The sequence below is a fragment of the Rhipicephalus sanguineus genome, chromosome 5, assembly GCF_013339695.2.
Source record: "Rhipicephalus sanguineus isolate Rsan-2018 chromosome 5, BIME_Rsan_1.4, whole genome shotgun sequence".
Taxonomy (NCBI): Eukaryota; Metazoa; Arthropoda; class Arachnida; order Ixodida; family Ixodidae; genus Rhipicephalus; species Rhipicephalus sanguineus.
This window is the reverse complement of record NC_051180.1, coordinates 45,709,357-45,838,852: the sequence shown is the minus strand read 5'-3', so window position 1 is coordinate 45,838,852 and position 129,496 is coordinate 45,709,357. Positions and strand designations below refer to the sequence as shown.

At 46.2% G+C, this 129,496-nt stretch overlaps 4 protein-coding genes across 8 annotated transcripts; 2 read left to right on the top strand and 2 right to left on the bottom strand.

Moving 5' to 3' along the window:
• Window positions 1-8,979: 8,979 nt before the first annotated feature.
• Window positions 8,980-38,519, bottom strand: LOC119393570 (protein CDV3 homolog). Its single transcript, XM_037660675.2, has 5 exons — window positions 38,153-38,519; window positions 37,768-37,847; window positions 29,798-30,003; window positions 19,278-19,458; window positions 8,980-10,915 (listed from the first exon to the last, which is right to left on the bottom strand). Exons 1-5 carry the CDS (start codon window positions 38,351-38,353, stop codon window positions 10,783-10,785), a joined length of 801 nt encoding a protein of 266 aa, XP_037516603.1. The 5' UTR covers window positions 38,354-38,519; the 3' UTR covers window positions 8,980-10,782.
• A 182-nt stretch (window positions 38,520-38,701) lies between these two features.
• Window positions 38,702-68,736, top strand: LOC119393568 (acyl-CoA-binding domain-containing protein 5). 3 transcript variants are annotated; one of them, XM_037660671.2, is made up of 10 exons: window positions 38,702-38,930; window positions 39,919-40,048; window positions 42,965-43,037; window positions 43,354-43,392; window positions 49,164-49,320; window positions 52,744-52,821; window positions 53,519-53,598; window positions 57,543-57,816; window positions 60,148-60,365; window positions 64,938-68,736. In XM_037660671.2, the coding sequence occupies exons 1-10, from the start codon at window positions 38,870-38,872 to the stop codon at window positions 65,070-65,072; spliced, it is 1,245 nt and encodes a 414-aa protein (XP_037516599.1). In that variant the 5' UTR covers window positions 38,702-38,869; the 3' UTR covers window positions 65,073-68,736. The 3 variants fall into 3 exon arrangements, with proteins under 3 accessions (XP_037516599.1, XP_037516598.1, XP_037516601.1); XM_037660670.2 differs by having other exon boundaries at window positions 60,142-60,365; XM_037660673.2 differs by lacking the exon at window positions 43,354-43,392 and having other exon boundaries at window positions 60,142-60,365.
• A 426-nt stretch (window positions 68,737-69,162) lies between these two features.
• Window positions 69,163-126,548, bottom strand: LOC119393567 (pyruvate dehydrogenase (acetyl-transferring) kinase, mitochondrial). Its single transcript, XM_037660669.2, has 12 exons — window positions 126,283-126,548; window positions 91,787-91,925; window positions 88,169-88,240; window positions 81,292-81,476; window positions 80,185-80,271; window positions 79,617-79,694; window positions 79,403-79,479; window positions 78,769-78,876; window positions 74,585-74,695; window positions 73,952-74,065; window positions 72,224-72,441; window positions 69,163-70,915 (listed from the first exon to the last, which is right to left on the bottom strand). Exons 1-12 carry the CDS (start codon window positions 126,383-126,385, stop codon window positions 70,906-70,908), a joined length of 1,302 nt encoding a protein of 433 aa, XP_037516597.1. The 5' UTR covers window positions 126,386-126,548; the 3' UTR covers window positions 69,163-70,905.
• LOC119393569 (uncharacterized) lies at window positions 84,468-87,146 on the top strand. 3 transcript variants are annotated; one of them, XR_005183934.2, is made up of 5 exons: window positions 84,468-84,705; window positions 84,799-84,914; window positions 85,454-85,676; window positions 86,148-86,375; window positions 86,487-87,146. XR_005183934.2 is itself a non-coding variant. In XM_037660674.2 (4 exons), exons 1-4 carry the CDS (start codon window positions 84,504-84,506, stop codon window positions 86,321-86,323), a joined length of 717 nt encoding a protein of 238 aa, XP_037516602.1. In that variant the 5' UTR covers window positions 84,468-84,503; the 3' UTR covers window positions 86,324-87,146. The 3 variants fall into 3 exon arrangements, 1 of the variants encoding a protein (XP_037516602.1); XR_005183933.2 differs by having other exon boundaries at window positions 86,148-86,697; window positions 87,001-87,146; XM_037660674.2 differs by having other exon boundaries at window positions 86,148-87,146.
• Window positions 126,549-129,496: the final 2,948 nt, after the last annotated feature.

Genomic DNA, 129,496 nt, shown 5'->3' with positions numbered 1-129,496 from the left:
CTTGTTTTTAACCACCCTAATTCAACATAAACCAATTTTAAGCTGGGAAAAAATGCAGCATATGCCTCCTATTTTTAAACCAGAAAAGAATGCAGCACACAGAGTTTATGACGTGACATATCCTGATACGTAATATTTATTTTCACCATTCTCACACATGAACTGCATGCTTTTTAAATAAGTCTGCAGCTATCATGCCTCAACTTCACCAATTCAACCTTTGATTGCATGCAATATTCAGAATATGAAGGACACATTTCATGATCTGTTGTGGCAAAATTTTATACCTAAAGCTTTTTAAATGAGCTTCCTATTAAACCAGCACATTACTGTCGCCACTCTTTATACATTACATGGAACTGTTTGGTCACCAGCTTGTTGATTGCTTTACTGCTTTGTGAGCGCTACAAACACAGTTTTGGTCGAGTAGTGAATTGTAATGCGTGTGGAATTTTCAGACCTGTTTGCTTGAAGAAATGCTGCACGCTGTAGCTGAGTAACTATGCTACTCATGTTATTTACATTCTGCTTAAATATCAGTGCTTGAAATGTGATAAGCATGTTATATCTGTTAGGGCTCTAACCACTTTTTGCAGGTTGCACAGCCACCTCATAACTGTTCCGTTGGCAATAGATTTCAGTATTTGTGTCCTGTGTGAAAATTTTGTCTAAAATAAAATTCACTTTTGCTTTATTTCAGATTGTTCGAGTTCCACACGGAGAATCCTGAAGCTAATTCTTCCAAGGCAGAGCGGGGCATGCTGAAAGTTATCAGAAGGCCGAAAGAATAAATCGGTGGTTCATCTGCATGTACAACCATCGTTAAGTGTTATCATGTACTGTTTTTGCAGCTGCATAATATTAAACAGTCCGAGTCTGCCCCAGCAGCCCATATGGGTAACAGATGTTTGATTAACACTTCTTTTATGAGGTCTCTGAAAGTAAGGCAGTATGCATTCAATGAATTCGAATTATTTCATAAACATGGCTTCATGTGGTTGGATAAACCAGTTGCATAAATTGATGTGATATTTCCAGGAATGACAGGTTCCCTGTGAGATTCACACACTAGTTTTCTCACGCAATTGACTAGGTGGCAGTGTAAGGTGTCTAATAGAAATAGTGATAGGAACCACCACAGTTCTCGACGTGGCTGACACCAACAAACTTTCCATAAGTACCAGTGAAACATGGCTTATTATTTGATGGCAACACTGTTCCTCAGATGTGCACCGTAGAGTAGCTCTAGGTCCCTGTCTTTATATGTTTAATATGCTACACTGCCCAGGTGCAGCAATATATGACACCCAAAATATCACAACGACGGTAAATCGTGCTGTCTTTGTGTGTTCGTCCATCGTCTTTTCCGCTGTTATTTTATGATTACGACCCAAAATATAAAAAGCTGATATATGGGCATATAAAAATTTGCCAGATATGGCCATATATGACATTATATAGGGATCCCATATATGGGTATATTAAAAATTGGGCAGATATGGACTTATATGGCCATATAAGGCCATATATGAAAGCCCATATATGGGTATATTAAAAATTGGGCAGATATGGACTTATATGGCCATATAAGGCCATATATGGCCTTATATGGCCATATAAGTCCATATCTGCCCAATTTTTAATATACCCATATATGACTTTTTTTATATAAGTCCATATATGGGATTTTTGTAAGGGATAGTCTAGTTAACCTCCCTGCCTTTCCTACATTCCTTCTCTCTCTCTCTTTAGTAATCAATTTCGGTCTGCGGCTTCAAGGGAAAACTGCTTCAATGTTTTGTGTTCTGACTCGTTGGCTGGAATGTTCCAAAATTACTCAGACTCTGGCAAGAACTCTATCATACACAAACTATACTGTAGGCGTACTAAACTTGCAATTTATTCATTTATTTGCAACTTACCTGTGGCTTGAAGATCAAGCAAGACGGGGAAAATGTGCTCTTATTTCTGTATTTCTGCTGCTCCGAATGATATTACTTGTTCAATAATGAAAAGTGCATACATAATATCGTTCCTCTTCTATTTGGCTACAAACTTGGCAATAAAATTAAATGGCACCGCTTCTTCTAGCTATTTTTAGCCAGAATTCTGACTTCTTTTCAAATCTACCCAACGGCAAGGCAACTCTTGCACACAGTTAACACAGTGAAGGCAGCTGACAATTGAAACGGATGTCCAAGCGCTCTTATCAAAGGAGGCACTCAAACTTGACAACATCGGCGTAACGTGATCGAATTACTGCAGTTAATTTCACGATCATAGATTTCTCAATGGAAATGAAAGAGGAAATGAAGGTCAAAGTATCATTTTTAAATTTCACGTCAAACTCTCCGCACATGAGTGTCGGCGTAAAGTCGCGGATTTCTAGGTGGTTCTTCGTATTTTCCCGAAAGTTGTTACGTTAACTCTTTGCCCCCTTAGGGGACGATGTACTCGATCTTTACCGATGAAGACTATGCAAGTCCTAGTAGGCGGCATCGAAATCAACTTCAAGGTGGTGTAAATCTTGAGAAGTAAACAGTTCTCGGAATGCCACAACAGGGATTCTCAGTCGCCATTGTCGTCAAAAACCTGCATTACCATAACCATGCACTTAGAACAATGACGGGACAAGTCTGACTGAGTAAATACCTGCATTATCTTGCTATGCAAGATAGCGGTATATGTAAATAAATAAAATAAAGGTATGGGACAGGCATAGCACCCCCTTAGATGACAAGGAGGGGGGGGAACTCCCCTGCGCGCCTGCCTATGATATCAGGTGTAGATAAGCAGAAAATGTGGACTGCAGTACGTTTGGCAAAATACTCAGCAGATGCAAGGCAACCATTCGCTGTATTACACGGCTCGTACAAAGTTCTCAGCAAACCTCCATACCCATTTTCAGGCACCACAATTCCTCTTGGAGCACCGTCTCCTTTATACGCGTAGAAACAAGTACAATACGTAATGAATGCTTATTGTACGGCCTGATGGTTTTGGAACTGGTTAAACCGCGCCTTAAAACATGGGCGCCATCGACATAACACCACCTGCCCCCACACCCCTCCTCTGCGCTTTAGAAATATTTAGTTTGTCAGGGTGTCTACCAAGTTGACATCTCTAAATTCCCTGAGTTTTCCAGGTTTTCCCTGAGTGTTTCCGCTAAAATTCCCTGAGTGAAACAGAACTTTGTTTTATGTTATGATGGGTAGAGACCATATCGCTCAGTGATGTCACTCTCTAATACGCATGTTAGAAAATGAAAACGACTTAATCCCATTTGAATAGTACATATAGAACAGATAAACCTCAACAAAGCGAAGTTGGTAAAAGCGGCAACTCACTTCGTTATATCGAAACTTCGTTAAACTGAAATTCGACCTTTCATGCAAGGCATAGTTACTGAAGGATTAATCTTAAACTGAAAATGCCACAAGAATGCTCGACTAATATGGCAACATGAAAAAACATTTTTTTTTTTTGCGTGAAAAAAAAAATCAATTTTGTTGAGCCTGAGATGCAGCAATCACAGTTAGATGCCTTGCCAGAGTGTCACATGTGAAGACGAAACAAATGCGGGTTTAATGCACTGAGGAATTGCGCTTGTTCTGCTGCTGCAGGTTGTTGTCAAATCCTTGCGCGTTGCCCAGAGCAATGCAACGCTTTTGCTATCATGTTGCCCAACCGAACCATTTGCTCTCCACGAATGCACAACATCGCAAACCATCCCATGTTAAAAAAAAGTCACAGTTTCACCGCGAGAGCAAAATAGTAAATCCGATAGCAAAAAGCAAAAAAGAGGAATTTTATATGAATATAGGCTAGCAGCTCGCTCCTTCAGGAAACGCAGCCGCTGCACTAAGAGAAGTGCCCTATCTATGGCCCAGGGGCGGATTCAGGTACATAATGGGGGGGGGGGGGTACAACGGCTGAAGCCAACGCTCAGCAGTGCACTTTGGCGGGTCACGCATATTTACAACAGCCCAGAGGGGATTATGGCGGTACCTAAGAAGCCTTCATTGGAAATGTGCATAGGGAATCAGGAAAGGGTAGAGCAATGAGAGGTAGAGCGCAGGGACAAGATTCTCTTTACCCCTTTTGGATAGTGGCAGGCAAAGCAACCTGACAAAGGGGGCAAACTCGACAAGCAGCCTGACAAAGGAGGTGGAAGACAGGCACTGAAGGGAGGGGGCGGGGGCTGGCTTAGAGGGGGGGCGATCGCCGCTACCGCCCCCCCCCCCCCTGCGATCTGCCACTGCTATGGCTTCAACGGTAGTTATGGTTTCAACGGCGAAGGCAAGAAATTCGCGTCGGAGTGTCTATGTAATTGCTATCGCAAAAAAAAAAAAGAAAAGCAATATAGCTGCGGGCTAAGATAGCATGAAAGCACGGCAACAGCCTGAATTACGGCACATCCGATTATGGTGGAAACGTTACTGTTTTCCGACATCGCGCGCCGTATCAAGCATGGGACCCGTGCCGGTGTCGCAAATTTCGGTCGCCGCTATGCCATGGCTCTGAAAAGTTTTGTAATTCGGCTTTGTAGCAAAAATCCACGTGTTGTGTCTGGTAATTGCGAGCTGCAGCCCCAAAAAATTTCAGTCGACTGCCTAAAACTTGTTTCAGCAGTGCCCTCATCGGGAAAAAAAGACAGAAAAAAGCTTTCACTAGCTGTGAATGGGCCCGTTAGTTACGCTAGCTCTCGCCTGGAAATTTATTATATTCTTCACGGAGTCCTAAATAGCATCTTTGAAGCTCGGGATCAGAACGAGTGAGCTCTCCGATAACAGCCAACAAGCGTCTTTTTTTCTCGCCGATCGGGATGGCCTGCCAGATACGAGCCTTGTCGAAGACATCCGATTCCTGCACGATCGCGATCGCTTGCAAGATAACTCAAGCTTGTTACATTTACTGCTACCGCTTCTACAGCTAATCATGCTTGTTACGTGACACGCGGCGATAACAAAAACACCATATCGGGTACTAACGCACAGCACGCGCGAGAAAGATTACAGAACTACACCGCGTACTCACAGAACACCCTTACAACATTTGCGCGATACGATGTGTCGTGATTCGCGGTTCCCGCATGCCACGCATTAGCCGGATTCTCTCCCACTTCACCGCTCCGAAGGCGATGACAGCATCGAGGTGCGCCGCTTCCCCACAGCCGTGGCCGTTTGATTTGAAAAATGCATTCACAAAATATCGAGCAAGCGCTACCGCGACTTTCGTCGCCTTTCAATAAAGTCACTTTGTATTTTCCCTGATGGGAGCACAATTTCCCTGAGTTTTCCCTGAGAATTTCCAGACTACTCAAAATCCCTGAGAATTCCCGGTTTTCCCGATCGGTAGACACCCTGTGTGTATGCTTACGCAAGCACAAATATGCATAGAGGTCACGGGATCACGCATTTAACCCTTCCATTACCGTTAACAACAGACTTAAGACTACAAGGCTCTCTACTCTGCTCTGAATGAAAATGCGGCCATGGCGAGCCGCTCATAGCGGCCTGCCTTTGGTCCCAGGCTTTCCAAGGGTGAAGGTGGGAAGTAAAGTCTTTGGAATGCAGCATCAATGGATTATCGTCAGAAACTTGCAAGAAACAATGACTGTGTCAAACCGTTTTAAGGTGTGGGGCGCACTTGGTGCCTCCCCCCTTAGCAGATTAGGGTGGGTGGGCACACCCCCTAACCTTGGTCGATTGTATTTATTCCCCCTCCAAAAGCTTTCTGCACTCCATGTGGTTTTGCAGTGTCTCCAGGATCTGAGCCATTGCAAGCTTTTTTGCACCTCACGTGGTTTTGCAGTGCCTCCGGGATGGGCGCACCTTTGACCAAGCGACTATATCATGCGGTTACGTCATCACGTGACCGCACAAATTTTGCCGATCTGTGAAGTCGTGACGAAATCATCAATGTTTTTTTCATCACTCTTCTGACGCCGACGGTCACTTTTCGCGTGTGATCAGGCATCAAAGGCTTTCACCTTAGCAGTGATGCTACCGAGGACTTCTGATTTGGAGCAATTTTTGGGGCAGCAAAATTTCCGTTTTGGAGCACTTTGGAGCAGCAAAATTTTCAACTTGGAGCACTTTGGAGCAGATAATTTTGCATCTGGGAGCACTTTGGAGCAGCGACTTTTACATCCTGGAGTGCAATACAGAAGCATATTGCATTAACATTCAAGCACCTGAGTACTATTATGGGGCTCCTATGAAGGCTAGAAATATTTCGATTCACTGCAAATCTCATGGAAAAAATCATTTCAGGAACATAGGCGTGCGCACAGGGGGGGGGGGGCAGGGGGGGCGCCCCCCCCTAATCACCTAAGAGGGGGGGGGGTGCAAAATCTGCCCTGTACATTGACCCTTGCGATAGCAATTATATGGACACTCTCGGCGGATTTTTGCCGTCGCCGTTGTCGTAATTTTCCGTATAAAGTCCAAATTAATAACATCACCACGCGCAGTCTAGCCGCGGGTAAAAGCTCGCGAGCGCTGGCGACGAACGCGGCTGAAGCGGAGATTAAACTAGCCGGCCGTCTGTCCGTCGCACGGACAGCGCATGAGATAACAGCTTCCCGCGTGCGGGCGTGCCGTCGATTGCTCATCAAACAGAGAGGAAACGCCCCGCCCGTCTTTCGTAAGGAGCATGAAGGGATGCCAGGGGAGCGGAAGAGGGGGGGGGGACTGCATCGTTCGAAGGGCGCAGTCGCTTGCGCGCGCGCTATCTCGAGGCATCAGGAGACGGCTCGTAAACTTGCTGTGCTAGCTCTCAACGCTTACTTCGTGTTTAGAGAACTCAGAGCAAGAAAACGATTCGGTTCCTGGAGGGGCCCTATTCCCTTACACCAGCGTTATGTTGAGTTACGCGAGATCGGATCCAAAAGAGTTAGCTGCTAGTCTTACTTCGTTTCACAATACAATTTTTTGGTATCGCATTCATTGCTTCGCTCTTAAGCGAAACTGGCTTTTTTTAACCGTTAGCTACACTCCAAGACAAAATCGAGTATTTCTGCCACACAACAATAATCGTCATCTGGCTTGCTCGCGTTACCTTTCTTGAAAACTCAGCTCTCCTCACTTTCCTGTCAAGAATGCTATGTCACGCCGATAACGCGCGCGCCGTTCGTAACCGAGAAGTGCCGCGACCGCGGTGATAACGCGAGGAAAGCACGCGAGGTGGATGACGATTGTTGTTGTGTGGCAGAAACACTCCCAAAATACTCGATTTTGTCTTAGAGTGTATTGACCTCCGAAAGCGAGGGGCGCACGTGTAACATGGCGTAGCCGCTTCAATGTGGGCCGTCAGCGACGGAGCGACGGGCCCGCTACTGACAGCTGCGCATTTGCAGCTGCTCCGACCAGGAGATATGATTTTACTAATGAGATGACATTTTTAAAAAAAGCAAGCAAAAAAATGCCCCCACCTCCCCGAAGGGAATCGTGAGGAAATGCGAATGCATTTCTTGCGCCGAGAGTACACGGCGCAGTAATTTTAATGGCGTAAATTAATGACGAGACGAGGATTTGTACCGTAACCATTTATTTACACATTCATCAGCACCTGTTTGTGTTGTCATTGTACCTGACGGCCATAATCTCAGCCTTGTGGTCGCCGTTGGCGTTTCACAGCGGCGTCTCGAGCACACATTTCGAGAGGCGCCCAGCCAGCGGACGGGAGAGTGGGGCGCAGGGAGGAGAGAGAGCGAACGGCGAGAGAAGGAGCGGCGAAGCACTGCACCCAATGCCACCTAGAAGAGCGGTGCGGAGCCGGCGCGCGCCCGCGCAAACCGCGGTGAGGAGGCGGAGCGCGCGCAGTCACGTGGGATGTGACGTCGCTGCGCCGTTGCTACAGACGCTCCTCTCCTTTCCTCGCGCCGTTGCTATGGGACGGCGGATTCAGGGTCGCTTATAAAGTGCATTCGCACTTAAAATTCGAATTGGAACCCTAGCACGTGAGCTCGAAAGGGCAGGGCCTTTTAGGGGATATTTACCGCAGAGTGATTACAAACTCAGACGTGCTGGCGGAAGGAATTGCGAAAAAGCTGTTCTGGATGAAGATCCATGGATAAAGTATATCTGAGGAAAAGTGTCAACGCGTTTCCACCGTTCGCGTGCTCTTCCATAAACGCGAAGCAAGGAAAATTCGATATTGTCCCATATATCTACTGCGAGCGATCCCAGATTTCAATCCGCGATGTCCGGAAACAGAAGTGACAGACATTTTAGCGGCACTCATGTAGTTATTACTGAACATTGCTTTCCTTACGTGCCGTGCGACGCTTGAAACGAGCTATCAGCAGCGTTTCTGGAACAGACGACGTCCGCCGATGAATCGCCGTCGCACTTTCTCGCTACCGATAGGCCTAGACGTCACGAGCCTCTGCGGAAGCGCGTTTTGCTGTCGAGCCGACTTGCAGAACAGAAGCTGCGTCGGCACCGTGCATGGCATCGTGGCTTACTCGGAACGCACGCGCGAGCGCTATTTATTCAGCGGAATAATTCTTGGTCCATAATTGCGACTTTATTGGCAATCCCAAGATCGAGCTGCACATGTTCTGGCGCGCCGGCGGTGCGATTGCCGGTGATAGACGCCCCCAAACCAGAGACTTTGGCGCAGTTTGGCGCAAATTTCGTCGATATTATCAGGATGGCGCAGTAAATACAATTTGGCGCACTTTGGCGCAGTTGGCGCAGGAGTGGAATCACTGCCTTAGTAAGGCACTTCAGCAGTCTATTGGTTACTTTTTGTCATAAGCTGGATTAGATCAGAGAAAGTCGGGATCATTCAATGTTTCAATTCCACAACAGGTAAGTAACTGCACATCACTTTTTCGTTTCCCTTTTAGCTGTCTTGGCTTATTAAAAGTACTTTAAACTTGTTATGTTCACTTCTTCCCGCCATTATTAGTGCACATATAAAGCAGCAAGAAATGACAAAATGAAATAGAGGAAAGAATATAACATCATACTCGGGTGGATTGTAATTCTTTACTTTCATTACTTTCATAACACCTACATTATGAAGGAAACATTGCATAAAATAGTGTTTTAAAGTACAGAGCTTCCAATACAAAACCAGCCAGCTGTACCTGGTAATCTTTTTCCGTAGTGGCAATTTCATATTAGCAACACATCAGCTTCAAAATATTGTCAGACGGTATACAATAATCCAAACCTTCCCATTAATTCTAAGACCTGTGTTGGTATAGTAGATTCTGCTGCTCAGAGCTTTGCACTGTCGAGACCCGTGCTCCGAAATCAATGCCTCCTATGAGCTATCAACATCGGAAAATGTCTGCAAGTACCACTCGCAACAACATAAACCACCCGTTCAACAATACCACGCCTCAAGACAAAACCTTCTAGCTTCCTTGCCTCGCAGTGCTGGCGAATTCAAGCACTGACTAAACCAAACTGCTACACTGTAATGAAAAGGTGTTCACAAAACTTCCAACCTAAATGTCAATGAATGGCATTCAAATTTAGAGGCTCATCTTTCGGTACAGCTTAGTCTTGCAAGATAGGTTTGATAACCTTTATATTGACAGTTTACCAGGAGACCGCTGCAAGACACCTGGCACAAGCTCCCAGTCACAACAGCTTCAACAGGTCCGCAGCGTGAAACCAAGGGCACTTGGAGGTTGCACAGGTAGATAGCTGAGGCGACGAAAATAAAAATGTTTGTTTCTCTCCTCGCTCTCCCAGTAACACCGCAGCTACTTAAACTGGTGTCCTTCAAACCTCAACTATTTTAGTCTACGTATCACAATGCTGTCACGCTCTGCAGTTTTTACAGACGGTATTTCCTTTTTTTTTTTCCAGGCAGCGTATCCTTTGGGACAGAAGTCTTGGTCCACTCGTGTTCAGCCCAACACTTTTCATCACTCAGTTGTGGCAGCATCCAAAATGACTGAACATGGCTAAAACCAGACCACATCAAAAATTAAAAAAAAAGAAAAAGAGGACAGGAGGGTCGCTTGTGCACTGTCATATACGTACCACCTCGCCGCAAAACCTTACTCGAAACACAGAACATTTCATTTCACGGTGGCACATAAAAACATGCACACATAGAAGACTGCGGTACGTCGCACAGTGCAACAACTCTCGGAGGGAACCGCACTCCGGCCGAGCAAGGGCAACGGCTATTCTTTCCCCATTGTAAGCGTACCACTCCTTCCTGCCGGCATGGCACAGACTCCCGCCTAAAGCTTTTAAGCACACTACCAGGTTTCACAAAAAAACTTTGACACTTGAAAAATAGAGCGCAGCTCAAAAGTTGTGCGCAAGACTGCACCTCTGCTTCCAGCAAAAGGCATCCCTCAGGTTACTGCCGCTCCACAAGTGCAGAGATTATTCATCTGCATGGTCCAGGGCTACACAAGCAAGAAAAACAAGAAAAAAAAAAGAGGTAGAGGACAAATGGGGTGGAGGAGAGGTTAGCAGACAAAGGGTGGGGAGCTAAAAACCGAGAGCGCTAGTTCCGGACATCACTTAGGGGGCAACTGCAGGTTACAAAGGCCGTTAAAAGATACAAACATAAGAAAAATAAAAGGAGGTGTGAAATCAAGCAGCAGGGGGTCGCAGCAGCAGAATGTCTTCACATCTCCTTGCCACCTTCTTCCCTCAAGCAATAAACTGGTAATGTCAAGGGGGGAGGGGGCTCTTTTTCTGTGGTGTAGTAGTCCTCACTTCTGACGATGGCAGGCAGGAGACAGGACTGCAATGACAGTCTCCTCCTTTGCAACAAAAAAGTCTGCAGCACAGTAGCCTAGTTGCCATCAGTTTGATGTAGGGCGGAATACTTGTTCTCCAAGTCGAGCTGCAGGTGATGCTGCGTGGGGTCTTCCCGGTTTCGGAGACCATGCTTGACAGATGTGAAGCTGTGGTCGGCATATTCCCGCCTGCGGCAACAAATCGTAAGTTTAAATGAAATGCATGAATAGAATGCGGCAGCATTTTTATTCATACAGCTGCCAAGTATTTGTACTTGCTTACAACACCATGTGTCCATCTACACAATATATAGTATTGCTCATTATTTGCACAATAGCACTACGATCATTAATAACCTTAAAGGAGTACTGACAGAAAATTCTGAAGGTGAGATAACTTGTGGGATAGATTTGTGTGAACACACACGCATCATCCACGAAATATCAACTAATAATATAGCCTAGAACATCTTTGAAATAAATTTTAAAGTGGGTGTCGCACCACTGCACGCGAAACGCACCTTTGGTTTTTGTGTAAACAACCAACCGCCACCTGCGTCACGAGTTTGTGTTGGCTGCCACGATCCTTGGGGGCGCTCTCTCCTAGCAGACCTTTTCAACAGAAAGAGGGGGCAGACTTGCATGGGAGTACAAAGGCTGAGGTCTTTGCTTCAGCAGTGCATTTTTGGAGGGTCACGCATATTTACAATGTCTCAGACGGGACTTGGTGTTGGACTATAACAGCACCCATGAAGCCTTCGTTGAAAAGTGTTGTTAAACGCGGTGCTCGCAGTTTTGTGTGCTCACGTAGCCAGCTACACTAAAGTGCTTATTTGGGCCGGTTGGTACATGTTCAACGATACGAGAAACAGCGCGAAACACGGGACAGTGAACGAGACAGACCAAGCGCTGACTTACAACCAAGGTTTTTTATTCCGGAATAAAAAACGTAATGCGTAGTTGCGAATACAAGGAGTCATCCTGCGATTATGTTCGTCACGACGTACGAAGTGTTGATAAGCAGAACCTCCAACCACTGATCCGACCAGTCAACGCTAAAGGGTCGGACCCAGACTAATCAGATGGGGCTTCCGCTTGCAGCTCCAAACTAAAACGTAGTTATATTCTACATGATCATCGAGCCTTGGACACAGAACGAGTGTGGACGCGTCACAAAGACCACGACTTTTGACAGCCGTGACCTCACGAAGCGCAAGCAGCAGCCGATGATCTCCCGAAGCGAGTATCGGACCAATGGCGAGGCATGCTGGGGCAACATGGCGAACACGGCCAATTAGAGGCCTCGAAATGACCTTCGGACATTTGCTTTTTGTGCGCTTGTTTTCGAAGGGAGGAGCCAGCTGAGGTGGGGAATTTGAAGACGGAGAAATGCTCTTTCCGACGAGACCAAAATATCGGCGAACGGTGGCACCGTTGCTGAGCTATGATTTTTTGAAAATCAGTGTTTTTTTGCGATTTCCGCAATAATTTTCGCCACCGTGGCAGGCTTAACACATTTTTTAAAGCACTTCTATGTGGTTTTCGGTGAAGATATTTTGGAATATGATAGAAAAAGATCTACAAAAACTCAAAATGTGATTTTCAAAAAACAGATTTTTTTTGCCATATTTCGCTATATGAAAGCCGCGTCCCTCTCGTCCTGATACGAAAGCCCTAAACCACACAGAGGTCGAAATTTAGTTGTGGCATTGCAGTTGTGCACGAGTCTACAACGAACGCTGGCGAAGTTGCACGCGTTTTCTTGTTTTGCTCTTTCCTTCGCTATAGCTGTGTTCGTCGGCTCGTCTATTCACCTCTCCAAGTGCCTTTCCCTCAGCGTCCGAGATGGAAACGCAAGAAGTGCATGCACCTGCCAGCGGAAAACAGACTTATTCGCCCACTGACTCTTGCTAGCGACGTCACCTAATCATACAGGTGACGTCATGACGGCTGTTGTCGACAGAGAAAAGACTCTGAGAGGAGCAGGCGAGCGTCAGTTGGTGGTTTAGGGGCCCTTTAAGTCTATGAACACAACCAACAAGCAGCCATCTTACTTGTTGATTGCTCATGTGAAATGGCATGGCCCCATCACCATCAGTTTATACTGAGGGTATACCCACGGCATATTTAGCATGGATGAAGAGCAGAAGGAAATACCTGAGTAGTACAGCTCAGACCACTTGTAACCGTTTAGAGTGCAGGGCCGGATATAAAGCAGTCTTCTCTGACTCTCGTTTACCCTCCTGTAAAACTCCATGTATATGCATACTGCTTATTGTGTAAGCCACTGAGATGAAAGACCAGTTACAATGCCGCTGCTGGCATATCCTGCTGACAAGCGTAGGTGACCAGCTGAGGAGAGTGATGACGGCGATACAGAGGAGGAGAAGACATAGAAAAAAAGAACGTGGGGAGGGAGAAAAGAAATAAGAAAAAAAAATCACGCCATATCCACGAAGTGAATGATGATTGAGGAGCTGGCTCGGAGAAGATCGGGAAAGCCTGCGAATGTTCCGTACAGGTCCTCTACCATCCTATGAAGACGTGATACACGTTGTTATATATACATATATACACAATGTTTTATTAATTTACAATTTTGATGAACTATATACACAATTTACAATTATATACACATTGATGACGTATCTATACAAGAAATATCTAAGAGCGCCTGATTCTCCATTGTCAACACTTGCAGACGCAACACTCCTAACATTCTTTCAATTTGAAAACTGCCCTTGAGAAGCGCACTACAAAGTGACCCTAAAAAATAGCTGTCCAACGCTCGCCTGGCTGTCGACCGCGTTCCCCGCTCGCCCTGTGAGAATTAGCGGCCAGGCTAGAGGGAAGGTACGACGTGCGTGCGTTCCTCTTTGCGTTCCACGCTTTGAACGCATGGATGCAGGCTACGGCACGGGACCTCACCCCAGCTTAAGAACCTGGCGAGCCAGCTCCTAAAATGTGGGCAGCTTACACTAATGGAGCAAGGCAGCAGTCAATAGCGGAGCTTGTGATCACCTCACTTCCCATCTTAGTTTCGCTTCGCGTTGGCTTGGTCCGGCTGACAATTGCTCCCACATCGTGATCGATGTCATGTGTGAGGAACCGACCATAATACAGGAAAAGCTCGTTAATTTGACACCCGTTAATTCGGAAATTCAGATAATTCGGACGGCTCTAGTGGTCCCGGCCAAAGTGCATGTTAATCTATGGGACCAAACCTTCGTAAATTCGTCAGAATTCGGCTCCGCACCGCCTAACTCGGACAATTGCTGACAGCTGCCGCTACACAAAAGTGTGGTAAAGCAGCGGGGCACCACTGGAGTGAAACCGAAACCTGAGTGGCATCGCATCGTGATCAACTAATGGGGGTGATCGCAGCGTCACCGAACGTCGGTGTCTTCTTTCTTCGCTTCACTGCGCCTCCGGTGCCATTTTCCTTTGTGTTGTGTCGGCACCGTCTCTTCTTGCGGAGTTCTTTTTTTACCGTTGTGACCGTGTTTGCATGTGAGGCCCGAGCATTATGCCGTAGCTGATGATGGCATCGACGAGGTGTCATCCGAGTCCACCGACGATGACTGCCCGACCTTCGATGCTGCCCTTCCCACTGATATGACCCTTCAGGACTACATGCGATTGATTGTGTCGCCATGACTGGTCTCCTGACCAACCAAAAAATTATTAATGATGTCGCAACCTCATCGCACCTCACGGGAAGGCTCGGAGGCGCTTTTGATATAAGAGGACGTTTGCCTGAGCACTTCCGACAGATTGCGTGCTGTTGGCCATTTGGAAGAGTTAAGAAAAATTGTAATGTCCACTGGAATATGCGCGAAAACGCAGACGGCCATTACAAAATACTTCAGCAAATAAAGGTATGCTTCTCCAACTTCATTTTCAAGTTGTTTTTCCTGGTCATTCGTTAGTTTGGCATTCGGTTAATTCGGACATTCTTTCCGGTCCCATGAAATCCGAATTAATGAGCTTTTACTGTAGAAAATTGACTCGGCAAAGCCTAACGTAACCTCTGCGTCGTCTTTTCTCAGCTTCAGTTTGGTGCCTTTGGGTTCTTTCTTATTAGAAGTGTACAGAAAAACCTGATTAATATGTATCTGTTTTAAGCGGAATAATGGTTAAAAAATAGTTGAGACGAATCCCCGACTGAGTCTCGTAGAGCCTAACGCATTCACTGACCGCTTAAACCATACTGGTTCGTTGCAAGCCTACCAGCTTGTGTGTACAGCGATAACTTTGTGCCATAAAAGCTTACTGTGCCGCTAAACTTGAAGACGCCACAATATACTGCACAAGGTCTTCCGTCTTTGCGAGAAGTGCGGAGAACAGCTGAACATGCATCATGGAAAGCCGATACTCTCAGATCTGTCGCTATGCCAGTCGCTGCGTATCCCAGATCCTGGCATAGTTGCGAAATGCCCCTTGGCTTCGCCACCACACGCTATTGGATAAAGTCCCTGCTGTGGGACGGTCATGCTAGAGCACCAGAATCTCTTTTGCACTTTGGCGAAAAGAAAAAGAAGGCTTTGTGGTGGCGAAGCCAAGGGGCAATGCATTGTTTAGGTGGCTCTGAAAAGAGCCGTTTATTAAAAAAAATACGACGTGGCCGGCACTACCTCATAGGTCAGCACTTGGGCGCAAAGAAGTCGCTTATTTTTTTTTGCACGGTCCGCTTGCCCGCGATTATGTCTGCCTAAATTTCAGTCAACGTCATGTTGCCGCTGTACACCAATGACAGTGTCATCAGTGCTCGCGTCAACTCCGAGCTCGTTGGCTGTGTAGGAGCTGGCTCTTCGTTCTCGGTGTCGGAGTCATCGGAATCCTCCGTAACTTGATGAATGATTTCGTCATCAGTCAACTCCGCACATAGCTCGAGGTCTTTGTCAGCGTCGGCGAAGCCCTCAAGGGTTATCTCGGCTGGAATCAACACGCCGCCAGCGCGCAGATCGTCGAAGGCAACGTCCACGGATGGCAGTTCGTCATCGTGAGCCTACGAGGTGGCTTTGTGCGCTTCGAAAGCGCGGACGAAGACGAAGGAGCAGTCGGTGCCATTGCTGTAAACGGCGAATCCGCTCGACGAAAAGCGCAGCACGAAACAGCTAGGAACTCGGTGGATGTTGAAGGTCGGGAAACATGATCACTGAAGGTAGCGCGCAGCAGGGTGTCGCTGAGTACAGCGACACCCGAAGCGGCAGGTTGGCTGCCGGCCGGTCAACAGCTATGAGCATGCGCTCCACAACGCGGCGCCTATAATAAGCCTTAAATGTGCGGATTATGCCCAAGTCAAGCGGTTGCACCTTCGACGTTGTGTTGGGTGGAAGGAAAAGCAGGGTCACTGCCATGAGAGAGGCTTGTACGTGGTGCGCGGAGCAATTGTCGACCACAAGCAGCACACGCCTGCCTTGCTTGTGCATGTCGCGGTCTAACTCGCTCAGCCACTCTGCGAATAAATCGCGCGTCATCCACGCTTTAGCACTATGCCTGTAACGCAAAGGCACATAGCCCCGAAAGCAACGCAGTAGGGGTGTGCGAATATTCGAAATTTCGAATATTTTTCGAATAGTGTTTGCTATTCGATTCGATTCGCACTGAAATTTTACTATTCGAACTTCCTAAAGACAAATGCAGTCAACGTCCGGTTGAAAGTGACCCCTTCAGATTTTCAATATGCTTCACCTCATTACACTCTCGTATTGCGGCAAAGCTACCTTTCAAGCTCCGTTACGGTCGAACTTAGCCAAGAGACAAAGTCCGGTTGGAAGTGGTCCCTAGATTTTCAATATGCTCCACCTCATCACACCCCCGTATTGCGGGAAAACTGCCTTTCAAGCTCCTTTACGGTCGAACTTAGGCAAGAGGCAGTCAACGTCTGATTGGAAGTGGTCCCTAGATTTTTAATATGCTTCACCTCCTCACACGCCCGTATTGCGGCAAAGCTGCCTTTCAAGGTCCGTTACGGTCGAACTTGGCCAAGAGACATTCAACGTCCGTTTGGAAGTGGTCCCTAGATTTTCAATATGTTTCACCTCATCACACCCCCGTATAGCGGCAAAGCTGCCTTTCAAACTCCGCTACGGTCGAACTTGGCCAAGAGACATTCAACGTCCGTTTGGAAGTGGTCCCTAGATTTTCAATATGTTTCACCTCATCACACCCCCGTATTGCGGCAAAGCTGCCTTTCAAACTCCGCTACGGTCGCAAATGTGTTAACTCAAGAAAACGCTGGTTCCAATATGGAGATGAAAGATTTGGCAGAGTTGGGGGCTCAATTAATGCTGTTTTGGACCTGAAATTTGGCCAGGAAGTCCGAAAAATCGGACGCCAAAGCTTTTTAGCATCCAAAATTTCAGATGTTCTTATATATTGACGTCTACGAGGCAGATTTGGAACTCCGGACTTGAAGGGAGCACACCCTTGTCTGCCACACCAGTTGGCCTTCCACAGAAGTTGAGAGAGGAGGAGAGGCTGAGGAAATGGCATTTTTGCCCATCACGTGTAAAGTGTTGTCGGCAACACTTTGGTTGCACCAAATCATCTACATAAATAGAATTCGGCCTCTAAATTGCCTCATTCTTGATAAGAAAGACAACTATGAAATATGACCCCACCAGCGCTTCATCAACCTAGCGAAAAGAAACACTTTCATGTTGCTATCTCACAAGAACATACTTAGGGATTCTCTTCAACTTTTCCTGTTTTTCACTTCGAATTATTCGAAAAATGTTTGAGAAATATTCGAAAATTATTCGAAATTATTCGATTCGATTCGCACTCAATCTTTATTATTCGAATTCGCTTCGCACCCAAAATTTTGCTATTCGCACAGCTCTACAACGCAGCTTCTTTGACTTGCCGATTACAAAGGGCACGCGCCGGTCGCTGCCATCCATGTTAGTGCACAAAAGTGCTGTGATGCGCACTTTACTGTGCTTGCCGCCAGCACGTGTCGCCTTTCATGGCGTGCGTTTTTCCTGGCAGCATCTGGTAGAATAACGCAGTTTCGTCTGCGTTATAGACGTCTCGCTCCGCATAGCTTAAAATAGTGTCTCTATTTGCTTCAAGCCACGAGGCAACGTCTTGGTCGCTGGCCGAGGCCGCCTCACCGACAATCGATTTAAAAACAATGCCATGACGCACCTTGAACCGATGAAGCCAGCCATTTCCTGGGCAGAAGTCGGGAAAATCCAACAGAAATGCGAAGTCTTTCGCTTTGGTCAGCATCATAGGACCATTTATCGGAATGTTCCGAGCCCGCGCGTCGATGAACCATTTCAGAAGCGCTTCCTCCACGTCCGCGTAGGTGGCCCTTTGCAGGCGCTTTCTGTCCGTCGAGTTGGCATTGGCACTGATTATCTTGTCCTTGTTCTTTAGAATCGTTGATATCGTTGACTTGGACACGCCGTACTTCTTAACCAGCTCGCAGTTTTTAGCGCCTTGAGCTAGCTCGTTTAGAATGGCTTGCTTGGTAGAAATGTCCAGCGCTTTTCGCTTAGTGCCATCTGTTTGCGCGGAGGGCTTCCCGTCTGCCATCCTGACACACACGCACAACAACAACGAGCAAGACGCGCTCGTGAGACACACAAGCAAGTAAGCGTAGAACGGCTCTGCGCCCTGTCCTGAGCTCGTTTCTACCCAGAAAAACTTCGGAATTCGAGCCAGCGTGGACAGGCGGAGGAGTTGCGATAAAGGGGGAAGAGAGGAGAACGCACTTGGGACAGAGTCACTGTACTTGGGAGAGTGGCCTACGCGCACAGCGGTCAGAGAATCTCATTGGGGCGCCGGTTCGCGGAAGGGTGAAAACGGCTGTCACACGGGACGGATCGTGAAAAGTTGAACTTGCGGGCCCCACCGACTTCGGTAATTCGCACTTCGTTCCGCGTAAGCCATTTTTACCCTTCCGCACGTGTGCAGGGCATGCTGAACGGAGTGCAAAATGAGCGAGAACACGGAACGAATCGCGAAATATCGAAGTCGGTGAGCACCCCACTGGCGATGCGGGGTGCTCGGAGCAGCAGGGGGACAAAGGACGGAGGGGTGCGTTTGGCTCGCCGATGGCTTATAGGTGGTCAAAAGGGGTGTCACCGCAGTCGCAGGCCGACTCGTTCGCTGTAGTTCGCTGTAACCAATCGGCAGGGTTCAAAGGCGTTCGTTGTAAGTGTGATTTTGTGCCATTGAAATAATGTATATTTCCACGGTCATGCGGGTACCGTTCGTTTTAAGACGAAGTTCGTTTTAAGTGGGGCCGTTATATGTGGGCTCGACTGTACAGTGCAGTAAGTAAACGCCTTATGGAGACTGGGCTGGGGTTCCGTTGCAACTACGCCTGAAGCATATTCTTTTTTTGTGGTCCTCTAAATGTATACCAAAGGGGTGACAGGTGTGGACTGCAGGGACAGAGAGTTACATTGAATCCTGGGTATTCATATAAGGCCTTTGGTATATGACACGATAAAGGGCTTTTCAGTTGTCATGCTCGAAATCGCCGACCAAAGAGCAGGAATGGCTTGACAACTATAAACAGCAGGACACTTGCCTAGGTGCCTTGGTGTCGGTGGCAGCACCTAGGGTGGGGAACTGCTCTTCGCTGGTGAAGTCGTAATTTTGGCGCACAGGTCGACGGGACCCCTGCGTGCCAGCGGTGCGCGCAGCAGCAGTGGCACCCGAGCGCAGGTGTGGTGGCCGGTACGTGCCGCGGGTCTCCTTGGGCTCAGGCTCTGCAGTGGAAGAAAGCATGAAGCGCCAAGATCCACACTCCATCACACTAGGCTAGACATATTTGAAGTTTGAATTTGGCACCTCGGTTATAAACTACAGTGAAACCTCGTTAATACGTACCTGCCGGGAACGCGGCATAACTACGCACTAAACGGTAGTACGCATTAACCACCAAGTACAAATTTGCCTCTCCTGGCGTACGCCATCGCCGCCAGCAGAGAAATAGAGTGCCACAGCAAATATTGTCTAAAGTACCCATCGCAAAGCCTTTTCTTTCTTTTTGCCAAAGTGGAGAAAATATCCTAGCACTCTCGCACGACCGCCCGATAGCGCGCGGTGGCCACGCCAAAGAGCATTTCGAAACTATTAGAGGGTCCGGGATACGCAGTGACCGACATAGCGACAAAACGGACAGTGTCTGCATTCCGCAATATATGTGTATGCGTCCGTACCGCGATCTGCTACAAAACAAAAACTGACACGCGATACGGCCGCGTGGAGCCGATCGTCTCCTGGGTAGTTGCGTGGAGCGCGTCGCCTGCTCGGCTCACGTACGCCGTCACTACCGGGCCGCTTGCTGTACCGCACGCGCGCATCAGTCGTGGGATTGTTCTTCGTGCCCACTTCGTTCCAGACCGTGCACAGATGCGGCGAGTAGCTTGTTCGGTTAACGCAGCGATGTCGAGCTTCCTCCGCGACGCTGTAGCGGTCCTGGCAGCGAACGGAGGCGCGTTGGGTGGTCGCCTAATAAAAGCATGCAATATGGTTACAACAGCGCTACGCTTGCTGTACCGTACGCGTGCGTTTAGCGTGATATCGTCAATGCAGCGAGGTTTCGCGGCGTCCGCGACCCGCAATGCTCAACTCCGCAACAGCGATCTGCTTTTGTTTCTACATAGCGGTGCGCGCTTGAACACAGCCCCGCACGAGGCGGCAGCGATCGGCGGCCCAGCGCGTTGAGGTTGTCGCCAAGTAAAAGCGTGCAGTAGGCTTAAAGTAGCGCTGTGCTGCACGCGTGTCCGGGCAGATAGCTGAAGATACTTATTGTGATAAGGTTGTCGGCGATAAGTGATGCTGACGCGTTCGTCGGTGGCCGCCGCCTAGCCTTCGTTCTTTCCCGATGCTTACGTGCAAAGGCGTCGCCGCAATCGCACGGAAGTCGGAATCGGTGATCGACCGATCTCCGCACTTCTAGAAAAGACGGAAAACCTTTGGCGGCACATTGTGGCGTCGAGATTTTCAGCGGTGACGTAAAATTTTATGGCACAAAAAGTTATCTCGGGCGCAGGGTACGCACTAACCGGTAGGCATAGGGCGAACCACTACGGCTTAAGCGGTCAGCGAATGCATTGGGCTCTATGGGGCTCGGTCGGGAATTCGTCGCAACTACGTTTTAACCGTTAGTACGTTTAAAGCGGGTACGTATTAACGAGATTTGACTGTAGTAAACTCAAGCCTCGCTATAAACGTAATGGGATATAATGCAATAATGGACATAACTAATAAATGAACTTCCCCTTGAGATCTCCAAAGAGATCCACGTGCAGTATCACCGGTTGTTGAGTTTCTCAGTGCTGCATATTCCTGGATTTTACGTAGTTTCGTGCCGGTCCCACATTAGCTCCTGTAGGATCCAATGTATTTGAAACACTGCTGTTATGTCGCAACTGTGGGACCAATCCCATATGATATGTCACGAAGTGCACTCCGTGTCGGCCGTGTGAACTTTTCAAACAGATTTGTCTGGCTTGACCGCGAGATTAGCCACGTGCTAGGTGCAAGCGACACCCATAACATACATCAGGCTCTTGCGAGCAAAAGCACAGCCTTCGATATTTGTATTTAAGATACAAAAATGGCGTCTATGACATCCAGTAAAACCTCGTTATTTTGAAGGCCTTGGAACCAAGAGAAATAGCCCAATAAAAAAATAGATTTTCAATTGTCCAAAATTACGCGAGAGCTAAGAAACCAGCCAGAATACGCGTTACACGGGTGGCATACCGTTGCTGTTGTATGTCCACCCACCTGTATAATAATAATTGTTGCGGTTTTACGTTCCAAAACCACTACATGATTATGATGGACGCCGTAGTGGAGGGCACCGAAAATTTCGACCACCTTGGGTTCTTTAACGAGCGCCGAAATCTAAGCACACAGGCCTTTAGCATTTCGCCTCGATCGAAATGCAGCCACCGCGGTCCGGATTCGATCCAGCGACCTTTCGGTCAGCAGTAAAGCACCATAGCCACTAGACCACCGTGGCGGGTCCTCCTGCAATTAAACTGCTTGCCTCTCATATTTAAAGATGTAATCTACCCTGAGCTGAAGTAACGTGGTGTACTGGGCGAGCTAGTATAGATTCACAGGGAGACGCAGCTTGAAGAAAACTGGACAGAGGGAAGAAGACACAGAGTGGGGGTGGGAAACTCGTCACAGGGGAGACTTGTCAGCACCAGTGATAATTTAGTAATGACTCGCATTGCTAGGCATAGCTTTTTAACCTGTGGAAGACACACAACAGCTCCCATCCTGTGTCTTCTTCCCCGTGTCCAGTTTTCTTTGTGCTACGTCTCACTATCAATATACCTTCGTTGGAGCATATGTAGTCGTGTACACAAAGCAGAGGAGGCTTGCAGTTTGTTTTCCATGCGCGTGTCAGCTTTTCAAAATTTTCTAAACGAACGCTGCTTCACAGCTTTCAAACACTGTGCGATTAAGAAAGAAGCAGAAGCTGAAGCATACTCGCAGGAAAGCCTAGCAGCAAGCACTTTGCCAGTAGCAGCAGTGCACAGTTTCTTCAGGCGCCTCTTTTGGCATGCTGGTGCACTAAGCTGACAGGAGGGCAGCATGCACCACAAGTTTCATCAGACTGACCGGGGACCTCTTAGGGCTAGTTTTTTTCGATGTGGCCATCGTAGGCGAGGAGGGCAGGAACGGCTGCATGGAATGCTGAACTTTCTAACAATTCTAGGATGGCAACGCTTGGTGGCGGGACGAAAGCAGATTCCATGAACTTTGGAATGTTTAGCGACCTTGAGTTCCCTTTCGACTGTCTAACAAAACTATTTCTTTTGGGTATTTATAGTGCCTTGTCAGTGAAATAGCTTTAATGTAGCATAGATTAGGCATTGCAAATGCTGGAACAAATGCTCCCCTGAAATCGATTTCTTTAGCGTTTTTCACAATCTGACCTCCCCGTTCCCCTCATAGGTGCGCATAGCATGAGGGGTGATACCACTGCGCAGTTTTATGTCATTTAGACGAGGCTTGTCTACGATATCGAAAGCACGAAAGTGCAAACGACTAGGTACTATGGATTGTTCATGCAGAAGTTGAACCTAACAATGTTTGTGTTCATCCTTTATGTACTTTCATGAGCAATATAAGCGGGAACACGCAAGTGTGTGGCAAACAGCCTCAATCCCGAATTCAGACGGTTCTCAAACGGCGGTCAAAAATAAAGAGGAAAGGGTGAAGATTTTCAGCGCACTGGTGTCACTTCCACTACACATCTGTTTTTGTGATAATCTGAATGTATGACACAAGTAACAGCTTGATATTCTAGTGCCTGTTGTAGCGTTCATGTCCAATGAAAAGCAACACTATATATTTTTTTTTTGGTTTGTTGTACCTTGATTGTGTGTGTCATACACGTGCACACAGGCGATTGTAAAAGCGGTAGTTTGCACATAGCTGTAGACAGTGCACTGTCGTGCTCTGTGTGACCTACCTGGCTTATCATCGAAAGTGGCAGTGACAATCACTCAGCTGCCATTTTGTATGAGCACTGGCGAGGCGCGAGCGCCAACAGTTTTAGCAAGACCGTGGTGCCCTTTCCTCTTTGCTCACGACAGCGACCGACGCGAATAGCCCCGCGTCGGGTTTGAGGCCCTGTGTTCATGAATTCCCGTTGATACTGCTCACAATAGCAAAAGTTGGCTTGTTTTGGATCGTATGAAATAGGGGCATCATGGATATTTTGTGTGTATTTTGTATCGTCACTCGGGGTCCACCGGCAACCGCTCGACCACGCCGCCTGTTTGGAGACCGCCAAGCTATTGCTAAACGGGAGTTCGACCACGTGCTGCAGCTCAGCATTACACGCCCGTCGTCAAGCGCTTGGGCTTCCCCGCTGCATTTGGTGCCAAAGCGTGATCCTGGTGACTGGCGTCCTTGTGGGGACTACCGAGCGTTGAGCGCCAAGACTGTCCACGACAGCTATCCCCTACCTCACATCCAGGATTTTACATTGCGCCTCGACGGCTGCACAATTTTCAGCAAAGTGGACCTTGTTAAGGCGTACCACCTGATTCCTGTCGAGGCCGCCGACATACCCAAGACTGCCATCATGACGCCCTTTGGGTTGTTTGAATATGTGTGGATGCCTTTTGGACTCCGCAATTCGGCTCAAACTTTCCAGCGGTTCATTTCTGAGGTCACACGGGGCCTCCCTGCTGTGTTTGCATACCTTGACGATGTCCTCATCGCCAGCCGCACGCCTGAAGATCATGAGCACCATATTCACGCTCTGTTCCAACGTCTACAGCAGCACGGCCTCGTTGTGGACGCCTCGAAGTATACTTTCGGCGCATCTGAGCTCGAGTTCTTGGGCCATCACATATCATCTAAAGGAATGTGCCCTCTCCGGTCCCACGTTAAAGCAATCCATGATTATCCTGAGCCTACAACACTGCGCCAATTGCGCCAATTCCTGGGGCTTGTGAATTTTTCCAGGCGCTCCATACCACACTGTGCCAAACTGCTACGACCGCTCACCGACCGCCTTCGGTCAACTGCCGGCCCGTCCTCCACCATTCCTTGGTCGTCAGAGGCCCAGGCCGCCTTTACTGCTGCCAAGCAAGCGGTCGCTAATGCCGTGCTTCTTATTCATCCGCGCACCAACGCCCCCATTCGGTTGATGGTGGATGCATCCAGCGTGGCCGTCAGAGCTGTCTTACAGCAGTGCATTAACTCGAGTGGAGACCCTTGTCGTTTTACTCTCGGAAGCTACTTTCTGCTGAGACCCGCTACAGCGTCTTCGGCCGAGAATTACTAGCCGTCTACGCTGCGATACAGCACTTTCGGCATTTTCTGAAAGGATGCTCGTTTTACGTGCTGACTGACCATAAGCCACTGGCGTATGTTTTCCGCACTAACTCATCCAAGTACGTGCCTTGTGAACTCCGCCATCTTGCTTATATATCGGAGTTCACGACTGATATCCGCCACGTGAAAGGAGCTGACAACACCGCCGCAGATGCCCTTTCTTGTATAGCCGCGGTTGACTCTCCATCTCCAACTATCGACTGGGCCTCATTCTCCTCCGCACAGCAGGATGATAGAGAGCTTGCCGCTTTTCGGGAGAACCCCCGTTCTCTCCGACTACGCCTGGTGCCTCATTCACTATCATCTGAGCCCTTGTGGTGCGATGTCTCAGCTGACCTTCCCGCTTCATTACGACGCACCGTTTTCCACTCCTTACACGATATCTGTCGCCCCGGCATTCGGGCTACTCAGCGTCTTCTCGCCCAGCGCTATGTCTGGGCCGGAATCAACGGTGATGTGCACGCTTGGACGCGCCTGTGCCTGCCCTGCCAGATGACAAAGGTCTCCCGTCATACTAAGATGCCTCCCCAACCTTTCCTTCCACCTGGCTGTCGTTTTGACCATGTTCATCTAGACATTGTGGGCCCTCTACCAGTGTCTCAGTGGTACCGTTATATACTGACCATGGTTGATCGTTTCGCACGCTGGCCAGAGGCTGTTCTAATTCAAGATATCACCGCCGAGACAGTTGCCCGCGCTTTCATTTGTACGTGGGTATCCCGTTTTGGCTGTCCTGGCATCGTGACAACAGACTGTGGACGTCAATTTGAGTCCTTGCTGTTTACTTGCCTTAATGGCATCCTCGGAGCCAGACATTGCCGTACCACGGATTATCATCCCTGCGCCAACGGCATGGTGGAACGCCTTCATCGACAACTGAAGACCGCCTTGACTACCCGCCTCAATAGAGCGACCTGGGTTGATGCCTTGCCACTGGTGCTCTTAGGTTTACGAGCTGTCATCCGGGCAGACCTGCAGTGCTCAACAGCAGAGCTGGTGTATGGCACTTCTCTACAGCTTCCCGGAGACTTCTTCACGCCAACGAAGCTACCAGACCAGCCACAACAATTCCTACAACGCCTCCTCGACTGCGTTCAACACCTCCAACCCACTCCACCCAGGCCTTCCGAACACAAGACCATATTCGTCCACCCTGATCTTGCCACTGCAACACGTTTTCGTGCGCCACGATGCGGTCAGACCACCTTTGACACCAGCCTATGACGGACCATTCTGCGTCCTTAACCGCACCCCATAAACTGCCACTCTTCTTCAGAACAGCCGTGAAGAGACAGTCAGCTTGGACCGACCTAAGCCGGCGTACCTGGAGACTGCCATAGAAAGGCTCTCATCTACGCCTGACCTTCCGTTGTCCTACCACAAGTGGCATGTTACATTTCGACTTCCAGTCTACACGGGGGGCCCTGCAGCGCCCTCGTTCAGGCGGCGCGCAAACAGGAGAGCACACGATGGCGAGAGAAGAAAATAAAGAAGGCGCTAGGCTGTGGCACGTGAAGCCACAGCTCACGTTCTTTGCTGGCATCGATTATGGTTCAGGCGTGTCTTTCCTTCGCTCCTGTGGCATAAGCCTACAAGATTATGGCTCCCACGCATAGGGCATTAGGAAACAATGATGCGGAACACAAAGATTGTGGCAAAAGAACGGACAACTCATCCGGCTTTCCTCAATGCGATTCGCAGCATATGCTGCCGCGTGAAGCCCATAGTTCCTAGTCGTGTGCAGCACATCGCCAACCGAGCTGGCGCCGTCACTTCAGGGGCACTTGCTGTACCGTACACACACGTTTGCTGCGGTAGAGTTTGCTCTGATAGGCTTAGTTATGACATGGCCACTCCATTCCTGATTGCACATGGGTGCCCCGCTCTTCCTCCGCGGGCGCTGGCGAGCTGCTTTCGTTTGTGAAGGCAACGTGTCTGTGCGGCACACTTAGCAGTCTCGCACAAAGAGGCAGCATGAACGGCTGCGCTAGGTCACATGCTCCACTGAGCATTTAGCTGAAGATGCTTATCAAAAGGGTTGGGTGTGTTTGCCCGCCTGCCACTATCACGCCTCCGTGCTTTTCCGGTGCTTATCCGTAAAGACATCGCCACACTTCGGCGTTACAGTGGCCCCTTCAGATTTTCGACATGCTTCACCCCATCACGCTCTGGCATTGCGGCAAAGCTGCCTTTCGGACTTTGCTACGGTTGCAAACCGATTTGACTAGGGAAAGTGCTGGTTTGAAACTACGAGATGATAGATGTAGCAGATGTGGTGGCTTTAATTAATGCCGTTTTGGACCTGAAATTTGGGCAGAAAGTCCTAAAAATCGGACACCCAAAGAGTTTCAGCGTCTAAAATCAGGGACAAATTAGGAACTCCGGAATTGAAGGGAGCGCGCCCATGTCCGCCACATCAGTTGGGCCTTCACGGAAGTTGAAGGACGAGGAGAGGTTGAGGAAATAGCATCTTTTCCTTTTGCATGTAAAGTGTTGTCGATACCACATTGGTTGCACCAAATCATGTAAGTAAACACAATTCGACCTCTCCGTTGCCTCATTCTCGATGACAACTATAGAACACCACCCCTACAGTGCTTCACCAACCTAGCCAAAAGAAACGCTTTCATGTTGCTATCTCACAGGAATATGCTTAGGGATCCCCTGCAACTTTTCTTCAGTAATTTCGCTTCGAAGTATTAAAAAGAAATTCGACAAATATTTGACAAATATTCAACAGCTATTCGAAAAATACTTGATTCGCACTCACATTTTATTATTCGAATTCGCTTCGATCTCATAATTTTGCAATTCGCACAGCTGTACAACATACGTCATTCGAGACTTCGAAGGCAAGCAGTGAAAACGAAGCTATTGCTTGTCACAGCTTTGGCTTGACCCCAGTCACTATCAACACGATCATAGGTAGCGCCTATGCAGTTCACGTCTGCCAAATAAAATCGTAAACAAAACAAATTTGCCGCAGCCGCTGAAGCCATGGTCGCCAACGACGTGATTTGTGGTAAGATAGCAGATGGGAACCATGCTGTAGTAAGAGACTGTAACCCACAACCGAAGGAGAAAACGGAACCAAAGAGGACGACGACGGTGTGCGCGAGAGAGACGCTCGCGAAGCTCGAGAGCTGGAGAACATCGCCGGGCTGGAAGAACGCGGCCAGGAACGAGCGTCCCGGGAACGAGCAATCGTTACGGGCCGGGCCTAGCAGCTGTTCCTGTGGTGAACGAGCGTGCGGACCAGGAGCCGAGATCGTGGCCTCGGTGCCACGTCCAAGCGGTTCCGGCGCAACCCGAGCCGACTCCGTTCTGGAGCCGAGATCGTGGCCGTGGTGCCAAGTCAGAGTTCGCCGTCGTCAGCGTGGGCCTGTGCGTACCGCGACGAGCAGGTCGTCGTCTGTTCGTGCACCTTCGCACGACTGCATCACTCACCTGTCCGCTTCGTGCTGGCATCGTCGCTACCTGACTGCGGTACTGTGAGTGACGCTCGACGGGCCTAGACGTCAGGACGCACCGATCGTCTCGCGTGTGGTTTAATAACCCTGAGATTTAGGACTTAAAGAATATTTGTATTGTTCAGTCAGACAAAGCGTGTGTAATTGTCTGCGTGTGTCAAGTCGATAAATGTGTTTCTTGTTCGTGCCTTGGTTTTCCTGCATCTGAGGGCCCAAGAACCACCACACATGCATCTGAAGGCCCGCAGCCATTTCGGTTGTTGGCGAATGCCATTTTCTCTCCTTTGGGTTGAACACTTGCGGTGCTTCTTGCTTAGCGCGCTCCTAGGATCGTCCGAATTAACCGGGTTGTGGCCAAATATGAACAAATTAACAAGAGTTTAATGCCATCAAACAATACACACACTTGCCAGGAGCAGAGTACACGTCCAAATTATTTGATTTCCCCAATGAACAGGAGTCGAATTACAGTAAAAGCTCGTTAATTCGGAAAATCGGTTAATTCGGACACGTCATCTGGTCCCTGTAAATATACGCATCACTCTATGAGACTGGGCGCTCGTTATTTCGGACAGATTTGACCGCAAATCGGATAATTCGGCGACTTTCGGGCAGCTGGCGAGGCTCGAAAACGAAAAAAGAACAATTCGGAACAAAAGTGAAGATCAAACGCAGCATCACCATGGACATCAATTATCGACTTGGCTTGGATTGAGACTGGTTGAACGGCTTTTTTTTCGCGTGCGGGTTTTGTTGCTTTGTTCCCGTTCATGGAGGAAGGAAGTAGCTGTTCCCGTTGGCGTACTGCGTCGTTGATCGCCGATTTATCGAGAAACGTTTCAGTACGGCTCCTTTAGCTTGATCGTTGCTGGTGCTTTCGTGCTGACTTCTCGTGTGACCGCACTCTCCGCCGATGGCAACGCCGGCGAAGCGGCCCAAGTACGAGGCCAAGGACTTCACCACCAAAGTAGAAATTTTGCGTGCTCTGAATGATGGGTTTCCCGACAAGAAGTGATGAAGAGTGATGAAAGGGGATCCCTGTATCGGCAGCAAAAGAAGCAAGGAACGAGTAACCGTACTTTTAGCCGCCAACGTGACAGGAACAGAGCGCTTGCTGCTTCTCGTTATCGGAAAGGTTCAACAATCTTCCTGTGGATTACCGTGCCAACCGAAAAGCATGGATGACGGGTGAAACTTTTGCGGACACTGCAGACAGCATGCGAGCTGCTGAGCACCTTGAAGGGCTCAGAAAAATTGTGTCCGCGTGAATACCTGCTCGAAAACAGACAAGCATCCGCGATTACTTTGTTAAGTAAAGGTATGTTGAAAAAACTTGTGCATTTATTGTGTTTATTTTGGCCATTCGATAATTTGGACATTCGGTTAATTTGGACATTTTTTCCGGTCCCTAGAAATCCGAATTAACGAGCTTTTACTGTACATTATTGTTGTGTGTGGTGGCACTCTGATGCAATAAACTGTGTCAGACAAAAAGCTTATCTACTCGCCTCTGTTGCCACTGGCCTTAAACCCGCTGCGATTGCAGCTCAATGCGAACCACGGGTTAGGAGCTCATCTCTGACTGATAGGGCTGCTGTGTAGTGCTAACGAATGATGGCCACTCCGCAAAGTGCGTAGTGCTACCCAAAGGCTGGACAGTTTCGCATGCACAGGTCTGAGTGTTATATAGTAGTACTAATAACCACTATAACCCCAAGGAATTGGTATGACTGAGAATCTACTGTACAGTTGGGCCAACCTGTCTTGGGTGGTGGTGCTTGCGGCTCAGGTTCAGGGGGTGGCGTAGACGGCTGCTCCGCTGCGGCAGCCTGCTGCTGTTGTTGCTGCTGTTGCTGCTGCTGCTGCACCTTCCAGGGTCCAGACTGCTGGTCACCAGACTGCTGGCAGTCCTCACCATCCTCGTCCAGCTGCTCCCTTGCTGCCTCTTCCTCCTTTTCTTTTTCCCTGCACATTAAGGAAGAGCTGTTAAACACATCACAGAAACTGGTGGCATTTAACGTTATACTAATTACAGAAAAATGGCTTCCTCCTTTTCCGCACTTAAAAGGACTGACAACCAATTTTTAAGGCACCTGTTTTCTTTAGAGCATTGGAAGGCTAACTGGTAAGTGTGTCTAGCCATGGAATTGTAACGTGGAAAACGCCATGAAACATTTGTAATCAGAATTTTTCTATCTGCGGCGAATATCAAGTCTTATACACAGTTGACAACACATGCTGCAAACAGTGAGCGCGAGAGCTGTTCGTGTTCGAGCGCGGTGGTTTACTGCGCATGCGGGCACTCCGCGCACATGCACCACGGCTCTACATGGGCCACTGGCAGCAGCGAAGGCAGCGCCGCTTCTCACCGTGCAACTCCTTTTACCTCGTAGGCAACACAGAACAGAGCAGGCATAGATAATAATATACGTACTCTAACTTTGGGGACCAATTATGGCACGCATGACAGCATCAGACTACGTACAGCAAAGTGATCGTCTTCATAATCCTGCTTCAAGGCTCTTCCGCTAGGCTGAGCGACATACCGTTTTTTGTTACTTTTAAGCACGAATTAAAAATATAAATCCTACTCACAACACCAAAGAGATGCTAGAATCTGTCACTATATTTCACGGTCCTTTCATTTCTACCAGGATCTAATCACACGTTCTGTCCAGTTGTCAGTCCCTCTAAACACTGGAACAGTCTACCGCATGCCACTAAATTATCTACTTTGTACTCATTTAAATACCAATTAAAGAATTACTTACTGTCTGATTAACCTTAATGTTCCTTTTATAACTTGCAGCTGCGTGATTTAGCCGTGATTATGCATTCAACTTATTCTTTTGCACTTTATGTGTGTCCTCACTCAGCATCCCGATTTTTTTGCTGATGTGACTTTATTTTCTGCTTTGTATTCCACTTTTTTTGTATAACAATAAAGGGTCCCGGTGCAGTTCCCGAATTTGAGACCCTTGTATGGATATAATTTATTATAATATACTGTTAGGAATGAAAAATAAACTGAAATAGCACAGCACCAGGAGATGCCATAGAAGACTCTGCAATTGTTATGATCAGGCAACAGGTTACAAAGCTAGGCCTAGCAATGCAAGCCATCACTGAATTATCACTGACGCTGTCAAGTTTCCCCTTTGCCAAAATCAAGTGCTGGTGGCAAGTCTAGGTCATGGAGCAAAACTGTCCCGCATTGTTCTATGCCCGATAACTGCCCTCAGTTATGAGACATCCCTGGCCGCTGCGATTAGGAAGGGCAGAACTCTGAGTATGAAACACTATGAGCAATAGACCTTTTTCAAGAGATCCCAGAACACCCCGCAGGCGCACGAAGCACTATAGGAAAAATGTGTATGGTGAGCCCGCCGGCTGTTCCGTTGCTCGCTGCTCGTTGGTGCCGTGGGAGCACCAAACGAAAATAATGCGTCGCCGCTGGTTGACTATTATTAAATCCTAAATACTACACGTCTGAACGCACCTGCATGTACCTCTACGCATGAAATGCGAAAGGAATGATGCAGTCAGTGTAGGTATTACTGAGCGGATGTATACCGGATGCAGCAGTCAAGCAGCATGCGAATTATCACGTGCCGATATATGCAGTCAAAATGTGCTATCGTGAGCAATGTGAGCTGGAACACCAAATTCGTATTTATGCCATGATTACTTGTTCACAAGCCGCTATGGCATTTAATGCCCTAGCGGCTCGTGATCGGGTTTGACCAAAGTGTAGAGAGGTTACAGTGTTCAGATATACAGATGATTATTTGATTTTAACTTACAAGTCAGGTGCTGTACAAAGAAGTGAGCACATTCTAAACGTGTTTAAAGAAAAAGGGATGGGACTAGAATTCACTTGTGAGATGACTTGCTCTGATAATTTGCAGTTTCTTGATACTTGTTTTTAAGTTTCACTGCGGGGCATGTTTGCGGGCAGTATAGCCCGCGTTCAGCGAAATTGGTGTTTAATTTCGCGTCGGCGCATTCGAATGTTGTTAAACAAGGAATTGTTATGTCATGATTACGCACGGCATTGGAAAAAAAAAACTTGCGCACATAAGATGAGCAGTAGTTTCCAGCTGCGAAGTGATCAAAGAGGCGGGATATCCTGCGTATTGCTGTATCGGTTTGCGAAAATCTGTTCGCATGGCAAAGAAAGATTAACACGGACGTCCTCCATCCGTAAATAATGAAGAAACTAGAAATACTGCAGTTAGTCCACATACGTATAAGAAGTCACATGGCTTGAAGAACGTAGGGAAACGATGTGGGGGTGAAGGTTGTGTTTGCCGCCCCAAATAAGCTTAGTTGTATTAAGGTCGCAGGGGTCTGCGGTGGGCAAAGAAGAATGCGGTCAGAGGCATGCCAATTATTTTTTAGATTGTGTAGGAGTTAACCACAAATTTCTCTTTCTTGTGTCCACATGTACATCGGCCAGACTGGTCAATGTATTAATATGTGCCTCAGCAAGCATCAAAATTCACTGAATGGAGCCGTCTCATCTCGCATCGCTATGTCAGTCATGAAAATGTAATCCCATCTTCGAAAGCACAGTAACTTTGTACTGTCAACCTAATCGGAAAACGAGAGAAATTTTGGAGGCATAGCATGCCACAAATAACGCCACACTTTGTGTCAGTCAACCTTACAGTCGTTACAAGACAAGAAATTCAGCTGTATTAATCGACTGTAAACATGCGCCTTTCTGACTTTTTGTGCCTCTTTATGACACGCGCGACGCACTGCCATTTTTGTATATATACTTTTTTTCTCACGTGTGCAATAAACTTTCAGTTGTGTGCGAGCGCTGGTTTGTGCATCTCCTTCCTTGTACTGCTTCTTTATTTTTTGGCTCTAAGTATTATTCCAACCTGTAGTTTTAGCACCAACGAAGGTTCCAACTTGCCCAGGCATCAATTCTTCTGCAACGAAGGTTAGTAGGCACTTATCGTTCGTTACATATAAGGTGCGAGCGACGCATTGTATGTATCTCATTTCCCCAAATGCCGACTACACTTTCTAGTGTACTCTTTATATATCAGAACTTCGCACTATACTCGTCGACAGTGTCGATGGACGTTAATTCCAAAATGCATCCGCGAATCATAGACCGCTTCTGCAGTTCATAGGCAACCAAGTTGTATTTTTTTTTTATTTTGCCGTAAGGCGCACTGGCGCCAAATAAATAAATAAATAAATAAATAAAAGGTGACACTTCTGAGCCGCTCAACTGGTCCAACAGTGGGACAGATGGAAATCGTTGAGAGGCCTTGGCAGCTAAACACTGAAGTTCTTGATTGAATTGCGCAGTAACATGTTGCACCTTGCCAAATTCACTGTGTCTAAGAAGTCCTGGCATGGTACAAGCGGAAAGCTACAGCGCGAGGCCCGCGCGCTCGTTGCGGTGGCTGCTGCGGCGTACACACATTTCCCATGAGCGCTTAAGCGCCCGTTGGTGGCGCTCGTGTGCTTGAAAAAGGTCTATTGTAAGGACTACAAGAAACACTTTCCGGTCAGCGTTATCCCACACTAAAAGAAGTGAGCTTCGTGACGGGAACGAGGTTGCTTCATATAGGAACAAGAGGCAATAAAGACCATTGACCACCAGAAGACAGTATCACCATACTGGAGGTCCTTCTACAAGCATGTGAAATTTTACAGGTCACTGTAGCATGCAGCATCCTTTTTAAAACCCTTGAGGTCTGTACACCTCAGGTGTACCAAACCTACCTCTCATCATCCATTGAAGAGTTTATTAATTGTCACTTTCTCCTGTGCAGAAGTTTACTTCAATAGCCACACATCCACATAAGTATTTTAATTTGGGAACCATACGTAACTTTGACATTTCTTGCAGCAGTTATCCTAAGTTCAGCCCAAAGCTTCTCTGCATTTCGTGCGTATCAGAACATGGCTGCCATGGCCAGGAATCAAGCCTCCAATCTTATGCCCAGCATAGTGACTCTGTCGCAAAACCAGAGAGGCAGTCAACATTTTTCACCTTATGCTTCAAGCTTACCTTTATTGCTTATAGGCGCACAAATACCATTTTCTACATGTGTTGCTCTAAGCTATCTCTGATTGAATAGCCCAATAAAACCAGAGGAGATCAGGGCTGGTATATTGTCGTGAAACATTATGCTCGATTCTATACAAATCTTACCATCCACCACTCACGGCTGGCTGGTACAGTCGACGACGTGGGCAGACCATCGCTCTGAGCACTGGCCGAGCACGAAAAGCCCAAGAAGTCATTAGCATTGGAAAAGGCATTGTTACAAAATGCCAGCCCAGACCAGCTGTCGGTGGGCACGTTTCATGCTAGCATTATTTTCATGTCAACCTAATTGTCAAAAGCAATCAGACACGAAACACTGCGATGCGACAGCTGGCAAAGAACAGGATACAACTGACACACAAGGACACAAAGTGCTGCCTTTGCAGCCATTCAGTGTATTCAGTCAGAAGTGGTGCACTTACTTGAAGCTTAGCAACTTACAATTTTTTGCTGCAAGTGTGAGTAAATTGGGAAGGAATGCACAGGTAGTTAAACAACATTGCTAACATCAGACAGATAATGGCATATCCAGGCTGTCTCAAACAGTGTCTTTAAACTTGTGGAAGGAAATTCCAAGTTTTTTTGTAAATACACAGATTTCAATAGTCATTCAATCGGTAATGAATCCTTCATGCTGCTATTTGAGCTATTACTGCCTACAACAGTAAGTAACCTATAGAAAATCACTCTACTGATCCGCCAAATATTAGCCGTTTGTCAAAACCCTCGCCAAGGGTGCAAACTTATTTGAATACCGTCACATTTCATAAGAAGCTGAACAAAGAATGGGAAGCATTAAATACCAGAAACACAAATGTAAATATCAGGCAACAAGTTCTTCAATCACATGTTTTGAAGTCCCTTGGATTTATAGCGGATACAACAGAGGCGGACAATTCGTTCCAGCCATTAAATGTTCGAGGAACAAAAGAATACATACTAAAACTACAAACAGACTCACGAAAAAATAAGAAAATAAATACGAATGACTGTTTTTACACAACTATGGTGAAATGCCACAGGTGTGTAAAAATCGTAGTGCACTGCCCCACGTGAGTGGCCCACGACTGAAGAGAGCTGCAGGGCACATGTCTGAAAGCTACAGCATTGTACAATGGTTTCAACAACTGTGTCCTGCTGCCACCAAAAGAAGCTCTGGAAGCTGTAGATGGAAGCAACATGCGTGCCTATACTGACGTTGGAATGCCTAAAAGAAGGTGTTTGCCAGCACTCTATTATGCTCACGGAATGAAACTTTGCGAGAAAGCTGAGTACAACACATACATATGTGCAATTCTTGGGAGGGTTCTGTTTGGTGTCGCAGAAATCCGTGGTGTGCCCGTGTCACTGGGGCGCACGTAACCCACGAGCTGCTTCACGCTATGGTGGCTAGAGGGGGAAGTGTGACGGGCGAGAGCGGAGGGCTGTACGAATTCCCGATGAAAGATGGCGGTCACACCAGGCGGCGCTACCAGCGCAGTAGGTGCTTGCGGCGGCATTTGCCTGCTTTGCGTATGGCCGCTAGACGTTAGTTTCACTTGTTTGTTATAATCGCTTATACGCCGCGCCCGTGTTGTTAAAGGCGCTACGTGTTTGTTTCGCTAAGAAGCATGTGTTGCAAGTTCTTAGCGGTGTTAAGCAAGAGGAAAAAAAAAGAAAACCAAGAATGCTTTCAAACCAGACGGAACTGGCGTGCGGGAAAATATCAGTTTGCTTCGACATGTTTAATCTGCTACAGTGTGCAAAAACTGGGCTAGTTGGTTGATTTTCATGGTAAAAGCAGTGCAAAAAGACGACCACACGAGAAGAACGACACAGGACAGGCGCTGAACTGTTCAGCGCTGGTTCTGTGTCATTCTTATTATCATATTCCTTTTGCGCTGCTTTTACCATATTTATAGTCTGCTTCAGTTGAACTAAACCACTTGCTCGGCTGCATAGCTCAGCTGACTTTAAAGTGTTCTTTCCTCTTGGTCAAGTGTAAACTGTTTACAATCTTTTATAGCGAGTATACTGGCTGCAGTGCAGCGCGTTTTTTTTTTTCTCTCTTAGTCCGCACCCACCTCCCCCCCCTCCGTTTCCTCTGTATTGTAGGGGGTTCTCTCGAGCGCGAAATGTTCAAAGCATTTACAATTTCCGGCTCCTTTTCCTTGAGAAAATTGAAGTGGAGATTGGAATGCTGCAGCTGGAGGCTCTTTGATACTGAGCATTTTATTTTATTATTTTAGCGATTGTTCTATCTATGCAAGGACCAATGATTTCTGTTAACTTACGGCTTTAGATGCATACTAAACACATGCAAGGACATGTTTATTTATCACACATTTGTCATCCCATAATTATGTCAGGCATTTACATACTCCCCTATCACGTTAAGAGGTCAAATTACTTGACCCTCCTCAACTTCAAGTTTTTGGCGCTCCTTTTGGACACTCCTGTCTGCTTTTCTTTTTTTGGTAAATTACTTCGCGGTGCGTTCGGAAACACCGTAGGCACAACGTCTTCTGACAAACGCGGGGTATCTCAACAACCTCACCGTTTATAATGTGTTGGTATGTCCTTCCGATGAAACTCACGTCGAAGTGCCGCTCGCAAACAACGCTGTCCCTCGTCAGCTCTTTGTCAGTCCGCTTAATATTTCGAGCTCATTGCTCTCGCCTCGAGAGACCATTCGGGGCTTTAAAGACCGAAAGCTTCACCGAGCACGATCTATACCCGCCTTTACAGCCAGGGACGAAGCATGTACTTGCGCGATTTGACGGCATGGTTCGCAGAACACGTGGGTACAGTGGCGGATAAACAAACGACGACAGCGAAGGCAGGGCATCCGAACAAGTTGACGGCACAGCACAGAGAGAACGAACGAGTCCACACGATCCAAAGCAAGCGCGGCGAGCGCGAGCACCTACTACTACACCAGCGCCCCTTGCGGCGGCCAGAACTTTCATTGCGTTCCGTGCATCGCTCTCCCACGGCGGGGATACAGCGCCCGTCACACTTCCCCCTCTAGCCACCATATTCACGCTCTCAGTCTGGCCACAGACTTCTGCGACACCAAACAGAACCCTGCCCAAATCTTATGGTGTATGCATGTCATGACGCTATGAATCTATTGACTAAAGGTGATCCAAACTCTGAGTGTACATCTGAGCATCTCACCTCCCCCAGCAAGTAGAGTGATTGTAAACAATCGGCACTAGAGCTTAAGCAAGAATGCGTGTGCCACCATGTCTACATAAAAAAAACCTGCTGCTCACAAGTTGGTTCTAACAAGAGCTGGTCGGTCTTGCTGGCTGTTTATTTGCTCACATTAAAGCTATTTGCCCTGGCAAGAAGGCACTCTGTTGGAAGGTAAATATGTTTCATGGAATCAACGTGGAGCGCATAGAAACTCTTGAATATAGCGGACTAAAAAGCATCATTCAGTACACTCATGTTCCAGAATTCGTGACTCGCACAAAGCGACACGCCAAGAATCGGGGGGCCTGACTGCGTCCTGTCGCTACCGGTTACCTCACATTATGTCATTTCAAATTGCCCCAAGCGGTACGTCAAACTATAAAACACGTACAGAGGTACACGACGTACTGTCAGCTAAGCCAATAAACGAAGACCGGCTAATTCTAAAGCTGGCCGGCCTGAGCACTTACGCAATTGTGAGTGCCTGAATTCGCAGACCGCTGTAATCCACTTCTTTCTCCTCCTCGAAGTCATTCCACTCGTCTTCGCCCTGAAACAGTGAAAACGGACAGAAAGGGCGCCAGGATTAGCGGCCACGGGGATTATTACCCAGCCATCAGTGCAATAAAGGGAAGTAAAGACACTCGAGGTTATCGCAATGGCGCACTTGCACTACTCGTGTAAAGACAACGGCTCGCTACTCAATACACGCCAGGAGGACGCGGAGGACACATCTTCGTGAGAAAGCATACTTGTCCCGTCACCTCAAGAGAAGGCCAGGAAGCCGGGAGTTGAAGCGAGGTCACGGCAAAACCGGCAGAGGCGCCGTATGGACATGCGCCGCAGGTGCCTTACCTGAGCAAGCGAAGGGATTGTGACGGACAGCTTTCCCGACGAGTTCTCCTGTTTGTCCTTGTCCTTCTTGAGGGTCTTCTCGGCGCTCTCGCCACTATCTGCCATCTTCTTGGCGATTTGTTCGGAAGTCACTTTCCCTTTGGTCTTTTTCTTGTTTTTGTCTTTCTTCGCGAAGAACTGGTCTAAACTTGAATCCGCCATCGTGGTGCCGTTGAGGTTAGATGAATAAGTGCGAGACGAAATGAGAGTGGTACTCAATTTTAGGGGAAATAAATAGCCGCAAGTCGGACAGAGGAGACCTCGCAACGTGTACCATGCATTCACAGGGCCACCATATTAGATCTTGTCCGGCGGCACGGGTGCGCAGAAAACCTGAACCGGCTCGATCCGGTTATGTTTCAACGCTCGAGGAAACGTTGCGTACAAACTACCACCTTTGTAAAGACAGGTCAAACCGTTTATTTTTTAACTCAAACAAAAATTATAATAGAAATGTTTTAAAGGTAAAAATGTCATAGATGTTTTTTGCCAGTATCACCAGTATCACACCCTACACCAGCTGGCGCGATGATCGGACAGCGGAGAGGAAATCTGCGAGAGCAGTCTGACGAGCGAGTTGTTAATGTGGTGAACGAGTTCAAGGCGACTAACGCCTAGCTGCATGTAAACATTTCCCATGCGTGACTGTTTCGCATCTTGTAGCTTCCGTTCAACACTATGACAACGGAAGAAAGGTTCAACGCGGCTGTCGAGGTGATCCGTGGTCTTCCCAAGAACGGTGGGTAAACACGCATCTCTCTCGCGAGTAACCCATTTAGAACCTGTCGTTGACGCATTGAGGAAAACTAAACCAATAGCACCACGAAAACCTGGTGAAAGAGTACGCTCGTGTATAATGAAAGGAGTTCGTTCGTGGAACGGAACATTATCTTGCATTCGCAGTGCAGACAGCGAGGTTGCAGTATGCTGCAGCCGAGTATTGCGAAGATGCAGTATTGGTTGAACGAGGAAAAACGATCAAACGTATCCGTGGCGTCACCAGCTTGAAGCCGGTTTCCTCGAAGAACTCTATCGCGCAGATCACTGTCCTTGCACCGTATCGGGCACCATCGTTTGCGTTGCTATCTTTATGCCCATTTCGCGTTCGCTCAGGTTTCGGAAGTGCAAAGTGAGGTAGTGTTCCGAACTGCGTTGTTGTAACATTCGCTCCAGGAACAAAAACGTGCACTGGCTTCGTTTTGCTTGACTGGCTTAGAAACGTCATGAATTGAAGCCCTTTTTTGTTTCAAAATAAATATAGCGTCATTTACTGGCTGTAGCTCTTTGATATCTTAGAACAAGTTCTCCTGCCAACTGGGGAAGGAAGGACGTCCTGCATGGTGAGGACAATCGCTGGGCCTTTATAATGACCCGCTTAAGTAAGACGCGTCATTGTTTTGATACAGGAAATGCCGTTAATTTGTCGCCCCGTGCAAAATTGGGATGCTTAGGAGACGGGATGAATACTGTGGTTTTGTACACTGCTACATTCCAGCAAGCACATTAAAGCTTTCCTGCCATACGTACCAGCCATGAAATGGCCCTGCTGTAATGATGCCTTGCGGCTTGCGAGGTTTGCTCGTTTGTGTGTGTTGTTATCTCGAGCGACTGCACACTGCTGCGGGAATTGAGGACCAGCTTATGCACCAAGTTGTGTGTCTTAATAGACGTACACTATACTGCCTGTAACACTTACTGGACAACATTTGCAATTCTGTTTCGTGCAGGATCATTTCAGCCTTCACACGAACTTCAGCTGAAGTTCTATGCCTACTACAAGCAGGCAACGCTCGGATCTGTAGCAGAATGCAAAGTGCCCAAGCCAAGGTTCTGGGACATTGTAGGCAATGCAAAATGGTACAGTGCTGCGTTTCCTTCAAATAATAATGAGCTGAATTTGTTTAAAAGGTTTATTTTCAGTTTTCCGTGTGTCTTATGAAGTTCTTTATTCATAGATATCCATCCTTGGACTCCGATATCTGAATGTATATGTAGATTTGTGCTAAACTGCTGAGCTAAAAAAAAAAAAAGAGGAGCAATATTACGCAGTTGCTTTGTTCACTTACGGCAGCCTTGCATCATAATGCTTCTACTTGCTCATGTCAACATTTTTAACCAAATGTAGTGCAACAGGTTAGGTGCGTGTTGAAGAACCCCAGGTGGTCAAAAATTTCCGGAGCCCTCCGCTACACCATCTCTCATAATCATATCGTGGTTTTGGGACGTTAAACCCCAACAATCATTATTATTATATTTTAGTGCGACACTTTGCAGTTCCAAAATTTGCAACTCTAAATTTGGAGATCCTGGGTTATCAGCTTGCATTTCAGTCAACTTGTTGACATTCTCATGCATTATCCACCCTCCATCTTATTTTTTTTTTGCATAACAAGTCTCAGTAAAATTCAAGTTGCACCTGAGTCTTACATCTTTTACTCTGTGTAAGAATATGATGCATCTCAATTAAAACAAAAGTGAGAAGCAAGGTGCATCGATTGTTCTCTCGCTTATTGTCTCTTTTATGTAACTGTTTTGCGACAGAGGTTCAGGCAAAGTGTCAACATGTTTAGTATTTAACTGCAAATAAGTTGCTGTGTTTGTACAAATTGAATCTTATTGTCTCTACTGCCTCTTTGGGATGTGATTGACGTGTGCACAAACCTGCACCTGTGTCTTATCTTCCTGTATATTAAATTTTTTGTGAGCCCCGCCACGGTGGTCTAGGGGTAATGGCGCTCGACTGCTGACCCGAAGGCCACGGGATCGAATCCCGGCCACGGCGGTTGCATTTTCGATGGAGGTGAAAATGTCCCGTGTGCTTGGAACAATGAATTGGTTTAGATTGATAAAGTGTGCTTGGAGAACTCTTGCGTAGTTTATTTCACCACCATAGGTTTATTATTAGAGGAGAAAACCAAGTTCAAAGTATCATTTTGAAATTTCGCGCCGAACTTTGTAATCCGTGACGTAAAAGAATTCAAAGAGCATTTAACATATTTTGGCGCCACTGGCTCGACGAAATTTCACAAACTCGTTATGTCAAGTCTCTGGCCCCCTCAGAGGACAATGTACTTCGATTTAACCGATTAGGAACTACGTAGGCCCAACCAGGTGCCGTCAAAAATATGTGACGTCACGGCAAATGGTGTGGGAATTCCAAGGTGGCGTCGCCACCTGTATTTTCTTTTTGCGCGTTTTCTCGCTTATTAAGCGTCTTCGCACAGAAAGCGTGGTGTTTTTGGTAACGTGGAAGACTACTTTACTAATGCGAGAAAAATCATTTTGCTCTTTAGTGTCCCTTTAAAGAACCCCAGGTGGTCAGAATTTCCGGAGCTCTCCACTGCAGCGTCCCTCATAATCATATCGTGGTTTTGGGCCATTAAACCCCAGATGTTATTATTATAATTATTATTATTAAATTTTTTGAGATGTCAGTTGTACAAGACTGTAAGCCTAACTTATACATGCATGAAAGATCCTTGCTTGTGCTTGCAAAATACTGGAGACTCCAAAACTGAGTATGTCTGTGCCTGCATACATGTTTATTTTTACATGTGAATTTACATTCTTCCATAGAAGATAACCAGGTGTATTGGTCTGCTGAATAGTTATGTAGCTGTTATATAGTAAGCATGGCTTACCCAGGAATGGTCCACCAAACTTGTCGAATACTTAATAAAAAAAAGATAGTAATCATTGTTATGACAGTCTTGTACTAAACAGTGATGGTAGCTTTCAACCTTGGTTAGTATTTCATTGGAGAAGACACTAGTGTACTGTGTGTTGGTTGGATATATGATGCTGAGGGGGTCAGAATTAATTCGTGGTCCCTCATTGTGACATGCCCCGTAAAACCCCAGAATTTGATTAACTTTATTTGAGTGATTACACTAGGCTTGGTCGTACTATTTCCGACTAGAGTTGCAGGTCTAAATAAACACTGCGATTCAGACAGCTGGAAAACTTGACTATGTAAAGGGCATAGAAATGGGATAATGTTGATTGCTTTGCCATTCTATTGCAGTAGTGATAATACGCACAAGGCAACTCTTTGCTGTTGTCGCTGCTTTTCTGTCATGGTATTCAAGCGCATTAATGTTGCGTGCTGTGTGTGTTGGAACGTTTCCAGGGACAGTGTCGCACAGTGAAATTGCCTACAAAACTTACCTAGCCAAGTGTCAAACTGCCACATTCTGCTCAAGTGTCTTAGCAGCATTCTGTCTTCAGCAGCCAGCACGTCCGTGGTGTCCATAAGGTGGCACCGTGGTGCATACACTGGTCCGAGCAGAATGCACTGCAACTGACTTATAAGTATTTGCTTTACAGCCCAACTCCGATTCATGTTTGAAACAGTGCTACTCTTTTTACATGAGAGGCACCTTGTTAATAATTTCATGGACTTTTTTTAAGCGCAGAAAAAACAAAACAGTGCTACTGGTGATGCATCATGAGCAATTGAAAATGGTGTTTTCCTATTTTCTCTTCAAATCTCGTATTATTATCATGGCTATTATGGTAATAATTAGTTTTTCACTTAATCAGTGCTCGCACCTTGAATGTTAAAGACGCAAGAAAATACTGGAGTCCTCTCCAGGAGGCTGATAACAAAATGCAGCTGGTTTTATCAGCACAAAGGATTTTCTCTTTCTTTTTTTTTTTTTGCACTTGCTCCATCTTAAATTAACTCTGACATCTGGCATAATGATCTGAGTGCCGATGTAAAGCATAGTTGTATCCTGAGATGCAAGCACATTTCCGTTTCTCCACTTGCAGGGATGCTTGGATGAAGCTTGGCGACATGTCGAAACAAGAGGCTATGGAGAAATACGTAGAGGAACTTGTCAAGGTATTGCTCGCCCGATAGAGTGATGTCGGGCCTGCCAGTATTTGGAGCAGCCATGTTTCTGTGTGCACTGTTCATTCATGCTTTGCTGCTTAGCCAATTCGTTTGAGCACGGCAGTTGTGTGCATTGCATCCCTGCACTCTCCTCAGTTCTTGCATGCCACCCTTTTGTTTTAGCTCCAAGATTTAGGTTTGTCATTTTTTCTCCTTTTAAAACATCCCTCCTTGAACGTTGCGTGCATCCTCCTTTTTCCTGCCTGCAATAATCATTTCTTTTGTGTTCTGTTATTTTGGTTTTGTTTGTTTTGTTTATTTTCAGGTTGTTAAAAAGTGTCAAGAAAATGCCACAGAAGAGCAGGTATGATTGTGCATTTAGGGAACGCTAAGTTTTAAAAGCGAGAACATTAAACATGCAAAGAACACAAGCAAGTACACTATAACCTCATTATAACAAAGTCACATATGATACGAAAATAACTTCATTATATTCGAAAATTCGTTATAAACGTGCAGTCATAATACTGTATCTATGACAGGACAATTTTTCATTTACTTCGTTATGACCGATAATTCGTTATATCTGTGTTCGTTATATCGAGGTTTCAGTGTATTGCAGTACAGTGAATTCAGAGACTGACGCGTTTCTTTTTTTTTTCATTCAAGAGCTTTTAGGCCAGAAATGAGTCATTTAAACCTTAAAACTTATACTGAATTAAGGCTTGCAGCTTTACAGGAAGATGTACAAAAACGAATATGGAAACTCACTACATTACCAGTCAAATGTTTCCATATGCCTTTTTTTGTGTTTGGTTCTCTTGGTTTGCAAGTCATAATTTATGGGGAGAAGAAAGTATACTGAGTTACTGGGTTAATGCCAGAAGCATGTTCTTTGGAGGACTGTTTTCACTAATATTTCTGGCTTTGTACAACTTCAAAATGCTTTTTGCTAATCTTTGCAACAGCTTGAGCCTGGCGGTATAGTGGACTTTGGCCTGGAAGAAGAGCTAACCTTTTTCTGTCTTTGCATCTCAAAGCTTATGCTGTATCTTCTTGATGCCCACTGCATGAAGTAGCCTTGCATTTTGCATGACTGAACACTTCACTGGTTCCTCACGGTTATGTGCATGCGCGGTGTTTGGTGCAAAACTTTGTGAGCTTTAAGTCCTTATGCATGGCCATCTTTACGTGTGTTCAGTCATCATTGGCTGAGTGCAACATTGTATGTCTTGCTAGGAACTGTGCTTGAAGGAACACTTAAGAGAAAGTCTGCTTTCCACTGTAGCAGCGTAGTGTTGCATGTTGTGTTTGTGGAAGTTTCTGGTCCTGATTCTTTTCCTCCTAAGTGTTTCTTGCTCCATCCTTGACATGCTGCCTGTCTTTTAAAAACTTTCTGCTTGTGTTATGTTATACATCCAGGTATCCTGTCAGCCATTCATAACTGCATGGATGTATTTTTTATTGCTTTGACGCTATCACATGCTTCATCCTTTGCCATTCACACTGTGGGGAATCTTCACATGTAAAGATTCCTGACGTCACTAAGTAGGACATTCATAAAAGAGAGTAAGAAGCAGCAGCCACTACATTTACAGCTAATTGTAGGTAAACAGAATTACTGTTAGTCTATATTTTCAAACTACTTAAGTGCTTCTCGCTCATATACGTAATAAAACAGATAGCAACTTTGGCATGTTAGCAGATTTTCCAGTTTGTCCAGAAAAGTTCAGGGTCATTTAGCTGCAAGGATTTGTTTTCAGATGATAATGACATTAATGGGGAAATACAAGTAATTCTAGCAGTTTTCTAGCAGGTCTTAAATTATTACTTGGAGGATAATTTAAGGGGGTCATAAACACTTGCAGGAGATGTGTAACAAACCAAAAAAATCGTGGTTTCCCGCATAACACAGCCGTGAAATGTTGGTAAGCATTCATCGTAAGTTCCTTGAACAGAGATGACTGAAGCAGGTGACATACTAAGTACCTTCATGCAAGCAAGATGCTTTGTTGTTCATGGTTACAAAGCTCATGGTTTGTAGTTCATGGTTCACATTGTGAAGCTTGCAGTAACGGAGCATGATTCTCATTCAGTGATGTGACATCTCATTGAAGGTGGTGCGAGGGATGCAGAATTGCCTGTGACAGCAATAACATTATTAAAATGAGTTCACTGTTTGCCATGTTTCTTCTTGTGTGATGATTCATCGCTTGAATTCTTCTAACGCCCGCATTCTTCCTACTTAAAAAAGTTAGTGTGGTCATGCCATAGTCAGAGGGCACATGTTTTGGGCTGTGAAAGCTATAGCTTTTGCTACTAACGTACACTGCACCACATGGGGCTTAACACTACAATCGACACGAGATGCCACTACTGCTTATTTTTTTTCTTTTCTGCATTTGTACCACTGTAATGCTGCGTAGGGGCTGTGGGTATTGATGATGATGATGATAGATTCTTTTATTAGGCAAAGGGAGGACCGAAGGCCACTGATCAGGAGGTTGGGGGTGGGGGAGGGTTGGTAGGCACACACTAAATCACGCGCGCCAAGCCGCTACTAACTCCGAAGTGGGCCAATGTGATAAGCTGGTGAGGGTGTTCGAGTATGTCCCTTTGTACTGCTTCCAAATCGGGATGCATAAAAATGGCGCTGTTCCTTCGATGAGGATGTAGGGCAGGACAACGTAAAATAAGATGCTCCATGTTGGCTATGCATGGAGAGTGGCAAAAGGTACATATGCAGGGGGCGGAGGTGTCTATGCCCCTCTTCCGGTCAGCAAGAGTCTGCCATTGATGAATTATGTGAGGGGTAGTGGCTGTGTTTGCTAGCACTTTGTTAATAAATATCTCCTGAGATCGGCTGAGGGCGAGGTTCTTAAAGATACGAGGAGGGGTGACATCTTTGAGTCTCTCCCGGTTAGTGTACTTGAGGAAGCATCGCAGTCGTGCCATTTCGGAATGAGAGCTCGGTGGCAAATTCGTGTAGGGGTGGCAACCAAGATCGGGAGATCCATGTAGGAGAGGTTGGAGATGATATGGTAGAACTCCAGCATTCGAGGTGGCGAGACTGTGTGCCACCTCGTTACCTCCCCCTTGGATCCCCACGTGACCCGGCGTCCAGGCGACTCTTGTGTCAATGCCATTCTTCTGTTTGTGCAGGAGAATTTTGCGGATGCGTAAAGCTGCAACATCTTCTGTATTGGGATTCTCGATGTCCTTTAGTGCTTCATATGAGTCCGTGTAGATAGTTGATGGCGCTATGTTATCCTGTAGGGTGGTCCAAATGGCCAAAAGTTCTGCTTGTGTAGGCGTCGTGTAGTCCATTCTGCACATGTAGCGCTTGGCCTCACCGGTCGATGGTTTGTACCATGCTAAGGCCAGGCTTTGTCCATCGAGAGCGGCGTCGGTAAATGCGGCATTGGTGGTGTGCAGATTGTGTCGCTGAGAAAGCCGCTGTCTCGCCGCAGTGGCTCCGATTGGGAGTGGTGTGGATGTCTTGGAGTGGCATAGGAGAGGAAAGTTAAGGATGTTATCTTCACTAGCCATGTCCCGGGGTTCCATACGGACACGTCGGGTGTCCCAAAGCAGGGTGTCTTGCCCCTGTATGGTGAGGTGTAAACGGTTGTACAGAGATGTCTGCGCATTTCTAAGAATGTCATCAATGGGTGGCATGGGCGTTAGGTTCTGCAGTTTTTGTATATTGGTAAACTTAGGGAGGCCCGTGATAGTCCGAAGGATGTGTCGGTGGAGAACTTGCAGAGTTTTTTCGGCTTTTTTTGACAGCGATATGACGGTGCCTCCGTAAGTGATTTTGCCAATAGCGATTGATCTGACTATGGTAGCGCAGGCTGATTGGCGTGCTCCGCCAAATTTATTGGAGATGCGCTTTATTGTGTTCAGTAGCTTTGGCCATTGTTTTTTGAGCTCGGTGGTCCAAAGATGTCCCGTATTACAGCTATGGATGGGAATACCGAGAATTTTAATGTGCCCGTGTGTTGCTGTTACTTGATGCGGTCCTAGTGTTAATTTTATTGCCTGCTCTGTTGCAAGAGCTCTACGTCTACCATTGACGCAAAGAAGTTGAGTTTTCTCTGGCGCTAAGGCCAGTCCTATTTTTGGAAGGGTATCTTCGAGTGCAATGAGAGCAGCTTGAAGTTCATTTGTCATATCCTGAATGTTCCCGCCATAGTCCTGTGCTTCAGTCCAAATGGTTATATCATCCGCATATATGGTATAGCGGGCACCAGTGTTCGATTCCAGTTCTTGGGCTACAGTGAGCATGGCAACATTAAAAAGCAGAGGACCCAAAATAGAGCCCTGAGGAACGCCTCGGTCGAGATAGTAAGTCGCAGGGGACGTATTACCATTGGCGCGAAGTCGTACTGGTCGTGCTTCTAGAAATCTTGCGATCCACTCAAGCGTTCGTTGGCTGGGGTATATTCTTGCTAGATTCGATAGGATGTGGTCCTGTTTGACTTTGTCAAAAGCTTTTCGCATGTCGACTGCTAAAATATAGTCAGGAGGTCCGCATCGTGAGTTTCGATTTAGGACTCTTCGAAGCAACCAGAGGTTGTTGTGCGTTCCCATGTTGGGTCTGAAACCGGCTTGAGACGGGTGCAATCCTGATGCGTGATATTCGATATAGTTGGTTATCCTCGTATGTATCATCCTCTCAATGAGTTTACAGATGGTCGGTGTAAGCGATATGGGACGGAGATTGGCTATAATTGTAGGATCCTTGCCTGGTTTTGGTATAGGATTGATAATAGACAGACGCAAATGTTCTGGGACTACTCCCTGAGACCATTGCTCGTTAATGATTTTTAGGAGGGCAGTTTCGGCTTCTTCTGACAGATTGCGTAACATTTTCCAAGTGATGTTGTCATGTCCCGGTTCAGAATCACATCTGCCCTGTTTTACGGCTGCATGAAGCTCCCCTAGCGTGAAAGAAGCGTCCAGGTCTGGGTTTGTGAATTCAATCTTCGGCGTTTCGAGCGGAGAGGGCGCCCTAATGCTGGCATGAGGAAAAAATGTTTTTATGATTTCCTCTTCATGCTCGGCGTTGCCGTGTCGGAGTGCAAGTCTGTGGGTATTAAACTAAAACAATAGTCTCTTCATTAGTGACTCTGCTCGCAAATTTTCTTTAGCTTCCAATGTTATGTTACCAGTCATCGAGAAATTTTAAAAATTTATTTATTGGATACTGCTGGCCTGAATTTGCGGGCCTTAAGCAGGAGTGGATGGGTTACACTTTCAGTACAAATGCACTTGCAACGGAAAAATCCAACTGGTCTGTCAAATACCGCACTTCATACAGTAATATGATTTGTAGTGGCAAACATTTGGTATATCAACATATGTGGTCCCGCTTTTATACAATGCATTGCTCAGCACTTGCACTGTGTGGGAAAAAAAAAAAAAGAAACAAGTATCTGTTAGGTGCGTTAGATGTATAAACATGATGCACATTATCAGAGAACATAACTGAAAGGAAAGATCAGTTGTATCATGTAAGTTGTATCACTCGCTGCGAGTGTTTTTTACAAAGGCAGAGACCCACAGCATATGCAGATGTTGACTCTGGACTATGGGGGTTTCTGATTAATTGGCTGTCACAACTTCAGAGAAATCAGTGGATTTAAGTGTGTCGCATAAAGCACTGGTATACTGCTGGTATGACAATAATAGTGACAACAATAATGCCGCTTGTACAATTTAAAAAATATAACATATTTGCCTGATGGCCCCCTCGTCACAGCCCTAGGATGAAATCCTGGGTGCGTACAAATTAGGCTTCCTTTCTGTTGGTGAAAATGCCATGATAAATTCGATATTGTCACATAAAAACCTGCTGGTTTGTGCTGACTGGAAATTTTTCATGTGGAGCCACAGCATGGAAAGCAGACCAGTTATTGGCATGACCTTTGTCGCTTTTGCAATGTTACTTGAACATAATGAACCAGTAATGGATGCCTCAAATGCTGGAGGAAGTACCCGTAGCAGTTGTCGCAATGTAAACATTGTGCCTTGCTAGGAAAAGCTCAAATTTCTATCCAAGTGTATACGCCTTCAGTCCTGTTCTGTGCAGCAAGTTTTCCCGCTGGCTTTTCATCTCATTATTTCTCTTTTCAGATTGTCGAGGCAATGTCGTACACCGATCACGTGGCCAAGTTTGTGGATCTGCTTGGGCCCTTGTTTGACTCGGTTCCACCTCAGATGGCCGCCGCATTTCCACAGGTCAAATTGAATGGCAGTCGGGAATCTGAAGATGACATAGAGACAATTGAAGGTAATCGCAGACTGAACTTAGACAATTTGCACTGTTAGGCTTAAAGGGGCCCTGGAACACCTTTCTTAGTTATATTGGAATAGTCTCATTATTGACGTATGACTCTTCACGAGTCATATGGCGCAGAAATTTTTCGAATCCGTCAAGTCTAAGTGGTGTTACCAAATTACAGAGATCACGTTCCGCAGCTTTCTCCCTCAACTCAATGCTGCGAGTGCACGGGAAGCTGCGCGGGGCGTGAAGGGAGGGAGGGCGGAGGTGCGAGGAGGCGCCGAAGAGTTAGTCAGCGCCGGCGGCATTTTTTTTCTTCATTGTTTTCTCTCTGGCGTCTCGGCACAACCACGTGGTCTGTGGCGCCACTTCCGGTTGGCTTGCATGACCATCGTCGAGCAGAGGCCATCGCACTGTGTATCGCGCGTGCTTGAAAACTGCGAGTCGGTTTGGTAATGTTGGGTGTGCACCTCGAACTGCCGTAGCGTTTTCATCGCTCTGCCAACCATGGACGCAAACCTGCGTGCGTGTTTGGAACGAATGACAGCTGAGATGGGTTTCGACCCACACTTCGATACACCGCCTCGTCGCACTGCTCGCGCTTGAATCGTATTCAACACGACAAAGCTGCGTGCACCCTTCTCCCAGTGGCGGTACTTCGATGCTGTTTGCTCTTCGAATGCGGGTGCACAGCGAGTGCGGGCTGACAACAAAGAACTAAAGACTAGAAGAAAGGATCGTGGGGCATCGGGCCGGCGCGGACCCATCCCCCGGCTGTCTGCAGCTACCGTGAAAATGCGAGTCTGCTTGGTTGCTGTGTCGCGGTTTCTCGGGAACCTGAGACTACGGGAAGGATACGCCGAGGTACGGCTCGATGACATACTGAACAGACAGCGAACGGGACTCTCGCCATACAGCGAATACAGGTATCCTAAGCTAGCCGGCGCCAGCATTGTTATCGGAGAAATGCTGCACCGCTGCCTTGGTCGGTCGTGAGAACGTGCCGACGATGCAGTTTCCAGCTGATGAGGCAACACTCGAACGGCTGCCACTCTCAACGGCAACCGGCGATGGTCAAAAGCACAGAAATATTCACGATTTCGGCACTGCGCATGGTGAAGAAAACGCAACCACGCAACTACGAGCAGACGAGCTGTCGGTGAGACCGGAAGTGCTAATGTTAATGTTTGTTCGGTGTTTTAATGGCATAACACAATATAAACATACATATTATCTACTTATTGAACTCAAAATTAACAACGAAGGTAATAATGAGGCTGTTATCGTGATTATAACATCAGCCAATGGTGGAACTGCCGACAATCGCGTCATATATTGCGGACTAATACATCATTTGTCGAGAGAAGAGGAAGCGATTTTCAGCTGACTTTGAGAATTTATTGTAAATTTCAGGCCGCTCGCTTCGCTATTATATTTGGCTCGCGTGTTCTCAGGAGCCTCGACTACCGATTGGCAGCGCTTTTTGACCCTGCTCAAAAGGTGTTGCAGGGCCCCTTTAAGGCAACATGCTCACTTTCGAGTGCAGGTGCTGTTTTTTTGATGGGGGTGATGTGCAAAACCTGCCTGTGTACTTTAGGCGTGCGTTGAAGAAAACGCCAGGTGGTCAGAATTAATCTGGAGTCTCCCACTACGATGTCCCTCATAATCGGCTGTCGTTTCAGTGTGTCAAACCCCGTAAATAATATTGGAATCAAATTGATCGGCTATAGTAAAAGAAGGGACACTGAAATATGGCAAATCAGTTTCTCTCGAAGCCTGCAAAGTGGGAGAAGTGTTAAATTTTGTTTCTGCACTCTTATGAGTAGTTGTGTTATGTTGCTAGTTTCTTACGTAACATTATGCACTTTTGCATATTATACTGGAAGTTTGGCAATTTCCATTTCCTTCCTCGTTTTAAAGCTGTAATAACTTATTTTTGTGGCAAGCTGTCACGTGCATAGAAACTGCAGTAATTGTTTGCGTACTTACAGCGCGAGACAACACCACACAGAAGAAGGCACAGAAGGCACACACGGAGCACTGACTGACAGCTGAAATTTCATTGCAACCAGCAAGCCTTTCATACCCATTGGTGGCTAGAAAAAACGTACAAGAAACGTGAAGACGGAAGGTTAGTGCTGGCAGAAAACAGACATGAGTCTAATTTCACAGTCAAGGTACTTGATTTCTTTGGGACAGTGCTACTGACGGTGCGCTTATACACATGTCGTGCAATCTTGCAATCGCACGTGCTTTCTGCATTTCTCTTGTTAGGACGTCACGGTGTTTACCTATCACAGTTCAATCTGTGTACATTGGTTCACAGGGCTCACCGTCATTTTCTTTTGATCAGCAATCTCTGCAGTGTTTGGCCACATGGCCACAAGAGGCTACGCTTGCGACATTGTCGTGGTGATCTTTTAATCTTTGGTTTGAACATCGTCCAGTATGTCCCACGTACTGCTTTCCACGCGACAATGGCAGTGAATAAATCACGCTCTTTTTACACTCGACGAACTGCTTGACATGCCTAAGTGAAAATCCTTGTGATTCGCCCTTTCTATGATTAACCTTTTTGCACATGCTAGCCAATTTTTTTGGCGCCAGGAAGGTGACTTCCTCACTCGCACGTTTCCCAATTCTTTTGAGGTTGTGTGAAACCTGGTGAACGTAGGGCTTGGCAACAACTTTTTTCTTTCTCTTTGTGTGACTGACTCGCTGGCATCTCGAGTTCCCAGGTCTGCGAGTCAGTCACACAAAGCGAAAGAAAAAAAAGTTGTTGCTGTGCCCTATCTTCGTCAGGTTTCATCAGGTCATCAGGCTTTTTTTTTTTTGGCCGAGTGTAAGCAAGGTGTGATTTATTCACTGCCATTGTCGTGTGGAAAGCAATACGTGAGACAAACTGGACAATGTTATGTTTAAACCAAAGATCAAAAGAGCACCACGACAATGTCACACGCGTAGTCACTTGTGGCCATATGGCCAAACACTGCAGAGATTGCCGATCAGAAGAAAATGACAGTGAACCCTGTGAACCAATGTACACAGATTGCAATGTCATATGTAAGTGTGTTGCCCTAACATGAGAAATACAGGAAGCACATGTGATTGCAAGATTGCAGGACATGTGTATAAGCGCACCGTCAGTAGCACTGTCCCAAAAACAAAGCAAGTATCTTGACTGTGAAATTAGAGGTATGTCTGTTTTCTGCCGGCAGTAATGTTCTGTCCGCTCATATGTCTTGTACGTTTTTTCTGGCCACCAGTGGGTATAACATTAAGAGGCTTGCTGGTTTCAATAAAGTTTCATTTGTCAGTCAGTGCTCCGTGTTTGCCGCGTCATCTCTCGCTCTAAATATGGAAGCTAGAAACCAACTCGCCCGACATATTGTTTTGTAGAGTAATTGTGTGTTTTTCTTTTTTAATTCCTAGTTGCAGAACAAGAGCAGCCATTGTACTCTAAGGCTGACAAAAAACAGAGTGAAGACAAACCGGAACGGAAACCAACGGGTAAGAGCAACACGTTGTTTATTGAGAAATGAAACTCTCTGATTCTGTCACTTGGCCTCGTTACGCAATCTGTGTTCTAGTAAAATATACTCCCTAAGCACTAAAGTAAACACACACAACTAGTATCTTGGCTTTCTTGTCTGTTAGTTCCAATTAATGTTGTGTCTAATAACTAGCATAGGCATTTTAAACCATTGTTTTATTGGATACACTGTGACATAATAAAACATAATAAACTACAAAAGATAATTTACTCTTCTTGCTGTTGGACTGTCTACAGTTACAGTCGCCAGGGGCATGCCACTGTCCATGCCTCGTAACGGCGGCATTGTTTACACGAGCTGTCACGTTCGCTTGTAGCATGGCCCGTGATAATCGTTGATGTTAATGCGATTGCACTGAGGTACTTAACTTGTACTCGAGTTTATCTCATATGCTCTTAATAAGTATAGCACACTATATAAGTATAGTACTACATATGTGCCAGTCGCATAGCTAAACACATTGTAAACAACTCTTACACTACATTTGTGCGAGGTGACTTTCAACAGAGCCTTTAGTGTTCAGCCAGCACTTTGTTCTGCTTTGATCTCTTAGGGACTGGTAATGTGTTTGTTGTTTAGCGGTGCTCCTCTTGTTCCTTGAACATTCAAATTTGTGAAAGGTGTGTTTTGTATTCCGCTTGCCATATGTTAAGCTGGAGGAATGAATGGCCATGGATCTGACTTTGAGAGCGACGAGGAAGAATTTTCAGACACCTACGACCACATGGGAGATGTAAGTGTTCTCCTCACATTGATTTCAGCTCTGTTGTTTCTTGCAGACTTCTGCACTTTTTAAAAAAATTTGCACAGCTTGCACCGAGTCACGAAAAGCTGAGGCACAGCAGAGCTGGTTGGCACTCGGCTCGGCCTGGCTTGACTATGCACGTGTGCATTCACACCCCGATGCACGAAGTGTTCACGTGATCACATTGTAAATCATGAGTATTGGCTAGGTATCAATTGGGTGTTTCTGTTTATTTTCTATTTCTTTCATTCTTGCTCTATCTCTTTTTTCTATTTGTTCCCTTTCTCCCTCTCTCTTTGTATTTCTCGCTTCCTCTTTCTTTTTTTATCTCTCTCTCATTGTTTCTATCTCCTTTTCCCTTTCTTTCTCTTTCTATCTTGATGTGTGTTTTTCTGTCTTTTATGTGTCTATTTCTTTCTACCTCTTTCTCTGTCTATTTCTTCCCTTTCTTTCTCTCTATTTCACTTTTTCTTTCTCTCTTTATCTCTCTCTCTCTGAACTCATTCTCTCGCCCTGAATTATTGCATCCCACACCGGGAAAATTGTCGCAGCGGGAGAGTGCGTGCTGGGCTCTTTTGTTTGGAGAGCAAAGCAGAAGATGACAAAGCGAGCGTGTGCTGGCATGATGATGATAGTTTCTTGTCTACATCGCGAATCGGACAAATGGCAGGCATAAAAGCTCTGCTGTAAAAACATAGCAGTGTACTTTATTTGTGAGGTATTCTATACGTACTATGATTGTTCTGAAGTGTTCATCACACTAGGAGACAGTTGAAGTCATTTTTAAATTAAAGAGAAAAATAATTTTCATTTAAAGTCGGTTCTGTAAGATGTGCATTTTGACACTGTCGGCCCTGGCCATGTTGTTCTAGATGGTGGAGTTTCTGACTTGATAATCCTCTGAGTCTATTTCTTTTTGAACTTTCTTATTTGTGAAATTTATTGTTTGTGCAAAGTTTTACTATTATATTTTCTTATCATTATAATTAGAGCTGTACGAATAGCAAAATTTTGGGTGCGAAGCGAATTCGAATTATAAAGATTGAGTGCGAATTGAATCGAATAATTCGAAGTGAAATTACAGGAAAAGTTGCAGAGAATCCCTAAGTATGTGCTTGTGAGATAGCAACATAAAAGTAGGGGTGTGTGAATATTCGAAATTTCGAATATTTTTCGAATAGTGTTTGCTATTCGATTCGATTCGCACTGAAATTTTACTATTCGAACTATTCGAACTTCCCAAAGACAAATGCAGTCAACGTCCGGTTGAAAGTGACCCCTTCAAATTTTCAATATGCTTCACCTCATTATACTCTCGTATTGCGGCAAAGCTGCCTTTCAAGCTCCGTTACGGTCGAACTTAGCCAAGAGACTAAGTCCGGTTGGAAGTGACCCCTTCAAATTTTCAATATGCTTCACCTCATTACACTCTCGTATTGCGGCAAAGCTGCCTTTCAAGCTCCGTTACGGTCGAACTTAGCCAAGAGACTAAGTCCGGTTCGAAGTGGTCCCTAGATTTTCAATATGCTTCACCTCATCACACCCCCGTATTGCGGCAAAGCTGCCTTTCAAGCTCCGTTACGGTCGAACTGAGGTAAGAGACAGTCAACGTCCGATTGGAAATGGTCCCTTGATTTTCAATATGCTTCACCTCCTCACACCCCCGTATTGCGGCAAAGCTGCCTTTCAAGGGCCGTTACGGTTGAATTTGGAGACAGTCGACGTCCGTTTGGAAGTGGTCCCTAGATTTTTAATATGCTTCACCTCATCACACCCCCGTATTGCGCAAAGCTGCATTTCAAGCTCCTGTACGGTCGCAAATGTATTAACTCAAGAAAACGCTGGTTCCAATATGGAGATGAAAGATGTGGCAGAGTTGGGGGCTCAATTAAGGCTGTTTTGGACCTGAAATTTGGGCAGGAAGTCCGAAAAATCGAACGTTTTAGCATCCAAAATTTCAGATGTCCTTATATATCGACGTCTACGAGGCAGATTTGGAACTCCGCACTTGAAGGGAGCACACCCTTGTCCGCCACATCAGTTGAACTTCCACAGAAGTTGAAAGAGGAGGAGAGGCTGAGGAAATGGCACCTCTGCCTATCACGTGTAAAGTGTCGGCAACACTTTGGTTGCACCAAATCATGTACATAAATACAATTCGGCCTCTACATTGCCTCATTCTTGATAAGAAAGACAACTGTGAAATATGACCCCACCAGCACTTCATCAACCTAGCGAAAAGAAACACTTTCATGTTGCTATCTCACAAGAACATACTTAGGGATTCTCTGCAACTTTTTCTGTAATTTCACTTCGAATTATTCGAAAAATGTTTCAGAAATATTCGAAAATTATTCGAAATTATTCGATTTGATTCGCACTCAATCTTTATTATTCGAATTCGCTTCGCACCCAAAATATTGCTATTCGCACAGCTCTACATAAAAGTGTTTCTTTTCACTAGGTTGATGAAGTGCTGGTGGGGTCATATTTCATAGTTGTCTTTCTTATCAAGAATGAGGCAATGTAGAGGCCGAATGGTATTTATGTACATGATTTGGTGCAACCAAAGTGTTGCCGACACACTTTACACATGATAGGCAGAGATGCCATTTCCTCAGCCTCTCCTTCTCTTTCAACTTCTGTGGAAGTTCAACTGATGTGGCAGACAAGGGTGTGCTCTCTTCAAGTCCGGAGTTCCAAATCTGCCTTGTAGACGTCGATATATAAGAACATCTGAAATTTTGGATGCTAAAAAGCTTTGGCGTCCGATTTTTCGGACTTCCTGCCCAAATTTCATGTCCAAAACAGCATTAATTAAGCCCCCAACACTGCCACATCTTTCATCTCCATATTGGAACCAGCGTTTTCTTGAGTTAATACATTTGCGACCGTAGCGGAGCTTGAAAGGCAGCTTTGTCGCAATACGGGGGTGTGATGAGGTGAAGCATTTGAAAATCTAGGGACCACTTCCAAACGGACGTTGACTGTCTCTTGGCTAAGTTCGACCGTAACGGACCTTGAAAGGCACCTTTGCCGCAATACGGGGTTGTGAGGAGGTGAAGCATATTGAAAATCTAGGGACCACTTCCAATCACACGTTGACTGTCTCTTGCCTAAGTTCGACCGTACCGGAGCTTGAAAGGCAGCTTTGCCGCAATACAAGAGTGTAATGAGGTGAAGCATATTGAAAATCTGAAGGGGTCACTTTCAATTGGATGTTGGCTGCATTTGTCTTTGGCTTTGTCTTTGGCAAGTTCGAATAGTTTGAATAGTAAAATTTCAGTGCGAATCGAATCGAATAGCAAACACTCTTCGAAAAATATTCGAAATTTCGAATATTCGCACACCCCTAATTATAATCTTTATAGTTTCTTGTCGATACCGAAATTAGGGTTTTCAAATTTCACATTTGCTCCATTTTTGGCAACTGCTTTCGTGTAGAAAAACGGAGAAGGAGCAGTTGGTAACTATACTTTGCCCAAAGAGGTCAAATTTCATTATAGCGAATAGCAATTTTAGCAACTTTCATTATATTGAGGATTCACTACAGCCACCATTCGATTTTACGGAGCAACATTGAACAACACGAAGCTTGGCAGCAAACATCGAAGCGGCTAGGCCATGTGTTGTAAAGTGCAGACCACGCACAAGGCTACTGCTGTCAGCATGCTAAGCACTGGTTTGAGGGTGCAGGATAATAGAAATGGCAGTAATGGTGACTTTGAATAATGCCATTTGGGACCTGCAATCGCAGCAGAATGTTAGAAAAATTGGACGGCAAAGGTTTCAGCATCCGAGACTTCAGACATCCTTGCACATTTTTTTTACTTTGTACGTGGCAATGCTGTGAAGGCATCCAAATTATCGGGCATGTCTGAAAAATCTGTCAGTGACCATATAATAAGGAAATTTCACATGTACTGAACCAGGAGGATGAGAGTGGATCACCCGAGCCTCGTGAACAAGAGGCCTCCGGCATGGTGGCCACTGCGGTCAACGAGGCACTCATGAACGGCTCAAATCGGGTCCTGGTGCAAGACAGCAAGAGCCAACTGTGGGCCTTCTACCCAGACGGGTCGAAGCAGCCCAATGGAGAGCTGGCCTTTGTGAGGGGAGGAGGCGACGACAACCCTCACAGGGGGGCGCCACTACCCAGGTCCGGACCTGGGGCTGGACGCTTGCCCCGATCGCATCGTCGTAGAGGCGAGTGGTTTTGTTAAGTTTGTTACACTGCTTCCCACAGTTGTTAGGCGGATGTGCGGTCACTCTTTGCATTATTTTACCAGCTTGTAGGTTTCTGCAACCCATATGTTTGTAACATAGCTCCCAGGGCATATATACCCAGAGCAGACTTCCCTGTAAACAGGAATGTCTCAAACGGAATTGCGGCTTAAAAATGGAACAGTTGCCTCAAACACGATTGGTTTCATACTTGAATTCTGCACCTCTGTTCACCTCTCAGTAAATGGAACTCCTGTTAAACGGAACATACTTGTCCTAGTCCTTTCAGGTTCTGTGTAACGAGAATTTACTCTATTACGCAACAGTTTTTCTCTATTGGTTCGGTTACCTTCATATCACTCATTGCAGTGAGTGGTGAATAGTGCAGATTAATGAAAGCATGGGATCACTATAACAATGACAAAGGACAAAGTAAATGGGAAGACTGCCGTATTTACTCGAATCTCGGCCGGCCCCAATTCTAAGCTGACTCCCGAAATTCGCAAGGCTAGAAAAAAATAACCTAATCATCGTACTCGAATCTAAGCCGACCCCCCCCCCCACTTTCGCACATCGTTTTTTCGAAAAAAACATCGGCTTAGATTCGAGTAAATACGTTATTTACATAATACAGCATAGACCGCTTATAACGTAAGTCGCCGGAGTCGCGAATATCTGTACTATAAGCGGTACCGCACTATAACCAAAACAACATTTTTGAAAGGTTGCACGTGTGCAAAACATGACCAAAGGGTAGGCACGCGATTCCGACTATCGAGGCATGTGACTGGGACGTAAGTTTGCGTTTGCTTACATTTGGAAATGTTGAACGGTTAGCATCCGCGGACCTGCGATGCCGACATAACAAATGCGGAAAAAATGCGCCGTCATGGGAAGTCGCCGCGGTAGCACACTGCGCGTGCGCCATGTCGAAAACGGTGGCGACCACAAACCACAACTCGAGTGTTTCACACGCACGCCCGCGTTTTCGTTAAAGGTGTAAGTCACCCCTTCTAAATGCAACAACTGCAAAATGTTTCATTGACTTGGCACCAAACCACAACTTCTGTAGTCCGCGGCCACCGACATGGCAGCTAGCGCTCGTTAGGCCTAGCGTGCGCGTTGCAACTTGGCATGCCGCCGCGAGAAGCTTACCCTAGGCAACACGGACATCGGACGTAGAAGAGATCACACTTGCGAGCTAAACCGAGGGCGTCACGCGTGAAACGCAGTTTCGGTTCGTGGTCAGGAGAACAGCCGCGGCAACTATCCTGAAAAAGTCTCTCCAGCTTGTAAGTCTGCCTGTTGGTGGCAAAGGCGAAAGCTCAATCGCGTCTCAAAGCATTGTTACTTGCGGGGGAATCGAGGTTGCACGCGCGATATCTGCGCTCTACGACGAAGCAACTATTTTCCCGACGGAGACAAATAGCGGTAACGTGCTCTTGATGCGGATGCGGGCGCCCGTACGTAGCGGAGCGCGCATGTCATGCGGCCGGGGCAAAGCGCGCATGTCAAGGGGGCAAAGGCTTCTCCGTCGGCCACGCAACCGCTCCCCCTCCTCACACCACGCACCCGCGCAGAGCTGCTGTGCCATCCCCTTTTTTTTTCTCCCCCCACTCCTTGTTCATTCGTTCCGCGTCCCCTCCTCCTTCGTAAGGGACTATACACGCGCTATCCGCAAACCCGCTCCGCACGTAGCGGGACACCTGCCGCCCGCAAAGGGAGGAGGAAAAACCGGAAAGACGCCAATCGTCGCACACGGGGTACCGGTTTTTCCTCCTCCGTTTGCGGGCGGCAGGTTGCAGAGCGGGTGTGCGGATAGCGCATGTATAGTCCCTAATGCCGTCGCCGCTCTATCCCCCGCCGGCGCATCTCCGCTGAGAAGTATGCTCGCTCCCTCGCATCTCTGAGAACGTTCCGGCAGCCGCATTATAACCGGTCTTTCGTCTCGGGGGACTGCACAATAAGCGGTATGCGTATAGATGGAGTTCTATGGGAGGGTAAACGGGAGTCAGAAAAAAACGCGTTATAGCCGGTACTGCACTGTAAGCGGTTACGTTATAAGTGGTCTGTGCTGTACAGCGCCAGGGCTCAAGTATTACGGCAGTTCTGTCCTAATTCTCTTCCTCGTGAAACTTCTCTTGGCTTTGAGTGGCATCTTGGCTTGGTGCTGCCAGAAAATGTTGTTCCGGATTGTTGGGTGATAATTGCGTAACAGAATTGGTTAGAAATAATTGTGGCACTACACTGGCCAAGCTTCCTGCTCTCGTGTTGCCTTGGCTTGAGGATCAGTGGCCGTAATCGCAGAAGCAGATGGGGGAGCCGAAGGGTCTGCGTGGCCTTCACGTTCGGCTGGTCGGCTTCCTGGTGCGTCAGGTGGCATGGGCGGTGGCGGCGGCAGTGGTGGCAGGCCTCAGCTTGCCCTGGAAGTGAGTGAGCAGCTTGCTGTGGCCGTGTTGCGGCTGCAGCACACCATGGACGAAGTGGTGGCACGCCTCGAAGTTCTTGAGACCCTGCTGCAGCATGCCAAGGTGGGTCACAGGCCAATAACGCGATACCATTAACCAGTCACCTTTTCAAGCTCGTGATTTTTATCTGCAACTTGTTGCCTTTTATTGCGGTAGCAATTATAGGGCACTCTCAGCAGATTTTTGCCCTCGGCGTCACCGTCTTGTTCCGCATATGTATGTACGTGTAGTATATATATATATATATATATAAAAGCCACAAGGAAAAATAATTCAGAAAAAATATTTTCCATAGTGCGCGACCGGGGATTCGAACCTGCGACCGCTTGCTCCGCAGCGTCCTGCATTAGATGACCCAGCCACGAAGCATGTGTCCTCCAGCATACTAACAGCGAGCTATTTACCGTATTTACTCGCGTAATGAACGCACTTTTTTTTCCGAAAAACCAGAGCAAAGTTGGGGGGTGCGTTTATTATGCGAGGTAAATTTTCTAAAACTTTTTTGGGATGAGCCGAAAATACGATAATGCAAAAAAAAAAAGTTGCGTAGCTTACCTTTTACAATGAACATGCGCGTACACTATTTGAAAACACGCATTTTTATTGCACTTCAATTGCTTCAATCTTCGTCAGAATCGCTGGTACCGTCGTCCAGGTCACTGGCCACTTCAATGTCTTGGTCCCACAAGTGGTCGTCTTCGCTGCCGTCCAGCGCATTTGCGATTCCCGTCTTCTTAAAACTCTTTGTTATCAGATCACCTGGCAGCGAGCGCCATGAGTCCAAGATCCAGGAGCACACCAGCTCGACGGACGGCCTCTTAATCTTGCCAGTCGGCGTCAGGGCGTGCCCTCCATGGGCCATCCATTCCGTGTACAAGCGGCGCACACCGTCTTTGAAAGGTTTATTGATGCAAACATCAAGGGGCTGAAGCACCGAAGTGAGTCCACCCGGAATGATGGCGATCTCGGTGCGCAGCTCCTTGAGTTTCCGACGAACGTCCTCTCCCAGGTGGCCGCGAAAACTATCGAGAACAAGGAGAGACGGGAGAAGCAGGGCGCCAGGGCGTCGTCCCCAGACAGTCTGCACCCAGTCGACCATCAGATCGGCCGACATCCACCCTTTCTCCTGAGCCCGCACGTGTATTCCGGCTGGGAAGTTGGCCTTCGGCACGGTTTTTCGCTTGAAAATAACGTACGGTGGCAACTTCCGGCCGTCTGCCGTGACAGCCAGCATGACCGTGAAGCGCTGCTTTTCGGCGCCTGTCGTTTTAACGAGCACGCTACGTGCTCCCCTGTCATTGACAGTCCTACTCATCGGCATGTCGAAATTGATGGGTGTTTGGTCGGCGTTCCCGATTTGTGAGAGAACGAATTCTCGGTCCCGCCGCAGGCGTATAACGAACTTGTGAAAATCCACTACCTTATTTTCGTAGCAAGGAGGAAGCCGCTGGCAAAGTGATGTTCGCCTCCTCAAGCACAGTCCGTTGCGCCGCATAAAGCGCGTCGTCCACCCATTGCTCGCTTTAAACGCCGTGGGAGCGATGCCATGCTTCCTGGCTGTGGCTCGTGCTTGCGTCTGGATCATTTCGTGCGAAACGACACAGCCGTCGTTTCGTAGGTCCCGGACATATTTTAAGACCTCCTCTTCCACAGCAGGAAACTTCCCGGTCTTTGGTCCCCTGAAGGAACGTCGCTCCCTATTTGTAGCGCGGAGCTTGTCATGCTGCTTCCGCCAGTAGCGCACACGTACTTCATCAATTCCGAAATGCCTACCGGCAGCACGATTCCCGTGTTCAAGTGCGTACTCCACAGCCTGTAGCTTGAAACCGGCCGTGTAGCTCACATTTCGGCCCATCGTCCACGACAAAACGCAACACAGGCTTAGAAAGAACTTCCAACGAGGTGAGAATGGGCAGTGGGCAGCATGGCATGACTTCTGAGGCGAAAAAAAAAATGATGACAACCAATGACAACAATGCTAAAACTCGCGTCACCGTCTTGCATCGTTTTGATTGGCTGTCCTACCCGGCCTCGGAAATTCCGCCGCTTCGGTGGTAGATGGCGTTATCTGCTGCAAGCTGCAAGGATTGCGACCACCCGATGCAAAAGGGAAAGCCACAGTTTCACCATCATCATCATCATATCCCCGCGCGCGGCGCGCTCCCGCACCGCCGCATTAGACATTTAGATGCCGCCGGCTCCGCAAAGCTTCGTATTTGTGTGACCGTGGGATGGCGTGGGCAGTTTTGCTGTTAGGTAGCCTACACGACCGGTCGTGTAGGCTCCCTACGCTGTGTGCTTGTGAGCCGCGATGTCTCTACACTCGAACCGTTCGTGAATACTGCTGCGGCGTGCGGATACTTACTTCAAAAACAATACAAAAAGAGAGGGACCGCGCCGCGCACAGATAGAAAAACTAACAAAACGGTGCGCTACCGCGGGCGGGAGGGAGGGGGGAAGCAAACCGAGGGGGGTCGGCGTAATAAAGGAAAAAAAAGGAAGGAAGAAAGATAAGATAAACGACGAGGAAGCGCCGCGCGTTGGTTCGTGGGACTGCAGCGGATGAAAGTTAGGGGTGCGTTTATTACGCGGGGGAAAAAAAATCCCAATTTTGACGACTAAAGTTGAGGGTGCGTTTATTATGCGAGTGCGTTCATTACGCGAGTAAATACGGTATATGCACCATTTACCGCTGGCGGTACGCAGATCTCGGAGGCACTTCAGCGTGTTCTCTTGATCACCAGCGAGATGGTGTGAAGGGCGTGCTTTAAAAATAGTCAGTCTGCTCGTTCTTTGCCAGAGTTGCGATGAGCTCATGCCTCCTACCTGTAATACCTGTACTTTGCCCTACAGGGCGTGGTCACCCGTGCGTGCACTCGTATCTCGTGAGGCGGGCGATTTGTACATACGTGTTGTGCTGTTACCGCAAAGTTTGCATTGAAGTTACACAGCGCACGAAGGTCACTTCGCTTGCTGCAGCGGCCTCGTTTGTGAAAGGATTGAGCTGCTAGCTAGAAGAGCCAAAGTCGGGGCTAGTTGGTTGTGCATAGTCGACACTTACAGCACGCTGCTCAAACACTAAGAAGTAACAATTGTGACAATTGTTCGTTCGTGCTTGTCTTGTGTCTATTCTTTTTGTGCGTCCTTTGTGCTTGAACAGTGCGCTTCAAGTTTCGAGCTGCTTGCCTTTTTTCGTGTGACATTCCAACTGGTTGCTATCACAGTCATTGCTTCGCCCTTGCAGCGAAACTGTGACTTTTTCATTCGAGCTACTTATTACATTTTACGTGATGGCAATGCTATGCCGTCACGTTCAGTGAAATTTAATGGTTGCACCTAGCAAATTATACTTTATCGAGGAAAGAAAAAATTCAGGGGCTCTTCCACTACCAGGAAAATGGGGGCAAGTGAAGCTTGACATGTGTGTGCCTGCCCTGCTGCTTCTCTTTCTTCCTTTCTTTCTATTGCAATGTGCAGTGCTTCCTTCTAAACTATTTCCTTCTTCCATGCTGTGAATTGGACCTTCATCCACATACTTAGCAGTGCAACATTTCAGTTGCTACAGGCAACGACGACGGTCATGAGTTCATATCCAGACAACAGTGAAATGTGGCCGCGTGAAATGACAAGTGGTCTTGATAAAAGATGAGATTGCCATATCGGAAATGGCCAAACACCCACAAGCCCAAGATCCATAGAGTATTGGAAAACGGCACATACAAACAAGCATGTGACAAATGCACCTTTGAGGGCTGCATTTCTGTACACTCGCCATTGCCGGGTTTATCGCATCCAACGTCGTTGCCACCACCGCCGAAATCTGTAACTCATAACAAGCTTCGCTTGAAAGAGATGATAAAAAAAAGATGGCACTGATCCAAATATTTGTCATTGAAAGTTGATATTATGTCTTTGCTGTGGATCTAAATCAAAGTGAAATACATTGTTTGCGCTCTAGTCAAGGATCTTGCATTCCATTACCTTTCAGCACCGACACTGAGCAGCCAGGCTTCATTGCTATAACCAATAATCCGGGATGAGGCCGTTCTAGTAAGCGGGTTATTTCACCACAGAAACCACACAGAAGTTAAAACTTGATAAGTGCAGCAGCTTCTCAGTGTTATAACCAATATATAATGTTAAAACCAATATCGTTATCAGTGGGTTCATGTAAAATGTAATATGCTTATAACTAATGTAGATATAAAGAGATTGTTGAACAGTGAATGTAGCTGGAGCCTACATTTCGACACAGTTGTCAGGACTTGCCCTGACAAGGACAAGCCCTCTCGTCAAAATATTGGCTTTAGCGAGATTCACTGTTGAACAATTTTTTTCATGACTTCAAAACTCAGTCTTCCCATGGACTGTTTATACAACTAATACTATAGGTTGTATCAAAGGTGTTTCCAGGCTAAATAAGATGTCCTTGCAACCAGGTTTGGTTGTGTTGTCATCAAATCATCAGGCACCCGTTTTTGAGATGTAATACAGGAAGCAGGGGAGCTCAGTGTTGGTATGCACATTGATGAAATTCAATATTTCATCTTAGAAGGTGCTTTGCGAACATTGGAACACCGTAACCAACCATTGGCCACTACCTGCGGCTCACTGGTATTCATTGTTTCTCGACAGGCACCACAGAACCAGCGCTGGTGGCTCTTCGGTGGTGTCGCTCCACACATCCTTGTGCTCTTGTTTGCCTGGCCTGTGGTTTTTCAGCTTGCCTTCTACATCCTCAGTCATCGCAGAGGCAGACGTCTTAGATGAACGCTGAACTCGAAGCCCAAACGGATGCGACACATAAAAAGAAAGGGAATCTGTATTCCTTACACACGAAAAGCCGACTGTTTAATGTTCCAGATTATGGCGCAGTTTCCACGCACACTGGTTATATGGCAGCCTTTCTCATTTGTATCTTGTAATGTGAGACATACAGCTGTAGCCAGTCTAATGTGCATCTTTTCGATGCAAGTATCGATGTGCGCCAACGTTGCCACTGCTTTGTAAGGCAACATGGTCGAGAACGAAAAGAAGAGAATCCCATTTTGGCAAATCGCATATTTTTAAAGACGTACCCCAGTGGTTCGAATGTCCTATGAAGGGAAAGCACTGCTCTTGCATTGCCCGTGAATATTCGAAGGCACCACCGCTTTCACCTGTTGCCATCACACTGTCAGTACTGCAGTTTGTGCTCACTTACTGTTGGAGCAATGTCATCCTAGAGTGCAATGTGTCCACTGCAGTTGATAGTACTTCCTGGTGGATATGAATTTTTTTATTTTATTATGCCTATGAATTGCCGTAGAACAAGTTGTGTTTGGTGATGTAGCATCAGAAGCATTAGCGTACGGAAGAAATTACATAATGTACCAGACCCACAGAATTGTTCATTTTAATTCAGCACATATTTTGAGTAGTATCCTTTTTTTATCCAGAGCTTGTCGTCTTTAGGTGCTACGTATCTTATTAAGTGCGCTACCCTTGGTTTAACGAGTATGTGCAATATGTAAATGACTTGTCTGTATGCTGCAAGCACTGTCTTTTTTTATACATTGTACATCTGTTTGTCATTTTGCATTGGCATTGGGACGCTTGGTAGTATTGTTGGTAATTGACTGAAGTAGGAAGTTTTTTCTCCATTTCCTGTACTTTTGTGAAGAGCAATAGTGGAGAAATAGTGTGCACTCTCATTTCAAAGAGACAGACGTCAAGCTGAATTAGACTAACATTTGAAAATAACGTCAATGTCGCTATTGCCAGGAGCACGATTTTTTCAAACAAAAAAAAGAAATGGCATGAGCACAAGAGAGGATTAGCACGACCATTTTGCAAATGCAGGATACTTGGGTCCCCGCTCGTGTGCCTTGTCTTGACTACAACTTTTAGATTAATTTGTGCGACTTCACATTGAGAAGTACTACTAACCCTAGTTATGAGAGGCACCATTCTGAAGGGCTCCAGGTTAATCAGGTCGTTAACGTTCACATAATCTAAGTACATACAAGGAATTCCGTGTTACCCCCATGTTGAAACGCAGTTACTGCGACCGGCGATTGAACCCATGACCTTTCGCTCAGAAGCAGGTTATAGCTAGCATGCCGTTATGGCATGCGGCCATAGAAATAAATGTGCATTACACTTGAGAAAGACAGTGCAGGCAGTGTAACTTTTTATACATGAAAAAAAAAAATCCTAAAAGCCCTTTGATGGAATTCCTTCAAACTTATCTGTCAGAAAGCACCATGTGCCTCCTCTGCATTTGATAACACAGATAACAATGCATGGACTCCTTGTGACATTTGGCAAATCCACAGGAATCTTGGTATTGTGATGATGTGCTCATTGCATTGCTCAGTTTGTGGGCAGTTTTTATCGAGTTTTCTCCAGAGTAAATTTGTGGTTTCATTGACACAGCAGCTGGCGACAGCTGTAATAAATTTGTTGATACAGGTCATTCAAAGTTTGACCTGTAATCTACCACACTAGCAAGACTGTATTTGCTTTTGTATCCCTTAGCAGAAAGAAAACTAAACTACATCTGACAAGGCTTGTATTTCTTGAAGTGAGAACTGTATGTATTCTGATTATGATAGAGAAATGTATCTCAATTTTCTTATTTTTTCTTCTGCGTATAGGTTTCATTTGTTATTTTTGTACCATCATCTGCTCAGTGGAAAGTGCCACTTGACAGCTGCACTAGAATTATGACTGCGTCCTTTTAGGTGATGTTGCAATCAATTCCGTCCGGAAATGCAGCCTCTAATGACGTTCACAATTCTGTCTGGCTACTTCATTTTTTCCCATAAAATGTGGTCAAGCAGTGGCCTCTAAATTAAAGCTTTGTGTACGGTAAGCTGTAGTATGGGACCAGGTAGATTACCGGCGGTAGAACAGCTGGTAGATTTGGTAGGTTGGCTCAGCTAAACCCATTTGAGGTTGTCGAAATGTCGTCACCAAGCTGGGATGGAAAAGGTTTTGAGGCAAAGCACTCCAGACTTTGGTGCAAGGCTAAAGAAAACGCTTGTATAATTGCTCTATGATGACAAGACGGTTAAGCATAAATGAAAGATTTGGATATTCTAAAAGTGACTGGAACTATCTCGTCTCCATCAAGGCATTTTCTTGTGACTTTTGCATTGTGCAGCAACCTGTCAGGCCACATTAATGAAGTAACGTTGCCGAGTAACGGCAAAATTTCCCTGCAGTGCAGCAAACTCCAAGGCAGGCAACATGGCTACCGCTGCCAGTGCTGTTGCTACTGTGAAAATAGTATCAGCCTACTGTGGACTACAGCATTTGAGGTTGCTCTGCGCATTTGTAAAGTTGTGCGGCGATCTTGAGTAGCACTCGCCCAGCATACGTAAATATTTTTCAGCGTGCGCCCCGTGTAGAATTGGGGCATCCAGAGTTTTTTTTAATGCATTGCTGAACACATTCCCCACATATACCCAGTTAGCACTGTTCAGAGTCATTTTGCAGGCGCGAGACAAGACCTGTTGGTGGGGTTCGGGCAGCTCCAAGTTAAAGTTTGAGTGTAAAATTGCTGTATTCTTGAAGTCCGGTGCTTGACGAGCATGACACCGTAGCCGGTTACAACTTGAGAAGTCCAGAGAGGTCTCACCCAGATGGCCGAAGCGGGGCAGCCAATCGCCTCCCTCGACTAAAGAGGTACGCAGACCCGCTCATACACTCGGCAGTGTTATCTGATGGTGGGGTCACCGGCCGTCAATCTCAGTGTGTGCTCATTGGTGCAGGCTTGTCCGTTTTTGAGAAGGAAATGCCACAGCAGACTTCTAAAGTTGTACCAGACTATAGAAGCAATGCTTGGATGATGGCCTGTGCATGAGTTGCAATTTGTAGAATTATGGCAGCTGTGAGGGGAGTTGTACAGTGCTTGAAGCATATTTGTATGAAGGGACACTGAAGGCAAATGTTAATGTCGAAAGAAGATTGCTGATCTTTACTAACGTGCTTGCCATCATCGCCAAGAACACAGGTTCTGTAGCAGAGTTCATGTTTGCGTAGTTGTAAACTAGACGTCACAAACGATGCTTGCCTGATTACACCTAAGAAATTAAGAGCTGTCTGTGGCACGAAGGAGGCATTTGCGAAGCAATTTTCTGCGGTATAATCATTTCAGCTAAGCCCAGTTCTTGCCTTCAGTGATTCCCGTGTAGATTGATGTGATGCACAGTGTGCAGAGTTTGCAACATTTTTATATTATGTCAAATGAAAAAAAAATGTAAAAAAAAGTGCGTTGTAAAAAAAAAAGGTAGGGGCACACTATGTACATCTTGCCTCGTACCCTGCTGAAAATGCCTGCTTTGCACAAACACTAAGAAAAGCTGTGCTCTACTATAAATGACGGCAGATTAGGGATTTCATGTCTTGCTGTATTTGTGGGGCAACATACTGCAATTAAGTCACAGCATTTTCTGGACAGCAGCCTGCAAGAACACTTCAAAAAAACTTAATTCCATTATGGTCTTTGATTCAGTTGCCATCTTTGATGGTGTGTTTAGACTTTCCTCTGTTAACCATGCCGATGTTTTTATATGTGTAAAACTCTACGTGCTGTTTTAATAAACCACATTTTTGCGTGAGTGCATTTTGCGCCAAGCAAAATTTGAAGTGTTATGTCAAGTACCTGGAGATCATTGTAAAATTAGGACTTGCAGTCATAGCCTTAAGGTACGCAATGGTGAAGACTGAACGGTGTGATGACGGCATTTAATGCACATGCACAATAAATGTGAGCCTCATTTAGTGCTTGCATAATACCCAGCCACATGGGTTGAAAACAAAAGGTAAAGCAGGCCTTTGAATATTTTGTCAGATGCAAGTTCCATACTACAAGTGGCTAAACAAACCAATGACATCTTTATTTCAATCTTTTCAAACACCGGGTGGCAAGTCCAAATGCAACCCGCACAGTGCAAGATAAAATTTGCAGGTACGTCGCATCTTGTCGCTTTTCAGTCTTGCATTTTTTTATATTGACACAAACATCTATGAAGTGTCGGGTATAAGGGTGTTACACATAGTTGTAAAACAGTCTGTTTAATTCTCGGGAAAGGAGATTACATTGTTTGAAGTGGCCTTGGACTGCAGTAACAAACTAGAAAACCACAATGCGAGTGTTCTGCGTAGCTCAAGGTGCATGGCTAACAGGAACAGTGCAATACTGATGAGCAGAAGTTCTCAAATTTAGTCTTTAAAATAATCCAGTCTGCACTCAATTTGAAACAGCAGGCACTGCTATGAAAGCTAGAGAGACTGCTCTCGCAGTTCACGTTTGCAACCACAGAATAGTGTGTTACACATGAAAAAGATATGGGCATGCATCATGTAATATGATAGAACATTAATATTGTACTTTGTGGCTTGCACAGCATTGCCTGGTACAATTCAAATGATGTACTATATTGAGTTCCAAGAGGTATTCATTTTTTTTTTACAAATTTTTTGCACCATTTTTTCTTGTCTGTTCTGCAGTGTTGCTGCTGCACTTGTTGCAAAACAAGCCATGCCACGCAGTGTATACAACAGCAAACAGTGTTGAATATAGTAGAATGCAGGTGGAAATGCACCCTGCCTACTGGCTCTATAGTTCACACAATTTATGGGGCTTTACTGTAAGCTCTCTGCCCGGAACCTAAGTGTATAGAAAATTCATAATCTTTCTAAATTGTTTAGCTTACTCTCTCTCATTCATTCAGTCTGTGTGGGTAACAAAGTGCTTACCAGAAAAATGTAACCTTTTTCTGTAATTACTGCAACATGGTTTAATGAAAGGGCAAATAGAATTAACCGCTGTCAAACCAGTTAAAGGTATGTCAATCTTTACTCATTGGTCAAAAGAACTGATTGGTGCATTTGTATGTACTGCGCAGCTCATGGTATTTCGCTGTGTCTTCAACATCTCCGTGTCCTGCATGCACATCAGCGATATACCCCATCAGACATATTTTGTAAAAATCGCGCATAAGTTTTTTCACATTTTGTTTCTTGTGACTTGGTTCCATAGGCCAATGTTTCCCATTATATGACTTGGGTATCTGTATCCATTTTCAATTTGAATACCCATAAAATAAGCAGTATGGAAATGAACAGAAGAAAAGTTTCACAAGGTATTAATCATTTCATACTCATAATCACAGAGGCATTCCATTCGTTAAAGCAGGAGCAAATCTCCAGCCGTCCTATAAAGTTTATGTACATGAGAGGCCTTGTGAATATATGCAAGACATTCACATTCAATTCTTCATTGCAAGCAATGATAAAAACTTATCACACGTGACAACCAGCACATAGTACTTCGTCATTGACCTTTGCATGACAAGCGCATTGTACTTTAACACATCTACAAACAGACCTTGAGTTTCCATGTTACATAAGGATGAACACTTAGCATTTTCACCCTGTATAACCAAAATGCACGACATTGATATAAAGAAGAAAAAAAAAAGACATGCGGAGGATACACTGTGGTCACACTGTTTTTTTTTCACACAAAGTAATGAAAGAGTACAGTCCTAAAAAAATGTATTTACAGTCGCAGACTAATTTGTAGAACAACCCATGACAGCTCTCTGCTTGTTCACAAGTTTCTGGAATAAAGAAAAAGAAAAAAATTATGTAAGTAAAGCACATGACAGCTTGCATGGTAATTATTGCTCAAGTCAAACGAAGTGCAAAATCAAACAACTTCAAATCTGTACACGTTGTGTCAATGTCTACAGGTTCATGCATAACAACGAAGTAGTTGTAGCCCTCAATTCTCAGTAATCTAGGATGTTTGCGTGAGGAGATAAAGGTGCAACCAACTCAAAATATCTATAGTGCAATACTTGCAAGCAGCCAAAAGAGCAAAATCACTTTAGAAACTTTGTTGGCAGAGCAACAATGACTTGGCAATGGATTGCACTGGCAGAGAATGCCTGTCAATTACCTGCCATGAAGGTGTTAACAGTTTCCATTATTGTTCTAAAGGCAGAGCAGATGCCGAGACATGGATGATCTCTAAATCAACAAATATGAAGAACCCACACAAATATATTAGAGGCAGCGTAATACATTATGTGAAAACTGCGCGAAGATTGTAGACAAAGGGAGAAATGGACAACACAAGCACATTTACAATCTTGTCTCTCCCTTTGTCTTCCTTTGTCTACGTTCTTCGCGCAGTTTTCACGCAATGCATTAACAACTCGCCCAACAGTCTGTTCTTCTAAGGCAGGCTAAGTTTCACTTCAAAAGCCTTCTCCTTGTCTTCGCTGTTAAGTCCAAAGTGACAATCACTTGGTACTACTGTGAACTGGACCTTGCTGCGGCGCTTAATCATTAAAAAGAAAAAGAAATAATTCTCTCGCATTCGGAAATTACCCTTGCGCGACACCAAAATACTACTATTGACTCGAGAAGACGCTTGATGAGCCAGAAAATACGCAAGAAGAATACAGTATGCAGATGGCGATGCGGGCCTTGGTGTTCCCGCGCTGACTTGTCAAGATGTGGCAAATTTTGATGGCATCTGCTAGGGCCTACATAACTACTTTAAGTAAAAATAAAAACATTGTGTTTTATGGGAGCCATACATCCAACATGCCAAATTTTAGAAAATTTTTATTTCCACTGTCAAAACACACAAATAAATGTTTTGAGATTCGTGTAAGCACACTTAAATTCAGATGACGAAATTTGAAGTAAAATTCAACAGTGAAACTTCCATTTTTCTCTACTAGTAACAAGCCTATCATAGCAAAATTAGTAACAAAGTTCTGAAAGAATATACGTCTAAACTGATTAAGTGCTGGACTTCAGTAATGTTTTGTTAAGTGGCATTACTAAGCATTGGACCTTGCTGTGGTGCCTAGGCTAAACTACTGTAAGCCAAAGCTATGTTCTTGTCCACTCACTTGTTTTTGTGCTGCTGGGAGAACTTGCGTGCAAGTACCGACTGTTTGGCGACATTGAAGGGCAAGTTGGAAATGTGACGAAGGCCCTGGGGCGAGGGTGCGGCCGGTGCTGGTGGAGGTGGTGCAATCCAGTCGCTGGCACCCACTGCCGAGCTGTAATGCTTGCTTGATGTCTTGTTGAACACGGGCAGCATTTCATTAGCCTCATTGCTCAGTGCCTGCAACGAGAGCATTTCACAGCATTAAGTTATGAAAATGGTGTTTAAAAAAGAGATAGTTCTACTACTACGTATTATATATTATAGAAAAGATACCTAGGTTTCATTGATTCAGTTTATAGTGGCATCCATTTTCAATGGACTACTACAGTTAATTAACCCTTTTCTGTTTGCAAGAGATTCTACGCAAACTTCAATATGAAGTACAGTTTTTTTCTTTTTTTGCTTGCCTACTAGGTGACACTTGGGGCAATATTTAGACCAGGGGTCTCAAACACACAGAATGTGGACCTTTTGCTAGCGGCTCGGATCGCACATGACTGTCTTCGTCCTTTTTTTTTAACTTTCTTAATAAGTATATCCATTAGCTACAATGACATGAACGGTATGGGTAGTCTCAAGCATTTTTTTTCGTGAGGCATCATATGCAGTCACCATGTTTTGAAGCACAACCGTGGAACAAGAACTTTATATGTCAGAATTGACGTCCAGATTTCAGTCATTCTGGAGATCAGTATCGATCCTATCAGAAATGAATCATATATGAGATGTGGGAAAGGCCTTCTTTTATATGGCAACGTTAGGTGGCATTTTGTTCAAACCCCCCCCCCCCCCCCTCCAATCTTCTTCACTGTCCCTGCCCTTGTGGGAGTATAAATTTTGTGACTGCGGCCTGCTAGCTGAGGCGAGTGTGACACCCCTTATTTAGACTTAGCAGAAGGATATGGCCTGTGATCATGACTTGTTAAACAAGAGAAAACTTGCACCTAAAAGACACTGTGCTCAGTTTTTCATAGAATGCCATTGTATAAATAAGTCGCTACAGGAAAATAATTAGTTAAGAGTAACGGGCAGATTAAAATTTAGTGATAACCACACATAAACATAACCAGAAGTGTGCAAGGCTTAATATGCCAAAGTAACGAAAGATGGCAATGCAACAACGATAATCTCGCAATGTCTAGCTCCTCAGGGTGCAGAATTTTAAAGAATCCACTTAAAAATTATTTCTCAATAAAACAAAAATTACGGTTTTGCTTAAAAGTTTGCAAAGACCGATATGTTCCTCCTTTCGTAGACTTTCCTCAGAAATGCACAGACATGAAAAGAATATGCCATGAATTCTGCAATAATGATTTTCACAGCACTGTAGTTTGTGCACAAGGCTAAATAGCAAAAGTTCACCTTTGATCTTCTCCAAGAACCAAGTCTCACTGAGCAAAGGCAAGGCTGTGTTTAAAGATCAATCTGTCAGTCGACAAATTTCAAGATACCTTCTTAGTGCCCATTTAATTAATGGCCAGATCTAGCAACCTTGGTAATGCTGCAGGGATGGTGATTGCCCAGTTTTCTTATCAGCCTTTAAACAGCAGATAAGCAGACAAGTGCGTGTGTGACTCAAACCTTTTCTAAAACATCTACCCGTAATTAAAACAGAATATGCAAGCTTCAGCTGCTGCATTGATTAGTGTACATACACACTTTACGTACATATTCGAAACGCATTTACCTTGAGGTATATGAGGGCATCAGTTCCGTACCCTTCGCAGGATGTTAGGATCAGGTCCCCACGAAAGTAGCGGGCATATAGCCGAGACAGGGGCAAGCCATAGCCGTAGCCAGCCTGAAGTTACGCAAATGAGAAAAGAAGTCGTTACAAAGTATGAAAAATACTACAAACGTTACATCACCATAAGTAAAGCCCACATGAACATAAACAAGTTTATTCATAACTAGAGATTTTACTTCAGATGTGTGCCTATTTTACCGCATGTGTCACGTTCGTCCGCTTGAAAAAAAAAAAAAAGACACCAAAATGGTTTTTACTTTGAGATAGATGTTGCTACGTTGCATATGTCAGCAGTGGAATATTTCACTGTTCTGGAGCTCTTATTTCTGAAAGCAATGCCTGAGAACTCCTACAAGTCCATGAAGGAAAAATGATGTGTTACAAGTAAATACTACAATGTTGAAGTGAGCACCAAGGCCATATTTCTTCTCTAGCATGCATTTAGGAACTTTAATTCGGTTTTAAGACTGTGGGACTCAACTTCGAGCTTACCTACTTGGCCAGAAGGTATACAACGTATGAAACATACAAAAGCTGTGCAAGCAACGCTGCATGAAGTACAGCAATGGTTACCAGAGGTGCAGAGTTGAGTCCCGAAGCTGAGGGCTGTGGAGCGGTGGAGTACATGTACTGAAACAGCAGCTCTGTGCATGACCGTGGGATGCCTCCGCCTTTGTCACACAGCTGGAAATATATAGTTGCAGCAAACTGTCAAACAATGCAGCTAAAATCATGAAGTTTAAAAGCACACATTTTTCTTTTTTCACTATGTGAAAAAGAAAGGAAAGTAGAGCAACGGTAGTAAGAGAGAAAAAAAAATTTGGTAGTACTACATAGGCCTTGACTATAATATTCATGTCATACTGAAAGATTGACTTATTTATAAGACTATTTGCACTGGATAGCATGACACGCGCAGTTGTGTGTCACATAAGACGCATCCATTTTCAGTCACGAGCAAGAGTAATAGAAGTTTAGTTTTTGTTGCATCGTATGAATTCACCAATGTATGAAATGGAGCACGGTTGGCTCGCTGCTACCAACAAGAACCTTTAGTGCATTGACCTACTTATAAGTATTAATACTTACCCATGTTGCTAAAACACTTTGTGTAAAAGTTTGCTGTCACTTCCAACCACAGTAGTGCGGTTCGATTTACCACCATTCATTTTACTTTACGTGGGATCCGTGACTAGCTTTTGTGGAGAGAGAGGGGGAGGAGCTAGGCGACCTCTGCTAACAGATGTAATGAAAAAAATAATAATAAACATTACGTGCCAACAACAATGAACAACAAGCAGAAGAAAAGTATCTATTCGAATGAAACTATTCCGAAGGACAAAAAAATTCAATGCGCAATGAGCAGGATTGCTGCTTAGAACATGGTATGGCTGTCTATGGAGGTAAGATGAGGGAATCCAAATTTAGTAGTTGCACTTACTAAAACTAGGTGGATATTAGGCCTGACAATACGAGTTTTCAATAACAACCTTACCGGTCCTTCTCTCATGTAAGCTAGTGCTCTGACATGTTGGCATATGCGCTGCATTGCATAGCAAGTAGTGTGGTACTCATGAAAGTGTACGCGTGCCATTCTCTCTTGTCCTTCTCCTTTGGCAGATATGGCTGTTTGATGTTCTATGTGACATTTTACTGCTTTCGAAGTGAGCCCAGCTTGGTTCGGACAGAACTCGGCAGGTGTTGAGCCTTCAGTGGTACCTTGTGCGAGTGAGTGTTTACTAATACTCGTATACCGCACTAATGAGTTACGCTTCGTGCTCCAGCGATATTAGGCATTTCACGAATCACATCTTCTGCACTAGGCTGGCAAAATCAGTTGTAGGCAGGTGTCTAACAGCGAAGTTAAGCATTTTGTTCCTCATTTTCTCTTGTATGCGGCAAATACGTCTATTTCACGAGCAGCATGTGTGCATGAGTAAACGGGTGTTTCCTGCAGTAACGCTCATTTTCAATTGCACTGATGTATCTTGCATTGTACTATCAATGCATGTCTATTTACATGTGGCCATGAGGAGGTTCATATCGTAATCGTGCAGTATAACTTGAGCAGGGGTGCAACAGCTGCGCCATTTGCACCAATTTGATACAATTCCTTATTTTTGCAACAAGCTGAGCCAAAACCATGAAATTTGTTGGAATTGCTCCACGCTGCGCCAAAACACCCGACCAGCCTCAAAATTTTCTCAGTACTGCTAATTTTAGCTAGAAATGGAGAATGCATTAATCACCTGCAGTTTGCGCATATGCGCTGCAATCCAATCCAGACATGCAGACCTTAACCCTAACACTATACCCTAACCTCACCGTGAAAGAAAAGAAAAAAATAACAGCGGTTCTATAATTTCCTGGCCTTGTTCTATCACGTGCAGGATGATTTTTACACCACTTTTTGTTGCAGTACACCTTTGCTGTGCAGGAAAGTGTACTACAATTTATAAGGGGCTACTAGCTAGTACTTGCTGTCACAGGACACAGCACGTATTTTTCCTTAATTACTCATGTGTGCATGCACCATATAATAAGTACTAGTACGATTCCTGACATCAAAAAGATTGCTGGCACAATCATTCAGAGCGGTGTATGGCGTTTCTGTGGCCCTGAGAAACAATAAACAAAAAGGTACGCCCGTTTTCTTTTTTCGCCACCCCCTTTCGCTCCTGCTTTATGAATCTCCTGAATTTCGAGAATGCGCCACGTTGGCAGATTCACAATAGCATATGCAGCGCCTGTTAAATGGTTTGATAGGCTCCGCAAAGACTAACGTGTACTGTGACATTGTTTGCACTGTGGGGTTGTTCAACAGACTGCTTTTAGGAGCTCGCTCACTAGGTTCTTATGCAGGGGCAAAGTCTTGCACCGTAAGCGTAACCTTAATTCCAGAGGTGACCGCTACAGGTGCAGCTCGCGCGGAAGAGAAATCTTCTTCCTCTTGTTCTTTGAGCGCATTGATCATGACATTAACGCAAGCAAAATCACATATAGCATAGCCAACTATAGCATGTGCACACTCGCGCGAAAGAGAAGTCTTTTTCCTCTTGTTCGTCGAGAGTCTTGATGATGATGATGGTGATGATGATGGTGATAACGCAGGCAAAACCCCATATAGCATAGCCAACTGTAGCATGCGGCACTCGCTCCACTCAGGCAGTGCGCTTCGATACTAATAACATGGATGAAGAAGACAAGGTGGCGGAGTGGAGGGCTTTCAAGGCAGCAGCAGCACGGGCTCGTCGCCGAGACCTTGCGGTGAGAGCTCGCGAGGCCGCAGAGAGACGGCAGCATCATGCGGACCCTGAGATACAAGCCCGCGAAGTCGAAGCAGCGCAGTAGCGGCGGCAAGAGAACCTCGAAGAGGTACGAGCACGGGATGCAGCAGCCAAGCGCCGAAAGCGGTCGCTACCTGAAGTTGGTGGTGCCGACTCGCGCTTCAAGCGGGATTTCCTCGACCATACGTTCAGCCACAGCTGCAAGGTCTGCGACCGCTTGTAGTCCGACAAGAACCTGACCACAATCACTGCTATAACAACGTGCGACGTCTTTATATGACAGAGAAATCGTACGAAGCATTCACGGTTTACCTGATTATCTCCGAGCGAGCCAGCTCCTCAATCATCATTCACCTCGTGGATATGGTGTGATTTTATTGAAATAGCAGTGCTCACGTGCACGAGTATAGTCTGTACATATATATTCTTGTTTTCTAAAAGTAAGTCTCATTCATTGTATCGCTCCAAATTTGGGATTTGGGGCTAAAAAACAGATTTTTTTTTCCTGTGACCTGCTCCAAATTTGAATTTTCGTGCTCCAAAAGCAACATTTTGCTGTGCCAAAAATTGCTCCAAATCCTAATTTAGCTGTTGCACCCCTACTGGAGGTGCTTACAAGGCATGCATCAGTCTGCCTCTAGTGGCATCATTGAGAGTCAACTGCAGAATTAAAGTTTCAAATCTAAAAAGACAGGGCCTGCAAACACGGACACAAGAAAAGTCGGGACACCACAAACGCCGAAAGAGACTCACAATGACGGAAAAGAAAGAAGGCACGAAAACTTATCTGCGCATGCCCATGTAATAGGCGAACCTATCAATCAGGCATGCATGGCGGTCTACTTGAAAGATAACTGTTAAGGCATTTGATTTCATCTTTATGCAAGTGAATCGATGGTTGGCTCACGCACGCGCTACCACTATTCTCGATATGCCATGCCTCAATCATCAGGCGCGTTTCCTCATTTCTGTGCCGGTACAACACTACGCATTCATCGAATTTTGGCGTGCACTTACACTCTCAACAATGTAAGAGTAAATTAGAAGGTGAGCCTCCGGTTAGCGATCTCTTATGTTCCAATAATCTCTGGTTATTGCAGAGATTATGCACGACTTTTTTCTTGTGTCCGTGTTTGCACACCCTGTCATTTTATAATGAATACTTACCAACTAGCTCAGCTCTCTGTTGTTCTGTGTCAAATTCTTCATATTCACGTAAAGTCCCACATAATATATTTGTAACCTGTTTACTGGCTAACAGCTGATGTCGGCTTATTACTGCATGATGCACGTTCACGCATGTGCCTTCCTTTTTATATAGGTCATGCCCATCTTTCATCTTTGCCCACACTTCTCTTGTACAAGCTTCAAAGAATGCTTGGCTTTATTTAACACATAGTACTGAGTCTGATGGAGCAAACCTACAAGCGCGGTCTCCACTATCCTCAGGAATAGACCTGTGAAACAAACCTTAATGGTGAGGTCTTCTCGTCCGCGAGCAATGAGCACGGTCAGCGGAGGCAAGTCATTGGATTCTGTTTCGGTCCCGTGGTACTCAACCACTGCTCTCATGGAGTTCTGTTTACAACACGAGAAAACAAAAATCGAACCTCACATCAGTTGGGCAAATAGCAGAGTTACGCAACACTCGACAAGTTCTACATCACACTTTTTTTTTCTTGAGGGTGTGTTCCTTGTTCAGTGTCGAGCCTTATGTGCCAAACATGAATACATCAAATCACGGGATAGCGAGGTAAATACAGAACCTAGGTTTTGCTAACGTCAGTACTATGTAACAAATACACGCCTATAATGCAGCAGAAAGCACAGGACCAGGTTGATTGGCGGAACATGGGAGAGGCCTTTGCCCTGCAGTGGGCGTAGACAGGCTGATGATGAATGGATATAGGATATTAAGATGCATTTTAAAGTCTGATATGTGACGAACAAGGTTCACCAGCTGAAAAGTTCAAAAATAACAGCCCTTCTTTTGTGAGTGAAGATTGTGTGTGTTCGTAAACTAGCGATTAACTACACATGAAATACTGTTGCAACACAATTCAGTATAAGAGCCAATGCAAGGACAATGTTCCAAAATGCTCACCTTGAAGAGCTCGAACAGCATGTGATACAAATGTGATGGTACGTAGTCTATACAGATGGCAGCATTTGGAGCTATCACTGAAAAAGAAAGAGAGCACAGAAATAAACACATATTCGAAAAAATGGCACCGCAGTGCCAGTGCTGGATGTGAAACTTCAGTGGGCAGAATGAAAAGCAACAGTAAATGGACAAAAAGCTCAAGTGGGGCACCTACCATCACATTGTTCAACTATGAGGCCAGGAGATGTGAGATAATACTGGTCGCATAGGAACTTTGCATTTTCATAAGCATCTGAAAATTTACAAAATAACACTTAGTTTGAGCAGAGAAAACAAACTTATTTCTTGCAGTGACTGTGGCAGTGGCCAGCTGTTCAGTTTAGACATTGCACAACGAATCATACACCATAAATGAAGGGGAAAAAATGCACATTACAACTATTACAGTTTTAAAAGTATACAACTTTGTGCTCTTTCTTCAGAATTAAGAACTGTAAAAAAAGCTCAGTTTACATGCAAGCCAGCTTGTACAAGTGGTGATCATATACAATCAAATCTCACCATCACGAAGTCTCATTAAACTGAAAAGTGTATATGCGTTTATGTACATATACGCTTCACCCTGTATTCAGGACAGATATTTTAGATTTATGTCATTATACACACGTTCATTAATTATGTATATCACATTTAGGTTATATGCCGTTCCTGCTGCATCAATGAGCAGTAGGCAAAGCTTGTCCTACACCATTACAAGCTTAGTCACAATGACAAATATTTACCTTCAACTATACTCGCAACATTGCAGTTACGGTCGATGGAACCAATGTGACGAGGGTGAGTGTTGTTCTCGTTTCCAAACAAGGAAGCTAAAGGGAGAAAGAATGATCCACAGATATAAATACTCTGTACTTATACAGACAGCAGGACGAATGTACAGACACTGTTACACATAGAAAGAATGTATCAACAAACTGCCTGCCTCAATAAATGCATGTGGCTCCATGTCACTTTTTTTTTGCATTGCATATGCCCCTCCCAAGAGCATGACACTGAAGAAGACTATACCAGGAGAATTTCTAGTTCCGAATAACGTAATCAAAATACTAATGAGCAACAAGGTTAATGATTAAATGCAGGTGCAGAAACTACCAAAAAATTTGGCAAGAAAGGAGCACACCTAGTATATATATATATATATCTGTAGCTTTGCTTCTGTAATGAAATTTTCACTGTGTGCTGATCTATCAACATCTGCTAATTGCTATACACACTGTCTGAGCTTTCCTCAGCTGTCTGGCTTTAAGATCGCCATTACACTTTCCAGAACCTTGTCAAGTGATGAGAAGTGGCCAAACTACATTGGCAAGGTTAATATAGAAATTGCTTTGAAGATTATTGCAACAAAACGTGTACCGATTTGGCAACAATCCACTAGAGATGCATACAGTTTTGTCCAACGCAATCTTTTCTGCACAACTTCTTATGCTACAGTACACATTTCTGTGTCCATGAATTGCAAGGTACTTAATAATAATGAAAATTGACAGCAATTACCTTAATTATTAACTCACACCATGCTACAAGAAAATGCTAATGCATGCCAACTATGTAAAGCTACACGTACACATAGATTAGCGAGCTTTGTAAACCTAAATACAAATTAATTTAGAAACATATTTCCTATCACCCAGAGTGGCTTCCGTGTTTTCTGACTGTATTAGTGACTGTAAGTCAATGCTATGTAAAACTATATACAAATAAATTTAAGAACATTTTCTGTCCTTCAGAGTAGTTTCTGTGCCTACTGATTGTACATCAATGCTAAGTGATTACTGTTGCTTTGTGCATATTGCGCATATGACATTAAAAGCACTAGCAGGCCTTACTGTGTTGGTTTATGAGCATTCTGATAGAGATCCTGTTCATGTAGAAGCGATCCAGGAAGTACTGTATGCTGTGCTCTGTCTTTGGGTCTGGTTCGTGTGACTCCTTCAGCTCAATCACTCCTTGGGCCATGGTCTGAACGACGTTCGAGTGGCGATTCCTAATCTTGATCAGTGCCTCACAAAACCTTAAATGAGAAGATGTACATAGAAACAAGTGTTTCCCCCTTAAAACATGCACAGCAATTAGCATTGATGCATAGAGCACAGATGGTAAAACAAAGCACTCCCTAGCAAAAATTCTGATAGAGGTCTGTATCAGTCTGATACAGTTTCCTATCAGTTGTACCAGTCTTGTATAAGACTGATACAAAGTCCTATCAGTTCTGATAGACATCCGTATCAGTCTGATACAGTTTCTTGTCAGTGTTACCAGTCTTTGTATCAGACTGATACAGGGTCTTACCAGTGCTAACAGTTTTTCAATCAGTCTGATTGGCCATTTCTATGGTGTATATTAGTCTATAGGTTTTTAGTCTTTTGTTGGTTTATGGGATCTTCATAAAATGCAGTAGTGTCATTTTAACAGTTACTCTTTTTTTTAAACACACTGGTCACATATATATGATTGGTCATTTCTGCATGCATATTGGTGTATCAGTGTTTTCTATTGAACATTTGGCGACCATCGTATGACATATTACCATCATTCAATGAGTGCCACTGGTAGCTTTTGAATGCGTAGAATAATGATGTATAATGCTTCATGGTGGTGTTAAGCATAATGAACACACTGAGCTTTGCAAAGCAGGTTTCAGGCTAGATGAACATCTCTTATTCTATGTACAAATGGGGTTGCAGGTGCCAGATAGCAACACAGTTTATTCTGACATTCAGGTATCTTAGGAATTTTAAGACACTAGGTATACGAAACTTATCACAGAGCAGTACAAACACAACTTAAAACAACAATACAAACAAAACTTCTCATCACACAGCAGTACAAACACAACTTAAAACAACAATGCAAACAAAACTTCTCATCACACAGCAATACCAACATAACTTTTAAATTTTTAGCTTATAGGGCCAGTAAACATCCCAGGACACTAAACTTCATATTTAGAGTACAATTGTGTCCTAGTGTGAAATGAGCATGGTAATGCAATAATTTTTTGAAATGGTGCGGAGTTGAAAACCTCGGTGTCTGGGTGCTGCGGTTTCTTGCTTTCACGACCCAAGCTAGCCCTAGCTGCCTCCCCCACATAGTGCTTTGCCTTTAATGATGAGGCACTACATCTGTGCCATAATCCATACTGGATGAAATCCTTTAAAGGGGGGATGAACCGCTTTTCCAAGTAATAATTGAATGACCTCAGGGTCGAAGTTTATTGCCTCGCAAATCCACTGCCACAAAAATTTCAAAGCGAGCGGAATTACAAGGGTTTGTTGTGCACTTTAAGCGCTTTCTCTTTTCTCTCGGCCATCCCGACAAGGTGCGTTGGAAGCTATAGGGAGGAATGGCACTGAGGAAATACATTATGTCAGCACACATCATGACCTAGAGCATGTTTGATGAAGCACGACTGCTTTTTCCTGTTGCAGTTCCCATGCACGAGTGTGACTATGTAATGTTAGCATATTATGGACAGCAGTGCCAGCATGTGGCAGCACCCTGTGGCAAGCAGCACATCTGATCGAAATGCCGCTCTTGATTTATGTTGGCTATAGGCCAATATCTATCTGTTGCCATCTGTTGTTTTACACCATACAGCAGGCATCCGAAAGTCCGAAGAAAGTGAGCACAGGCATCTATATATATGAAAAGAGGGCACCTGAGAAATTCGCAACATCGCATTCTGCTTTTCAAACTCTCCTTGCCGTGCACAGCTGCAAGATGTGGGTGAGATGTTTATAGCAGCGTCTATTATCCACAGGATGTCTTTTCACCAAGGGCTGGTACAGACCTGTTTAATACTTGCATGTAATCTTGCCAAGATTTATGAACATCAAAAAGCATGTACTAATAAAGGCCAAAGCATTTGACCGCAAAAAAAACACAAGATACTGTCTACCATAGTAAAAGTTCAATTGTGAAGAGAACAGCGATAGAAATGGTCAAGAAAAGTCAACTTTTGATTGCCCTACCACGTTAAACTCAAATTAGACTGACTACATTTGTCACTGACACCCAGTAATCAGTCTCTTTCAAACAAGTTTGGTACATCAGCAACATAGCAAACTCGTCCAACTTTCATGTGCACGCACACTCTGTCCACATCCTCCGGTAGAAGAACAACTTTTTTTCGCTATCACCATGTGCATAACTGAGACTTCGTGGGTCGCTCATACTTGCATCGTCGCGAGCCGAATCTGCAGTTTGGTCGGAATCGCTTGAGAGCGGACTCTCCTCGAAGTCGTACGTGTCGTCGGGATCAGGATTTCCATCGCTGTCACCGTGTGCATCACTGAGACTTCGAGTGTCGAACGCCGCTACTCCAGAACCACCGTTACCAGCTAAAGACTGAGGAATGTTCTTGCTAGAGCGTGGCTGGCTGGCAGATTGCGCCTCCGCCGCTTTTTGATATAGGCTCGTTGACCGAGGTACTACATAATGCGATCCAGGCTCCAAATAGCGCTTCCTTCTTTTTAATCGAGGCTGTGGTTGAGCTGAATCAATCTTTCGTCGAATTGAACGCGAACTTCAAATAGCGCGCTTCATGGAGTCCACGCAAAGTGAGGCCGCGATGAACAATCTAAGCGGGTCCAAGATGCATAGACCGAGGCTTCACATTCACACCCTGCTTGCCGTGCCTTGAAGATGGTGCGCGGCGCGGAAACGATGATAAACTATGATGTAACATCGGAGATAACGTGCAACGAAGTAGGGCTCCTCAGGTCACACTCGATTGCCATTATGGCCATCACGATGGCCATGATGATGATGATGATGCGACCAACGGACCAACGCGAGCGACACCAGGCTAGCCACCCTAACCAGGCGACACTATGTTCATTGTTGTTTATTTTTTATTTACGGTGAGTTAAAAAAAATACCGTGTAAACTTGTAAAAACATGAAGCAAATTTTCTTAGTTTTTTAAAAACGAAATTGCATTTTGTTGAGACCCACAAATGGTAGCGCCATCGTCATGAACAGCGCGTTGGTACGTATACGTTTTTGTTGTGTGTGTTGCTGAGTGGTAGCGCGCGTCCATGTGCATTTCTTCGGCGGCATGTTCGCGTACGTTCGTTTCCGCGACGACAACGAAAAGCGAATCGTCCCAGTGGCTGCATGTAAACACCTCAAGCCGAACGATACGAGCGATTTTAATCCTCGCAAATGGTACAAAGTCTTCTGGAAAGATGAAACACACTGCGACCACTACCACGTGCGCTCAAGTGATTAGGCTTTACGGTAAGTGCATGACCGCCTCTTTGTTTTCCAAATACAAAAACAAAGATGAGGAAGCAGTCATTCTGAAATTATCCACTCGTCATGTTTTTTTAGCTACCGAGGACGATGCAAGGAAGGCTACCGAAAAACGAACTTCCATTCCGCAAAGACCTGGCAGCGACTCCTCCTATAGCTGCAGTTCAAATGAAGTGGATGGATCGTTTGAAGAAGTAAGTGCAGTCAGTTGCAATCGCTCACATTGCAGCTGATGTGCTACTTTGCGGCCTAATTATTACCGACAGCCAATTTTGATCTGCACGTGGTGCCGTATCACACATGGTGCAGCGATGCTTTAATCAATGCCTCCTACGAGGCATTGCTCTGATATACCCCCCATTGGAGATATATCAGAACATCGCTGCTCCACTACCGCACGGACGTCGGTGCGGTCGTATTTGCTATTGCAGGTGGGGGTAAAGTTGCAATATGCCGAAGAGCTATTTATTTTATTCTTATATCTTTGTATGAGCGCAGCCTATAGTCATTTTTTCTGTACAAGTCACTGGTTCAGAATTATTTTTGCTAGCGCGGATGGGAGAGCTGACACAGACAAGCGCTTGTCCGAGTCAGCTCTCTCTCTTCGTGCATTCGTGTTTATTCCCGCGCTGTTGAAATTTCCTTCAAGACGCAAATACGCCCTGTTTTTAGTTGCGAACAAGCTATAAGCTGTGAAATTATAATGTTGGGTTAATTGTCTATTCACTTGCAGGAAACGCAGCGTCAAGCTGCTGTTAAACAGAAAATGAAGGATGTGAGCAGCCATTTTAAGAAGCAGCAGCGAGACCTCCTGTTTGGTGATGCTGAGGGAGGAAAAAAGACCGAGAAAGAACTTCTCAAAGAAGAAGTGAATATGCTGAAGGCCGAAAATTCAAAACTCTTGGACCGAATAAGAATGCTCGAAAAGGCCCTATGCAGCAAAATTTTCAAAACAGGTTTGATTATTATTTCCTTATAAACTATTGTCATGCACTGCTGCTAGTGTTGTATACATCAGTAAGTTGCACTTTTCTTATAGCGTACAATTTTGCTGAAAGCAGAATGCAATATAAGCTGATATATCATACGTAGAAGTGATGCGGGCATGTTTTTCTAATCACTTGTAAGTATGCTTCTCCATGCTGTCACAGCATGGTGCTCATATTAAAGAACACCAGATGGTCAAAATTTCTTGAGCCCTCCACTGCGGCGTCCCCCGTATCACATCATGGTTTTGAAATGTGACACCCAACCTATTATTGTACTTTCATAGCATATATCTCAACTGCATGCTCTATTTTATGTTATTTGGCCTTGCACACCCTGGTCTCTCTTCAGTCTGAGACCTAGGAAGCTACTGTGACAATTAAGGGTGCGATTAACTTTCTTTTGCTGCATACGTTTCTGCATACACTCTTTTATTGCAGAAAAAAAACCTCGTTCTGTGCGAGGGCTGCAGCCGCAAGCCAGAACAACAAGTTGCGCCTTTGCCATCGCCATGTGCTGCCACGGTGCAGCTGCCACGCACCACCACCATGCAGCCGCCGCGCACCGCTACCGTGCAGCCACTGCGTACCACCACAGCGATCCCGGGCAGCCCTGAAGTGGCCCACACAAGTGCGAGGGAGGCCGATTACGTGCCCACTGACGGAGAGGTATTGTAAAACTCTAGTGTGCTTTGTCTTAAAGGTATAATGCTTTGCTGTAATGAGAAAATGTGCATTGACATATTGTTGTGTGCACATCATCTTTAACTTGTTTTATAGGTGCATCTGGGCAAAGGGATCACCATTCCTGAGGGCCTGTACAGCCGCCTCATGAGCACAAAAAGCGAAACCCGCTTTGTTCGTGAGGCGGCCATTGCCATTTATTCAACGGCAGGCTTGGTTGGGTGGAGTGTAATTGGAACAGCCTCTAACCGGACAAAGGGAGAGGCAAAACCTCCCTTGGATAAAGAAAAATACGCTGTGCTTTCTGGTAGGGAAAATTTCCCAGTCTGACTGGAGTTTATGAAAGTAGTTGGCTGCATTTTTGTGCATAATAGTAAGATCAGCCGAGATTCCACTGCCAACTTGTGTTATAACTACTTACTAAGGCTTCAAGCCTCGTATTTTTGTCTACTGGAGCTGGACACTTATGCAAGTATCAACAAACTAATTAAAAAAAAACAGACTGATAGCACTCGTATTTATTTCCTTGTCATATTAACTCCTCTGTTTCGAGTGCATATAATTGTCACCTAAGAAGTGCCCATAATTTGCTTTGTTTTTGATCATGCAGATTTCTTCAACCATTTCTTGAAAAGCAATTTTCCAATTGGAGAGGTCGAGCAAAAGAAGAAGATACTAAATAAGGCGCTCGCAAACAAAATTAACGATTTGATGAAATCAAAAGATTCAGAAGTCAATGGAACATCAAATAAAAGATTTTGTTTGATTTCTGTGTTCATCTGTGTCCTGCTTGCTCTAATGCAGTGGCCCACCTGCCAGTCGGCTAAGCACCGATTCACTTGTGGGCTTATATGCAGTAGAATGGTACTAGACTGGTACACCCATAGACTGGTGCACCTATAGACTGATACACCTATACACTGGTACACCTATAGACCGATCCACCTATACACTGATACACTTATAGACTGATACAACTATAGACTGATACACCTGTCAATAAACTGATAGCCTATCAGTTTTTCTATCAGAATTTTTGCTAGGGCTCTGACAAAATGCTAAAACAAAAGGAAGCACATTTCTCAAGGTTGAGTATCGTGCTTCAGTGTGTAGGTGCAATGTGGATGCACTTCAGCGCAGATATGACATACTATAAATAAGCATTTGCCCATTCCCTCTATGTGTCACAACAAATACCAGAAAACATATAAAGAGGACTGCCTAAGTGACATGTTAGAAATTATGCTATCTACAGAATCCCCATTATGTGACTTATCCTCAAATGCCAAGAAGCCCTTTATGAGGAAAAAAAAAATAGCTCAGTCTATGAAGCTTTCAGAGCTAAATGTTGGAATGACAGAACTTGCTCATTGTGCACTTTAACATGGGATTCCTACATAGGCGTGCACACAGGGGGGGCAGGGGGGGGGGGCGCCCCCCCTAATCACCTAAGAGGGGGGGCACAAAATCTGCCCCATACATTGACTTAGTAGGGTGGGGGGCGCTGCGATGAACCTTCGCCCCCCCCCCCCCATATGGGGAACCCTGCGCACGCCTATGGATTCCTACATCGAAAAAAAGTAAAAATGCTACAAATGCACCAAAATTTTCGTGCGTACTGATAGTAAACACTCAATGAACATGGTGTTCAACCAAAGTGAACAGCCTGCATAGCAATTTATTTTGCAGGTGCACAGTTAAGTGAACATTTATCACCACTCAGTGACGCTGCATTAATCATCGTGCTGTGTGTGGAGTGAACTTTCGTAGCAACTCACTTTGTCATGGCTTTTTGATCGTCGCTCCCAGCATTTTCAAATTCCAGTATTTCCTGAAAGCTCCGTTCATACCTGCAAAGAACAATACCAGCGATACACAATGAATACTGTACACGGGCTGTCACAAAATGCTGACTACAGTATCATATATTTACAATTTTGGGAGCATTGTTCAGTGCTTTCATGCACTGCATGAAACTGTTGCTCGGTGAGATACAGGCTTATAGCAGCGAAGTGTGTCCTAAATCATCCAGCATAATGAAATGAAGACATGCTTCATTTCATGATCCTAAAAGAGCAAGCAACCGAGTTCATTATATTCTGCTATGATAACAATGGCCAGCATTATTGTAAAATTCTATTAAATTTTCCATTCCTTTTTTATCATGCATCATGCACAATGGTGAATAGTGAGAAGAATGAAAAGTAAAACAACTTATTAGAAAGTATGGCCCCTGAAGAGCATACACTACACAAAGAAAGGAGCCTTCTGTATGATGCATATTATATATATATATAATGTTTCGATAGTACAACCTTGCTGAGTACACCCTTGAATGGGCTGTGAGACGAGCTGCTTTTCTATTGTAGATGCATTACATAACAACAATCTTTTGGAAGAAAAAAAGGACATGTCTTTCAAGAACACAAGTAACCTTCCAATCCTGAATAAGAAAAATAAAGGACCGTACAGCAACTAGATCTGTCTAATATAAATAGTGGGGACAAGTGAAGGCATGAAGGATTTTTGTGTGTAACATTGTCTGTTATGTTTTGCCGCTCATAAGTTGATCGTGCAGAAGGGACGGCGCGGCACTGTACGTTATATACAAAGCTTCTTTCTCGCCTCTCTCTGCACGGTCTTTGACTGTGCAATTATCAATGAAAAGCAAACGGCTTCCTTTGAGCAGCTTGTCTCCCCCGTTGGCCCTCAGGGGTTGCGGTTAAGCAACCGCAGTGATGGAAGCGACATTTTGATTTTTGGAGCACATTCTGGAGCAGAAAAAATGCTAGTTTGGAGCAGCTATTGGCATTTTTGGAGCAGATGGCAAAATATTCCAAACTACTCCTGGAGTTTAAAGCATTATTTAAGCATCTCATAAGTATTAATTCTTATTATTGAACATATTGCACATACAGTTATCCCTGCAAATTGCAATAAACAAATAATTAAGCAGATGGGTGGCCACTGAACACTAAGTAAGATGAGCTATATGCTTAAATTTTTGGGTACTTGTGGCAGAAATAATATAAAACCAATAAAGCTAAGCCCCAAACCATAAAAGAAACCACAATCACGTACAGCAGTTTATAATTGGTAATAGAGGAAAGCAATCTATTATTTTCATAATTGACCAAAATAGCCTGCATTTAAAACTAAAAAAAAGACAACAACAAGAAACTAAGTGCAGATAGGTTGAAAAAACAGCCTTGCCATTTCTTGTGGCAAAAATGAGGCCGGAGCTGACAAAGTGACAAGTGTGACAATGCAACTACTTGTGGCATTGTTGATATGCTAGTATGGAGCTAGTACAGAAACTCCATACTAGCATACTACACATACTATACTCGCAGACTTTTCTTGGCAATGAAGGAAAGGCTATGAGGGCGGAGGTACTGCACATGTACTGCTCCACGAAGTAGTCCTGTTTGGCACGCGTTTAGAATTTAGTTTCAGTTTGTGAACCATCCGTATCTCCTGTGACGGCTGTTCGATTATTCGAGTGGCCATGGTCGAATAATGACATTGCATACTATTTGCTTCGTCTGCTTAGACAGCCATTTGTTAGTGAAATTTATCACAAGCTCCTTTGGCGAGTCATTGGGAAAGCTAGAGGGTGACAAGTGCTCAACTGAAGAAGAAGACGCTATTTTGATTGTGAGGTGCACGTAAAAGGTGCAACGTTTTCACACGTGCAAAAACATGAACTGACACTGCGTCAAGTAAAACAAATATAAATTTTATATCTCCTTGGTGCGTGCTGCGCCTCCTTTCAAACAGTGTCCCGTATAAAATAGAGCAATGTTGTTGTTTTTAATTCTCACGCAGAAAACGTGGACGCAATTGTGGGACTATATTCTTCAGTGGTAGCATACGCGTAGTTTGGCTCTGCAGCCTTTTCTTCATTGACAAGAAAAGTTGTCCACGAGTATACAATGATAGTAGACAGCTTGTTTTTTTCTTTAGTTCAGGCTCGCTGGATGATCATGTGCTTAAAGTTCATTGTTTTCAGTTTACCAAGACCATTTCGGAGCAGGTCCGGAGCAGTTACTAACAATAATTACGGTTTGGAGCAGCATGGAGCAGCATTTCTCTTTTGGAGCAGTTTGGAGCAATTGGAGCAGCACTTCCATCACTGCAACCGTCCTCTTCTCAGAGGTCGGCTTGGGGAAGAGCGGCCCGAACGCGTGGGAAGATGAGGCGGGCAAACATCTCCTGCTCTCCGCCGTCGCTCGAGGGGACACTTTAACAACCGACACGTGCTTTCGCAGCAATGCAAGGTCCGAATGCGAGAGAGGCACAAGGTCACGCAAATGCCTTTTGTTTCCCGGAACCGTTTAACGACCGGCCCCGTGGGTTCAACTCGATGAGTGTGGGACGATGGCGTGAATGCACCAGGGCTACAATACCGATGTATTTCGACCGTGAGAATCCCTGAAAGCGTGAGATAAGGAGAGGGAGAGCCATGATGGGAAAGAGTGCCAAAACGCCTGTCTACACTGTAAAGACAATGCTGTCGAGATTAGGGACAGCCCAGTAGGGAGTGGCTTAATCTGAGGGTAAACAGATTGGATAAGGGAATGTTGAGGCGAACCACCAGTGGACCCCCCCCCCCATTTTTTGTTTACCGCAAGGTACTAAAGACTGGATGGAATTCGTTTCCCTTCAGTCTAGGCTGTAATCACTTAACTGATCGATCAGTAAGACTCCGTACGACGCAGCTTTTGTCTGGGTCGTAACCACTTGGTGGTCGAACAGTGAGACTCTGTTCGTTGTATGTTGTAACAGTGCTCTAGGCTCTAACTTAAGAAAAGTTAAGTAGAAGAGTAAGCCGCTGTTGATGTCTATGTTATCATCAGTGTGCTTCGGCAAGCTGTACATATGAGTGTAAATATTTTGCTGCAATATACCTTCAAGTTTTTATTACCTCCAGCCTGCCTCCTGCTTCATCGACTTCATCTCCTTGATGGGACTTCAATCCACATCAAGGAGAAAACGAACAAAGAAAAACATAACTTTGTCTATGCAAACATTACATATATAATGCTATTTTATTACACATATGGCCAATGGCTGGTGCTCAGCAATGTTGCAGAACTCACCATCACAAGGCATTTTGTTGATAACGTAACATTGGGGCAAAAGAATACAAACGACTCTGTACCTCCATTTACCTGGCATAAATATATTCTAAATGGCAAACACAAATTCATCATTAGTTTTGGCAAATGAATGACAGCAAGATCGGCCAGAGCGTCCTTGCTAGCCTCAATGCAGAAGTCTTAATAACAATGCCCTTGTTGTCTACATAAATGCAGAAGTGAGGTGTGCTGTGGAGTCAAGCAAAGGACAAACAAAATATCTTTCAGGGAACATCCAAATCCTGCATCACTTACCAGCTTCTCACAAGTTCCACAGAAGGCATACTCAGCAAATTCTCTGGCAGTAGGTGAATCTCCTTCATTATGTTGGCCAACCGCACTGGCAGTTCTTTGCGCAGGAAGAGGAATGATGTCTTTTCGCAGGCATTTTCACCTGTGAAGACAGAAAGAGACGTTCAATCACATATATTTTTGGTTGAGCTGTAAGCACCATCGCTAGTTTGTAGAGAGCCAGTATCATATCACTTGCCTCAGAACACAGGTTGACGAAGCAAAGGCTCAAAAGCAATTGCAGTACATGCAGTTCATCACAAATTTGTCATCTGGAATTTGCTACACTCAGTTTAGACTTTTTAACTGTTCCCTTGGCATGATTGATGTACAACTGTACAGCTGCTAAGTCAATTAATTTAAAAGCAAGTCAACTAAAGGTAATATCCATGATAACACAGTGAACATTTTGCTGTTTCGTAGCTACCTTGCAAACAGAACAAATATCGTTGCTACAAAAAAATAAGATAACCAAACCATATGTTATGGTCATTGAACAGGACAATTAAAAAATCATCTGCTCCCCATCATTCTTATGATATGGATAATTCAATGACTCTAGGGCAAGATTGCACTTTCAGTAATTGTACTATTAAGCAATCCATACATACCCTTAAAAAACTATATATGCCCCATAATTCTCATAACTAATACTTTAATAATCCCGCTGGCTTTTAGGTGGTAGGCCACTCAAAAAATTTTTTTTCTAAGAGCAGCCCGCGTTGAAATAACTTTCTTAAAAACAAGCATGTCTTATTTAACTTACAGAGCCATTTATAGCGCAAAAAATTGATTATTGGTTTATTGGGAAGTAATCTTTGCCAAAAGTTGCATTAAAAGTGGTAGTGACGCCAGCTGTGATAAGTGACTAATGGGTGGCTTAAATTCAACTTAAATTGAGGACGACGCAGCGAGCGATGGAAAGGAAAATGATAGGTGTAACCTTAAGAGACAGGAAGAGAGCAGAGTGGGTCAGGGAGCAAACGGGGGTTAAGGATATCATAGTTGAAATTAAGAAGAAGAAATGGATATGGGCCGGCCACGTAGCACGTCGGCAGGATAACCGGTGGTCATTAAGGGTAACTGACTGGATTCCAAGGGATGGCAAACGCGTGAGGGGGAGACAAAAAATTAGGTGGGTAGATGAGATTAAGAAGTTTGCAGGTATAACGTGGCAGCAGAAAGTACAGGACCGGGTTGATTGGCGGAACATGGGAGAGGCCTTTGCCCTGCAGTGGGCGTAGACAGGCTGATGATGATGATGATGATGGGTGGCTTAATTAATAAAGCTTTGGCATTTGTGTAACTAAAGGTTGAAGCAATGCAATGAACTAGGATAAATATTATGGAGTAAATATCAAGGAAGTAATGTTAAAGAAACCAAGAAAGACTGGGAAAAAGAGCCAATTTAGACTGAAGGTGTTTGCAAAATCAGCAGTGAATTCAAAAATATTCCATAAATTTCTTTTATTCTAGTTCACTGCACAGATATATGGGGTGTCCCAGCTATCTTTAGCCAAGGGTTAAAAAATGCAATATTAAAGGCAGGCGAGTGCAATCAGTTGCAAATTGCTGACAGCCACCTTGTGCACTACAGAAATTTTTGTTTTGTAATTAACTAATTTGTTAATTAGGATTATTTAACTAAATTGCTAAATATTGAATTTAGGCAAGAAATGCTGCTTGCAAAGTTCGAGAGCGTCTTCAGAAACCCCAACTGCATTATTCGCTATAAAGAAAGTCTCAGATATACCATTTTTTCCAAGCTGCAAAGAGCCCGCGAAATACAAAAAGAACCACGTGACTAGCGCAATCGCGCGCCGCGAAAATGCTGCCCTCAGCCGTGGTTTGAGCGAACGAAATCAGCTGCGGCCGGGACTCGCCGTCTCCGTTCGTACGAGCCGTGATCGTATCACCGAGGTTTTACTGTATCATTAATATAGACGAAACAACGCTTACTTGCGAAACCAACGCAATGTGGTTTCGGTTTCGCTATACGAGCATGGGGTATGAAAAACTTGCTGTAACTCGCAAACTAATGTTGATCGGAGGATAATTTTTTTTTTGCAACATATTTTTGAATGTTTGGGCGTGCACAAAAAAAAAACTAAAAATCGACCTCGCGAAAGAAAATTTTTCGAAGGTGGCCTACCACCTTAAAAGGATCCTGTGTGTTTTATGGGAGGGTTTGAGTGTGTGCGTTGCCTTTTTTTTCTGTATGGAATGGTGCTAACGTTCGTAGTTAAAAGTGCTCCAAAGAATTCTTTTCGTTCCTTTCACGGGAATGGAAACGGTGTACACGTTGTCGATATGCAACGTTCCTGCCCAGCACCACGGAAAAGTCCGGCAGCTGAAGCCCTGTGGGCTTCAGCTGCCGGACTTACCTTTACTGTATATGTAATGACTGCGTTTGATATGTGTTTGCGCATAGCTCCAACGTACACGTTTATCTTGCGGTTCCAATTGCGCGGCGATGAAGCGTCACACGGGGAAAGAGTTATAAATGACGGAGGCTGCGATTAGAGTTACTGTATCAGTAACTCTAGCTGCGATATATACAGTATATAGAGTAACTAGAGTTACTGTATCAGTAACTCTAGCTGCGATATATACAGTATATAGAGTAACTCAAGCTGCGATTGGTCTGCGGCGCCGTCTGTAGTGCGCGAGGCCATGACGCGTACGATTCGCCTGGCTGACCTTCTAGCGCTCGGCAAACGCGGAAACCAGAGTCCCGAGCACGTACGTACACGCGTAGTCCGACGCAACCACCGCGACCGGTCGCGTTAGCCGGCCGCTTACGGGCGGTATCCAGGTCCGTAGCCAGGAATCTTTTTCGGGGGGGGGGGGGGGGGGCACTTGCTGAAAACCTTGACTATTTGAGAAAAACACCTATTTTTATTATTTATTTTTGGTCAAAACACCTACTTCAAAATTTCGGGGGGTGGGGGGGGGGGGCTTGGCACCGCTCTCCCCCCCCCCCTCTGGCTACGGGCCTGGCGCAATCATATATGCATTCTTCTCTGTGTGGCTACAGCTTCTGCACAGTCCACGCTTATTAAGACGAAAGCCTTAGATATGCCTCATCAAAAGCGAAAAGTGACCGTCGGCGTCAACACGAATGATGCGAAAAAATCATCATGCGTTGACGTAACACTATGACGCCACAGATCGCCAGAATTTGTGACGTCACATAATGACGTCATCACATCATATCGTCTGTTAGACACAATAATAATGAGAACTAACAGACAATAATGCCAAGGAAAGTATAGGGGATGTTATTTGGAGTAATTCGAATATAAATGTGAAGAAAGTAAAGTGAACGAAAAGATAACTTGCCGCCGAAGGTCGCAGGTTCGGTCCCTGCCGGCCGCAAGTTATCTTTTCGTCCACTTTACTTTCTTCACATTTATATCCGAATTACTCCAAATAACATCCCCTATACAGTTCTCATTATTATTGTGTCTAACAAAGAAAAACGAGCCCTTAAAGGTCATCTCCTTTCCTTCAATCATATCGTTTAGTAATATCGTCGCTTGGTCAAAGATGGGCCTATCCCGGAGGCACCGCGAAACCACGTGGTGTAAGAGCGTATATAGCCAGAAATTTCTCGCTGGGGGTGGGGTTTCAACCGTACTTTTTGTAGTTCGTGCGTTTGTATGTGTGCGCGTATTCAAAAGCATTCAAAATTGAAAATTTTCGGGAAGCTTACTCCCCCCCCCCCCCCCCCCCCCCCCGGCTACGCCAGTGAAAAAGGTGATGGCTTTCGCCTTCGAGTCGTCTTAGGCAAATGTATAATACCCTAGTATAACTTTTCCGCGCACGTCAGGGGCGTAGCTAGAGGGGGGGGGGGGGGTTCAACCCCCCTGCCCCAAAAATTTTTCGATTTTGCATGTGTACAGATACACGCACGCACGAATATAAAAAAAGAATGGTTGAACCCCCCCCCCCTGAAAAAAAGTTCTGGCTACGTTTCTGGTGCACGTCCTGTGAGGTTTACTTTTAAAGACGATAGTCTTTCTTGGGATACTTAAACGGAGAAATTTTGGTCACAAAGGAAAGTTTATTGAACCTGTAAACGCAAGCGCATGAGACTTTTTATAAACTAAATACTTATAAATTGCGTAACGCTAGACGCAATCTGTCTTTCTGTTTGTCGACACGTCACACGATTCAGCCACTCGGCCAAAGTTGAACCACTTGCCTAAGGGCCAGCCATCTTGAACGGCTGGCTAGGTTCACACTTGCGTACATTGTCGATCAAAAAGCAAACATTACGCATATCTGAGGCATAACATTACTAGGTAAGTATTATGTGGTGTGTTCCTTTAATAGAAAATGCATACAAACGTAATTCTAAAGACATTGCGCTGAAAATGCGACTGCGCTGAAACTTGCCTTCCTACGTGCCCTCTGCACGAGCTCATTGCTGTGTTTCGGTTTCGGTTCTGTATTGCACTGTACGAATGCCATGGGGCGCCGCTCTGGCATTCCTGTTTCACTCAGGCGAGGTGTATATAAAAGAGTGTGTGGAGAGTACTCGTTGAGTGCGGACGTTTCTTCTGCTTCAGCGCTTCGCGCCAAACCGCGTGTTCGGGCTGGCTGGCGTCCCCGCCGGTCGCGTTGGTCACCACCGGTCTTCGCCTGCTGCTGCGCCGGGACTACCAGCCCGCAACACAGCACTCATGTTTCCCGACGTATTGCCAGATGACGTCCATATCTCACGCAGCGCCTCTTCTATCGTCCTTAGACGACATTTGCAGCGAAGCACGCAGATACGCGGCCAATTTTTTGCTTGGCAATTCTTTGTTTTGTGGCATGCGTCGAGGCCGTTGACCATATTTGTGGCAGCACGATCCGCTTATCTGTGACTGAGCCATTGTGACAATCGTTTTCAAAACTATAGCGTGTCATCCTTGCTCTGCAGAATGTGGAAAATATTGAGACCTATCGGCCTATCCTACAGGCACCGTGCACTGACCACAGCCCGCTCATGACTGCGCGCGCGTTGCGTCCGTCTCCCTTCTTCAGCCACATCCCAATTTCGCTGCTTCCTCTCGATAGGCTGTGGGTAATGGCGTTGCTGTCGCATGTAGAAAGTGCGGCCACTTTTTTGCTCGCCGGAAACATGTGCATTCTTTTGAACCAGCTGACATATCTACAAACGTTGGTTCACATTTGTATTGCACGTATGATCGATCGAGGTTTGTTGTCAGTTTTGCCATCGACGCGACGAAACGCATGACGCACGAAGTCACATGGACGCCGGCTCGCACGTGCAAAGCATACCGCCGCATGGCTTCCTACGCGACGAGTACACGGGAGCAGAAAACACGTCCGCTAGACACCGCGTGCGGTTCCGCGGCCTTGGACACGAGGGTAGTTGCCAGCTAGCGGGTACGGGAACTCTCAAGCGCGCACGTAGCCAACGCCGCCGCCGCCTGCAGCACACTGACATGCGGCAACGATCGCCGAACGTACAAGGACTCCGGCGCTGGTCGGAAGCCCGGAACCCGCCACAAACAGCAGCAAGCGCGGAGTTGAGCGAGGTCGCTATTTTCGAAGTTTCGGGGGCCTAATCCCGAGACGTGGGGAGCGCGGAGGCAAAAGCGCAACGGCATGTAGTGGTTGGAAGACAAGCGCGATGAACGGCTCTGTATTAGTTGGCAAAGTGGAAGCCAAGAATGAAGAAACTTGAAGCAGTAATTGCGTATCAGTAACTGATGCAACAACGACAAAATATGTGCGAAAATAATTATGATAAAAAAAGAAATGCGACATCTGCTCGCTGCCTTCATAACTACTCGTTCTGTGGTTGCAGACGTCATAAGATGACGAGAGGCAAAAATTACGGGAAATTATAACAATAATTAGCTTTCTAATTAGGAGACAGGCGGTCGGGTCAGATTAGAGGACTGGATTCTTTCCTGCGAAGAGCCAACTGCCCCTTTGAGATTTCAAAAATACGGCCACCGGTAATTTTTTGCGAAATTCGACCAAATACAAAGGCTAAACCGAAATGCGCCGATAAGCGCAACTGCAATAACCTTATAGACGACCAGAATGACGACGATGTTTCCGATAATTGCAGTGGTGCCATTCTTCCGCAGGGGCGATGCCAGACTTTTCGGGGGAGGGGGGGTGGCGGGTTCAACTAACCATTATGTACGTTCGTGAGTCTGTATGTATATATAAACACATACTTAACGAATACGCTACGCAAGAAACACGATGACCAGAAGGAAACAACACACAAGCGCAAACTATCAACTGAATTTTGTTTGAAAAAACACTCATATTTGTACACTGAAAAAAAAGTCAGTTTCGCCGCAAAGGCGAAGCAGTGAATGCGATAGCAAGAAACTAATGCTATACGAAGTGAGGCTCGCCAATGGATACTCTCAGTTTGAACAGCGCTCCTGTTTGTTGCAAAGGCGGCCGAAGCAGCGAAGGAAACTAGCGTGCTTCAAGTGTCCAGCTGTGACACTTTATAGTTCGCGCTCATCTTCTGTTTGTTCGTTTAGCGGCGTCCCTTGAGCTCGAGTTACTTTCGTACGCTCCGTAACATGAGCGCGAACCCCCCCCATCACGGTGAAAGTACATCCCGCTTCCCCTCACCACGACAAAATCGCGCGAGCAGACAGCGGAAGGGCAAGGTTCTCCCTGCGCAAATATAAGAAGCGAGCGAGCTTGCCGACGACTTTTAAATGCGCCCGTCGCGCTCCTAGCGCCATCTCGCTGGTAATGAAGCAACGCTTATACGCGCCTGCCGTCTCTGAGTCCGTCGAGCGGTAAAAGGTGTGTATATAACGCTCGCCGTTAGCTACGTGGAGGATCTGCGTTCGTGGCGCAGTGGTTAGCGCCACTCGCTGCGGAGCAAGAGGTCCCTGGTTCGATTCCGCGCTTCGGAAGCATTTTCTGAATTATTTTTCTTTGGGGATTTTATATATATAAATATACATACTTATACGTATACGGTGCATGGCGACGGCAAAATCCAGCCGAGACTGTCCATATAATTGCTATGGCAATAAAATTGATATCACCATCATCACATCATGAAGCCTCTAGCGCAAAATTATATATAAGCAAGGTTGCAAAATATGCAAAATTACACATAAAAAATGAAGAATTTCTGGAGGGGGGGGGGGGGGAGGGGCGACGGGTTTTGATAGTTTTTTCCGCATTCGCCGACCTACGTGCGCCATGAGTGCTATTATGGCAAGTATAGCTACGGTTCATTGATATAACGATGCTCGCACATTCTGGGCGTCTCGGAAGAGTATGGCAGTTGCGTTCTTTGGCGCTTCGGTGCCATCAGCCAATTATCGCGGTGGCTTCGGTTCCTTCAACAAGGGCTGAAAGTATAGGCGAAGGTATACATGGCGTTAAGTCAACCCTATACCGTGACTGCGCGCATTCCACAACCGTGCAGGTGCTGAGAAACAAGTCGTAGAGCAGTGACCCGACCGATAACATTCAGCGTTTTTTTTCTCCCCCCATATCTCTGAGCGAAAGAACTGCTTATCGAGCCGGTCGCAGGGACAAGCGCGAGGTTCATATCGCGCTGACGCTGGCTCTTGATAACGCGAACGGTGCCCTACCGCCGTTGATTAGACGGCGTCCACGTCGACGGGTTCGGTTCAATGTTGATATGGGTCGTCGGTGACTCACACGCTGCGTGATGACTTCCACGCGGCTCGCAGTCACGGTGCAAGAGAGCATACACTCTACACCCTTAAGAAACCGAGTATCTGGGGAGTATTTCTGCCACGGAACAATAATCGAAACTTGGCTCCGGCCACTTTCCTATATAAGAATGCTTTAAGAAAAATCCGAGTATTCGGGGAGTATTTCTGCCACACCACTACACTCTAAGAAAAATCCGAGTATTTGGGGAGTATTTCTGCCACACAACTATACTCGGGGACAATTTTCTGTGGCAATGCAGGGAAAGCTACGGGGGCGGAGCGTCTGCACATGTACTGCTACGCGAAGTAGTCCGGCTTGGCGCGCGTCTCGTAACGCCGTGGAAAGTGATGGCTAGCGTTGCATTTCGACGCAAACGCTGCTTAGCGTCTAAAGTACGGGTAAAAGGCGCGAATTTTTCAAGCATGCAAAAACGCAGTGACAACGTATAAAGTAAAAGAAATACAAATATCTCGCTTGTGTGCGCTGCGTTCTGTCTCAAAAAGCTACATGTAGAAAATGAAGGAGTATTTTATATATCTCACGCAGAAAATACGGACGCAATTGTGGGACTACATTCATTAGCGGTAGGATACGTGCATTGTGGCTCTGTAGCTTTCCCTTCATTGCCACAGAAAGTTGTCCCCGAGTATACACTAATAAAAAATCGAGTGTTTGGGGAGTGTTTCTGCTACACAGCAATAATCGTCCTCCACCTCACGTACTTTCCTCGCGTTATCACCGCGGTCCCGGCACTTCCCGGTCACGGACGGCGCGCGCGTTGTAAGCGTGACATAGCATTCTTGATAGAAAAGTGACGAGAGCCGGGTTTTCAAGAAAGGAAACGCGAGCAAGCTTATTGTTGTGCGGCAGAAATACTCCCCGAATACTCGAATTTTTCTTAGGGCCCGCGGCTCATGCTAGCGGCACGGCAGCTCGCCGTTTGACGTTCTCAGGCTGCCCTGCGCAAACGGTTTCGTTCGCGCGCGCACGTCAGCCGTTCTTTGCCGTTCGGAGAATAGGTCCGAGACCCATTTTCTCGCCGTTCTCCGTCTGCCGGAGAGCGACATGGCCAATCAGTGACGGAGTAGCGGTTGCCATGACTACGGCGCGCCGCGTCGTCTGCTTTCGGCTTCCCGCGCCGTGTGCGTCTGCCGCGGGACGCTTCGAGCTGCTTGCTTTCTGCTCCGCGTTTCAGAATGACATAGCACATTATCAGAATGACATAGCACACTTGATAGGAAAGTAGCGAGAGCACAGTTTTCGAGAATGGAAGCGCAAGCAAGCCTTGATGACGATTGTTGTTGTGTGACAGACGGACTCCCCAAATACTTCCGTCTGCCTATGAGCGTGTACTCTGCGCACTCTTAGGAAATTGCACTGTCCTGCTACCGTGCCCCTGGGAGGAGAGCCAAGCGGCGCGTACCTATCACGCCTTTCCCGAGTCCGCCGAGGGAGCACGCCACGTTCCACTGCCGAGGTCACAGTCCTTTTCTCTTTTTCCGTCTTTCTATCCAGTGGCGGCACGCACTCTGCAATGGCTGACGAACTTAAAGGACCCCTGACACCGAATTTGGAAACTCGAGATGCTTGTGTTGTTTGATAGTCCTGCTTGCGGGGGCACTTCTGACCGATTATGAGTGACGAGCGTTGCCTTTAAGATATTTTAATTTGGTTTTAAAGTAAGCCTGAGTGCTCATCTGAATTTCGAAGTCCTATCAACATAACCACTAGTATGACGTAGACGTAGGCCCCTTGGGACGTTGCAGAGGTAAAGCAAGTGTTGTCGACGTCACGGACAGAAATATGCGCGGTGCATGCACTGTGGTCTATTGCGAAGCATGTTTGCTTTCCCACCTTCTCCTTCTTCGGTACGTGTCGGCAGGCAGCGTGAGCTCTCCGTGTGTGTGTTCTCCAACTGGCAGTTCAACAAGCGCGTGGCTGACGTCACCCAATACTGAGCGCACGTCATCACGCGTGCCCCAAGGCGCGACCGCCGCGGCGCGGCGCTAGTTTCTTATCCTCTTTCGGCGCGCGTTTTGAACCTACACTAAAATGACCACAATTAACGCTGCTAGGATTATTTAGACATCACGTTGGAGGATTTACGGTGTCATTCCGTGATTACAAGACATAGACCTACTTATTACAAGGTAAATGTCCCAAACAAGAAATCGGCTGTCAGGGGCCCATTAATTCACATTCCACGGTTAGTGACGTTCCAAGTATATAGTGCGTAACGTGAACACACACACACACACTCTCTCTCTCTGGAAGCGAGACCTTCTCGAAAAGGGCGCACGCTTTCCAGCTTGAAATTGCGACCAATTTCCGAGAAACGGTGCAAGCACGATCGCCATTACCTCATCCAGATAATTGTGCTATGCTTTAAGAGCAAATGAGTGTTCAATAATTACAAGGGTGGCGCAGTGGTGCCATCAAAGCGCACATAGACTGCGTAAATACCAATGCGACTATGCTCGGCCAGGAATGAAGAGCAAGCGACCTCTCTTTAGCTCTGCGAAACGGCGTTGGGTGTCGCACTAACCGCGCCAGACAACGCATTTCTAAGCTTCTGGGAAAGAGTATGCGCAGAACAGACACTCCCGAAGCCGAGATACGCAGGACAGGCGCTAACTTCCAGCTATCAAAAGTTACGCGCCATCTTGTCTAGTACCAAGCTTTTGTTAAACATCTACAAGCCCATGCAGCAAACTGGATTGGCTATATGTAAAACCAGAAACGATAATAATAAAAAAAACGATAACAACACGCAACGTAAAATGAGCAATATATGCTTAGGCTCTTCCGTAAACAGTGCAGTGAGAGCTTTAAGGAAAGCCACCAACACGAGATACGAATGAACACGGACACACACAAAAGATAAACATTTGACGGAAGAAAATACGCGCACACACGGAGAGAGACGTGGGGAACGTCGCGTAGGTCCCGAGCGAAACAGCATAAGCATAAAAAAAAAAATTATCAGAGCCAAACATCCGCGCGCGCCTCCCTCCGTCCCTAGAGCGCCCCAAATGAGGTCCTCCGAACAAGTATTACAACCTAAACAGTACGGCTACCTAGAGATCAGCGCAGCTACCGTTATTGATCGTCGACGCGCGCCTTGCTCGAAAGAAGCGACGTGCTATACTGGGTTTCGGAGAAAGCAGTCTTGACGCACACGCACGCTGTGTCTGCTCGCCCGAGAGTAGACGCATGAGTGTGGTTTCGCTGACTACTGCGGCTGCCATGGCGACGGTCCAAACGTCGAGTCCGCGGCATCCCGACGTCACGATGACGCAAGCAACGGATGGATGTTGACAAATGCGGCTGACAGCGAATGGTGTTCCACCGCGTTGCCTCATTCGTGGGATTTCCGGCGTATCATTTTTAGTGCTCTCCAGATACCCGCGATAAGAAAGATTAAAGCGTCTACGAAAACACTCGCGCCTTTTGTTCCGCGTAGTACGCGACATCCGAGGGATCGCGGCAGGCAAGTGAGAGAAATCAATACCTTTATCGGAATACATTCGCGCGCACTATATTGTTGCTGTCTGTTCAGACAAGAGGTTCAAACGTCTTCGTGAAAGTGAAAGCCGCACTCTTCATCCAGATGCCGCATTACTAAGCTTCACCTGCACCTACCGCAACGGAATACAGCCATGTATGCAAAGCGACCGAACAAACTGAGTAGCATTTGTAACCGAGGGCGTATAACAAGGATTTTAGCCGGGACTTTTATTTCAAAAAGAGGGAAGGAAAGAGGGGGAATTGGGGGGGGGGGGGATTGAAGTTGGACTGACTGTGCGCGGAGTGAGGTCCACATAATAGAGGTGTCATTGTTGCGATATCACACACGTATAAGCTTGTTTACGCAAGGTTCATTCAAACAGTATACTGCATGTCTAGAACAAAACACAGCCTTTAATTAGGGCTGCTAATTGGTATGCGACCTGGGGGGAGCGACGCCCTCCTCTCTTTCTCTTTGCTTTCGTTTTACCAACGCCTCTGCTCCCAGATGCATGCATATGTTATATACAATAAGCGTATTCTTTCTTTGCTGGGTGCAGGGGGATTGGAGCAGTGGAGGACGTTGTCTGAAATAACCCCTTCACCAAGCGCTACACCAATGCCTGCAATAGTCCAAGACGGTGGCGCCTAGGAATAAAAAATAAGATCTTCCTGTATGCCCTTTCACAGTGCTACTCTTCCGATTGATTCTCATATTCGTGATTGTTTCGTTAAGTTTGCCAAGAAATTCGTGATACAGTACGGAAACACCAGTTGTGTCAATCGCCCGCCCTCGATAGATTGATATCTTCCCGGCAGCAAAGCACAAACAATAGGCGTGAGTGGGGCGCCACCATCTTGGCCGGCATCCAATTGCACAAGCACGCAGGGGGCAGCGGGAGAGGAGGACCAGGAACGTGACAAAATGGCGGCGGCCTTGACTTAACGGTTCACTTATCCTCGCGGTGACGCACCGGAGCGCAATGCACAAACAACAATAAGAAAGGCGAAACTGCCAGGAAGCAGCTTCGCCCATGTTTCCGAGACCGTTCTTTACATCTTCTTCGGCTATATAGACACCCCGTTTTCGCACAGTAGCTGAAGCCAACTGCATGACGTCAGTGGCGGCAGTTTCCGTTCCCGGCGTTTAACGCCGTTAACTAACTTAGCTAGCTACAACTAAACGCGCCTGCGGAAAACGAGCTGGCCGCCTCGATATCGTATTGCTCATTCCTCACGCTCCTTTTTCACTTTCACAGCACGGCGACAGTGTCTCACATTGTATCGCCTGACACGAGGGAGAGGGCTCCGACGGAAAGCAGATCGCAGCCAGTAAAATAAACTTCACTGCAGGTAAAAAAAAACAAAACAGTTTCAATTGTAAGCGCTGTCTAGTCTGTACGCGAGCTATGAACTTGATTCAAACTATGAGACAAGTGGATCGGTTGAATGCAACATTCTGACATTGTTTCGTAGCATCAATGAGATCCCGCGTGATAGAATGCGTTAAATTTAAAATTCGAATTCGTCACGAGTCAGAATAAAGAGGCAAGTAAACACGTCATGGGATCTCTTCCTGTACCGCGACGCCAGCGCCCGATTTCACGTTCACTAAACAAACGAGAGTGGCGAGAGGAAATCGGCGTACACGTGGGACTCGATTCGAGGGAGACGATCAAATTGCTTCCGGCGCCAAAAATAAGCGCGGAGAACCTGTCTCCAAAATATGAGGAAGGAAAGCGATAATCAATTCTCGACAGGTGGCGCCAGACTCGCCGAAGGTACATATTCTAGTGCACTATCTTGAAATCCTAGGCGATGAAAGCCGGATATAAAAGCAAGGAAGATCGTCCCGAAGAACTAAATGAAATTGCCGATTTTTTTCGTTCAAAAGAACATCACACCAACCTCTGTAATTCAACGATAAACGTACCCACTAACAATTAATGGAACGAAGAAAAAATAAAATGCCAGCACATAACCGTGAAAGGTGGTCGTGCTATATACACTAAGCCGTATATTCGAGGAGTCTTTCTGTCCCACAAAAATAAAATCGTCATCTATTATACCGAGTGCTTTCATTGCGTTGTCGCCGCGCGTGGTTTTCGAGAAAGGAAATCGGAAGAAAGCCAGATGAAAACTTGTAGCGGGGCGAGTTGGTTCGTACTTCAAAGAAAAAACTGGTAAACGCTAAATGATAAACAGGGGCACAGCATAAGACAAACACGCAGTGGCGCGAACTTTAAATTGACATTTATTTTTCGTCACTCCTCAGTTGAAAGTTTGCACTCGCCCGCGCTTGTCTTACTGTGCCCCTGTTCACCATTTAGCACATACCGGCTTTATCCTTGAAGCTGGCGTCGCCGGGGAGGGATGGTTTAAGCCCCCCCCCCCCCCCCCCCCATCCCCCAGAAGTTTTTCAGTTTTGCATGTGTATATATACACGTACCTATACAAACGCACGCACGAACATACATAAAGTATGGTAGACACCGCCCCCCGCCCCCACCTCGAAAAAAATATTCCTGTATACGCTCCTGCGAGATTACTGTGGCGTGACGGAAAGACTCCCCGAATACACTTGTTCGGCTTAGGGAGTACAATCCTGATTATGAACGGAAATGCGAAAATACACCCTCTCGGCGTATATAAGTAAACAAAGCAGGGCGACGGCGAGATGCGAAAACACGCGACGTAGTGGGAGAGAGGCGTTGAATATCGCGGCTCGGTGCACGTGGGCATGATGCGAACGTGACCCCATCTGGGATGTGCGATGGGAGGGATGCCATCGGGGTCGCGGCGACGGCGGTCGCGTGACGTCAGCGAACGACTACGTCACACTAGAAGACCTGGCATGGAGCCGGCCGTGGCCGGATAGGACACTTGGCGGCGAGGTGCGGCATGCAGCTGCCACGTGCCGCGAGCGCGTGGTAAAAAAACAAAAACAAAACTCAAGGTGGACGAGACAGACAGAGAGAAAGGGAGGGAGGCAGACCGGCTCGTTGGCCCTTTGACAACTGAGAGAGCTCGCCTAATTGTTGCACGCACAAAGGAAATGAGAAAGAAAGGTGAAAAGTGCACTTGTCGGATGCATGGAAAAGTGGGGCTCGCGTCGTACAGTGTTCCCCAGGAGCTCTGTCAAAGAAGGTTCGAACGGGAAAAGAAGGCACGGCTTAAATCGCTGATGTGAACAGATGCACAGAAATAAAAAATTCAGGGGGTAGCAGAAAACAACAAGAAAGAAACAGGTTGGAGCAACGAAACAGTGCGCCAGCGTGACATCTTCACTGCTGTTGCTTAGTTAATTTGTTCTGTTTGTCTGCCTCATTCTGCTAATCACTGTAGGTAGCGCGATACTAGGACAAAAGCAAAGAGGACAAACCACAAGTTTTTTTTGTCCTTTTTGTATCTATCCTTAGAAAAGTTTCGCGCTACCTACGATGTTGGATCATTACAAATTCGTTCGATCAAATTGTCTGCCCCCTTACAACTGTCGCCACAGTGATTCTGATATTCTTCTGTCCCCTGTCCCCCCTCCCCAGTGTAGAGTAGCAGGCCAGAGCAAACTATAGCTCAGGCCGACCTCTCTGCCTTTCTGTAAATAAATTCTCTCTCTTCTTCTTCTTCTGTTCCCTTCCGTCGATTTCACTAGACTTTTTTGTTGACATGCAACTGAATAACATGCGCTATTTCAGCAAGGACCATTCTGCTCTCTCCCTCCTTTTCCCCGGCAGGTTCTGACGAAAAAAAAAAATAAAGCAAGCGAACAGGAGTCTCGGGACTTTACACAGTCTGCGACAGAATGGCCAAACGCTTGCATATTCTATACCGTTCGGAATTCGTGAGCGCTGTCCCTCGCCAAAGGCTTCCCAAAAGCGTACGACCGCGTACGGCGCACGCAATCGCACTGATCGCACACAGTCGGCTCGTTTACGAGCAATGAATGGTATAAGAGAGAGTTATAAGCTTTGCACTAGTGGCGCCAAGCCTGAAGGAAGAGTGGGGCCGGGCGGCCTTCCTTCTCTTTATTTTTTTTCTCTCTCTTTCTGTTTTTGTATCTCTTTTTTGTATCTGTTTCTTTATACTTCTTTCTTTCTCTCTCTATCGATTTCTTTCTCTTTCTCGCTCTTTTTTTCCCTTTCTCTTTCTCCATGTCTTCCGCCGTCTTTTTATCTTCTTATGTCTTTATTCCCTTTATTTCTCTCTTTTTCTCTCTTTCTCTATCTCTCTCTTTCACATGTTCGTTTTCGTTCAACCCTCGCACCTGCTGTACTCGGTAGTGGGGCTTGCCCAATTCCCGTGGCGCATAACCGCCCGAGGTTTTTTTGTTCGCGTTGGACAGATTGCAGTCGGCTTAAACCAGTTGAAAAAAATGTGAAGCCTTGAAGGTTGTGTTTGGGGTATTCAGTTCAAAAGTCCTTCTCCGACACTGCATTCTTGCCGAACGTATACACATGGCCGGGAATCCGGCCCACCGACTCATAGTTATAGGCAAAGGAAGCTTTGCATTAAAAAAAAAAAGTATACAAAAGTCGCACAGCGTTGTCGAGTGCGTCGAGTGTGTTTTGACTGCACGCTGCCTTCCCGCTAACGAGCGTAGCCAAGCTGAAATCTCATTTGACGAGCGTGCCTTGGAGCGTGAAACACGCAGTATGAGTTGTAGTCCACAGAAAGCCTCCAGACATGTGTGTTTACAGAAGTGGCCAGTTGCGTCTCTTTATTTTCTTCCCAGAGTTCAATTAATGATCATGCCTACAGAACGAGAGGAACTAGAACAAAAAAAAAATAACGCTATCAAACGAAAAGCCAGTCTTTTAGTGTGTGAGGCCATATGCTATGATATACGACAGATAATTTGTTCGCGATCGACGTGCAGACACGACACCGTGTCGCAAGCCTTGGATCAGTGGTGCGTGCGCCAACACAGGGATCGCTGGTGGTCCCGCATCCCATTTCCGGCCTTGGTGGCGTCTCATCGCCGGCAATAACGCATCGAACGATGAACTCACGTACCCAACGCATCACTGCGTGTCAACGCGTTCCGAGAACGCCGCAACTATAAGCACACATACGCGGTGGCTTTGCCTATGGTCGCATAAACACTGGCACTTCCACCATACGGGCCAGTGGAGAGTTCTGGCGGCAAGTTTCTTGGGAGCGAGTTCTAGTGCGCCACTATAGCGTCTCGACAAGAGACGTATGCTCGTGATGCAGAGGTGAAAGTTCCTAGATAACAGTGGTCATAGGCGTGCGCAGAGTTCTCAAATAGGGGTAGGGGAGCAAGTTTAATTGCCCCCCCCCCCCTCTCCAACGTTCGTTGAACGATAGTCAGATCAACATTCGCAAATTATTCAGTGCCGTTCTTCCATAAACGCGCTTTGCAGTGGGGTGCTTGGAGTGCGTGGATCAATAAAGATATTTTTCTAAGAACTGTGCTGTTCTAAGAGAGAGCGTGTCTCTCTAAACACAGTCAAATGAAGCCGAATAACGCCATCCCGTTAAAGGTATCAAACCTAAGCGACGCTAAAGAAGCAGAAGTCCTGTGTTACTACGTGAATCTTGTGGCGGAAGTGATAGGGCAGCGGCTTCCCTCAGATATCACTTACGCATAATGAAAAAAAAAAGACCTAAACGTGCGCCGTGTCTTGATTATCATACAACTTCGTCAGAAGCACCTAAAATGTGATGACGAAATTGTGTGATAATCAGGACTTGGCACTACTTTTACGTCTGTCTGCCATTATGCGTAAGTGATAGCATATAGGGAAGCCGCTGCCGTTACCACTTCCGCCACAATATGCACGTGTAGGTTTCCTGCTTTTAGTAGTAACTTTGCACTGAGCATTGAAATGCTTTAGTGCTCATAAAAGCTTACGTTCCGTTACGTCCCAAAACCCCCCGGGGCTTGCGTGGCTATACCTTGCGGCTTTCAAAGTTATTGTATCCCCTCTTATCTGTCTTTTTTCGATCACGTGAAAGACCCGCAGTCATAGGCGTGCGCCCGGGGGGGGGGGGGGGGGGGGGGGGGCGCCCTTTTATTCACCTAAGAGGGGGGGGGGGCAATGTCAGAGCCATAAACTGACATCATTGGGAGGGGGGGGGCGCCGCTGCGAGACCCCCCCCCCTTCCCTGAAGGGAACCCCGCGCACGCCTATGCCCGCAGTAAAGGAGAAAAGCGGCACTAGGCGTATACATATAGAGACGCATAGCAACAGGCAGCGTGCAACAGTTTCCTTCGAGGAGGCACTGCTATACTCCTACACTTAAAGCCCCTATACCTACACTTCCCGGTTCGGCTTCGGCGAGAGCGTCACTGGCTACCGCACCTTTCTGTGAACGTCGTTACGATGCACGGGAGGCGAAACGAATGGAAGCCCTAAGCACTCGGCGTTCATTCCGTATACTACTCTCTCCTGTACGCGACGAGACTTGCATTACTCAGACGTTGCGGATGACACCGTCATAGGAAACCGTCACAAGCAGTGACAATCAGCGCTCAATATAATATTGCGCCATCTAATTACACAATAAATTTTGTACTCGCTCCGTCCGTACCAAACGGGGTCAAGAAGGAAAATTCTGGCGATAACAGCACGATAAAGGAGACTGTTTTTGAGGTACCCTGAAATGCAGACATTTTATTTTATTTCGCCCATCACCGCAAACCACTGGTGTAGCCAGAGGGGAGGAATTGGGAGCTTGACCCCCCCCCCCCTCCCAAGAACAAAAGACACACATTGCTGTCTACGCTCCTGTTGCAAACGTCTGTACAAGAAGAACGTCGTGATTTTGTACATGATTAGTCACTCTGGCCACGTACATGCGAATGGGTATGGTGGGATACCCCTCCCCTTTTCGCCCATGTGACACGGCAGACGAGGAAAACTGATGTGAGGATGATTTCATGGTGTACACATAACGTCCTGTCCTCTTTCTGTGGTCCCTGTCTTATCAGCGCTATGGCTTCAATGAACGTAACGAACCAACTAGCCCAAAAGTCTGTACTCTTATACATCTAAATATCATGCGAGCTTGCTTTGCTCGCAAGATTTTGAGATGTAGATTTGATCAGACCCCTTTACTGCGACAAAGCTTCGCCACGGCGACAGCGGGCATTTAGAAAGGCAAAGCCTCCAGCTGTCTGCGCTGCTGCCATGTAAGCCAAAGAAAACCGTCAAAATGAGACCCGGTCGAGCTATGTAAAATGCGCGACACACATTTCAACTGTACCGGTAGGTCGAGGTTGCCCGACGCTGCCAAGGGCGAACGCAGCAAGGCAGCGATCGTGTATACAGACATAATGAGCGATCCCTGCTATTATTCCTCACTTATGAAAGACACCGCATTGCCCCTCAAAACAGGTTTTGACTGTACTGACAACAGCAGCTGAAAACCATGCCACGCAGGACAGACGGAGAGGGTGAAACGAGACGGGGAAGTGAGAAGGAAATAAATGTCTTGCAGGAAAGCGCTGGCTGCACAGCGTCTCGTGGACGTACCACACAGACGCCTGCGGCAGCGTAACGCAGTGCGTACGTGACGCAGTAACAGGAGACCATGGTATCGTCTCCGCGGAAAGTCGCCGTCTGTCGCGCGTTACTGATAACATACGCAAAGGAGCGTATAGTCGCTTCGTTGTAAAGATGAGAACATATAAATAAAACAAAGCGAAAACGCAGTTCCTGATAAGCGGTTCGTTGCCAGCGTATATCGTTAAATACATTAGTACCCACTGCGTCCGTCCGCCGCCATTTCTATGCGGCGGAGTAGACGATTGTCGAGGAGAACATCATATAACATTCACGAATGACATATGATGTGCTGCGTATAAGACAATCCAGAGACTCGTGAAAGTAAATGGCTCGCACGAGTGAACGAACAGCACAGGGCGTGCGCGATGAGTTGCAGAGCCGTAGTGGCGATTGTCTGCGGTTCGAATTTCCATTTGCAATTATGATAAGCGGTGCAGTTGTGGCATGCACCTGCATGTGTCACATATATAGATGCAAGTTCAGCACACAATAATAGCCAAACGATGGCATTCATTAAATATAATTTGCCTGCAGACCGACTGCACGTTATGATCAAATGACATCCTCATATAAAATCAGCTGAAGGTTTTGGTCGTCTTCACTATTTAATGATATGATACTTCAGCACACAGTAAAAGAAAGGCACGCACTCTACCATGAATACTGACGTCAAAGCATCGCTGTTTTGCTTAGTTTAACATATCAAGCTCGAGTTATGGAACTAACCGGAGTATTTCAGCACCACGTAGATGTTTACTGGAACGTCTATAAGGACGGATGCATCCTGTAGACAATGCTCCTTACCAGTTGACGCTAGTACGCCTGTAAGTGACTCAGAGCTATAGTACGAGAGAGGCCTTTGACCTGTAGTAGGCGTAGTCAAGCTGCTGCTGCTGATAATAGAATATACACTGCGATGACGTGAGGTATCCGGAAGGGGCTGCGCAGGCGCCAACTTCCCGTGCGATGGAAATAAAATGCGAACATATTAGAGAGTTTGAGAATTGGGGCCCCAAGGAGCTTGGGGACCCAAGAAGCTTGCGAGCCGCCAGGGCGCATGCGCAGAACCCAAGCCGCTACTGGGCTCTTGCGCTCGTGTTGACCCAAGACGCAAAAATAGAAAAGTGGGTGCCCAAGGCGTCTTGGGTCACCAGCTTGACGACACAGACGCAGCGCGCGCCACGGCGCAGTATGAACCCCGTCTCCAGGGGCGTAGCCAGGGGGGGGGTGGGTGGGAGGGTCCAACCCGCCCCCCCGAAATTTTTCAGTTTTGCTTGCCTATATAGGCACGCACACATACAAACACATGCACGAACATACATAAAGTATGGCTGAACCCCCCCCCCCCCCCCCGAAAAAAAATTCTGGTTACGCCCCTGCCCGTCTCGCATGATTTCAATTTCGCCACGTGTGGCGCTCCGTGCGCTCGACCCAACCCAGCCACATCGTTCGGCTTAATTCTCAAACTCTGCTGATCTCCCGAACGCAACAGCACGCTGCTCAACGCAGCTTGGGGACCCAGTGTCTTGGGTCCCCAATTCTCAAGCTCTCTATATATTGTATAGTGTGCAACGAGGATCTACAGATCTGATGATGTATGGGATGTATGGCTGTCACGGACTGCGATTTTTGCGACTCGGCGTCACGGCGAATTAACGGGCGCCGCTCTTCCCCGCTGACCGGCGGGAACCGCGTACTCTTGGAAAGAGCCGGGAAGTGCTTAATGGGGTGTCCTTCTTCGAACGTCGCCGCGGACGATTGATCCTTTGTACCTACGGCGGCGGCGGCAGGATCTTGCAAAGGCCGCGAGGTACTCCGAACAAGCTTTTGACTTCAAGACGCTCCGGCTGAGAGCCAAGCAAACTGACCATTCCCACGGGAAAAACTTCTGGTGGACAAGCCGTATGGCAGCACCCCAACAGATTGTCACCCTCGCTCAGTTGAGGACCCTCTCCTAATTAAAAGGGGGTGTGGTCAGTGTAATTTTAGGGCGGAGTTTCGAACGATGAAACGCGCATGATTGGACCCAGGTAGAGGTCCCTTGTTCCCCCAGGAAAAGGATGAGGGGACACGAGGATGATTTAAGCGCAGGATTTGGCCCTGCTAAGCAGGCTAGTCGCTTAAGGGGTATTCAGACGGATGAGAAATGCTCGGGGGGTAAAGGCGGAGCCTAGTGACGTCAACTCGCGAGGAGAAGTCGCCACAAATGCCCCCCACTCACACGGACGGGGCGAACGGAGGGGGAGACCAGTGTTACCAGACTACTCCTGTGGCTTGTACCGCCCGTTTCACCAGCTGCTGACGACGATGACCCCAGCTACAGATGACCCCAACTGCAGACTGGACACCCGCTGCCGCTCTCTGCAGGAGCAAGTGCAACAATGTGGCCAAACAAGAGCCAGAAATTCCGCCACATCCCCCACCGCCGGGGGATTGTTTGTCCTTTCGGGGAAAACGTCCCCGTCTCCTCCGAGGAGGCGCGGGGGGGTCACGCCCACTCGCTAATCCGTGACGTCGTGGTCACGTGATCCGCAACCCCCCCGTCTCCCCCGAGCATTCCTCCCCCGTCTGAATACCCCTTTACCAACATGGTGTAGAAGCAGATCAACAAGTATCCCTTCTAGAAGTTTTTAGTGTGGCTCTGTATCGGCTGGCCACCTAAACTTAGCCGTTCGTTTAGTTGTGACGAGAAATTAACGCCCACATCGTAGACATCGGAGCTTCCTCTCGGGTTAGCTCAACCTGCCCGAGATCGCCTTCAAGCACTAGCCTCCCGGAAACACCAGCGTTGCAACACCACCGACATCGCAGTCGTGCCAGAAATCTCTTCGACTTCTCGCTTCCGATCGTCGTGGACTCAACGCTGCCGGTCATCACACGTATGCCTTCACCTGTTTATCCCTTCGGACTTTCTCATCTGTAGTTTTAGTGTTCGTTAGTTTGTATAGTTGGTAATACTTCTCTCTCGTAAGCTGATTTATTGATTTCATATGTATTTTGTTAATCGTATGTATTAAGTGTTGATGTATTTTGTTAGTTCTAATAAGTGTTCTGCTACCGTTCCTTGTGCTGCAATATCACTAGAGTAAAGTTGTTTTGTTTTGTTTCCCACGCCTCTGATCTCTTCACTGTCTCTACTTACGTACGGAACGAACTAACCTGCTGTCATTCCCGTCGCCGACTTCGCGCCGGCGACGCTGGTGGCAGCTTGTAACAAAACTGGCGTCCGCGACGAGGACGTTCCGTACAAGAGTAAGACAGTGAGGGGTGAACGAGAACCGTGCGGACAGCGTAGTGATAGATCCGCACAGTTGAAGCGGTTGCGTCCGGCATACGAATTATGAGTGCACTGTTTTTATAATGGTGATATAGTGACAGTTTGCAGAATTGAGGGCATGGATTTTGATAAGTGGATCGCGTGCGGCAAACAGTTAGGCCTCGAGGGCGCCGAACTGGGACAATGGATTAAGGAGCAGCAGGAACAGGCGCAGGCGTTTGCCAGAGAAGAGCGGGCACTGGCCCGGGAGCAAAAGGAAAAGGAGAGAGAATGGGAGGAAAAGCACAGGAAGAGGATGCAAGTATTAGACGAGGAGTGTGAAAGATTGAAGCGCGAGTGGGAACGACTGGAACGCGAGCTAGACAGAAAGCAGCGGAGTGATGAATCCGTAGATGTAGCGCACGAAAGGTGCGAGGAACAGTCGAGTGCGGTGCAATTCAGAGCCGTAGAGAAGGCTAGCACGAGCGAAGATAACAGCATGTTCAAGAATGAACCAAGGTTGGAAGCTGCGAAAGATGCTGCGCTAAGAGGAGAGGCCGCCGAAGACCACAGTAAGCGCGACGAGGTGCTGTGTCAGTGGAACGCTACAGAAACAGCTAATACAGTTGTGGAAAATCTGGCCCAAACACCAAGTGAGTGTGTCACGGCGTTGGATCTTGCATGCGGTGTCCAAGGAGAATTCGACCCGCTAGGCAAGAATACCAGAGCAAGGTCATTAGATGGCGCCAAAGTACAGAGTACTGATTACAATGCAGTTGTGGACAGCTCCCAGGCGCGCGACCTAGGTTGTTCAGAGGAAAGCAGCTGCATTGTCCCTAAGCGCGTTAGGCTGTCCGCCAGTCTGCCGGGCAAAGAAGACGATGACTTGTTCGTCAGTCATTTAGACAGTGCGGGCGAGAAAGCTAACGAGAGCTTCGAGAAAGTTGATGAGCATCAGCTGCAAGCGGGATGCTCGAAGGTGAGCCCCAAGAAGAGGCATAGACGCAAGCGGCACCGTAGAGCGCGCAGGGCAGCAAAGAGCACTACACGTGTAAAGAAAGGCTCGAAACGTTGGAGTATTGTAGCCGGAGTGAGGCGTTTGTCATCTTTGACAAGATTGTTTTCCACGCGTCTGCGCCGCCAGACGAAAAGAAAAAGAAAGGCGGGTTGTGCGCCAATGCAGCCAGCAGGAAGGGGTCGGCTCTCCCGCGGTTCTATCCACGGCACGTTTGGTGGGGCACGGGAGTGCAGAATCCGTGGTTCCCAAGAAGTAGCCCAACGAGGGGAGGAACGCAGGCCTCCAGCGAAAAGCTTGGTGCGGTCCGGAGGCGAAGCGAATGGGTTTCGTGATTGTTGTAGTCGTTGTAGTACCCGTCCCGCAAGAAAGGCCCACAGGGCGCGACCGCCGCGTGTACGTCTCAGAGGTGAACGTCAGCCGTAAACGTTTGGAAAGAAGGTCGCTACCGGATTCGTTGGTTTGTTTTGAACTTATGTTTTAATTGTTATTTTGGTTTTCGGATGTTTCTTTTGGTATATCGGCTTCCAGATATTGTTTAGGTAACTAGTTTTGAGGTTTTGTTTATTTCTTAAGCGTTGTATGTTTTTCTTTTGGAGAAAAGCGTTGTGCAGTTGCATAACGGCACGCATCGGACACAAGTCTAGGAGCACTGCTCATGCCGGCACACGAAGGCAAGCTCCACCCCACAGCATATGCCAGCCGAAAGCTGCTTCCACGGGAGGCTGCCTATAGTGCCGTCGAACGCGAATGTCTCGCGTTGGTATGGGGAATTAAGAAATTCTCCATGTACTTGTATGGAGTACATTTTTGTGTCCAGACAGATCACCAGCCACTGAGTTATATCCAACAGGCAAAACAGCTGAACGCTCGAGTACTTCGGTGGAGTTTACTACTCCAAGAGTACCAGTTCACCATTACGCATATTAAGGGCAGCGAAAACGTGGGAGCCGATTACTTGAGCCGGATATAGTTCTTTGAGGTCTGGGGAGCATGTTAGCATTTTTTTTTTCCCCTTTCGTCGTTATATTTTTGTATGTGCGTATTTCATTGTATAAGAAGTGTATCTTGAGTTAATATTTTTGCTTGGTGCACCGGTTGTTCTTACATGTTGTCATGCACATGGAAGGATTTCACTAATGTAGAGGAGCGCAATTGTTTCGTTTTGTTTCGTAGTATACATTCGTGCAGTGTATTCTGCATTGATGGGTGCCGTGTACGGCTATTTCTTTTTCTTGTTTGTATGGCGCATTGACATTGTTCTGTGTAACTGAAGCTGGTACTCTAATAATTGTTTTTTGTTGTTAACTTGATGCACTCTCCCTATTATCTTGTGTAAGAGAAGGACAGTCTTTATTTCTCCATGGTTGGTGGTGTTCCGTTCCTTGGTCGAAAAATTGCCCTCCGTGTGAGCAAATGTTATGAATAACATTCTGAATGTGGGGGGCAATGTCACGGACTGCGATTTTTGCGACCCGGCGTCACGGCGAATTAACGGGCGCCGCTCTCCCCCGCTGACCAGCGGGAACCGCGTACTCTTGGAAAGAGCCGGGCTTCGAACGTCGCCGCGGACGATTGATCCTTTGTACCTACGGCGGCGGCGGCAGGATCTTGCAAAGGCCGCGAGATACTCCGAACAAGCTTTTGACTTCAAGACGCTCCGGCTGAGAGCCAAGCAAACTGACCGTTCCCACGGGAAAAACTTCTGGTGGACAAGCCGTATGGCAGCACCCCAACAGATTGTCACCCTCGCTCAGTTGAGGACCCTCTCCTAATTAAAAGGGGGTGTGGTCAGTGTAATTTTAGGGCGGAGTTTCGAACGATGAAACGCGCATGATTGGACCCAGGTAGAGGTCCCTTGTTCCCCCAGGAAAAGGATGAGGGGACACGAGGATGATTTAAGCGCAGGATTTGGCCCTGCTAAGCAGGCTTGTAGAAGCAGATCAACAAGTATCCCTTCTGGAAGTTTTTAGTGTGGCTCTGTATCGGCTGGCCACCTAAACTTAGCCGTTCGTTTAGTTGTGACGAGAAATTAACGCCCGCATCGTAGACATCGGAGCTTCCTCTCGGGTTAGCTCAACCTGCCCGAGATCGCCTTCAAGCACTAGCCTCCCGGAAACACCAGCGTTGCAACACCACCGACATCGCAGTCGTGCCAGAAGTCTCTTCGACTTCTCGCTTCCGATCGTCGTGGACTCAACGCTGCCGGTCATCACACGTATGCCTTCACCTGTTTATCCCTTCGGACTTTCTCATCTGTAGTTCTAGTGTTCGTTAGTTTGTATAGTTTGTAATACTTCTCTCTCGTAAGCTGATTTATTGATTTCATATGTATTTTGTTAGTTCTAATAAGTGTTCTGCTACCGTTCCTTGTGCTGCAATATCACTAGAGTAAAGTTGTTTTGTTTTGTTTCCCACGCCTCTGATCTCTTCACTGTCTCTACTTACGGGAACGAACTAACCTGCTGTCATTCCCGTCGCCGACTTCGCGCCGGCGACGCTGGTGGCAGCTTGTAACAATGGCCCAGTCAGGAAACAGTAATGTCCGTTTTCTTTTGCCTCATCTTGGTAGCACGTAACATTGTTATCTACACATTATTAGTATACTATACGAATACGGGAAAGTCGGCGATAGGGCCCCATCTGTATTCACGTAGCGGCCGTACACTGGTGCACTTACAGCAAAAGAAGGCCCCCGTGGTTGGCGCTAACAGCCTTGCATATTTTAGTTCAAAGCAACCAATGCCTTTGTGACTCATCTTCAACGCCATTCTAACAGCAACGTCAGCATTCGTACGTCAAGTATAGGCTTATTGTCCCTATCTGAGAGGGCAACACGTCAGCGTCCTTCAAGTTTGGTCGCTGTAAAACATCTACTGGGTAGCGCTAGTGACAATGAGATAAGATAACGCCGCGCTACTGTAAGCTTTCTTAAATTTGACCATTCTAAGATGCTTGCTGGTTGACAGAGACATTGATTTTTGTGCGTCAGATATCCTTTGCGGAGTCCAAAAGTGCAATGGGGACCGAAGTAAAGGCTCGTTCACATCTGCGACCGGCGCTGAGCCGCGCTCCCAACTAGGGCGGCAGAAATAGCATCTTTTCCTCTTCTCAACATCTCATCACAAGCTGCGACTAGCACCGCGGTCGCGCGACCATGCCAGCTGGTAGCAAAAGGCCGCTTTGGTCGCAAAGCGACTGCTTCAGTCGCTCGCGGCTCGATTCTTCAGTCGCCAACCTCTGAACCAATCACATGCGCAAGAACAGGACGTCAGCTTATTTTACGGGGAAATGGCAATGCTAACCATACGCGAGCAGACGTGAATGCCGTGCGGCGACGGGTATAAGTCGCACGCAGGTGTGAACATCGGTCGCCTTGAGTCGCTTTTTGGTTGCCAGTCGCAAACGGTCGCGCGACCGTTATTGCTATATAGTCACAGGTGTGGACGAGCCTTAAAAAGTGTCTTCGTGTAATTTCTAATCACTATAGCGACGGACAAATGTGATAGTTTAATAAACGTTTTTATAGTAAGACGAGGTCACCTTCTTTGACCTCCGCGGTCGGTATACAGTGCATGCGGAGAGACAAGCGAAACCGGAGATGACCGACGCCCCGCACGTTATCGCGCGACTGCCGTCGTTGGAGGCGCGTGCGACCTTCCACACCGGGCGAGTGACAAGGCGGCACGCCGATAACAGTGCCGACAAGGAGCGAGAGCACACAAACACTGGCGGACGACTCTTCCGGCACCACAGTGGTACGCTGTTCCGTATCAGCAGCGTCTATCGTCAAAAGGTTCATTATAGCGTCCCGGGTCGACGTTAAAGCGACTAAAGGGTAGCGTAATTTTATTGTATTAATAAAATAACCCTTTCAGAGTTCAGAAAAGTGCCCCTCTTGCAGCGACATGATGCTGCAAGCCAAAAGACGTGCAGAAAAGAAAATACACGTGGCGACGCCGCCTTGACGTTCCCGCACTATAACTCGCCGTGACTTCACAGATTTTGACGGCCGTCCGCTAGGGCCTAAATTTTTTTTTATTCGTAAAAATTAATAATGTGTTTAAGAGAGCCAGAGACTTAACAAGTTCAAGAAAGTGTTATGTGGCCCAATTACAAAAAGAAAAGGTAAATGACCGCGAAATCCGTTACGTCACACTGACACTGAGGTACAGAAGTTCGACCCGAAGTTAAAGATTGAAATTTGGACCTTTATTTTCTTCACCGATAACGAACCCATGATCGCTAAATTAACGACAACAGAGTCCGAGTTACTAACTTATTAGTCTAAACTTATTTAGTGTTTTACTTCATCGTCCTTCAAAGATAGTACGGATTACATTTTCGTGCACACATTTCCAGTCTCGATGGAAATTTAAGCCTTAGGGCGGAGTGGATTTTACGTGTGTGAAATAACATCGAAGATCGACAGTGGTATCACAAATATTGCACACCGTATACAAGAATTAACAAAAAAAAAAAAAAAAGGAGAGACGAGAGAGAGAAAGAGAGAAGGGAACTAAAAGCTTGCTATAAACGTACGTACCACATCGCGAGCGGTTACCCTATCTTTTCTTTTTTTTTTGGTGTACATTTCAATGCATCTCGTATGCTGCCTCAGAAACATCTGTGCTTTCCACTACAAGAGACGAATTGACGTTAATACACAGCGTTATACGCGAGCGGATTACGTATGCGCAGGAACTTTCTGAACAAACTATCAAGGTCTTCAACGTAAAGTTCCGGTGACAAAAAATCACTAGGACACAGGCGGACGGGCGCCACGAAAAATGCGAATTTCTGCTTCGTTAACATACAGCTCTTTCAATTCAAATGATGATTATGTCGCTCGCAAGAACTGTACTAAATGCTATTTAAAGCTTTTTATTTGAGACTGCGTTCTCACGCTAAGCGTAACTCTTTTTCGTTGTGTCCTATGGCATCGACACTTTTGCCCTCGATGTAGGGCGCATATGCCTCACTCAGTTGCAAGACAGACTTCGTATGCCTGGTGCAACAACGTGGCCTAATGAAAAAAAGGCGACTTAATACAACTTCTACACAAAGCAGTCTGATCTTGCGCGCACGGATTAACCAGTCCCATGCGAAGGGGGAAAAGAAAAAAGGTAAGGGGGGAAGGAGGTTCCAGCAAAATATGCACAGACGCCGACCATGAAGCTTAATAGCTTCAGACAAAGTCCGCGTCGCAGTTGCAATTGCCCCGCGTCGTATAGTGACAGATTCAAAAAGGGATTGGTCCTTTTCCGCATTCTGGCCTTTATACTTCAAAGCGTATCGGATTAACCCTGCCAGCGTCAAGCGACAGCGCTGCTTTTGCAAGAGCTTAACGCGAGAGCAACGCAGTCTGGCGCAGCGCTTATCGCGAGCAGACAGCGGGGGCGCGTTTTGAACCGCTTCCAGCCAGCGCCTAATTGTATAAGCTTACACTGCTAAGCCGGCTGTCTAGACAGGAATTGGCAAAAAACGTTAAGGCAAGGGAAAACAAAAGTAAAGACTTAGCGGGACTATATGATGGATGAAGCCGCGCAGGAGAGCGTAGGAGGAGACATCCCGACGAGACTGAAAATGTCTGTTGAAATTCGAAGGTAGTGGGTTCGGATCCCACCGACAGAAAGGGTGATTTTTTTGTCCACTTTAATTCACTTCAATTTATCATCACAATTACTAAACCACAGTTAAAAGAGACAATTAATGTTCCCTGTGCTTTCCCTAGCCTCACTGTCTGTCGGATTCGTTTGGTCATACGGCTGTGAACAGAGTCCAGGTGCGCCAATACGAAGTCTACAAGTCAATGCTTTTTTTTAAACGCATTGACATCATTGACTTTTTTCACGCACATTCTGTTACGGGTACGGTAATGTACGACCTCCGAAAAAACCTACGAGCCCTTTCCCGACGATAGCGCAGTCTAACAGAGCGCCCTATTATACGTCACGTCCCTTCAACTACCGTATTTTCTTGCGTACTACCAGCACTCGTTAGCGCTGGGTAACTATAGTGTTGATTAATGCTGGCTAATTGATAGAGAACGCTGCTATAAGCGCAGTTATAACACCATCATTGCCTGCACTCAATTTCAGAACAATGATTCAGACGTCGACTAATATTTAATATTTTTATCCCCATCCCAGTCCCAATTCTCTATGCATGTTTCACACCATTTTTTTTCTCCTATGCACAGTGCGACGCGAGCGATATGAGGGTCAATCATGCGACCCTCGATACTGATTTCCTCCTCCTCTATGATAATACAAACAGCCACGAAAGCGTTACCCCTAGATAGAGAGCACGTGGAGGTATTGCGAAGCAGTGCAATCGCAACGGGTGCACTTTGAGCCCAGATCGGCAGTAGCTCGAGTGGATACTTTCAGATCGCTTTCCAGCGAACGTATGGGTTGGGCCCGATTTGATTGGGCTTTAAGAACACACACACATCTTCATGCTTGTAGTGCGCTGCCAGTGGACACGGACGAAATAAAGAAACGAGGAAGACAACCCAGGGTGATACGCAAACTCACAACTACTTTATTTCGATCATGTACAGCCTGATGTACGTACAAGAAAGAAGGAACACGAAATGAAGTGGGGGGGGGGGGGGGTTCAGTGATAAGTATGTAGAACACAAAAACAAGAGAAATAAACACCATCACTAGCCCCTGTTGCCGCCTTATAAACACACACATCAGCCCTTCCTTGATAAAAGCAGTACCTCAAACAAAAACAAACAGTTATTTAATTCGGTTTTTTTATGGCGCAAAAGCAGCTGAGGCTATGTTGCCCCCCCCCCCCCCCCCAAAAAAAAAAATAAAAGAAAAAAAAGGAAAGTTATATTCAGTTTCGGCCGGTTTAACAATCCAAGAGCAATCAATTAATCAATTGACAAATCGGAAGAAATCGTCCGATCCCACTACAAAAACAGGAAACACTTTCAGCTTATTCGTCTGCGCACCCGATGACGTTTGCATCGTTAGACGACGTGGCAGAGGCCTGCCTGCAAGGTAGGCTGTACATTTTCGCAACAAAGAGTACCCCACCACCACATGTCAAGTGGTACTAAACTGCGCATTTGGACGGCGGCGTTGAAAAAGAAAACAGACTCCTACCCACAGCCAAATGTTTCACCATTCACTACTCAGAACGGTATTTTCCTTGTTTTGACTGTGTGCAGTTGGTCGTATCGTTACACTAAGCGATGTACGAAAGAGAAAACACGCACTAAATACCACATAGCCAACACGCCTTTCAGTTAAACGATTGCTGTATAGATAGCTTCAACAAGAAGGATGATTATGGGTGGGTATTTCTATAGTGAATGGACCCCTGAAATTACTATAGCACGTGAGGTGCTGTCGAAGCAGAGAACATGCGCTGCTGCAGTGCAGAGCTGAAACAGCACGATAAGATGAAGGAGCTCTCAAGAATTTCGCAGGATTCAGCTTCTACTGCATGCAGATGATAGCAAGGTGATAATGCTTGCATTTGCCTCCCTCGCTGGTAATCTTATCTCACGAGTTGCTTTCAACGAGCTGAGACTCAGACGTTGCACACAGGTGTACTAAATAGAGGTCGATTGCTTCACGAGTGACTATGAATGTGCTAAAAGCGTGCTTGCTGCCCCGTTGGATGTGGACCGTCAGTAAAGATTTACTAGTGGCACTGCGCCCAAACCGTATGCAATTGTAATGAGCGGACGAGAGACTGCTTAACGAAAGCGAGCGTACATCTGCAGCACGATTAACACAGAGCTCACATGTGGCACGAAGAGAAACGAATGCAAAACATAAGCGGACGCAAAAGCGACGGTTTCGGTTAGTTTTACTGTTCGACTTAGGAAGCTGTGTTATGGCGACTACATTGAATTTGCATGCAGGTTCACTGCAAACTTTTGCGACAACGACTTGTCAGGAGAGGCCTATATGCTCCTTTTAAAATTTCTGTGATTTTACGTGCCAAAACAACAATACGATGAGGCATGAAGATGAAGTACTGGATGATTCCGAATAAATTTTGACCACCTGTACATTGTGAGCGTTCAGAGCCAAATAATCGAAACTCTTCATTGCACAAATATAGTTTGGTGATGTTGGTCACGTTAATGGAGTCATTCATGACGTTTCATGTCATAGCAAGGAGAGCATTTATGAAGCGTGTTGCATTAGTTAAGTCGCACGCAGAGTACAAAAACGTCATCAGCCATTTCTGTGTTTACTGCAGGACGAAGGCTTTCTACCTCCAATATCCCTCGCGCCAGCTGACACCAAGCCCGTGTATCTTCAAAACGTGGCTCGCAGTGCATATGTAAATGTGCTCGTGCCTTGTACACAGTCTGAGCGTCCGCTTTCCTACTACTAAGGGAAGTCTGGAAATGCCTGGGCGATTTCACGCATAGCAGTAAGCGTATTCACCGGAAAGAGGTCCTGACAGCGAGAACACGGATGCAGGTACGTGGAAAGGAACACGGTAGAAAAAGAGAAACGTATTCAACGAGAAGTGAGACTTTTGGCGAGCTTTTTAGCGTATATTCTACTTTAACGTCTTATTTCTTTCTTCACGGCGCCAACGAGCGCCTGGATTCGCTGTTCGGTCACGGGGAAAGAAACTGACATCTTGTTGACGTACAGACGCTCCTGGAAGCACGACTAGCACAACGGACGCGCGGCGAACAGGAAGTTGCCACAGCGACTGACACGACCGACCCGGTTTGTTCAAGGTCATCGTTCGGAGGAAGGCAGTTTGTTTGTAAACTCCACGCATGCGCGCCCACGTGTCGCCTTCACAAGCTCTCGTTGAGTAATGAATCTTGATCAAGGTCATATGGTCTTACGAAAAGATAGTCTCTCAGTGTTGTCATATATCGTTGATCGGCGAATGTCGCGGGCTTGGTGAATTCGTGAATGTCGCTTATTTTGAAAAAGTAAAGAAAAAGTTCGGACAACAAAAGCACGGTTTACCTCCCTCCGATATTTCTTTTGAGTACACGATATATGAGGTTTGCAAGGATACTTTAACTCATAGCACACACAAGAATAGCCAAGGATTGCGACGACACCTGTCTCCACGTTGTTCACCACACTTGAAACCGCGCTAATTGTAGAATACCAATTGTTTTAAAATTCCACCCCGGCTAGTTCAATAATGCGTGCCGAGAAGTGTACGATAGCAGGGTTTTTTTTTTTTTTTGCTCGCGTGGAATGCGACGGCAGAACAGATGACACAGCAGAGATGTGCGAATCGAATAATTTATTTCAGGTCTCATTCATTAAAGAATTGTACAGGTCCGACATGACTCCCACAAGACTTTTGTTTCTTGATCACGTACCCTTTCTTTTCCTGAGCTGTCGCAGTCATAACATCAGTAGAAAGTTACGTCACCCCCTAGATGACACGGTACGGTTAAGCTTTCGATAACATCCTTTACGCTCATTTTTGACCCCGCTGTGCCTCTCTAGCTTATCTTTCCGAGATTAGCTGTGCAGAGGCTTGCATTTTTCCCACCTTGTTTTTCGCGGCAGGGACACGCCTCTTACTTTGCGTATAGGTCAAGCGCGGCAGCCGAATACGGTGAGTACTTATCCACTAGACTCTAGAGATAAGCTAAAATACTTGAACTTGGTGAGACGCAGCGAGCGCGAAGTCGGCAAAAGCGAAACAGTGCTGCGCTTTCTCCTTACAGCACGGGGAGGTAGCGAGCGCGGGAAGTGCCAGTCAGCCGGTTTGCTCGGCGGAAAAACAGACCGGTCAAAACCGGATGGCTGCTGCGGCGGCGACAAGCTGCTTCCACAGTCCTGTACGAATCTGCTGTAACACAGGTGGAACGGCTATAAAGCGCTCGCAAGCCAGCTCGAGGGCGTAATGCAAGGGGAACGATCAGGATATCATGGACATATACGGGGGGAGGGGGGGGGGGTTCAATGTAAACAAACGCCAGCTGAACAGATGTTCTGTCCAATGATGCCGCACACACTTAACGTTTGATACAGATATGAGCTGCCTTATCGCAGCTGCGCTAAACACAGGTATCACATCAATATCGTTCTCGTGCAAAGCTTCCTGTTTTTTTTTTTCTTTCTTTTTTTTTAAGCGCTGAAGAACTACTTCCCTAACTGGTCCCTGTGAGCTGAGCTGACCAGAGCTATATTAGCTGGACTCAGAATTGTGCCGAAACGTCGAAAGCACCCACTCCTGTAAAGAACGTACTTTTTACATTCGCTGTAACACGTATGCATATAACATTGAAATCAAACGTCTAGTATGAATAGTTTCTCCTTCGTCCGCCACATTTCTGCGTTCATTGCAAATTGTAAGTGTACTACCACACCGAGATGACAATGCGAGAACGACGCCCAAGAAATGAAAAAAAAAAAGTAATTTCGAATAACTTGCAAGTATACTGAACAAGCGCGCATGGTAACGACTATGCTTAATATACGCGAGTTCTTTTTATGTTGTACTGCATGGAATAATATAGCCGAAGGTAGCTGTTCATAAAAAAAGACAAATAAAAAGAAATATGTATATGCATTTGCGAAAATGCTTCGAAGAATGACAACTCTTATTAAAGAAAAAATAAAACTATCTGAAGCGTCAAAGACGTTTGCAGAGTGTGCGATTATGCACATGTTAAGATCAAATGCTTGTTTACAAACAATGCAATGGGATCAGTGTTCAAGTAACAGCAGCAATGGATCTCTACTACGTCACGTGATTTTACTCCAGCATACTCGCTTGCGGGAAAAGTTTAGACCACCCAGCAAACGCAGCTGGTTCATCCTTTGAAACGACGCAACAAAAAATGACAAGGAAAAGGAAAGAGTAGGAGCAATTTCTGCATCGCAACCGCATGAGATGATACTCGCGAAACACTGATACGGCGCGTCTTTTCCTTTCGGCCGCAGACGCTGTAGAACGATTACGTTACGCGTTGCATCAGACTGCTGCTGCTGCTGCTAGTGGCCTCCGTTTGAACGACCCTCTGTGGTGCCCTACATATGATCGACGACAGCGCAATCACAAAGCCAGCGGTAACTGAGAATCACAGCGACGCCGCGCTCATGTGCTGCAACTTGCAAACGCTGTGTGCACAAACACAGCTGAAGATGCTACGATGCCGCAACATTTATTGCGTTGCCCTAACAGAAAATAAAAACATATAAAAACATATAGCATAAGTGTTTCCGACGAAAAGCCTAACTGATCAGCATTGTGTACGCTGACTAAACGAGCACGGACGGGCAATTCTTCCGTGCTGCTGTTTCACGCTTGATTCACAGCTTACATGTACCCAATGGAACGGTGTATACGAAACCGATGAAATTACCGTGCCAACATGGAGCGCTGCTGCTCAGCGAAGCTAGATCACCTAGCTCAGGGCAAAGGTACTGGAAATGTTCCCATCCGGGGCCTGAATCGCCTTAAATAGCGTGCAAATACTCACCGAAATCGATGAACTGCTTGATGGACAGCGGCGACGGGTGGAAGCGGGAGTATTTGTCCAACATCTTCCCGATGTCCTTAAGTAGGCGCGCTGTGATTCTCATTTTGGCCTAAGGTTGGAAGCGGTCGTCAAAGAGCACGAATTTCTTGCATTCGGGGTAGGACAGCCGGGCAGCCGAGATGTGGGCAAGCAAAGGAACACCGCTCACTGGGGTCGGGAGCGCCTCGCTAGTGCATTTTGAAGCTCGATCGCTCGATGTAGCTTGGGGGCTTGGGTGCTGCGGGAAGATTACCGGGCGAATGTAAGGTGTCACGTGTGGTCTCGACGTCACTGCAAAGCTGTCACACGCACGTAAGCAAACAGGAGGTGTGTCTACGCTTGCAGCTGGCGATTGGTCCGCCGCGGCAGCTGACGGAAGGGGCTCGACTTTCCGCGATTGATCGGCGAGGCAGCCAGGTTCAACATGGCGTCCGCCATCAATTTCTGTGATTATATAACACACTGGTTTTGTTTCAAACAATAATATAACAAAATAACCTTTTGCTTAAATAAATAGGGTGAGATAGCGTAAGAGGCTACGAACATTTTACGGAAATCTGAAAACGGTTGCTATTGAGCTTACAGTAATTGATAGTAGATGGCAGCACAAAGCAATAAGCGGCGTCGCAAAGTGGCGCTGCGAGTGCGTCGCTCAGTGCAGCAGACGGCGAGCTCGTACAAAGGCCATACAAAGCGATTTCGTACCGTCCTATTGATTTAATCTTACGGACGGTGCTGAAGCAGTATTCTAGTAATCTTCCGTCATATGGCAGCTTTTACACAGAGTCGTAATGAAAGAGAAAACTGAAAAAAGACAACAAAAGTGTGAGGGTTTTTGCGCCACAAGCGCGATATATGATTATGAGGCAGGCATTAGGGGAGCGCTCCGGATCAGTTTCGAGTAAAGTCCCTAGATTTTTAGAAATAGATCTAATGACTTTAGTTTCAACCACCAGGGGTTCCTTAACGTGCAAGTGAGAAAACTCAGTGACGACTCCTAAAGCAGCTTTGAGAAGATGTAGTAACGTTGTAGTCAAGCTGCACATCTCAGAAATAAGGACGATAAAAAAACGCACGTAATCATTCCACCAGCTATCCGAAAGAAGCATTTACATTAAAAAACAATGGTTTCTTTCCTTTTTTTTTATTAGCAAACTCACAGTATTTCCATGAAGTGGTGTCCTCGCCGAGTATAACACAAAATTAAATTCAAAATTCCGTAATCGAAACCATTTCTCCAAATGTGTTTCTCTTTTGTTTTTTGCAAATTACTAGGTGTTACAGCCTTCATGCCTTAGAAAAAAAGAAAGTAAAAAAGAAAGCCTGCAGAATTTTATGTGGCGCTCCCAGTGCTCCTACTTGATTACGGAATGTTTTCAGTGCACCATTATACCCTTAGGCGCGCGCAGGGTTCTTTATTACGCAGGGGCGTAGGCAGAAATTCTTTTCGGGGAGGGGGGGGGGCGCACCTTCTTGATCTGAAGTGGGGGCCGAGCAGACAGATATGATCGAGTGTCATTTTAGGTTTTGCATGCCATGGCAAAAAAAAAAAAGAAAATTAATTCGGGGGGGGGGGGGGTGGGCACGGGCCCGGTGTGCCACCCCCTGGCTACGCCACCGCTACTACAGGAGGGGGGTCGGGCAGTTTTATCACAGCAGCTCCGCCCCCCCCCCCCTTTCCTCCTCCACCATGAGTTGGTCGAGTACGAAAGAAAAAGAAAGCTTCTCAATTGATGCAAAAATGCAAATGAAGCGATGACGTGCTTCTCCCGACAGTCTGCCTTTGGTCCCTGGCTTTCCGAGGGTAAAGGCGCGAAGTAAACAGTTCTTAGAAAGCAACATCAGTGGTCTTAGGGCACCATTATCGTCAAAAATCTGCCCCGTCAAAAAGGACGGGGCAGGTCGGACTGAGCAAAGGTGTGGGGCAGACTAGGCGCATTTCTTAGATGGTTAAAGGACCAGCCGAACCCCCCACCCCCACCTTCAGCGCCAGTTCAGTGTCTTATTGCACAATCAGGGTCTTACGGTATGTGAGCCTTATTATGGGCTTGTTTCTAGAGATATGTCAGGACTACACGTTTTAATTGCTACCGGTGGGCAGACACTCTGGCGTTGAGTTTGGCAGGAGAAAAGCGATGCAGTAAGAAAGATTAAATGAACAAACATTTCATTCAGTCAACCAATTAATTAATGAATAAAAAAAAGCCGTAGTGCTCAGAATGGGAATCAGCTAAAATAATAAGGTCACCTTTAAAAAAAAAAGAAAAGCTAACGCCGATGGTGGCTAATGATCTATAATGTTGGTTATCTGCTCTTATAAAAAAATGCCGCCCTTGCACCCTGTGGTGATAATCGACCACCGAAGCTGATTGTGTGTGTGTGGGAGAGGCGATGTTTATCACTGGGTTTATCAGGTCTAAGCGCCCCTTTATGCCGAGCAATGAAAAGTCGCGCACGTTCGGACGTGAATGTGGATGACTAGCGAAGCCGTGTAGCACATGGCACAGAGGTGACGCTGAATTTTGACTAAAGGTACAGAAAGCCCCTTTTGAATGTAGCGTACGCTCCTTTAACGTTTTTCGTTTGGCCAGCATGCGTCTTCTTGCCACGACATGCGTCGTCTTGTCCGGTGGTAGAAACATTTATTGCCAGTGTGTGAACGTGGGGGCCGAGCCCCCTACATGGCACGTGGGTGCTCCCTCACTGTGAGGGGGCACCCTTACAAAGCGAAGGAAATCCCCTGAAGCGCAATCCTCTTCATCGCGCAGGAGATGATCCGGCGCTGATCGAAAGCAGAAGTGCTGGTCGTGATGGACTTCCAGTAAGACACCGCCCCAGCCGGTGATGGGGGATGAGGGAAGGTGGGGCATGTGAGGAGGATGTGTAGGAAACCTCCTGGTTTGTCGCAAAGTTTGCACGAAGAGAAGAATTGGTCTGCCGCGTTTGCTCGGCGTTTCGTGCCCGATCTTGAGGAGCCAATTCAGCAGCATGCGTCTTCTTGCCGCATTCTCCGTTTCGCGACACTTTGGTGGACTAGTGGTGAGTAGCGGTGTTTGCCAAATTTCTGTTACAGATACGTTTTTGGCCGCAGATGACTTCTTCGTTTTCAGCAGGGTGTCGGAACGAAATGTTTTTCGTTTCGGTTTTCGTTTCGTTTCACCGCACACATTTCCGT

Coding starts and splice junctions, on each gene's coding strand:
- LOC119393567 (XM_037660669.2), bottom strand. CDS start 126,385: ATGAGAATCACAGCGCGCCTACTTAAGGACATCGGGAAGATGTTGGAC. Junction 74,066..74,584: donor GACTCAACTCTGCACCTCTG/GTAACCATTGCT, acceptor GCGTAACTTCAG/GCTGGCTACGGCTATGGCTT. Junction 72,442..73,951: donor ATGCCCTCATATACCTCAAG/GTAAATGCGTTT, acceptor CTCTCGTTGCAG/GCACTGAGCAATGAGGCTAA.
- LOC119393568 (XM_037660670.2), top strand. CDS start 38,870: ATGACAACGGAAGAAAGGTTCAACGCGGCTGTCGAGGTGATCCGTGGT. Junction 52,822..53,518: donor ACCGGAACGGAAACCAACGG/GTAAGAGCAACA, acceptor CCATATGTTAAG/CTGGAGGAATGAATGGCCAT. Junction 57,817..60,141: donor CCGATCGCATCGTCGTAGAG/GCGAGTGGTTTT, acceptor CCGTAATCGCAG/AAGCAGATGGGGGAGCCGAA.
- LOC119393569 (XM_037660674.2), top strand. CDS start 84,504: ATGTGCATTTCTTCGGCGGCATGTTCGCGTACGTTCGTTTCCGCGACG. Junction 84,706..84,798: donor TCAAGTGATTAGGCTTTACG/GTAAGTGCATGA, acceptor ATGTTTTTTTAG/CTACCGAGGACGATGCAAGG. Junction 84,915..85,453: donor TGGATGGATCGTTTGAAGAA/GTAAGTGCAGTC, acceptor ATTCACTTGCAG/GAAACGCAGCGTCAAGCTGC.
- LOC119393570 (XM_037660675.2), bottom strand. CDS start 38,353: ATGGCGGATTCAAGTTTAGACCAGTTCTTCGCGAAGAAAGACAAAAAC. Junction 37,848..38,152: donor CAATCCCTTCGCTTGCTCAG/GTAAGGCACCTG, acceptor TCACTGTTTCAG/GGCGAAGACGAGTGGAATGA. Junction 10,916..19,277: donor ACCGACACCAAGGCACCTAG/GCAAGTGTCCTG, acceptor TTGTTGCCGCAG/GCGGGAATATGCCGACCACA.